The following is a 140255-nucleotide window of genomic DNA, read 5'->3' as shown; positions in this document are numbered from 1 at the left end:
AAATGGATCATTAGCAAGTGTTGGAGGGGGGTCTGAAAGAAGTGCTTGCCCAAACTGAGCTGTTTCTCCCTGATTTAATCAAAGAAGAGTCAAAAGCGGGTTCTTTTCTTGTATCTGATTCAGTCCTGGGTTCAAGTTCCACCTAGCATGATCTCTCCCACTACAAATGGCTCATGCCCTATGCTGGAAACCTACACCAGGCAGAGAGTCCTGTATCAACAAGCAGCTTTGACCGATGTTATGAATCATTAATCTCTGCAGGAAGCCTGAGGGAGGTGTTGCCATGGATATCTTCCTGGAGGAGAGGGTATTTGAAGGGGGCCTTGAAGGATGAAGTGGGAGCTTACTTGCTGGTGAATGAGGGAAATGGCATTCCAGGCAGAGCAAACAGCAAGGTCCCTGCTACCCTACATGGCACCTTTGCGCAAATGATAAAAAGATACTTCTTCCTCAAGACATTTGACTGCTGGGACTTCCGTTGTGGTCCAGTGGTTAAGAATCCGCCTTGCAATGCAGGGGACGTGGGTTTGATCCCTGGTTGGGGAACTACGATCCCACACACCATAGAACAACTAAACCTGTGGACCACAACTAGGGAGCCCGTGTGTCCTAATGAAAAGATCCCGCATGCTGCAACTAAGACCCAATGCAGCCAAATAAGACAAACAAAAGAAGACAGTTGACTGCCATCTGCCAGAAAGTTATTGGTATAAATCTGTGATGTCTATGATGTCAGTGCGGGACCCTTGTGCAGTGCCCAACCTGTACAGCTGTACTGGGCAGCCGTGGAGCACCATGGGCAAAGGCACAGAGGTGGAGAGAGCTTGTGGTGGGTCCAAGTGATGCCTATTAAAGTGGGAGGAGGAGCTTGGTGGTTGAGTGGGCGGAGGTCAGGGGTGAGAAGGGAATGCAGAGTGCAGCAGAAGAGGAAGCCGGAAAGAAAAGCGGGGCCTCATGACACCCCACTCTGTGGTTTTGCTGAGCTTCAAAGCTGAAGATCTTCCCCTCTGGGACATGCATTTTCCTTCTTCCTCCCACCTTAGTTCTCCCACCCTCCATCTGACCAACCTCTTGCGTTTGAAGTCAGGGTGTCTTATCTCGGACCAGAAGATAGGAGCCCTGGGTAGGAATCAGGAGATATGGTGTTAGTCCTGCCCTGCTGCTAGGAGCTACCAAATGTTGGGCAAATCGCTTCTGTACCCAGGGACTCATTCTTGCCATCTGTAAAATGGCAGCATAAACAAGTCCATCCAGCCTCAAGATTCTGATGCTGGGACTCTGTGTTTCCCAAGTTCCATGATTCTCAATGATTCTGCAGTGCGTCTCTAAGTGTCTACGGTCCTCGGAGGCCAGTATCAAGCTACATAGATGGCCATTCTCACTTCCCAAGGTGTGTGAGTACAGCTCTGAAACTCTGCTGCAGTGGGACTGTATGAGCCACGCAGACCCAACTTTCACATTTCTTCAGTGCTTAGACCTCATCAAAGGCAAGATGCCACATGATCTTATGATCGAAGGAAGGCAAAGAGAAATACTATCCATTCGAACATAACAGTTCCTTTCGAATCACTTAGAACTGTTATTGCGTACTTATTGAAAGAACTGCTTTAACCTTTTTATATTTATATATAAATATATTATATTTAAATTTATTAATATTTAGGCAAAACTTTTTCAGCGTGTCAATTTTGTGAATCCCATAAAAAGAAAACATGCTGGAAATCCATCAGTGAAGTGAGTCCTTAAATTTCTTTGCATTTATAGTCTAAACTTCCAGATTGCTTTCCACTCAAAGCTGTTGATGTGTTTATTTTCTCACAGGTGTTATATTAAAAAAATGTGCACATTAGCATCGCAGATGCAAAAGCAGCTGAAAAAACTTGGAAGAAAAACTTATTATTTTATATTTAATTTGTTTTTATCAATACATTTAACTTTGGCTACTGAATTTATGAGTAAACAAAATGTGGTAATAGAAAACAGAGAACCAATAAAAAGTACAAGCTAAAATAAGTAACAAGATAAAATGAAACAAGGAAAAGAACATCTAAAAAGGCCAGGAGTGAGGGTCACATGCGAGCTATAAACCTATTACTGTTCCTCCCTTGGGTCCTAGTTCCTACGTGTCTCTTGAAATGTGAACATCTCACCACATGCAATAGGATTTCAGAGCTTACAGATGTCACATTTTTGCTTCGAAACAGAAACTTTCAGTTTCTACTTAATCAGGTGCTCAACAGAAGCGGTCACGGGCACAATGCTGGGGGATGCCAGTGGAGCTGGACTTGGCCACGTGGCCACGGTGCCCACAGCCTTCTCGGGGGCGTCTCAGTGCCGGTTTGGATCCTGCATGAGTTTTGCTGTAAACGCCAGCTTCAGGATGCAATGCCTGGGCAAGCTGGGACGTCACTACATTTCCACGCTAGATCCCAGCTCATGAATCTTTGAGTCACACCTTTGGGAAGACCAGGCCCCTCGGTTATGGAATAGCATCTCCCATCCACAGTGACACAGTGACCGAGGCAGCCCTCAGCATTTTGAGCACCAGGACTTCGGTACAAAGTTGCGATGTGTGTGTGCAGGGGGCGGGATGTGGGTGGGAGCACCACCCGAGGCATCATCTCTCCTGTGCCAGGGCCAGATGGTGCAACTGAGTTTTGGGGAAAGGGCATGTTGCTAGAGTGCCCTGCGGAGCTTCTAGAGAGATGAGCATCTTTTTAGGGCCACGTTGCCATGACATCCAGTCACCTGGATCTGATACCCAAGATCAAAGTCCTCTGTGAAGCCTGGGTACCCAGCTACTTAGGGTAACCCCACATCCTTCCAGCAAGAGAAGTGAGCCTGCCCCTCTGTCCTAGCTTGCTGCCCGCTGCTGGGTCACCTCCCACTCCCCCTTCAGCCTCCCCGCTCCCACCACCCACCACCATCCTGAGTTTGCATCTCAGCTCTGACATGTACTAGATGTTGTCCTTGATCAAGCCCAGTTACCTGAGAGAACCTCTGTTTCCTCATCTGTAAAGTGGGAGTAATGATAATAAAACCTTAGAGGTTGTTGGAAGGAGTAAATCATTAGCTTGAATGTCCTTTTTATAAGGTGCTTAGAGCATCGCAGGCTTCTGAATCATCATCTTCTTGAATGTCAGGAAAGGGGTTTAGAATCCACACGCTTCGTGCCACATTTATTCTTCCTGCTTTCGATGACCATTGACAGAGGGGCTCCTATGGGCCTGGCTTTGTCTAGATGCTGGGGAGACAGGTTGGGGAAGACAGAAAATGCCCCTGGCCCAGTTGTTCACAGGCTAGAGGAGCAAACAGGAATAAACTGTTTCATCTACACTTTCACAGTCACAACAGTTTCCCAGGCTGCCTTGCCCAGTGTCCATCTCATCAGGACATTTGCCAGGGGTGGGGGTTGCGGGTAGTATTAGGCTTCCTCAAGGAGACAGTCAGCTTGAGGCCTGAAGCGGTTTTCTGAGTCGGGGGGCTGAGAGGAGGTCCAACCTAGAAACCAGGCGATCCCCTTCTTTAGCGCCACCACTGAGATCTACCAGTTTTATCTTTCAGATATTTCTAGAACCCAAACACGCCCTCCATGCCCCCAGCCCTGCTGGGCTGACCAGCTTCCCCCAGAGTATCTCAACAGCCTCCAAAACAGTCTCCCTGCCTGTCCTCATCTGCACAACAGCCAGAGGATCTTTGCGGAAACCAAAGCCGGCCCCTTCTTCCTCTGTTTCCCGCCTTCCATATCTTTCCATCTCTACCAGACTCCCTCTTCTAGCCCACAAAGCCCTGAAGCATCCACCCCTGCAGACCTCCTCTTACCTACCCCACATCCTGTCCACTCTGCACTTCATGACAGCAATCCTTCCTGCTGAATGTTTATACCTGTGGGTCCCTGCAACTGACACAATCTCCTATGACCCCTGAGCCGTGCTTCAGGCTTCAGTGTAAACATCCCAGCCCTCCCTCCTTCGACCAGGTTGATCGCCCTCTTTTCAGCTCCCTAATGCTTCCTGGGAGCTGCAGCAGACCCAGGAGACATAGGTTCTATCCTGGGGTCAGGAAGATCCCCGGAGGAGGAAATGGCAATCCACACCAGTATTCTTGCCTGGAAAATCCCATGGACAGAGGAGCCTGGAGGGCTACAGTCCACGGGGTCGCAAAGAGTTGGACAAGTCTGAGTAACTGAGCAGCACGCACACACAAAATGCGTGTTGGAGGGTTCAGATTCCCCCACCCAGATGCAGGACTCTTGCTCTTGTGTTACTTGCTGACTCTCAGGCCCAGCACAGCGTCACAGGGTGCTCAGGAAACGCATGTCGCTACAGTCAGACCTCTCTTCCTTTGATTTCCATTTCTCTACCCAGAAAGGGACATTATAAAACACCCAGCAGGGTTACCATGCAGCGAGTCACACCAAGCCTGTGGTATGTGCACAATAAACACTATATAACATTACTCAGTAACAGCTGGTTCCATGGAAGCAGGGGATTTCATTTTGCCAGTTCCAGCAGGCAGTTCCTACATGGCAGGCACTACTTATTGGCCATATGAATGAATGAATGAATGAATGAGCTACAGATAAACACATGGCTGCACATGGACAGATTACTTAACATCAATATGTAAGATGGGGATGATAACAGACCTCTGACAAGGTTATTAAAGGTTTAAATGTATAAATAGAGAGTGCTTAGAGCCATGCCTAAATAGTATCTAATTATATTACTTATAGAAAGCGAATTATATATGTATATGAGCTTCCCTGGTGGGGCTAGTGGTAAAGAACCCACCTGCCAATGCATTAGACATAAGAGACCTGGGTTCGATCCCTGGGTCAGGAAGATCCCCTGGAGAAGGAAGTGGCAACCCTCTCCATTATTCTTGCCTGGGAAATCCCATGGACAGAGGAGCCTGGCAGGTTCGAGTCCATAGGGTCGCAAAAAGCGGGACACAACTGAACACACGCACAAACAACAATGTGTGTGTGTGTGTCTATGCAGTTATGGTGGTAACGACTATAGAAATTATTTTAAATAGGTAATATATGAAAGAAAGTGAAAGTGAAGTCGCTCAGTAGTGTCCGACTCTTTGCAACCCGATGGATTGTAGCCTGCCAGGCTTGCAGTTCAAACGGAAAAAGAACAAAGGCTCACAGTAAAAAGTAAGCCTGTTCCCCTGCCTCCCCTTCCTTCAGGTATTCAACCCACATGCATATAACGCACAGATCGGTCTATTATCTGCTGTTTTACAGGTGGAGAAACAGAGGCACAGAGAAGTTAGACTGAGATGAGACCTACCAGCCCAGAGTTTTCGTCTTGTCTGTCAGGGATTCTCCACTTCGCATTTAGGCTGGATGGCTCTTGGTTTGGGGGGAAGGAGGTCAGCCCTCCTCCCCTCCATTGTAGGCTATTTAACAGCATCGCAGGCCTCCACCCACTAGATTCCAGTAGAAACATACTCCCACCTTCAGCGCCGCTCCGCCCCCGCCCCCCGCCCCCCGCAGCGGTGACAATCAAAAATGTCTTCAGACTTTTCTAAATGTCTTCCGGGGAGCGGGGCGGCCCGCAAGAGAGAGAAATCACACCCTCTTTGAGAACCATTGATGTATACGAACTGTAGGGCAGCCCTTCAATCTCGTCTTTTTTGTTTTATGCAAACAGCATTTAAAACACTCTGCCCAGGGTCTGGTTTTCTTCTCTCCCACCACTTCCTGGCGATCATTCCAGTCCCTTGCATACAGACAGAGGGAAATTCTCTTAAACAGAACTGCCGGCGGGAAGAAAAGTGGTGAGCTGCCTGGGCCTGGGGGTAAGTCGGCGTGTGGACCAGGGTTGCTCTGGGACGTCTCCCTGGGACGCCCCGCCCCACCACGCGGTCTGGAGGCTGGACTGGGGTGATGGGGAGCGGCCGTGGGCGGGCCTGAAAGGGGGCGGGGCCACGTTCCAGGCACGCCCCCGCGCAACGTCACGGCGCCGCGGCCACGCCTCCCCCCGCCGGGGCGGCTGGCGAGCTGGGAGTCGCTGGGCGCGCGGGGCTGCCGCGGCGAGCCTCTCACGGTAGGTGGCCCCGGGGCGGCGCGGTGCGGGGGCCTGGGCTGCTGCCGCCTGCAGGAGGCCGCCTGCGGGTCGGCCTTGAGCGCCGGGGAGCCCTCGGCCCTCGCTGCTTTTTCCCTGGCCCGGCCCGGCTGCTCCGGGCTCCGGAGCTGGGTGCTGGGAGGAAGGCGGCGCTGGCGGGCGTCTCGCGGATCCTACCCGCTCCGTGCGCTCCGTGCGCTCTCCGCGGGATGCGGCAGAGACCCGGTCCCCGTGACCCGGATCCCGCGGTGAACCCGGGAGGTGCTCAGCGTCTGTGTGTGTGTGTATATGTGTGTGTGTGTGTGTGTATTGAGGGGAGAGGGGGCGGGAAGCAGCGTGTCTCCGCTGTCGGAGCCACCGACCCCTCCCTGGCGTGCGCGGGGACCCCCACGCGGGCGCCGAGACGGGCGGGGGGTGGCGCGTGGAAGTTAACTTGCAGCCGCTGTGGAGTTGCGAGGCGTGTCTCAAGTGGAGGGATTAGGGGAAGGAAATAGTTGCCTGGAGCGGGGAGTGGGGGGCGCCGAGAGCATGAGATAAGGGGTCACCCGCTAGGAGGGGTGTGGAGTTTGACCAGAGGATCCCGCTGCCCAGAAACCTCCGGCTCTCGGAGGAGTGAGCTAAATGGAAGATGCCTCCTAAAGCTAGGACTGGGAGTGGCGGCCAGGGAAAGGGGGCATAGTCACTAAGGTTGGGCGCGCCGGACCTGGCAGAGTCTGTCATTATGTGGGGCGGAGGTCGAGGTCTAGCTTTCCCACTTCAGAGGCCCGCCCCCTCGTGAGGACGGATGGGAACCATCCGATTGAGTGCAGTAGTTAGAAGGGCTGATCACTTTGCCTTCTTCTCCTTTTACAGATGGGGAAACTGAGTCTCAGAGAGGTCTTGTGCCCACGGCCTTAGATCCCACAGCTAGGATGTGGCAGAAGTGAAACGCAGCCTGAGGCCCCCTGACTCCGTGTATCTTGTAGAGACGTTGGAAGGGAGGTGCGGGCGTGGGGAGCTGGTAAACTCCTACTCATCCTTCAGAAACCTCCTTGAGCAGCACCTCCTCCTGGAAGCCTTCCCTGGCACTCTGCAGGCATCGTTCAGTTCAGTTCAGTCGCTCAGTCCTGTCTGACTCTTTGCGATCCCATGAACCTCAGCGTGCCAGGCCTCCCTATCCATCACCAACACCTGGAGTTTACCCAAACCCATGTCCATTGAGTTGGTGATGCCGTCCAACATCTCATCCTCTGTCGTTCCCTTCTCCTCCTGACCTCAGTCCTTCCCAGCATCAGGGTCTTTTGGCATCGCTGGGCCTTCCTGTTTGGTATCCCACAGAGTTAACAGGCCCTTGCTTGTTAACCTTTTTGCAGGTCTGTCTCCCATTCTGGGCTGTGGACACTTTTCCCTCTACTCCATCTCACATGCCTGCATTTAGCTGGGTGGCTTGATGGTTATGCCAGGCTTCTGGGTTTGGACAAATCTTGGTGTGACTCACTCTGGTTTAGTAGTGATGTGGCCTGGGCAAGTCATCCCCTGCACTCAGCCTCAGTTTCCATGACTGTGAAATCGGGTTTATTGTGTCACTTGTGAACCATTTTAACCTACTGACTCCCAATTGTACTATTATTTATTTAATATATGTGTTTATATCACCTTATTCTTTAAAATCTCATGTAATTTTTTAAAATCATAGCCTTATTGAGATATAACTCACATACCATACAATTCACCCATTTAAAGTATTCAATTTAGTGGTTTTTGAGATAGTCACAGAGTTGTGCAACCGTCACCAGTGTCTAATTCTAGAACATTTTCACTGCCCATAAAGAAACCCTGGGCCCATCAGCGGTCACTGCCAATCCCTCCTTCCCCCAGCCCCTGGCAACCACTTAGCTAATTTTCATCTGTATGGATTTGCCTATTCTGGACATTTCCTATAAAGGGAATCATGCACTATGGCCTTTTGTGATTGGTGCTTTTCACTTAGAATGTTCACAAGTTTCATCCACGTGCTAGTATGCGCTACTTTATTACATTTTTTATTTTAGCATAAAAAAATATATTTATTTGGCTGCGCCGGGTCTTAGTTGAGGCATGTGGGATCTTCAATCTTCGTTTCAGCAGGATCTTTAGTTGTGACATGTGGGATCTAGTTCCCTGATCAGGGATTGAACCCAAGACTTCTGCAGTGGGAGCATGGAGTCTTAGCCCCTGGACCATCAAGGAAGTCCCTATTTTAGTAGCTCATTACTTTTCTGGGGGGTGCTGAGTAGTATTCCATTGTATTGAATAGATCCTATTTATCTGTTTATCAGCTGATGGGCATTTGGGTTGTTGCCACTTTGGGACTATTATGAACAGTGCTGCTGTGAACATTCCTGTATAAGTCTTTGTGTGGGTGTATGTTTCAGTTCTCTGGGGTACAGCCCTAGGAGTGAAATTGTGGGGTCACGTGGTAATTCTTCGTTCCACCTTTTGAGGTCCTGCCAAACCGTTTTCCAAAGCAGCTTCGCTGTTTTAGAATCTTATCCGCAGCAGATGAGGGTTCTAACGCTCTTGAACAAATTTAGTCTTCAGCAGCTGAAATCTTCCAAATCACTGGCTTTGACCCCTGCTAGTTAGAAGTTAACACATGTGAAATTAATGCACATGAAATTTACACAGCTGAAACTGAAGCACAGGAAATTAAGCTCTTCCTTAGCAGAGTAACTGGGAACGCCTGGGTACTCAGGAAGGGAAACAGATCGAGCACTGGGGCAGTTAGGTGAGGCCCATGTGCACTGTGTCCTCTAACAGAAATATTTGCTGAGGTTCCTCCTGCCAGATCCTGAGCAGGACCAGGGGAGGCCGTGAGGAAAGGAATCCTGGGGCTCACTAGGCCCACCCCAGGACCCGGCGCACGATCCGGTGGCACCTTCAGTGGCCTCTGCGTTGGCTGAAAGGAAAGGGGGATGGCTCAGACCCCCCAGCCCTAGGCCAGCGGGAGTGCCTTGACAGCTGAGGCTCCATGTGGAAGCCGGGGACACCTCTGACGGGTTTCCTAGACTGCAGCCCCGGGGCTTGGAAGTGGAATCTGGTCCTGCCTGTGCTCCACCCCGTACCCCCGTGACGTCCCCCGGCGGCCACGAGGCTCCCTTATCTTGCAGTCATGCTTAGTGTCCGGCTCTTTGCAACCACATGGGCTGTAGCCCGCCAGGCTCCTCTGTCCATGGGATTTTCCAGGCAAGAGTACTGGAGAGGGTTGCCATTTCCTCCTCCAGGGAACCTTCTGAATCAGGTATCGAATTTGAGAATCCGGAGTTTCCTGCACTGCAGTCAGATTCTTGACCACCTGAGCCATTGGGCAAGTTAGATGCACCCTAAGTGGGCCACTGCTTATTTCCAGAGACGCCCCCCTGGGCCTGAGGCCTGAGCGACGGCCACCTGTGTCCCTCCTCTCGGTCATTGTCCCCACACCTGGGACGCCCACGCTCCTTGTCTTTAGATAAGACAGGGCTGCCCAGGAAGAGCCCAGGTCAGAGGGCGCTGGTGTCGTGAGACCACAAGGGGGCTTGAAGGTCACCAATTCTTCCTGAGGTTCAGCCTGTAATCCTCTGGCTCAGGAACCTCAGCTGGCACTGGGCTGTGCATCCCGGGGTCCCAGCCACCGGCCTCGTCCCACCCAGGCAGCCGCTCTTTGGGAGGGCCGTGGAGACCCGGCCTCCTGGTGGCTGTGTCCAGTCCCTCCTGCTTTTGTTCACTCGTGCGTCCTTTCCCTCCCTTGGCCTTTTAAAATCCTGAATTCTGTGCACGGAGAAGGAAGCCTGGGGAAATGGAAACAGGGCTGTGGTGGCTAGGCAAGGGGTTGCCCCTTGCTGGGCCTCAGTGTATCCCGCTGGGGAATGGGCGTGGACTGAATGCAGTAGCACCTTGGGATCTGTAAAGCGTTCAGGCGTGTTATCCACGTGACTTCGTGGATCAATTTGTAGCAAGAGTGGCAGCTCAAAAGCGGCTGATATTGACCCGAAAGCCCAGGTGTGGCCGTCGTGGCGTTGATCTGCCAGGCGGTAGAGTGGAAACCTGTCTGGATAGCAGGCTCCTGGCCTCCCTACTTGCCACCTGTCCCAACTGCCTGCCTCCTCGCTCTCTGCAGACACATCAGTTCTATCCGGTTTCGGGGCAGGTTCCAGGGTGCCTGCCCCTTCCCACGCCCCCTGCTCGGGTCTCCTCCACCCCGGGCTTCCATAGCCCCCAGGAGAATGTCTGGGCCGCCAAGTGAAATCCCGCATCGACCAGACTTTTGACCCAGGCAGCTGTGGCCAGAGAGTGGGCTGGGCCATAGCATCTTTGAGGGCCCGGGTCTGTGTTTGAATCCGGGCAGTTCCACATGAGGGCGAGGTGTTCCCTGGCCGACTCCTCAATGCCTCAGTTTTCTCATCTGCAGAATACGGGCGCAGCTGGGACCTACTTCCTGCAGGTGTTGACGGGAGGGGTCGCGGGTAAAGTGCCCACCCTGCCCCAAGGGGAAACGCAGGCCCCTGGGGTCAGACAGGCTCTTCAGAGATACTCGAACAGTGTTGCTTTGTGAGACCAGGCAGTGATTATAAATACAGTGTCAACAGGGCTCACTGAGTGCCAGGCAGTGTTCTAGGTATTTTCTGTGCTTGAATTCATTTAATTCTCCCGTCCGTCCTCCGATATGTCCACGCAGAGGCACAGAGAGGCAAAGTCATTGGCACAAGGTCACCCAGCTGGGAAGTAGGGAGAGACAGGGTTTGAATCCAGAGTCTACACACTTTTTTTTTTTTCAATCCTTTTATGTGCTGGGTATTGATTGCTACGCAGGCTTTCCTCTCGTTGCAGAGAGTGGCGGCTTCTCTTGTCTTGGTGCACAGACTTCTCGAGGTGGAACACAGGATATCGGGCTCTAGAGCCGCAGGTTCTGTAGCTTCATTGCTCCCAGGCAGATGGGATCTTCCCAGATCAGGATCGAACTCATGTCTCCTGCACTGGCAGGAGGATTCTTTACCACTGAGCCACCAGGGACGCCCCCAGGGTCTACACTGTTAATTACCATCTTACCTGCCTCTAGATACCCTGTCTTCATGCCTAGCATACAGAAAATCTCAGTTGCTCTTATTACATTATTATAGAATTATTCTTAGATATTTTATCATAAAATTACTGTATGTTATTAATAATTGTTCATCCCTTTTTCTGCCCTTCTATCCACACTGCTGCTCGGATGGACAGAACACGCAGGGCTTTTGGCTTGTGAGGTCTAGATTTCTCCTCCCCACCCAGGTGTCCCAGTCTCATGAGCAGCTGGGGGCTGGGCAAGAGCTCAGAGGCAGCTGAGTCCCAGCTCTGCCTCCAGAGTGCTGTGTGACATTGGACACAGTGCTTGCCCCCACTGAAACTCCGTTTCCCCACCTGTGAAATGGGTAGGCAGGGCTGTAACAAGCTGCCAGTCAATGGCTTCACCCCACAGAGTGGCTCCTGTATACTCCCACGATGTTTTATTTTAAAAAGAGAAAACATTCGAATATTTTTAGAGAATAATGCCAAAGCCTCCCTTCTTAGGGAAACTCAGGAGCTTGGGCCACACTAGAGTGTCCTGAAGCTGCCCCTTTGGTGGCCTGGGCTCTCCTGGTTTCTTCCCACCGTGCCCCAGCCCTGAGGGTCCCTGGCCGAGCGCACACCTTCCAGGCTCTGAGGACCCCAGGGGCCTGCCTGGGTTCATTTGAATGAGCAGATTCGTTGCTTTAAATACGAATATGTACTTTAAACCACTGGTTGCAGTGTTCTCCAGGAGCGCTTCCAGCGCTGCTTTTCTGGGTCATCAGAGACTGAGGCCTCTTACCTCTTCTGCTGCTCTAAACCTTCGAGGCTTTCTTTTTTAACGTGGCTGCTCCAGGTCTTAGTTGGGGCTTGCGGGATCTCTAGTTGCGGCATGTGCCATCTAGCTCCTTTACCAGGGATCGAGCCTGAACTCTCTGCGTGGGGAGCGTGGAGTCTTAGCCACTGGGCCACCAGGAGAGTCCCCTCAAGGCTTTTAACACGGCCTTGTCCCCATCCTGCAGTCCCTCTCTGGGCCCCAGGGTCCTGCCTTACCAGGTCCAGGCGCCTGACTAGCCCACAGGGTTATTTGGGGGCCAGGTGAGGTCCCTCTAGGGCTTCCCAGGGGGCTCAGTGGTAAAGAATCCACCTGCCAATGCGGGAGATGTGAGTTTGATCCCTGGGTCGGGAAGGTCCCCTGGAGGAGGAAATGGCAAGTCGCTCCAGTATTCTTGCCTGGGAAGCCCCGTGGATAGAGGGCCTGGCCGGCTACAGACCATAGAGTGGCAAAGACTCGGACACGATTGACGGAGGCCCCTCTGCCGTGAGGACTGGGGACTGTGTCTGCCCCAGCACATCCACGCTGCCTCACAGCTGCCGGAGCACCATCCCATACCCTCTCCCTGCCCTCGCAGGGTGCCAGAGAGACACTTCTCTACTGACAGCTTCACTTCCCAGAAACTGACACTCCGATCACTTCCCTGAAGTCACGCAGGCCTGAGGGGACAGCACCAGGATTCGAACCCCCTCCCCAGCTCCAGTGGCTGCCGCGGCGGGTCAGCCATCCACCTGTCACTGCGCGGACGTCTGCAGTCAGCGCTGTGACCCCTGCACCTGGCCCTGGGCCACACTGGGCCCTCAGTAACTTGCTAAATAAATAAGGACACGTGGCAAGTTCTCAGCTAGATGCTGGGGTGCAAGATTCAGGAAGCCACCAGGTCCCACTTTTCCCGGAGCACATGTTCCAGTAGAGGCGTCAGAAAGAAAAAGAGAAAATGATATCTCTGACCTGAGCTGCCCAACTGGGAAACTGGGGCTTCCCAGGGTGGCTCAGCAATAAAGAATCTGCCTGCTAATGCAGGAGACACAAGAGACGCCAGTTCCATCCTTGGGTCAGCAAGACCCCCTGGAGAAGGGAATGGCAATCCACTCTGGTGTTCTTGCCTGGAGAATCCCATGGGCAGAGGAGCCTGGCGGGCTATAGTCCATGGGGTCCCAGAGAGTTGTACATGACTACGTGACTGAGACATACCACACCTCTCAAACTTGAACACTTGCACGAATCCCCTAGAGATCTCGCCGAACTCTGCAGATGCTGACTGGGCAGGCCCAGCTCTCAGGGGACTCCAGTGCTGCTGTCTAAAGACCACACTTGAAGCAGTGACAACCTAGATCAGAGGTCCGAAAACTACAGCCCATGGGCCAAATCTGGTCCACAGCTTGCTTTTATAAATAAAGTTTTATTGAAACAAAGTTTTATTGAAACCTAGACAGCATATTAAAAAGCAGAGATGCATATTAAAAAGCAGAGATGTTACTTTGTCATAAAAGGTCTGTCTAGTCAAGACTGGTTTTTCCAGTAGTCATGTATGGATATGAGAGTTGGACTATAAAGAAAGCTGAGTGCTGAAGAACTGATGCTTTTGAACTGTGGTGTTGGAGAAGACTCTTGAGAGTCCCTTGGACTGCAAGGAGAGCCAAGCAGTCCATCCTAAAGGAAATCAGTCCTGGGTGTTCATTGGAAGGACTGATGTTGAAGCTGAAACTCCAATACTTTGGCCACCTGATGCGAAGAGCTGACTCATTTGAAAAGACCCTGATGTTGAGAAAGATTGAGGGCAGGAGGAGAAGGGGACGACAGAGGATGAGATGGCTGGATGGCATAACCGACTTGATGGACATGAGTTTGAGTGAACTCCGGGAGTTGGTGATGGACAGGGAGGCATGGCATGCTGAGGTTCATGGGGTTGCAAAGAATCGGACACAACTGAGCGGTTGAACTGAACTGATTGAAAGGGGCCCACACTTTCTTCCACCTACCACAGCAGAGTCCAGTAATTCTAACAGAGACCATATAGTCCGCAGACCTGAAAACAGTTTTTATAAAAAATCACTAGTGCTTTTTTTAGGAAAAAAAAAAAAATTCTATTGAATTTGTTACAACGTTGCTTCTGTTGTTTATGTTCTGGTTTTTTGGCGGGAAGCATGGGGGAATCTTAGCTCCCTGACCAGGGATTGAACTCACAGCCTCTGCATTGAATGGTGAAGTCTTCACCACTGGACTACCAGGGAAGTCCTGCCAATAACAATTATTGGGCCCTTTATAGGTTGTCTGACAACTTCCATCTACTCATATTACTCAAGTAATAGTGTTTTGTGATTTGGTGAATGTAATGTTGTCATAAAAAGGATTGCAATTAACATTTGAGGGCCTCCTGGGTACTTAGCTCTTTAGGGGTAGTTCACTATTGTATCCACTTTATGGGTGAGACAGACTGAGGCTCGGATTGGCTGGGTCACGGATGCAGAGTCTAGGGGGCCAGGAAGTGGGCGAGGCCAACTGGTGCCAGGTGAGTACATTCTTGCTACGTCAGAGCTTCTGCCTGGAAAATCTTCATGGAGCACAGAGAAGGTTTTGTTTTGATTTCAACCCCTCCGAGTGCACTTGGATGCCTTCACTTTGTTCTCCCATGGAGTGGACAAATAATCCATGCAGCTGGTGCTGGGAGTTGGGGGCCTTGCTGACCCCTAATGTCGAGAGGATGTAGGGAATGCCCAGTCCTGTGCCTTCCAGTGGAGGAGGCAGTGAGCCAGAGAGGCCACTCAGGCTGCTAAGCACCTGGGGGAACCTGATATGGGCTTGGGAGGCAGTCAAGGAAGGCTTCCTGGAGGAGGGGGTACAAATTGTACCAGTAGGAGTTAGCTGCGTTGAGGAGGGCAGGAAAGGTTTTCTAGGGGAGGGGAACCACAGGCACAAAACTGGCCTTGTTGGTTTGGTACAGCTCACAGCACTGAGATTTTTCTCTGTGTGTGTATGTTGGGGATGAGAGAATGTTAAAAATCGGCTGTGTCAGAAAACCTGGGTTTACCCTGGCGAAGGAAAAAGTTTTCCTCTCCCAAGTTCCCCTCCACCTTCTGATGGCTTCCTAGACAGGGTCTGCTGTGGGTGCTAACTTGGTGCTTGTCTCCAGGGAGTCCTGTGGACGAGCAAAGGGCAGATCCCCCCACTGGGCTCCTGGGGGTGGGCTGTGTGGGGTGGTCCTTGGGCTGCTGGCAGCCTCAGCCAAGAGGCAGGAGGATTGCTTCCTTTCCGTGTCTTCTTTGCAGTCACTTTTTAATTAAGGCGTGTTGTTAACTGAAGGTGTGAGGGGGCAGAGTTTCCTTTGAAGATGTTTTTAACGATACTGAATTCATTTAGCCAGAGTATCAGGCAGACAGCAGCGAAGGGGGTTTGGGGTGTAGCTGTTGTCACCAAGGTGGCCCTCGGCAGGTGGGAATTTTGTGGGGAGCCCCGTGGTGGGGGTGGGGGGAAGCTGGGAGGGGGCCAGACCCGCAGCAGCCTTCCCCCTGATTGTCTGCTCTTTCCCTGAAGTCGAAGGAGCCGGGGCCAAGGGTGGGGGCAGGGAAGGACCCGTTTAGCCACGGTGGTGCGGGGTGTGCGTCCCCGGTCGGTGGGCGCTGGGGAGCCGAGGTTCCCGTTCCAGGCTGCTCCCCGTTGCTCTCACTCCCCGCCGGCCGCCGTCTGCCGGGGTCTCTCTTTCTGCTGTGCCCTGTCTCTCTTTCCCATCCCTGTCTTGGTTTTGGTCTCTCCCCTGACTGTGACTGTCTCCCCTCGTCCCTCTCTCGGCGCTCCCCCCCGCCCTCCGCCTCTGGCCCATCTCTGTCTCTCCGAATCCCTCCCACCCCCCCACCCCCGTCCCTGTCCGTCTGTCCTCTCCCTCCCCGACCTGGGCTACTTCCCCTTCCCCTCCCCCCTGCACACACCCTGACTCGCTTTTCCTCGCTCTCCTCTGTCCCACTTCCTTCTGCCGCGAGTGACATCCTGCCTCAAGGCCCATCAGAACCCCCCGGGGACCAGCCATGTGTGCCCCATGGAGGTGCAGGAACCTTGGTGTGGTGCATGTTGGCTGGGTGAAGAGAGAGGGCACCAGGGAGGTCAGGACGGTGGCCGAGGCTGCTCTCCAGGGTTCGCAGTCCACCCCCCAAACCCCGGGAGGCCCCCCCTGCCCCGCCCCGCCCAGCTGACCCAGGGCTGCAGGGAGGAAGAGGAAGCTTGGGTTGAAGGCCTGTGGGTGGATTGCCGCTGTGGGTTTGATTTGGGCTGGGGCTCTGTCCCCTGGGGTGGCGAGGGTTTTGTTACCCTGGCTCCCAAGCAGAGGTACATGTCCGTGGGTGGTCCCCTTGGGCCACGCAGGGGCCATGCAGAGGCCATGCGCCCACCCGGGCAGGCACCACGCGGCGTGTCCGCAGCTCCCCTCCAGCACACAGTAGGCCAGCAGTGCATGTGAGAGTTTGGGGGTGAAGGGCCAGATCAGAGACTGAGTCCAGCCTCTTCCTTCCGCCCACGGGGAAACCGAGGTCCAGAGAGCGGAGGTGATTTGCGATTTGCTCAAGGGTGTGCCCACGGACTTGGAACCCAGAGCCGCGTCAGGGCCCCCCCCCCCCGCCTTGGCAACAGGACAGCGTGGTTGGGTGTTCCTGGTGGCCTTGGGTCGGGGTCACGTGAAAACCATGCCTGAGGAGGTGGGAGACTCGCCCACCTGCTGAGGACCCCCCTCCACACCCTCCAGGGGATGACACGCAGCCCCGAGGTTTGCAGAAGGGGTTGGGGCTGTGGAGGCAGAGGTCACTGACCTCCCAGCTGGCAGACAGTAGGCTTGCTTTCAGCCCGGGGCTGCGGCTGCCGGGGCCTCAGGAACCTCTGTCCTCCACTCATGTGTCACGGCTCTGCTCTTGGGTCGCACGGAGGATGCTGTTGTAATCACAGGTGTTTGTGGGTTCGCTGGGGAAACCAGAAGGGAGAGACGCAGCTCTGCCGAGGAGGGAAGGGGCTCTCCTTGCATGAGACTCCAGTGTCTGGGGATCCGCCCCTGCCCGGCTCCTGCCACCCCTCCCATCCCGAGAAGGTCGGTGGGAGCGCAGTGCCTTTGAGCAAGCGGCAGCACCCCCCAACCCCTGAGGGCTTGTCCTCCACAGCTGGCTGCACCCCACGCCCAGAACCCCCTACCCAGCAGCTCTGGAAGGGGCCCAAGAGTTTCCATTGCTCACACGTTCCCAGCTGCTGCTTTGGCTAGACAGACCTGTGTGGGCAAAGCGATGTCTCTGCTTTTTAATACGCTGTTTAGGTTTGTCATAGCTTTTCTAACAAGGACCAAGCATCTTTTTAATTTCATGGCCACAGTCACTGTCTGCAGTGATTTTGGAGCCCAGGAAAATAAAATGTGTCTAGCAGTGTAGGCTCAAGATTCTGCTCCACCATGTACCTGCCGAGAGTTCTGAGGCAAGGCCTTTACCTCTCTGTGCGTCGGCTTCCTTGTCTGTCAAATGGGACAATAACAGCACTGTTTCCGTAGGTTAGCTGTGAGGATTAAGTGAACTGGTCCGTGTAAGGTGCCTGGAGCAGTGCCCGGCATGGGGTGAGCAGTCTGCGCGTGTTTGCTGCTGTCAGTTACCGCTGTTACTTTTATTACGGTTGTCATTTCCATCCGCCCCCATACGGTTCTGCAGGTGAACTTTTTGGCCAACCCAGTATATATGTAGATGTATTTTTTTTGTTTTGTTTTTATAGGTACTATCTCACTCTGACTTTAGAATCTTCCCAGTATACCTTGATTTTAATTAATATAAAAAAGAAAGGAAATGATCGCTGGTTTATCTAGATAGGCTGAGTTGGGCAGTGTTTTCTTTTAAGAGATTTACTGCAGGATTTAGCTCACCCAATTACGGGTCAGACACACTTGAATTGACTTGTGCACAGCGGTGTGACCTTGGGCCAGCCCCTTCTCTTCTCTGCTTTCCAGTTTCCATCCCTGTAAAATGGGAATCCTATTAGTGACTGTCCCTTGGGTTCCTGGCAGGATTACATGTGAGTTTATGTGGTGCCTGATGCATAGAAGTGCTCAGTAATTCATAGCAATCTGGATTGTGTTGTTTACCCATTTTACAGATAAGGAAACTGAGGCTCAGAGACATTCAGGGACTCTTCCCACAGCAGCATGCTCCCTGAGTCTGTTTCTGGTGATGTCTGGTCAAGACTGCAGATGCAAATACTTCCAGCAGAGTCCCAGGCCCCTTCAGCACCCCAAACCATTTTTCTTTAAAGAAAGGCCATTCACTCACTCTGAATCTAGCCCCCAGAAGTCAATGAACCATGAGGAGATGGTTCTCCTCATGGGTTCCTCCCTCTGATTTTTAAAGTGTTCTTGTTCTGAGCAGCTCTTGGAGCTCTTTGAAAGTCTTCCTCTTCTGTCTGCTTCTGGAGCAAGCAAGAGGAAGAAGGGTCTCCCAGTCCTGGACTGTGTTTGTCCACGAGGGAAGCAGGTGGGCAGGTTGATGTCCTGGGTAAAACGAGATTCCCGGGGATGTGCTGCCTGCAAATGGCTCTCTTAAAACCCCCACCCAGGGATTTCCCTGGTGGTCCCATGGTTAAGAATCTGCCTGCCAATGCAGGGGACACGGGTTCGATCCCTGGTCCGGGAGGATTCCACATGCCTCGAGCCAACTAAGCCCGCGAGCCACAACTGCTGAGCCCACGTGCCAGTACTGAAGCCCGTGCACCCTGGAGCCCATGCTCTGCAGCAGGAGAAGCCTGTGCACAGCGATGAAAACCCAGCACAGCCAGAAATAAAAAAAAAACAAACCTCATCCCGTCCCCCGACCCTTACCCTAAAGATCACCTGCGGAAGACTCCTCTTATCTGGGAACTTACATCAGGAAGTGTTGGCGACCTGCTTGCTTTGTTCCTGGTCAGGCCCTTCTACCTTACTGGCTCTCGGCCACGGCAAAACTTGCACAACGAAGACATGCAATCAGAAAAGCCATAAACTACAATTAAGGGGCAGGGGAAGCTCGTCCAGGACTCTGCTAGGCATAAAGTGTCGGAACAGCCTTCTGACCTTCGCGTAGCGACAGTCTCCAGGTTAGCTTCCCGTGAGGACAACTCCAATCCACACACCCTTGGGGGCAGAAGTGAGAGTGCTTAGCTGGCTCCAGCCGTCGCTGTGAGTTTTCCCCTGAGACTTTGGGAATCAATTTTGCTTAGTTTTATCAGAACAAAAGAAAAAATCATGCTGGGGTCTGGGAGAAGAACATGTGAGTGGTGAGTGTGCCAAGGTCCCGAAGGGCCTCTGATGTGTCTGTATCAGTTGGTTGTGAGTGATTGAATCCTGGTTTAAAATAGTTAAAGGTGGAGGGGAAAAAAGGGGTGATCTGTTGGCTTAGATAAACGGTTAAGTCCGGAAGTAGATTGCCTTCAAATGTGACTGTTTGGGTGCTTCACCCTTGTAGGATACTCTCTCTCTCTCTCTTTAAAATGTTATTGTTTATTTACTTTTGGCCCTGCCGGGTCTTGGTTGCTGCGTGGTCTTTTCTCCAAGGGCAGCGAGTGGAGGCTGCTCTCTGATTGTGGTGTTGGGCTTCTCGCACTGCAGAGCGCAGGCGCGCTCGGGTGCATGGACTTCAGTAGCTGCAGCCCGCGGGCTCAGCAGTTGCGGCTCCCGGGCTCTAGAGCACAGGCTCAGTAGCTGTGACTCCCGGGCTGAGTTGTTCCGTGATACGGGGGATCTTCCCGGAGCAGGGATCGAACCCGTCTCTCCTGTCCTGGCAGGTGGACTCTTTGCCGCTGAGCCACCGTGGAAGCCCGACAGGATGTCCTTCGTTCTCTGTCTCACAGATGGGCTTTTTTTCTGCGGTGGCTTCATTCTCAGGCCTGCTCTCCCCTTTGACGTCTCCAGTCGTCCGTCCTGCTCATCTAGCTCTAAGAGAACGGGGTCTCTGATTCTTCTCGCAAGCCCTAGGATTGCTTCCTGTTCACCCACCTGGAGTCTCGTGCCCATCCATGACTGTCTGTACCCTTCTGTTGACCAGACCTCAGCCGCTGGTCTCGGGCAAGGGGTCAGCCCCGTCCCGGTTACAAGGATGGAGAATGCATGCATCCCAGCAGACAGATGCCCCCAGCACCAGTGGTGGAGCAGAAAGGAAAAAGGAAGGCAGGGTTTATGTCCTGGAGGAAAAAGTGGAAGCAGCCGCTGCCCTTAATGGAGCCTTCAGTCTGCTCCAATATGGCATAAAGGCCTTTATGTGTATTTAACTGCGCTCCTCTTTCACAGGCAAGGAAATGAGGCTCAGAGAGGTTAAGTGACTCTCCAGCTGACAGGTGGAGAATTCAAACACGGCTCCATCTTTCTGCAAAGCCCATGTGTTCATGGCTCCCAGATACCTGGGAAAACTTTGTGATCTGCAGAGAAAGCTCAAAAAATATGAATGCCTGGGGCAGTGCCAAGCTCTGTGTTAAGGCTGGGACTAGAAAAGAATTGTACTTAAAGACTGCAGGACCCATCAAACCCTGCCGCACCGTCCTCTCTGCCGTACCCTCTGGCAACCACAATTACAGTTTCTGTCTTCATGACTTTGATGACTCTGGACACCTCATGTAAATGCCGTCATGCAGTATTTGTCTTTTTGTGACTGGCTAATTTCACTTAGCATAATGCCCTCCAGGTTCATCCGTGTTGTAACATGTATTGGGATCACCTTCCTTGTTAATGCTGAGTAACATTCCGTTGTGTAAGTACCCCACATTTTGTAAATACCCCCCCATTGTGCACCTCTATCCATGAACCCTTGGGTGGCTTCCACACTTTTGCTATTGTGAGTAATACTTCTGTGAACGTAGATGTAAAAATACCTCTTTGAGACCCTGTGTTCAGTTCTTCTGGGTCTTCTGGGACGTGGAATTAGCGTGGGTCATATGCTAATTCTTTAATTTTTTGCAGAACCTCCTCACTGTTTTTTCACAGTGACTGTACCATTTCACATCCCCAGCAAGTATTCAGAGATTCATTTTTTGACATCCTGGCCAACACTTGTTATTTTCTGTCTTTCTGGGGTTTTGTTTGTTAGGGGGGTTGTTGGTTTTGTTTTCTTTTACACTAGCCATCCTAATCGGGGTGAGGTGGCAACTCACTGTATTTTTGATACGTGTTTTCCTGATGATTTCTGATGTTGAGCATCTTTTCACGTACTTGTTGACCATTTGTCTGTCTTCTTTGGATGAATGTGCTTTCAGATTCTTTGCCCAGTTTTGAGCCAGTCGGTGAGTTTTAGGGCTTCCCTGTAGATTCTGGATGTGAACCCCTTTGCAGCTCTGTGATTTGCACATATATTTTCCCATTCTATGGCTTGCCTTATTACTCTGGGGATAGTGTCTTGTGAAGCACAAAATATTTTTAATTTTCATGAAGTCCAGTTTGTTTGTTTTTTTAATTACCTATGCCTTTGGTGTCAGATCCAAGAAATCATCGTCCACGTCTGTTTCGAAGGCGCAGTTTGAAGGTTTGGCTGCCGGGTTGGGTTGGGGTGGGAGAGACAGAGAGGAGTCGGAGGTTCTGGCTACCTCCGAGGCTTTTGGCCCGAGCGTCTTGAGCTGCCCACAACTGGAGTGGGGTGAGTTAGGGGGAGAAACCAAGAGATGAGCTTTGGGCGTGTTAAATTTGAGGTCCCGGCTCGACGCAAGCAGAGGCAACGTGGACACGGTTGATGGCCAAGTCTGGTGTCGGGGAGAGAGGTGTGGGCTGGGGATGACAGCCCAGAAGTCACCAGCCTGCAGAGAGCAGAGGAAAGCCTGGTGAGCGAAGTGGAGGCGGCAGCGGCAGACAAGTAGCAGAGTGTGAACCCTGCTGCCTCTGCAGAATGGCCCAGCGCAAGAAGGAAAAGAGTCTCAGACTTTCTTGCACTGAGCCGGGACAGAGAGTGGAAAACAGGCCGACATCACCTCCTTGGCCTCTGAGCAGAAGCCACCCCAGCTGTGGCGGCTCATTTCTGGCATGTTGTGCAGTGGGGACAGGTCTGTGTGCCAGGCACCGGGGTGGGATTGGCACAATCGGGTGCCGAGGCTCCATCCACTTTTATGTCCCGGCACCTGGCACCGAGCCTGGCCCCGGGAGAGCGCCCGGCAGCCAGCGGTGGTTGAATGAATGAATGGACTCCTGTGTGTGCCTCTGAGACCGCGGGAAAGGTGGGTGGGTGGGAGGGTGCCCAGCGGCATTTGGCAAAGTGTGATTCTCTAAGACTTGTTTTTATTGGTATCGATCAGACCTACAGAAAGGTGCACATATCGTAAAGAGACTGCTCGATGAATTTTCAAAAGATAATCGTGCTCATGTGTGTGACAGTACCTAGATCAAGAAAAGCACGTGCCCAGCACCCCCCCACCCCCACCCCAAGATACCTGTGCCCGCCTCCGGCATGCCTCCTTGCAAAGAGTGATTGCTGACCCAGAATCTTCTACTGGAGATTAATTTCGCCTGTCTTTGTACTTCATATGCATATAAAGTGCTTACATGCACACAAACATATATTGTCTTCTGTGTTGGCTTTTGGGGGCTAATATCTCAGCATGCTGTCTTGAGATATTCACCCATAGTATGTGAAGTTTCGGCTTGTTCTCTATCCTGGCTGTCCAGTATGAATGGATTTATTGTATTTACTTATTTATCCGTTCTCTTGTTTATGAGCATTGGAGTAGTTTCCAGTTGGAGGTGGTTACAAATAGTGCTGCAGGAAACAGGTCAATATGTATCCTTTGGGGAAAGAAGTTAGATGCATTTCTGATGATATATACTTAACAGTGGAACTGCTGGGTCATAGAGATGGAACAGCTTCCCTGGTGGCTCAACGGTAGAGAATGAGCCTGTCAACGGAGGAAATGCGGGTTCGATCCCTGGGTCAGGAAGATGCCTGGAGAAGAAAATAGCAGCCCACTCCAGTATTCTTGCCTGGGAAATCCCATGGACAGAGGGGAGCCTGGCGGGCTTCAGTCATGAGATCGCAAAAGACTCAGACACAACTTAGTGGCACCACAACAGCAATGGCCAGAGAAGGTGCAAATTCAGCTTTTGTCTCTTATGCCAAAGAATTTTTCCAGAGAGAATGTGCCAGGTCCCTCTCCCACCCATGGAACACGGACGTTCTAATTACATCACATTCTTGCTAACACTTGGTATTATCCCCTTTTTTCGTTTTAACCATTCAGATGTATATGGCCCCAAGTTGTATTTTTATTTTGCATTTATTTCCCTGGTGAGGTGGTGCACCTTTTCAAATGCTTATTGACTATTTAGATAATGTCTTAAATGAAGTATCGCTTCAGATTTGCCCCTTTTCCTAATGGGTTGCCTGTTCTGTTCTTGCTGATTTCCCAGAGCTCTTTGCATATTCTGAATACAAATATCTTGTTTGCCATATGTATTGTAGATATGTTCTTCCATGTGTAACCGTTTTTGATCAGTAGGAGGAGGAACCAGAAGTTTTGAGCCTCCAAGGCATTGACTTGAACAGAGGTCTAGCTGACATTTAGCCTAGTGCTTCGTGTATAAATGGGGCAGGGATGGTTAATTAGCACCTCTGTAGGAATGAGAGAGCCCTGAACTAAAACAGGCAAAAGCTAGCCCTGTGGGGACTTTTAAACCTGTTATCCCTGTTTTCTTGCCAGTTCTATAAATACCTGTTAAGCATATACTTTGTATCAATCGCCAAGCTAGGGATTTAAAATCTGGTGGTGAACAAAATGCAGTTCCTTCCCTTGGAGGAAGTTGCACTGGGGTGAGTACAGGGGGCTACGAGAGCCCATGAGAACACTAACTGGACTGGAGGCATCAAGGAAGGCTTCCTGGAGGAGGCAGCCTTCATGGTACAGAATGCTTGGTGAGCCTCTTCTTTTTGGGTGCATGTTTTTGGGTGCCTTCTGTGTACAGGCACTGATTCCCAGCCGGGAGCAGTTGTGTTCCCAGGGGACACCTGGCCGGGAGCGATTGTGTTCCCAGGGGACACTTGGAGATATTTTTGGCCATGACCACTTGGGGAGGGAACACTACTGACGTTTAGTAAGTTGAGACCGGGGATGCTGCTAAACAAGGCATAGGCCAGCCCCACAACAAGCCCTCCAGATGTCGAGAGCACTGAGGTCGCGGAACCTAGAAGTGCACAATGCTGATGCCGTGTGACATTATAACAAGGGAGTGAGCAGAAGGACCAGGGATGTGGGGAATGTCAGAGAAGGCTTCCTGGAGGAAGGAGCCTGGAGCTGTATCTAGGAGGAAGGAGTGGGGACTGGCGAAAGTGGGAGGTGCTGGGGAAGGACTCTGATGAATCACGGAGCTGGGAACTCAGGGCATGCGTGGAGATCCCACTCGTGTCCAGGACGGGCCTGGAAGGGAGGCGTGAGAGGGCTATGGGACCAGACACTGAAGGACTGAACTTGTGTGTCTGCTCCAGGAGCCATGAGCCACGAGCGGCCGTGGAGCCCTTGAAACGTGGCTAGTGCAGCTGAGGCACTGAATTTTTTATATTGATACAATTGAAATGTAGATTTCAAAACAAAGTCCATTCCATGTCTTGGGAAACTTTATAAATGTGTGTAGGACTCTTTGGGGGCATGGATGTAAACGTGTCCAGCTGTAACTCTGATGACCTTTAGTTGCGGATTGGGTGTTTCTCCTGACAATTTATCATCCAGATTGAAATGCGCTAATGATATGCCCTGATACCAAAAAATTAGTACTAAGGAAAAGAAGGAAGTCAATTGTCTCATTAATCATTTTCTATATTGACTAATAATGACATTTTCGGATACACTAGGTGAAATGAAATCTGTTATGAAGGGTCAGGCCATCATCTTCTTTTCACCTCTCTAACAGGTGGCTGCTGGAAAATTGACTTCCACGTGTGGCTGACCTTGAACTTGTGCTGGATGTCACTGTTAACAAACCGTGGGGAGGAGCTGGAGTGGCCGGCTAGGGCTGAGGGCTCACGGAAGAGTTTAGACAAGGGGGTGGTGTGGTCTGATTTCTTTGGCAGCTCCACCTGCCAGCCACAGGTAGGGAGGGAAGATTCCAGAGGATGGGACAAGACCAGCTGTAGGGAGCCCGAATAGCCGGGAAGACCTGAGCTCTGGCTCCAGAGAGAAGCTGTGCCGTCCCAGACAGGTAGTGTCTGCTGCCAATCCCCGGGCGGGTGGCCAGGCTGGGCCCCGAAGGAGGAGGAGGAATGTTTGGGGAGAGGTGGAGACATCCTGGGAATGACTGACCCTTCAAAGGGGCCTCAGCGCTGAGAGCTGGGAGGAAAGACCTCAGCCAGTTCGGGTGTGCCTGCTCCCAGTGGCCACAGCTCCAGACACCTGCAGCCCCAGCCTGGGCGCTACCTGCACTCCACACTCAGGTTGGACACCCCCTGACCCCTCACCCGCCCTGCAACTTGCTGCCTGGCCCTGCTCACCACTGCTCACCATCTGTGTGACTGTGAGCAAGTGGCTTTCCCTCCCAGGGGGATTGCCAGCTTTGCCTGGCCTTGCCCGTGTTGTACCGAGATCACAGGAGAAAAGGGAGTTGCCCACGGGTGACAGGTGTTCCTGGGTAGGACAGCGTGGAGCCTGGGGTGGAGTGGGAACATCCAGTACGTTCTGCAGTTTGCAAGGCAGCTTCCCGTCTCTGATCCCTGCATCGCATCCCCATTTCACAGCTTTGGAAACTGAGGCTCAGAGAGGCGAAGCAGCTTGCCTGGGGTCACACAGAGGCGACAGAGGCAGGATTTCGACGAAGGATCTGACACCTTGTGAGGTCCAAGGCTCCCGTGGCCACAGCTCAATGTGCAGTGAAGGGCAGGCAGGGCGGCACCTCTCTGAGCCTCAGTCTCCTCATCTGTCAAATGGGCAGGGCAATGAGGAGGTAGGTAGTTGAATGCAGCGGTGCGGCACCTGCCCAAGACAGGGCTCCACGTGACGGCTGCACGTCCTCCTGGCAGCTCTGCAGTGAGGGGCATGAGCCCATTTTTCAGGAGAGGACACTGAGGCTAAGATGTGCAGCCAGTGAGAGCAAGGCTGGGGTCTCCTCCACGCCCCAGCTCCTTCGCTCTTTTCCCTCCCCCGTCGTGCTCTTGTCCCAGAGCCCTGGAGTCACCTCCTGTGCATTAAAGGGCAGGCTGACCCCGGGATCCAGCCGGTCCTTTGTCCTGGATGACTGGACATGAATGGGGACTTGGCAGCCTCCCTGTGGTGCTTACAGACACTCCCGCCCCCATCTCCAGAGCCAGTTCCCTCTCGCAGGACATCATCTTTTTCCAGGTGAGCAGCTTCGCTTCCTGAGAGCCAGAGTGCTTGGGCGGGAAGCTGGCCCAGAACACATCCAGGACGTGGCCAGATCCTAAAAGCCGGAGGTGGGAGGAGGCCTTAGAAGTTGTCAGTCCCACCGGGGTTCTGGCCATGTAGCCTCAGTCTCCACATCTGGAAAATGGGAAGACTCATCAGCTCAGGGGAAACAGCAACGTCTGACAATACAAAGTTGGTGCAGACGCATGGGGGGGTGGGGGCGGGGGTGGCGGGTGGATCGCATATCGCTGGTTGGGGGGTCTTTGGAGGGCACTTTCTGCTGAAACAGGATGTGTGGCTCCCAAGCCAGCTGACTGCTTTTAGGTAACTACTTAGTACGAAGCTGTGCTTCTCAAGTTTGAATATGATGGGGATGCCTGCGTGTGTGTGCGCTCGGTCGCTTCAGTCACCTCTGACGCTGTGTGACCCTGTAGCCCACCAGGCTCCCTGTCCATGGGGTTTCCCAGGCAAGAATACTGGAGTGGGTTGCCGCTTCCTCTCCAGGGGATCTTCCTGACCCAGGGATCGAACCCACATCTCTTCCATCTCCTGTGTTAGCAGGTGGGTTCTTTACCGCCCGCGCCACCTGGGAAGGCCCGGGATGCCTGGGGGCTGGATAAGATGCAGACTCTGATTCTGCACCTCTGGGGTGGGACTGGCAGGCTTCCAGGGGACCCTGCTGATGCCGTGGGGTGCCTCGGTCACAGCAAGGGAGGCACGTTCTTTTGTGATGGGGTGCGTTGTGTCTAAGGGGAAAGCAGCCTGCATGTCCATCAGGAAGGTTTTGGCCTAATGGATGTCAGCTGTCCCTGCCCAGGATGCTCCGGAGCTGTTGAAAGGAGGGAGGCCTCTCAGGGTCCTGCACGCTGCTGGGTCGGCCTCCCGGGAGGATGGCAGCCGCCCGTGAGTGCCAGGGTTTCTCCTGTGTCGTCAACCAGTGCGGCCCTGGACCAGCGCTGGGCCTGGCGCACAGTGGGTGCTCAGGCAGGGTTTACTGAATGACAGACTCCGTATGCTGACTCGGGAGGATCTCCCCGACCTGGTGTGGGGTGACTGGAGCCAGTTTCAGGATACGTCTGATCTGCAGCCTCTCAGGCCTGGCTTTACTGGCATTTGGGGCTGGACATCGGAGCATCTCTGGCCTCTATGCATCCGATGACCCCTAGTTGTGACAGCCCAGACTCTTATGTCTAGACAGTGCTGTTCGGTCCCTCAAAATCAGCCCCAGCTGAGATCCGCTGGTGCAGTCGGACAGTGTGTGGCTGGAAGGAGGGACGTGGAAATGGAAGAATGAAAGGATGGGTGTCTGGGATGGTGGGGGACAGGCCCCGTGTGGTTTCCATTCAGATATGACTTTGGCTGTAACCTCACAGAAAGCAGGTGTGTATGTGGGGGGTTCCTCCCCACAGTGATCGATAGCGTTTACCTCTTAAAAGACGGAAGAGGATGGAATTGCACATTTTGCTCCCAGGAGACTTAATCCTTCTCTAGTATTTTTTTCTTAATATTTATTTGTTTGGCTGCACTGGGTCTTCATTGTGACATGCAAGATCTAATTCCCCAACCAAGGATTGAACTTGGGCTCCCTGCATTGGGAGCGTGGAGTCTTAGCCACTGGACCACCAGGCAAGTCCTGTTCTCTGTTATTGTTAAATACAGCGGTTGTAACTTTGACCTGAGTAATTAAGTCAAACTTAAAAAACAGAAATAGCCCAAGGACCCACTTCCGGGGTTGCAAAGAGTTAGAGTTCCCACCTGAAGCAGACGGAGAGGAAACCGCTGCTGTTTTATTGTGTGGCAGCCCCTAAGCATATGGATCAGTTAGCATCTTCTTTGCACGTGGGCACACTTGAGCTCAGGGATGGAAAGGGACTTTTCCAAGGTCACACAGCAGAGTAAGGAGCTAGGCTTGACTGGAAATCAGTCTTCATGGCTGTGATATAGGGGCCCTTCTCTGCTACCCTGTGGCCCCTTCCAGGCTTCTGGGCCTCCTGGTCATCACATACGAGGCTGTGTGGGCTGTCTCACACCCCCCAGCTTGTTGATCACTTGGTGTTCACCAGCCCAGCTGGCACCCAGGAAGTGGGCACCGCTGGAGGCGGCAGAACTGTACCCAGTGGGCGTTGTTGTGGTTTGGCCGAGCAGCTCTGGGAGGACTGCCACGGTTGTGGAGCCTGCGATGGAGGCCCTTGGCAGAGACGGTTCCCCTAGGTGGACGCTGGCCGCCAGCCCTGTGCTCCTCTCCTGCTCAAACACCTGCCGTGGCTCCCTAGTGCCCAAGTTGAAATTTCATTCCTGCGTCTGTTGAGTTAGCATTCCGTGCCCTGCGGAAGATCCTTTGTGACGCTACTAGATTCCAAACACACATACTGGTCATAGTAATAATAAGGCCTAGAGTACCTACTGTTCGGTACAAAGTTCTTGACTCACTTTATCCTTTTTAACTCCTTGCAAAAGCCCTTTGGTACTGCTGCGTGTCTGAGCCTTATCGTACAGAGGAGGAAACTGATGCTTTTGAAAGTTAAGGGTCTTGCCCCAGGTCATGTAGCTCCTGGCGCCACTAGGATCTGCAGCCTGACTCCAGAGCCAGCCTCTTTTTGGGGGGGGGGGAAGAATTGTTAATTTACTTATCTTAAATCTGGCTGTGCTGGGTCTTTGTTGCTGCATGGGTTTTCTCTCGATGGCATTGAGTGGGGGCTACTCTGATTGTGGCGCGAGGCTTCTTATTCCGGGGGCCCCTCCTGCTGCAGATCCCGGGCCCCGAGGCACAGGCGCTTCAGTGGTTGAGCTTCCCGGGCTCGAGAGCACAGGCTCAGAAGTTGTGGCATACACAGGCTTAGTTGCATGTAGGATCTTCTGGATCAAGGATCGAACCCGTGTCCTCCTGAGCCACCAGGGAAGCCCAGGGCCAGACTGTTTACCAGGGGGCCAGCCTCCCTGCTCTTGCAGGAGAATGAACCAGCTCCTTGAAAGGAAAGTTAGGACCAACCTAGACAGCATATTAAGAAGCAGAGACATGACTTCGCCAACAAGGGTCTGTCTAGTCAAAGCCATGTTTTTTCAGTAGTCACGTATGGATGTGAGAGTTGGACTATAAAGAAAGCTTGAGTGCCGAAGAATTGATGCTTTTGAACTGCACTGTTGGAGAAGACTCTTGAGAGTCCCTTAGACTGCAAGGATATCCAACCAGTCAAACCTAAAGGAAATCAGTCCTGTATATTCATTGCAAGGACTGATGCTGAAGCTGAAACTCCAATACTTGGGCCACCAGATGCCAAGAACTGACTCATTTGAAAAGACCATGATGCTGGGAAAGATTGAAGGCGGGAGGAGAAGGGGACGACAGAGGATGAGATGGTTGGATGGCATCACTGACTTGATGGACATGAGTGAGTAAACTCTGGGAGTTGGTGATGGACAGGGAGGCCTGGCGTGCTGCAGTCCATGGGGTTGCAAAGAGTCGGACACGACTGAGCGACTGAACTGTACTGACTCAAGTCAGCAGAGAGGAGCCGGGCTCAGGGTGTCTGGAAAGCAAGACCCAGGCCTGGCTGCCCCATGACCTTGCTGTGTGACCTTGGGCAGACTCTCTTCTCTGGGCTTTCACTGGGCTTTCTCCAAGGCCGGCTCGACATTCCAAGGCTCAAAATCTCAGTATTATGCAAACCTAGAGATCACCCCAATTTCATTTTTCCATTCTTTTATATCACACCAGTAATATATATCTGCTGTAGAATAGTTAGAAAATTCAGAGGGGAGAAAAGGAGAAATAGATGAAGCTCCATTTAGCAGTTTAGGGCATACCTTTCTGGAGTATTTTTCTAACATGAATACTTACCAGAATAAAATTGGATAGCATTTTTTATCACCAAACATCATGTTCCCAGATCAGCTGCAGAATAACGAATCCCTTCTTAGCGGTCGTATATATGTCTGTTATGGTTGTACTGTGGAATGTTTAATTAGCATGTAATTAGAGATGATGCTAAATTAAGAGCCGGCATTTACTGAAATCCTCCTGCTGCCGGGTCTTGCCCTAAGCATTTGCTTCAGTGGTCGTCACAGCAACCCTCTGAGGCAGGCAGTTCAGCCCCATTTTACAGATGGGAAAACCGAGGTTGTTGACGTTACCCTGTCCCAGATCTCCTGGCCTGTCTTTGGCAGAGCCGACGTGGCCCCAGGCCCTTCCCAGCCCTCCACCCAGGCCTTTGACCCCTGGGCCACCCTGCCGTGTGCCTCGCCACCCGTGTTCTCAGAGGCCCTGTTTTGTCGAGGGGGTGCGCTGTGACTGTTCAAATAAAGGGAATGAAGGGGCTGCCTGCCGAACCTGGTGTGTGGGGAGGTGACCTGTGATGTATACAGCCAGAGCTCAATAAACGCTCCTCTCAGAGCGGACGCCGCAGTGGAGTTTCTCGGGGCAAGTGGAGTTAGGGTCGCTCCAGGGAGTGGGGCTTAATGGAGCCACTCCACCACTCCACGTGGATTCCCTCGAGGGGCGCCTCGCAGCCTCTGCTGTCCAGCCTGGGGGCTTCGTGGGTACAGTGTGAACAGAACTGTGCTCTCAACTTGAGGTTTGCAGAAACCTGAGTTTGATCTAGAGAGATCCCCTAAACCCAGGGCTGAGATTAAGCATATGAGAAACTAGACTCAGGTACAGAGTTTAAGGAAGTGCCCAGAGCTCAGCAATCAAGACAAGTACTGTTTTAATGCAAATTTCAAAAACCCAAATAAAGGGTGAACCTTGAGAGCATTATGCTAAATGTAAAGCAGCTGAAAACCCTGTGTTCTGTTTTTCCGTTTGTCTGAAATGTTCAGAGGAGGAAAAGTCACAGGGTGGTTGGCCAGGGGCTGGGGGGAGGAGAGGGTTGGGGGTGCCGCTCGAGCGTGGGGCTTCTCCTTGGGCTGATGAAGATACTCGAAAATTGATTGTGGAAGTGTTAGCATGACTCCGTAAATGCACTTAAAACCGTTGAATTATACACTTTAAATAGGTGAATTGTATGATATGTGAATTCAGTCTCGGTGAAGCTATTACACACCCCTCCAAAAAAAATCTAAATTGATTAAAAAAATCCATGATGAACAATATGTCAACAATAAAGACAGGATTAGTACTACTGATTTGTTTTCCTTCTGCCTCAGGCTCTAATACAACTTAGCTAGCACCGTTATTTATCCTATTTAAAAATGTGATGTTTCCTTTGTCACTGTGTTTTTCTGGCAGTTTTTTTTTTTTAACTGGAATATGGTTGCTTTACAATGTTGTGTTAGTTTCTGCTGTACAGCAAAGTGAATCAGCCATTCACATAGATATGTATATCCCACATATATATATCACATATTTATATATATATTTATATGTATATAAATCCTCTTTTTTGGATCTCCTTCCCATTTAGGACACCACAGAGTACCAAGGAGAGCCCCCTATGCTCCACAGTATTCTCATGAGTTAGCTATTTTGTACCGAGTAGTGTGGCTCAGCGCTAAAGAGTCCGCCTGCCAGTGAGGAGTCGCAGGAGACTTGGGTTTGATTCCTGGGTCTGAAAGATCCCCTGGAGAAGGAGATGACAGCCCACTCCAAGTAGTCTTGCCTGGGAAATCCCATGGACAGAGGAGCCTGGAGGGCTACAGTCCATGGGGTCACAGAGTCACACGTGACTGAGCAGGCACATGTGTATGTCAATTCCGGTCTCCCAGGTCATTCCTCCCCTCTCCCCCCCTTGGCGTCCATACATTTATTCTCTGCATCTGGGTCTCTATTTCTGCTTTGCAGATAAGATCATCTGGACCGTTTCTCTAGATTCCACATACACGTGTTGATATATGATACCTGTTTCTCTCTTTCTGTCTTACTTTGCGCTCTCTGTCGGTCCCTCGGTCCATCCACGTCTCTGCATATGGCTGGCATTTGTAAATGTGGCATTTGAACGTTGTCGATCCTGAATACTGAGTTTGGGGGATCCCCTGTAAGTTTTGTGGTCCAGGGCAGTGGTCTCCTCGCCCTGCCCTACCTGCCACGCTCTCTCATTTGACAGAGAGGCCGATGAGGCCCAGGGGAAGAAAGGCTGTGAGCTGAGGCTAGAGTGGGGTCTCCGAGTCACCTCCTGCGGCCCAGACCATCTGGCCTCTGGGCCGCCTCCTCCACTCTGTCCTCCATCACATCTCTTCTGAGGTGGTCCCTGGGCCCCCTGGCACTTCTCGCCTGGCCTGCTGCCCTCAGCTTCTAAGCCATCCTGTGCTAGAAAAAGCCCATGCCCCCTCCCAGACCTTAGTCGCGTCAGCACTCGCCACTTCCCTCAGCCCTCGGGATAAACCCCAAGCTCCTTGCTTGGCCTTCCTGGAGCCTGCTGACCTCCTTTCCCCAGCCTCTTGCCCCCCACCCCCGCCCCCGCCATGGCTGCTTCCTTCTCTCAGATTTGCATGGGACCCATAGTTACCAAAGGGCGGCAGCATCCCCCGCTCTTATCTTCTCACGGGTAAGCCTCCATCTCACTGAAGTCCTCACCGCAGCCCTTGCTGGTGAGTGCTGCTGGCCCCATTGTACAGATGAGGAGACTGAGGGCCGGGGAGAGGAGAGGAGAGGAGAGGACGCCACTAGGGGCCCGGAGCAGCGGCAGGTGCGCACCCGGGGTGCTGGGAGATGTAGACGCCTTGTCCTGCTTCCCCTGGGGGCCATGTGTGCCGAGGTCACCCCCACTCTCGTCCCTGATTGCCCTCCGCACTTCTTTTTTTTTTAATGTTAACATTTTCATCTAAAATTTCTTTAAGATATTTATATTTGTTTATTTAATTTGCCTGTGCTGGCTAGGTGACTGTGTCACTGATCTTCATCACTGTGTTCTTAGCCAGACTATAACTGGCTTCCTTTCTACTTCCCTGTACTTGCTTCCTAAGTGAGCCTAGATTGCTCCTGGACCTGTCTGGCTCTTGGCCCCCACACTGGGCCCATTCCAGTGCCCAGCCAGTAAATAGTCCTCAAATGCCGAATCCAGTGCCCCATGTAGTGATTTGTAGAGCCAGGGGAGGGGCAGAGCTCGAGAACTCTGTAACTTCCCAATCAGATTATTTGGCGACAGGCCCCAGGAATCTGTCTGTTAACAATTTCAGGTAATTCTGACGCGTGGAAGTTTTGAAGCACCTTAAAGGGAGGAAGTAACAGTGGCGCAGCAACGAAGCTCAGAGCTGTCAGTTCATTTGTTTAATCTTCAGCGCGGGTGTTCGCATCCCCAATTCACAGATGAGCAAACTGAGGCCCGGTTTAGGACTCAGCTGTGTAACACGGCTGTCTGCTCCCTCTGCTCCAGCCAGGGCTGCGTTGCTAGCGATCCCCGGAACCAGGACACAGAGCCTGGTGTGCTGATCCTCCCACCCCCTCTACCGCTACTTCCAGGCAGAGGAGTGGAGACAGGCTTGGGTGTGGGTGTGTAGGTGTGTGTGTGGTGTGCAGGCGCAGGAAGCCCTGGGCCCTGCAGGGTCACCCTGGCCCTTTCCTGTTTATGCTCTTTCTCAGGCCCGGCCCGTGTGTTCCCGAACAGGAAGCACAGAGCAGAGCCGGGCCGCGCCAGATGCTGGAGGCAGGGTTGCACCCTGGGAGCTGGGAGGCCGAGCCAGCCATGCCCCAGGCAGCTGCCTGACCGTGGACACGCATGGTCCCCGTCTGTGTGTTGAGCAGGGCAGGGCTTTGGGGGTGACGGTTAAAGAGCTTGGCCTCTGGGATCAGACAGAGCTGGCTCCGCTGCAGGCTGAGCTCGTTGCTCTCTGTGTGACCTTTCCTTGAACTCTTCACTTCTGTGAGCCTCAGCTTCCCCCTCTGTCGACTGGGGCTAATAAGAGTGCCTCCCTCAACTCCCCAGGTTGTTGTTAGAGGCAAAATGCACATCGAAGGGCCAGGCACACACAGGTCTCTCTCCTTAAATCTTTCCTTGGTGACAGGCCAGACAGTGGATGACCCCCCATACGTGTATGCATCTCTTTTTAAAAATAAACTTTCTCGAGTTGTCCGTTTTTCTCACCAGAGGCAGGCTGCCTGAGTCCTGCCCCTGGCTGTTCCAGCCCAAATATACACCAGCTTCCACGGTGACCCTCTGCATCTGCGTTTTGTGGGTTTGTCCCAGTTCCCCTGGGAGTTCAGACAGAGCCGGGCCTTCGCACAGGATCGCCTGAGGGGCACATCAAGGTCGCCGCCTGATGCTGTAAAGAGTCTTTCCTGGAACCCAGCCATGTGTATTTCTCTGGCTGCTCTCATAGCACAGAGGCCGAGTGGCCTGTCGAGCCCTGACAGACCCTGTGGCCCATGGGGCAAAATCCTTGGCTTTCCTGGCCCTTCCCAGAAGTGTGCCCACCCTGCCTCACCAAACCACTGGCCTGTTTGTCTACAGGTTCCCTCCAGTCTTCCTCCCCGTGCGGTGATGACAGTGATCGTACTCAGTGCTAGCGGGTTTGCACATGTGTGCTGGGTGTGGTGATGCTAAGGAATTCCTCGTGACTCTTTGTTCCAGGTGTTAACGCCCATTTCTCAGATGGCAGTACTGAGGCTCCGCAAGCTGGATTGACCCAGGATCCCTGATGTATGAGTGCAAGAGCTGGGATGTGACCCCCCCACCGTGAGCTTGTGCCAACAGGGTGCTGAACTGGGCCTCCAAGATTGAGGCAGGGTGGCAGGCGTGGGCCCTGCTTTGATTGTTTTAGGTAGGAAAAAAAAAAAAAAGCAAAGCTCAGTAAACATTTGTGGAATGAATGAGGAAACTCAGGAAACTCAAGTCTAGGAGCACGGGCTCTGGAGAGAGATCTGGGTTTTCCTGTTAGCTCCTGTGCCAACCTGCTGTGTGGCCTTGGCCAGAGGAGCTTACCTCTCTGAGGATCAGTGAAGAGATGGTTAATACGGGAGAGTCAGATGGGGTCATGGACAGAACTAGTGAGGCAGAGCCTCCGTGATATATGTGAAGCTCTCAGCTCAGTACCTGGCATACAGTAAGGGCTTGTATGAGCTGATATTTCTAAGGCCGCTCACCTGCCTGCCTTTTCTTCTTCTCTCTTGAATCACCCCACATGTTTCTTCTGCTCAAGCCTCGCCCCTTAAAGCCGCAGAATTATCCTTTTTGCCTCTTCCTCTTGCTCCACTGGATTCTGGCAGGCTTTTCTTGGCTGCCTTCCCTCTAGAGCAGGTCAGAGGTCTCTGATCCCCAGGGATCCTGAAGGGGGAACCCCAGTCTCCCTAAATCTCCTTGGAGGCTTGGGGTGGCGAGGTCACTGGGTCCCAGAGGGGTAGGTGGTCTCCATGGTGATGGAATGCTTGGGAGCTTGTTCCCACAGAGAGGGCTCGCAAGGCTGATGGCTGAGCTCCAGCACGGGGGTACCAGGTACCCCTCCAAGGCTACTCTTATAAGTGCCGTGGCCTGCCCCCTGAGCTGGCGTCCTGTGCTCCAGCCCTCCCCCCGCCCCCAATTTGGGAACCTCTTGATCTGCTGAGCTTTGGCGCCTTAGGGCACATCTCCCCCTCCTACCTCAGGTATCGCTCGTTTATCACAGTCACAGGTGCAGTTATCTGGCATGCTGGTTTCCTGGCTCTGTGCCAAAGCATCATCTCTGTGAGGGCAGGGCCCTGGGGTGCCGGCCCTGATGTGTTGCAACGTCTGCTTCCAAGCACAGTAGGTGTTCAGTAAACATTTGTGGAATGAATGAGTCCAGGTCTGAAGGTGTCTTGACGATGGTCCATCACCACCCCTCCCCTTGCTTCTGGTGGTCACTCAGGGCAGCCCATGGGTCAGTGGAAAGAGAGTAATGTGAAGTCCTTGCTCATCCTCACTGCTGGCCCATCTTCTGAGCCGTGTCATCATGAAGACAGAGCCAGATTTAGAAACTGGCTTTCCCTCTTAGTAAAGCACACTTTCTACGTGCCAGACTCTGTTCTAACATTCTCTAACTTATTTATACTTCCCAGGACTCCTATGAGGCTACTTCCACATTTACACTGGCCACATTTCAAGGGCCCGGGTGCCTCACGTGAGCCTCCTAGGAGGTCTTGTTGCCGTCCCCATTTTACAGATGAAGAAACAGGCTCAGAGACATTAAGTGACTTGCCAAGGTCATACCGCCAGTAACTGGTGGAGCCAGGATTGGAGCCCCTTCAGTCTGACCCCCCCTACTGTGGCTGGCATAGGATTAAAAAAAAAATACTGGTTGTTTTATTATTCTATAGATCAAGACCATAGAAAAACGCCATGAAAGTATGTGTTCGAGGAAAAATGCTCTCGCTTACCACCGCTGTCTTCTTACCTGGGGTTTGTGTTTGCTGATTGGTTCGATTGATTTGGCGGATTTGCTTCCCAGGGTTTGTGTTTGCTGATTGGTCCGATTGATTTGGCGGATTTGCTTTTTGGTGTAGCTGTGCTTACCCTGCACCCCCATGGGCCTTTTGTCATCGTAAATTGGAGAGCCCCCTCCCTGCTCCACCCTGCCACTGAGCTGTCATGAGGCTAAAATGAGGTAGAGGCGTGGAAAGCCCTTGGTCTAGTGTTAGGGATACAGTGGCGCTCAATAAATTCTGATGTTCTTCCTACGAGAAAAAGAGGGCTCATTGACTCCCCCCCACCCCTCTCCTGTGTCTTCTTGATATAATCTATTTGTTTATCTTTGGCGGTGCTGGGTGTCTGCTGCTGCGAGGGCTTTCCTTTAGTGCGGTGAGCGGGTGCTGCTCTTCTTGCGGGGCGCAGGCTGCTCATCACAGTGGCTGCTCTTGTGGAGCACGGAGTCTAGACGCACGGGCTTCAGGAGTTGCGGCCAGTGGGCTCTAGAGCACAGGCTCAGTGGTTGTGGCCCGCGGACTTAGTTGCTCTGCAGCATGTGGGATCTTCCCGGATCAGAACCTCTGTCTCCTGCACCGGCGGGCGGATTCTTCACCGCTGAGCCACCAAGGAAGCTCTCGCTGTGTCTCCTGAGTCTCCACTGTGCCCTACAGACGAACTTCCACGTTGCACGCTTTCAAAGATGTGAACTGTGTTCGCGTGTCCAGCCACTTAAGTCAGTGTCTGGCGTCCGTTGTCACGTGTGTGCATCTTTTACAAGTGGTTGTGCTTTTGTTCACTTTACCATTCAGTACTGTACAGAGTCCGGGGGTACAGCATCTCTATTTCAAGCCCAGGATGTCTGGAAGCAAGCGTAGAAGCAGCAGTGGTATAGCTGATTGTATGAGCTGGGATACCGAGGCTAACTTTGTGGGACTTTTGAATGCATACTGGGAATGGAACTCATTATCTGTAGGGGAGTGACTGTAGACCTTTGGGTGAATGATAGGAGTAGTCTAGCTCAGCAAACTGTTTCTGTAAATGCACGCGTGCATGCCAAGTCACTTCAGTTGTGTCCAACGCTGTGCAGCCCTATGGACTGTAGCCCGCCAGGCCCCCCTTCCACGGGATTCTCCAGGCAAGAATACTGGAGTGGGTTGCCGTGCCCTCCTCCAAGGGGCTCTTCCCGACCCAGGGATTGAACCCACGTCTCATAGGTCTTCTGCTTTGGCAGGCGGGTTCCTTACCACTTGCACCACCTGGGAAGCCCTTTTTTATAAATGACCAGATAGTAAATATTTCAGGTTTTGCAAAATGGTTTTTCTTGTTGCTGCTGCTTCTCCTCTCCCCTCCCAACTCATCCTCTTCCTCCCCTTTCCCTTAAAAAAAAAAAAAGTCAAGATCACTCTTTGCTCACAGACCTCACAAAACAGGCTGACGGGTGGATTCGACCCAAGGGTCATCACGTGCTGACCCCATCCTAAATCTGCCATGGCCAGTACGGTAGCCCCCAGGGGGCCTCTGGGCTCTGGAAATGTGACCAGTGTCAATAAGGAGCTGAATTTTAAATTTTATTTAATTTTAACTTAAATTTAAATCGTGACCTGTGGCTAGTGCATCTTGTTGGAGTTGCAGCTCTTCAGTGATCAAAGGCCCTGATGGCCCGTCCCCGACCCTGAAGGGGGCCGTGGGAGCTGCCCTCCTGGCAGGTCTCTCGAACTCTCTTGGCATTTCAAGGGCTGCCTGAGGGCAGCTGGGCCAGAGCCATCTGGTCTCCGGAAGAGCTTCAAGGGCCCTGGTCCCGAATGGTGCTTTTGTTGTTGTTGTTCCAGGAGCTGCGCATGCCTCCGAACGCCAGGCCTGTGTGTTCAGTAGCTGGGAGGAGGGGCAGGGGCTGGGAACCGTCCTCCTTCTGGGTTTAGATACACTAATCAGGTTGGTGTTTCAGGGATAGGGAAAAAAAAAAAAACACGTAGAAACAAAGAATAAGAGAATAGGAAGAGAGATAGGACCCCAAGAACAGAGTCACAGCCTACTCCCAGTGTGTTAATAATTGCTGAGATTTTTGAGTATGTGCTATTACCCTGTTTGAACCTCCCAACAGCCCATTTTACAGAAAAGGAAAACTGAGGCTCAGAAGAACAACAATCTATTTCGTCAGAGAGTCATCCAACTCCAGAGCTGCGTCCTTAACCACCACCAACCCTCTTCCCTCCTCCCCCACCTCCTGGAATGGGACTAAGAGGAGAGAAGTGAGTCTGTGAAGTGATAGCTGCTCCTGAGCCTCAGTTTTCCCATCTGTAAAATGGGAGGAGGTGAGAATTGGATTAACAATCTGCCTCCTCCCCCCACCCCAAATGATATAGCAGTGAGGTGTAAAACAGGATTCCCTTGGTTGCATGTCAGCCAGGCTTCACCCCCGACCCCCACTGAGTTCATGGCCCCATTCGTTTAATGCAGTTACGAGCTGGGTGTCAGAGTCTCAGATGGTGACCCTGGTTCCCAGAGTCAGTTGCTCTGCCTCTGGCTGTCATTTTCTCACTTTACACAGTTGGGAGCATCATCCTTTCCTCGTTGGGGATTAAATGGCACACGGCACTCACATAGTACCTTGTGGCAGGCTGTATCCACAGGGTCACAAAGAGTCGGACGCAACTGAGCAACTGAACACACGCGCTCACACAGTAGGCGTTTAGTTCATGTTCGGTGGTGAGAGCAAGGCACTGTTCAACTCCAGGGAGCGCCGTATCATAGACTGGGTGCACAGTGCCCTTTGGCGTTGGGCAGTGCACAGCCTGTTCGATCGTACCCAGCAGTCCCAGATGGTGACTAGAGGTAGCTATGGTGGTGGTGGTTGCGTCTTGTGATATTTACTTTCCCTGAAGTCCAAGGCCCCTGGGCCAGGAAGAAGGGAGGGCCTGATAGGCAGAGACCCACTGCTGCTCAGATTCTCAGCCCACAACTTGCTGCCTGAGAAGTGGGCCGGTTCATTCCCTAGCGGAACCGGTGAATTTAGACCCCAGCTTCGGCATCTTGGCCTGAGGTGGCCTGTCCCTGGTCTGCTGCTCATTTGCCAGGGTACTTCCCTGCTGCCCCAGATCACTGTGGGGTGAAGCCAAGCACCCCTCCTCCGCCCCTCTGGGGGGCCCAGCCCCTCCCCGTAGCACACACGCCTAACACAGCATCTCCTCTGCCTTTGTAGGGCTCAGCTGGTGGACCGTCCTGGCGAGCAGCCACGAGCAGCAGAGCCCAGGGATGAGCGTGTCCAGGGAAGGTGAGTGCTCCCCACGGGCCCCCAGAGTCCAGGCTTCTGAGAAAACCCTCGGCACCCCCACGGCCCAGCCTCCACGATCGGGCAGCTGATCAGACTCCGCCAGGTCACTCTCTGTCAGAAACCCAGTGCCTGAACAAGCTGGACCCCGGCAGCGTGGAGAGGGCAGGCCTCATCGCTGAGGGAAATTTTACTGCTGGGAAGGCAGGGACTTAACCGGCATCACTGAGCCGATTCAAGGTGCGGCCAGAATCTAAACACCTCCCCGCTCTCTGGTGTCCAGCGCCAGCATTCTTGGCACGCTTTCTTAGCCCCTCACACAAAACATCCCCACATCTCATGATAGCTCCCTGAGAAAAGGTTCTTATCAGCCCACCTTTGCTAGAGGAGAAAACCGAAGCTCAGAGGGCTGAGGTCCCTCATCCAGCTGTCCAGCTCCAAGTGGCAGGGGCTGGATTTGAACCCGGGGTTGCAGGACTTCCAAGTCTGAGGCTCTTAGCCACCAGCTTCACTGCCCCTGATGGAGTTTGGCTGCGTGGTGGGGAGTGGAGGACAGGCCTCGGGCCCTGGGCTGGGCCTGCTGGCCCCTCCTGGAGGGGATGGGGTCTGTGGTTCTGGGTGGTTTGGAAGCTACCGTTCGCTCTTAGGTTCCCAGCGGCTTTCTCTCTGCCAGGGCGCCCTGCCTTTGCTTCTCAAGCTGCCCTGCTGGTCTTTGCTGTCTCCTGCTCATGTCTAACCTGCCCGCTTTGCACTGTCTTCTCCCAGAGCCCCTTGCTGGGTCTGCTCTGAGGACCGTGAACAGCGGGCCTCAGCCCCTAATCTGACCCTGACCTGTCTCAGGCAAGGGGCCTCCCCTTTCTGAGCTGCTTGCTGAGCGGGAGGCATGCTCCACCCAGAGGTGGCAGAAGGGATCCCACTAGGTGATGCATGAAATAAACGTTAGCTGAGGATGTGCTCAGTAAGTGTAAAAAATACACAGCTCCGGGCTTTGTTTTAAAGCGCTATAGCCGAATGAATGCTCAGCATTAAGCAAGACTCGGGAGTTGATAACAGCTTTAAAATTCTGTCTGTCCCTTCATACAGGTTTTCCCCCCTGGTATTTAGTATCCGGATCGCTTCCAACTCCACACGTAAGCTCAGGGGACACACATGCACACATATGCATGCGTGTGCACACACACACACTCACAGTGGCAGGCACACCGTGTCTGTCTTTTCTGGAAACCACTTTCCTAAATCGTCCCCTCTTCTATTCCCTAAACTGCAGTCTCTCCCTCCCCACCAAGTGTCAGGAAGAAAAAGTGGTTGCAGTAATTCTAGCTAAAGTGTGATTGACACTCCACCAGGGCCATTGACACTGAAATAATCATCTTTGGCAGATTGCAAGTCTCCGGGCTACAGACAGAATTTCACTGAGCACTTAATGAAGCTGAGGGCACCTTGGAGGGATTTCTGAGTGACTTTGTGTCCTATACAGCCTGCCTCTGCCCAGAAAGTAGCTTTGGCATTAGATTTCCCTACCCCAACCCGGAATCCAGGGTACCCATGAACTGCCAACAATTGACGGTAGGCTCGTGTTTCTTGGAAGAGGGTCCCCAGCTATTTTTCAGTGCTCAGTGAAGCCAGCGACCCCCAGATGAGACTCATCTTCACTTTGCCAGTTGCTTCTAGAACGCTCACGGCAGCCTTTGAGGTCATCAGACCCACCCCTTTTTGCAGCTGAGGAAACTGTGGCTTAGATGGGGGAAGTGACTCTCCCAAAGCCACATGGCCAGGAAATGCCAGGGCCTCTCAGCAGTTTCGAGCCCTGGCCTGAGATGGTGTGTTTTTTTCAGCTTTGATGTTTCTTTTCCACTTGCTCTGACCTGAGGGGCCCCAGGTAGTCCAAGCCCTTGTGGGAGGGTTGGTCCAGCTGCGCACCGGGGCCTTCAGTGGTTTCGGCTGAACACCTGCCCAGACCCCACCCCGCCTCCCATCGTGCTAGGTTCTCTCCTACCTGTGACTTTGCCCTGGCTGTTCCCTTCTCTCTCTGCTCCACCCAGCTATTCAAAACACCACCTGTCCACTGCTCGTGACTCGGCAGGAAGGCCGCCTCCTATAGGCAGCCCTCCCACACCTACACAGGTAGAACCCATCACCCCTACCTGATGTGGGCCCATAGTCCAAGTAGAGCTGGAGAGCTGAGTCTGTGTCTCTTACTTAGCTCCATAGCCGACTCCCGCACACAGTAGGAACTCATGAAATGTTGGAGTGAATGAATAACCAGTGATCATGGCTAATATTCTTTCAAATGCTCCCTGTGTGCTGGGAACATCTTAAGTTCTTAGAAGCTGGTTAGTGTTCAGCCCTTCGAAGTGGACACTCTTAGACCCATTTTACAGATGAGGCTCAGAGAGGTGGAGTCTGTTGCCCGAGCTCAGCCGCAGAGGAAGTGGCAGAGCTGGGATCTGAACCCAGGTCTGTCTGACTCCTCGAATGCCCAGAGGCCTGAAGCTTCACTTTGATTCTAGAAAGAGGTGAGAGAGGAAACAAAGGCTCTGAAACCCAGTGGGGGAGACACAGAGAAGAGCTGGGGTGGCTGGAGGAGGGCTGCCTCTCCAGCATCTGAGTCTGCACCTTCGGAGCTGAGGTTGCATAATCAAAGGACCATGAGAGTGAACGGGGGAGGAGGGTAGATGTGAGGTTTGAGTGACTGGAGAAGGGGGGGCGGGGCCGGGCCGGGTGGACCCCTGCTTTTCAAGACCAGTGCCTAACCTAAAGAATTGGCATTGGGTCTGATCAACTTTTGCAGTGACCTTTACAAGGGGTAAGGAGCTCGGTTCAGGTCCCATATCATTCCCTCCCCCATTCCCACATCAGCCCCACAGTCTACACATCCCGAAGTCTCCCAGAATGCGGGCAGGGCCCTCCTGACTGACCTCCCTGCCTCCATTCTCACCCCTGCAGACCCTCTCTGCAGGGGCTGCCCTGAGAGTAAGTCCAGCTCCTTCCCCATCTCCGCCCTCCCTCCCCTCTGGCCCCAGTAGCCTCCTTTCCTAGGTTCTTGAGCACCCTAAATCCTCCCCCATCCTGGAGTTTTGCTCTCTCTTCCCTCTGCCTGGAGCCCCCCCACCCCTTCCCTCACATCTTCACATAGCCAGCTCCCCCTCATCTGGGTCTCAGCTTGAATGTTACCTCCTCCAAGAAGTCTTCCTTGACCTCCCCCCTCCCGCCCCTTCTTGATCCTGCTTGTGGTGTCCAGCTCATTTCCTTGGAAGCTGGTATCATAGTCTGGCCGGAGCTTGTAAGTCATCTCCATCCACTGCTAGGACATAGGCTCCTTGAGGCCACAGGCCCGGCTGTCTTGTCCACTGTCCTGTCTCCAGCCTGCCACCTTTCATTGTTTCCTAAGCATTGATTGAGGGAAGGCTGAATGAATGGACAGCGATTCTGGAAAAAGCCCAGGCCCCAGGATATTTTGCAGCTTCTGAAAAGCGTCTCCTGCACAGGCAGACGGTGGTCGCTCAGGGCAGACACAGACCCTGCTCCTAACCCTTGCCCTGGGTCCCGATCACGGACCACAGCTTGGCCACTTCCCAGCCGGGTGACTGTGAATAGCCCCTCCTTATCTTGGCTTCCTCCTGTCTCTACTAATATCACTTCCTAGCACTCCCTCTACCCCGGGCCCCACTCATTCCACCCAGGCACGTTCCTGGCACCCACTAGGAGCCAGGCACTGCGCTAGGGGCTGAGAAGACAGCTGTGAGTAAAAACAAGCGAAACCCTCTTCCTTATCTAATGACTGTGCTCCTGAAACGTGATATTCTAGTGCTTTTATTATTTTCACATTTTGAAGAATTTCACATAAATGTTTTTCAAGAAAGTCCATTTGTAAAAGAACGATTCCTCTTTCCGTTCGTTCCTGCTGGGAGAATCCCATGGACAGAGGAACCTGCCAGGCTATATATAGTCCGTGGCGAGGCAAAGAGTGGGACCTGGTGGAGTGACTGTCACTCACTTGCCATGTATCAGATGGGGAAACTGAGGCCTTGAGTGGGTACGGGGACTGGGCAGGGTCCTCCAGCTAGGAAGTGGGGAGGAGGGATTTGAACCCAGGCCTTCAGGGCCCCTGGGGGTAATAATAGTGACTCCCCTGAGGGTTGTTGGATCTCGGGAGTTAAGAGGGAAGGGCCTGCCAGGCACAGAGCCGGGCTCATCAAACTTTCCTCTTGTGGGTGTCAGCATCCTTGCGGGCTGTTGTCCGGATCTGGATGGGGAAGCCCCGGCACTGCGCCGGCCTCCCTGACCGCACCCTGCCCCGTGTCTCTCTGTCTCCCCAGATGTGAGCACCGCGGGGCTCCTGGCCGCCTGCCCCTGAAGCGCGCCCCCCGCCCCGGGCCCAGCATGCGCCTGTCGGTGCGGAGGGCGCTGCTGGCAGCCGGCCTGGCCCTGGCCCTGGTGCTGGCCGTCCACCTGGGACAGCGGGTGCTGGAGTGCCAGGCAGTGCTGGGGGGCCCGCGGGGCCCCCGGCGGACCATGCGGCCCGAGCAGGAGGACCTGATGATGGTGGGCGCGGACCACGTGGAGTACCGCTACGGCAAGGCCATGCCGCTCATCTTCGTCGGGGGCGTGCCCCGGAGCGGCACCACGCTGATGCGGGCCATGCTGGACGCGCACCCCGAGGTGCGCTGCGGCGAGGAGACCCGCATCATCCCGCGCGTGCTGGCCATGCGCCAGGCCTGGTCCAAGTCGGGCCGGGAGAAGCTGCGGCTGGACGAGGCGGGCGTGACGGACGAGGTGCTGGATGCCGCCATGCAGGCCTTCATCCTGGAGGTGATCGCCAAGCACGGCGAGCCAGCCCGCGTCCTCTGCAACAAGGACCCCTTCACGCTCAAGTCCTCCGTCTACCTGTCGCGCCTTTTCCCCAACTCCAAGTTCCTGCTCATGGTGCGCGACGGCCGGGCCTCCGTGCACTCCATGATCACCCGCAAGGTCACCATTGCTGGCTTCGACCTCAGCAGCTACCGCGACTGCCTCACCAAGTGGAACAAGGCCATCGAGGTGATGTACGCGCAGTGCATGGAGGTGGGCAAGGACAAGTGCCTGCCCGTGTACTACGAGCAGCTGGTGCTGCACCCCCGGCGCTCCCTCAAGGTCATCCTCGACTTCCTGGGCATCGCCTGGAGTGACGCTGTCCTCCACCACGAGGACCTCATCGGCAAGCCGGGCGGCGTCTCCCTGTCCAAGTGAGTGGAGCCCCCACCTTCTGCTGTGTGGCCTGGGGCTGGTCACTGTGCCTCTCGGAGCCTCCTCTGTTGTAACAGATCTGAGACCCCCAGTGGTTAAGAGCAGAGCTTCGATCCACGTCTCCCTCCTGGTAGCTCTGTGGCATTGAGCAAGTTGCTAGACTCCTCTGAAACCTCAGTTTTATTAGCCCCCTCCGAAAGGGGGCGGTCCCTCCTCAGCACGTCCATGCGCTTTGTGTAGTCAGCTGTTGTTGATAAAGGGTGAGAGGACAGGTTCTGGGACCGGGCTGTCTGGGTTCGAGTCCCAGCCCCATCCCTTTTTAGCCGTGTGACCTTGAGCAGGGGATTCAACCTCTCTGTGCTTCCGTTTCCTCATCGGTGGCATGGGGATAGAATCCATCCACCTTTGTTCTTGTGTGAACTTCAGATGGGGTGGTACCTCTTAGGTGCTGTTAATCCCCATTATCTTCATTCTGGTGTTGACCTTGCTCTTAGTAGCATCCCCACTGGCCTTGCCTTTGCTCTCTTATTGAGCGCCTGCTGTGTGGCCAGCACTGAGTTAAGCCCCCAACCATCATTATTGCCCTCATCTTCACAGCAAACTCGGACATAAGAACTGCTCTTAACCGCATTTCATAGATCAAGAAGCGGAATCTCAGGAAAGTTACTGGCCTAGCAAGAGGTGGTGCCAGGGTTCAAACTCACACCTGTTGGACTCCAGGGCCTATTCTCTCAAGCTCTCCATGACTGGGACCCTCTTCCCTCTCCTGAGACCCTGGAACAGGGCAGGGCCAGAATGTGCCGTTCCCATGCCTGTATCCTGCTCAGGTGCGAGCATCCCTAAGAGCCCAGGGGAAGAGCGGTCCTTCCTGGGACAACACCTCCTGTTTCTCTAATGTCTGGGCCCTCCCAGGCCCTGTCCCCAGGAGCTCTGGAGCCCTGAGCAGAGCTCAGCAGCTCTCCTTCTGGCAGCAAAGTGCTCATGGACTGGATACTCTAGCCAGCTGGTGCTGGAGCTGGGATTTTGTAAATCATCCTGACACAACATCAGATGACCAAAGGAATACATCCTGATGGCAGGAAGTTGGGAACATACATAAAACAGGAAAGGAAAACCACCCGTAATCCGCCCCCACCCCGATTGTGATCTGTGGCCTGCTGGTCCTTGGTCAGGGAATAAAACCAGAGTGCTGCTGGGCAGGTTCCTCTAAACTTTCTTCACCTTGTGTCTGGGACACTTGCCCACGAGCCCCCAGCACTCTGCAGTGACATCACTTTGAATGGCTGTATAATATTCCACTACACAATCACCATATTCCCCTTCTGGGACACTTTGGTTACTGACTCATGTTAAGCGTGGCTCCCATCCCTGTTCTGGGATCTGTCTATGTGATTTTCCTATAAAGTTCTGTAGACACCAGGGTTGTGGGGGAGGCCAGGCACACGTTTGATCGGGTTGGGTTTCTTTGCCGTAAACATCTTTGCAGCAAGTATTTTGCTGTAAAAGATGAAATAACTGGTTGATTGACAGTTTTGGTTTCATTATACTAGGAAACGATAACATATCAGTTTCTGCAAATCCTCTTGAGCAGTCATCCCTCCCACCTGTCAAAACCAAAAGGGTACCGAGCTGTGGCTCATAGGAAAGCGGCAGCTGCTGATTCACAGAAGCCTTTGAGAGCGTTAACGATGGGTCTTTGGCTAGTTTAGATACAGTGGTTTGCTCCCTCCTGCCGTCTTTACCAGATTTATCATAGTTTTGGACACGGGGGCCCATGTTCACAGTAGCCGGGACATGGAGGCAGCTTAAGTGTCCGTCAGCAGATGGGTGGATGGAAAGATGTGGTACGTAGATACAGTGGAATACTACTCGGCCACAAAAAGAATGAAATGATGCCATTTGCAGCAACCGAGTAAGACCTCGATCTGGTCATAGTAAGGGAAGTAGGTCAGACAGAGAAAGACAAACATCGAATGATGCCACTTGTATGTGGAATCTAAACTGTGACAGAGATGAACCTGGGAAACAGACAGACTCACAGACAGAAAACGAGCATGATTAGCCAAGGGGAGACGGGAGGGGTAAGTCAAGAGTTTGGGATTAGCAGAAACAAGCTGCTGCTGCTGCTGAGTCACTTCAGTTGTGTCCGACTCTGTGTGACACCATTCTCCAGGCAAGAACACTGGAGTGGGTTTCCATTTCCTTCTCCAATACATGAAAGTGAAAAGCGAAAGTGAAGTCGCTCAGTCCTGTCCGACTCTTAGCAACCCCGTGGACTGCAGCCTACCAGGCTCCTCCGCCCATAGGATTTTCCAGGCAAGAGTACTGGAGTGGGGTGCCATTGCCTTCTCCAAGAAACAAGCTACTATATATAAAAGAAGCAACAGGGACCCGTATAGTGCAGGGAATTATATTCAATATCCTGTAATAAACCGTAGTAAAAGATTATGAAAAAGAATATAATATATACATATAAGTGAATCACTTTGCTGTACACCAGAAATTAATACAACATGGTAAATCAACTATACTTCAATTTAAAAAAAAAAAGAGGCAAAAGAAGAATCAAGCTCCACCTGTCTCCCCCAAAAAAGGGATGGTAACTTGATTCCTGATGTGTCTTGGACACGGTGAAAATTCTCAGAGTGTGGCTTAGATTAGCTCACCCAAGGACCTGTAGAAACTGATACATTATCATTTTCTCTCGTCATGTAACTGTCAGCATGTGATTTTATCTTTTATGGCAAAACACCCTTTGTGGGTGATCGTCGTGGGGCGAGACTGCTTGTGGCAGAGATGTTTATATGGTGAGAATACCTAGAACAGTGCTTGAGATCTTTCGACCGCTGGCTAGAGTTGAGACTTGGATCCGGTCTGTAGCCCCCAGCTCCGTGCCCCGCCCCCGTCAGCCCACGTTGCTTCGCTCCCCAGTCTCCCTCCCTGCCCATCCCAGTTCCTTTTGCTCCATCTTTTTGTACTGTTTTTCGTTCCCAAGTTATCTCTTGGTTGGGATGGAAGCATCTAGAAATAGGTCCTCGATCCTCTCCCACCCTCCAGCTTGTGAAGCCCCCTGAACTGTATACTCAGTAAGACCATCATGATCGGATGAGGTGATAAGCCTGTTATCTGGGAGACCGAGAACGCATGTGTAAGATGACGGCATTTTCATCCTAACGGCAAACTGGAAACAACGTCCAGGGCCACCTTTCGGGGATGGAAAAAGGAGGAGGTACTGAGTGAGTGGAAAAAAAAAAAAAAGCCTACCGAGCGGTACTATATATAGCATATAACTTCTGTGTTTAAATCTGCAAGCAAAACCATAGATTTTCTATGTATATATGTGTAGGGGAGAGAGAGAGTGCATACTAACACCGAATGCACCGGTGCTCTTTTATTATTAACCTGTTTACTCGTCAGAACAGCCCAGCAGGGTAGGTGCTATTAATGATTCCCATTTTACAGGTGAGGACACTGAGGCTCAGAGAGGACACTGAGGCTCAGAGAGGCTCAGTCACTCTGCCGAGGTCACACAGCTGGCAGACCCCCAGGCAGTCTGGACCCTTAGCCACTCTGCTTTTAAAAGCACAGAAAGTAGACCGAAAGAAGAGGCACACTCCAGAATGCCACGGTCGGGCCCTGCAGACAGCTGATGGACCGGGAGCGGTGACCACAGGGGCTCTTCACCTTACTGTTAAGGCTTTAGAATTACTTCTCAAGAACAAAATCTTAGTCCATCTTAGTCACGTAAATAAAAAGTCATTTTTAAAAACTCATAGAGGTCAAGGAAGAAGTCAAGGTCACGTCCATCTTAGTCATGTAAATAAAAAGTCACACAGATCAAGAGTCTGAGCCCCACTGAAATGGTGTTTCTGCCAGCTTCCCACTCTCGCTCTTAAGCCCATTGTACAGAGCAGGTATGCTGAGGCCAGATGACTCGCCCACTTTCTTAGAGTTTAGGGGAGCCGAGTGGATTCCAAGAACCAGGTCCCCCTCCCCCACGTTCCCTGCTGCCCCAGCGCTACCTGGGTCTGCCCACACCCCATCCAGTTCGCCCTCTCTCCCCAGGATTGAACGATCCACAGACCAGGTCATCAAGCCTGTGAACCTGGAAGCTCTCTCCAAGTGGACTGGCCACATCCCTGGGGATGTGTTGAGGGACATGGCCCAGATTGCCCCTATGCTGGCCCGGCTCGGCTATGACCCCTATGCAAACCCGCCCAACTACGGCAACCCCGACCCCATTGTCATCAACAACACACACCGGGTGAGTACACTGCCCATGGGAAGAGGCAGCCAGGGGTGGGGGCTCCTGCTACCCGAGAAGACACTCAGTCCCTTGATTCCTAAGCAGCTGGCTTGTGTCTGTCTTCGTATGACTGCTTATATTCCCATTTTCGCTTGGGCCACCAGGAAGCTCAAAACCAGTGGGTTTTCTGCCTCTCACACTCCATAGCATCTCCTGGTGGGCCCATCTCTGTGCTGATTTCATCTTCTTTCTCTCCTTGGCCTTGTCCTTTCCCCTCTGCTTCCCTAGCTGTCAGCTCATCTGTTTGTAAAGCCCTTCAAGTCTTTGTTGAGGCGGGGTGTGAATAAATCAAGGATGGGTCCCTTTATCGCCCCCGTAAGGTTTCACTTCTGTTTATATATTCATTTCCGGTTGTGCTGCGTGGCATGCAGGATCTTAGTTTCCCATCCAGGGAAGAGAGAGAATTTACTCACACAGCGAGTTGGCAGCTCTGCCCTTGTCCTTGAAGTGTAAGCCCATCTATTGATCTTCTTTCTTCTCCTGACATCGGCTGATTCTGTAAACTTGTGAAAATGCTCAGACATCCAAGGTAGATACCCAGACTGCATGAAGAGAGCGGGTGTTAGCAGCCTGGATATTGCTCCTTATCACTGTGTTGTTATTTTTGGTTTGATATTTACTATGCATTTTACCGTTTACTATTTAACCATAGTTATTATCCTTTACACTGTACTTAGGCGTTCTAGATACTTTCCTGTATATTATGTATATTTCATAATACAGAAGTCATTAAGGGGTTAAAAAGAAGCCACAGTAGCTGGTGGTGACCTTGAAATCCAGCCCCCAAGTGCTTCTCAGGAGACAGAGGGGGCTGGGCTGGGACGAGGGCCTCAGAGAAAGCTGGCGTCTCCTTTCTTGCGTTCTTAGCCAGGGGCTCAGCAGCAGCTTCTCTGGAGTCTCTTTAAAAGGCAGAGCCCCCTGGCAGTTCCCAGACTGTGGGTCAGAAGCTCCCAGAGTCAAACCTGACCTTGGGTGTTGTATAAAAAGATGTTGATGAGCAGTGGTGGTCAAGATCAGCTCTTTGGAGCTCTGCTGTTTGTGTGTTTAAATTAGAGAAAGTTCTCTAGATCTCTTCCAAAGAGGTTGACTCCCCAAAGAACGCTTGTTTCTATGAACTTAGTTAATGACACAAGTGTTACGGAAACCAGAATTCACTGATTCATTTCACCTCATTCCTAACTGTGAATTTTTGTAACTACATTTGTGCTTCTGAAAAGAAATATTTTGACCTTTCACATATGCAAGTAGAGAGTTGAGCGGGTCAGTTTCAAATATGATTTTTTTTTTCTGTTTCAAGTTTCTGGCTTACATAACCGGTGGTGCAGATTTTGATGTAAGAACAGAATTAGGTGAAAAAAATAAAGCCAAAAGCTTCCTCTAGTTTTGGGACCTTGTGTACTTTTAAAATATAATCAAGGTGGCAAAAAAACAAAAACACAAAGAGGTTTATTCCCTGAACGTGTTGAATGTGTTCATAGCTCAGTCGTGTCTGACTCTTGGCGACCCCACGGCCTGTAGCCCACCAGGCTCCTCTGACCGTGGAATTCTCCAGGCAAGAATACTGGAGTGGGTTGCCACGCCTTTCTCCAGGGCATCTTCCCAACCCAGGGATGGAACCCGGGTCTCCTGCATTGCAGGCAGATTCTTTATCATCCGAGCCACCAGGGAAGCCCATTACTCCTTGGGGTTCCATAAGTCTTGATCAGTGCCAGACACCTTGTTTAATCTTTACAGTGGTTTTGCTGTGGCTGTGAAGATAAATCCCCTCATTGAAAGCGGTGTGTGTGTGTGTGTGTGTGTGTGTGTGTGTGTGTGTGTGTGTGTGTGTGTGTGTGTGTGTGTGTGTGTAGGGGGGTGGGTGGGTGGGTGTGTGATGCGCGCGTGTGTGTGCTGAAGGCACAGAATGTTCCTGTCCTGGGTCCTGGCAGTACACTCAATTCTGAAAGGACCCCAGTGCTAATGAGACCATCTATCCCCATGCCATCCATTACAGCCACTAGGCTTGTGCGGCCATTGAGCTGTGACGAGTCCATATGGGAAGGTGCTGTGTAAGTGTGAAACTCGCACTGCGTTTGAGGTCCTCATCAGCTCAGTCACTGAGTCGTGTCCAACTCTTTGCGACCTGGACTGCAGCAGGCCAGGCCTCCCTGTCCATCACCAACTCCCGAAGTTTGCTCAAACTCATGTCCATCGAGTTGGTGATGCCATCCAACCATCTCATTCTCTGTTGCCCCCTTCTCCTCCCACCTTCAGTCTTTCCCAGCATCAGGGTCTTTTCCAGTGAGTCAGCTCTTAGCATCAGGTGGCCAGAGTACTGGAGCTTCAGCGTCAGTCCTTCCAATGAATATTCAGGGTTGATTTCCTTTAGGGTTGACTGGTTGGATTTCCTTGCAGTCCAAGGGACTCTCAAGAGTCTTCTCTAATAACACAGTTCAAAAGCATCAATTCTTTGGTGCTCAGCTTTCTTTATAGTCCAACTCTCCCAGCCATACATGACCACTGGAAAAACTATAGCCTTGACTGCTGCTGCTAAGTCACTTTAGTCGTGTCCGACTCTGTGCGACCCCATAGACGGCAGCCCACCAGGCTCCCCCGTCCCTGGGATTCTCCAGTCAAGAACACTGCAGTGGGTTGCCATTTCCTTCTCCAATGCATGAAAGTGAAAAGTGAAAATCAAGTTGCTCAGTCGTGTCCGACCCTTAGTGACCCCATGGACTGCAGCCTACCAGGCTCCTCCGTCCATGGGATTTTCCAGGCAAGAATACTGGAGTATGGTGCCATTGCCTTCTCCAGACGGACTCATACCCGCTGCAACCCCCCCTCCCCCCCCCCCGCCCAAAGCATGTAGAATTTCTCACTAATCATTTTATATTGACTATGTAGGGGAGGAAAACTTTCCCCTTTTTTTCTTCTAGGCTGTTTGGCTGACCTGATAATGAAATTGACATAAGACAGATTAATAGGAGAGAAAACAAATTTAATACACATACAAGGGCTCATAAAAATAGATTCACAGGAAGGGGCCATAGCAGGCATCTTTCATCCCTTTTAGGCAAAGAAACAATACATTTGTGAAGAGCTGATAAGACAGAGACACTTGGGCTTGGGAGAGTAAGTTAGTGGAGAAGAGGCGAGGTTTGCTCACACAGATTCTCCTTGTCTGGTGATAAACATGTCTCTCTACCTCCTGGGGATAGGGCATCTTTCAGTGGTGAGATTTACCTCCCCCTCCCAGGGCCTCAAAGGAGGATCAGAGTGTCCTTCTGGCACTGTTGCTGTTGCTGTTAGTCACTCAGTCGTGCCCGGCTCTTTGCAAGCCCATGGACCACAGCACGCCAGGCTTCCCTCTCCTTCACCATCTCCCAGAGCTTGCTCAAACTCATGTCTGTTGAATCACTGATGCCATCCAACCATCTCATCCTCCTGCCTTCAGTCTTTCCAGTGAGTTATCAGGTTATTTTCCAGTGAGTCAGCTCTTCACGCCAGGCGTCCAGAGTGTTGGAGCTTCAGCATCAGTCCTTCCAATGAATATTCAGGGTTGATATCCTTTAGGGTTGACTGGTTGGATCTCCTTGCAGTCCAAGGGACTCTCAAGAGTCTTCTCCAGCATGACTGTTTCTTAAACAATTTTAATTCAAAACAGTGAATATGCCAGAGTGGTGCATTGGCGGGTGACCTGCCCTGAACGCCATGAATTACGTGTTGAAGTATTAATTTTTGGATGTATCCGGTTAAGTTTAAAATAGAAAAAAAGCACCCCTAGAGGGAATTCCCTGGCAGGCCAGAGGTTAGGACTTCGCACTCTCCCTGCTGAGGGTGTGACTTCGATTCCTGGTCAGGGAACTGAGATACCACAAGCCCCACCCCCTGCCACCCTCCCCCCAAAGAAACCCCACTAGAATTAATTTCACTTAAAAAAAAAATTTAAATACTCTGGCTACTGAAATATTTAAAATTACAGGGTTGTTCACATCCTGTTTTATTGGACAGCACTGGTCTATCCAGTGCTTTGTATTTCCAGAGAACAGTGGGAAGGCCTAGAACTTTCTGGTTCCCACTGCAGGGCCTTTGCCCCGCTGTGCCCTCTGTCTGAAAGCTTCTCCTTCAGAGCTCAGCCTGGCAGGGTTTCCTTGGAACACGGGCTCAGCTCAGAGGCCGTGTGTCCCAAGAGGCCCTGTTGGACCAGTCACTCACAAGAAGCCCCCGGGCAGTCCGAGTCACACCTCTTGCTTCCCATGTTCTGCTTCCCATGGTTTGGTCTGTTCTTGTTTCCGTGTGTTTGGCTGTTACTTGTGGATTGTCTGGCCCTCCCTAGTCTAGAATGGACGCTGCATGAGAATGGGAATTTTAATTTGTCTTGTTAATGTTGTAAAACCCCTGCACACCCCCACCCCCACCCCCAACCCCAGAGCTTAGAATGTCAGGAGCATTGTTAATAAATGTTTAGGAGGAGCTTATTAATACATGTTTGTTGGATGGATGCATAGATGAGCAGATGGATAAGTGGATGGGTGCATGTGGTGGGTAGATGGGTGGGTGCGTGGGTTGGTGGGGTGTGAATGGGGGTGGAGGGTAGGTGGATGGATAGGTATATGTGTGAAAGGGTAGGTGGGTGGGTGGGTGGGTGGATGAATGGATGGATGGGTGAGAGGCTGGATGGATGGAAAATGGTTAGTTGGGAGGGTGGATGGGTAGGTGGGTGGGTGTGGAAGTGACAGGCTAAATTCTGTTTTTTGATCATTTCTAAAAATAGTGATTTCTTTTTTCTCTTTCCTAGGTCTTGAAAGGGGACTATAAAACACCAGCTAATCTGAAAGGCTATTTTCAGGTCAGAAACCCCAGGGGGAATTCTGTAGTACCACCCATTTGCTCAATGCCCTCACACACTTCACAGCTGTAGTGCGGCCAATGGTTCTCCCATCAGAAAACTGGGGGGGGGGGGGGATGGGGAACCGCTTGGGGGCTCTTGAGCGTCTGACCCACCCCGGGCCACATCGCAGCAGCCCTTCTGCCTGAGCCCCGTCCTTCCCCTTGCCCCCTGGCTTGAACGCAGTTAAAGGGATTTGGTGGGGACTTTCTGTCAGACTTCATGCCTCCAGTCTTAAATTCAGCTGCATTTTAAGTGGCCATTCCCAAACACAGCCACAACCCAGAGCAAAAGTTTCATCAGTCTACCCAAAAGCGAGAGTCCCATGCTGCAGGTATGCGTGCAGACGTAGGCGTGATACAGTCCTGTGTCCCCACACGCGTCCCCCACGCCTGGCCTTCCCTGCGTCCTGCGTGCATCCGTGGGAATCTGTCCCTGGATCTTGTCAGAAAAAACTGCTCCTGGGACTGACATTAAGCCATCCAACCATCCTCCTTTGGGTGCTCAGGTGTTCCTTTAAAAAAAAAAAAAAAATTTTTTTTTTTTAAAAGTTGATTGATTTTTGGCCGTGCCAACACATGTGAGATCTTAGTTCCCAGACCAGGGATCTAACCTGAGCCCCCTGCAGTGAGAGCTCGGAGTGTTAACCACGGGAATGCTAGGGAGGTCCCGAAAGTGCTTCTCTTTTAAATGAATTGTCCTGATGCTAAAATCAGTAGTTTCAGTTTGTGTGTATGTGTGTGTTAGCCAATAAAAGGCGAACCACCCTGTACCAGTTTTCACTTTAGTTATCAAACTCACACATTTTCGCTGCCCGGGGGCCCGTACATGTCAACCCTCTGGCGTGGAGTCCAATGCGCCCTGCATGGGAACCAGAAAGCCATCTCATGCCACTGTGAAGAAAAATGTTGCCAGAATTAGTCAGTACTAATTTGTTATTTGTTTTAACTCAAAGAAGATGTAACAAGAACAACAAACAGAAGTGGACTGAGGGGGATTAACCACAGTCTGAAACTCTTCATTTTTACATATAGCTTTTTTGGGGGGGCCTGCCTGGATATTCATTTTTGTATTCCATGCAATTGCATGGTGTGAGCTGCTTTGTTTTGCTTTCTTAGTATTTTTCCATCCTGGGGGTTTTACTGTGGCCATTCTGGGTGACTCCATGCATTCTCTGCCTCCAATTACTTAACTGTCATCCTGAAATGGTTTGCAGTTTTTGCAATATTTTGAATGGTGTCATGTACTGGTTTTGCCTCTCTTCTGTGGGGTGAGGGGTGGAGGGCTCTGTGGACTCATTCCCTTAGAATACATTTTTGGGGAGTGGAATGGGTGGACCGTTTTTAAAGTCTTTATTGAATTTTGTTACAATATTGCTTCTCTTTTATGGTTTGGATTTTTGGCCGCAAGGCAGTTGATCTTAGCTTCTCAACCAGTGATGAAATCTGTACCGTTGGAAGGCGAAGTCTTAACCACTGGGCCACCGGGGAAGTCCTTGGGAGAGTCCTTGTTAAGACTCTTCAACTACAAGGCTAAAATTGTCTTACAAAAGACTTGGACCAGCTTACACTCTCCTGCACTGTGTGGGACTGTGTATTTTGCTCTATTAGGACCAAAAATAAAGGGGTGGCATATGCTTGTCATCGTGAGCAGTCCCGCCCTCAGGAGAGCTACCCCACGAGTATATCAGATTCCTACTTCCCACCCTCTTCTCCTCCACTGTCCCTGCCCCCCATACACACATGACCTCATGCAGGATACTGTAAAATTTGGAAACAGCCGTAGGCAACAGTTGAGTAATGGTGGTGTGTACATTATACAGAGTCCTAGGATACTGTGTAGCCATCCAAAATGTCCTTGTGCAATGAAAAAAATGGGAGAGTTGGAAGCCAGCAAAACAAAGCAGCTCACACATCAGAATTGTAGCTCATGCAAAAAATGAGCACTCACTCCCTAAACGCCACATGCCCTCTCCTGCCCGGGGCTTTGCTGTACCCTCTGCCAGGCTGGCCTCGTTTCATCTTCTGGATCTTTGCTCATGGGGTGATTTCCAGCACCAACAACCTGAATGTCTAGACACCAGCTAGCTGTTGCACAGTTCAGTTCAGTTCAGTCGCTCAGTCGTGTCCGACTCTTTGCGACCCCATGAATCGCAGCACGCCAGGCCTCCCTGTCTATCACCATCTCCCGGAGTTCACTCAGACTCACATCCCTTGAGTCTGTGATGCCATCCAGCCATCTCATCCTCTGTCGTCCCCTTCTCCTCCTGCCCCTAATCCCTCCCAGCATCAGAGTCTTTTCCAATGAGTCAACTCTTCGCATGAGGTGGCCAAATTACTGGAGCTTCAGCTTTAGCATCATTCCTTCCAAAGAAACCCCAGGGCTGATCTCCTTCAGAATGGACTGGTTGTATCTCCTTGCAGTCCAACGGACTCTCAAGAGTCTTCTCCAGTTCAAAAGCATCAATTCTTCGGCGCTCAGCCTTCTTCACAGTCCAACTCTCACATCCATACATGACCACAGGAAAAATCATAGCCTTGACTAGATGGACCTTAGTTGGCAAAGTAATGTCTCTGCTTTTGAATATACTATCTAGGTTGGTCATAACTTTTCTTCCAAGGAGTAAGCATCTTTTAATTTCATGGCTGCAGTCACCATCTGCAGTGATTTTGGAGCCCCCCAAAATAAAGTCTGACACTGTTTCTACTGTTTCCCCATCTATTTGCCATGAAGTGATGGGACCAGATGCCATGATCTTTGTTTTCTGAATGTTGAGCTTTAAGCCAACTTTTTCACTCTCCACTTTCACTTTCATCAAGAGGGTTTTTAGCACCTCTTCACTTTCTTCCATAAGGGTGGTGTCATCTGCATATCTGCATATCAAAAACAAGACCAGGAGCTGACTGTGGCTTAGATCATGAACTCCTTATTACCAAATTCAGACTGAAATTGAAGAAAGTAGGGAAAACCGCTAGACCATTCAGGTATGACTTAAATCAAATCCCTTATGATTATACAGTGGAAGTGAGAAATAGATTTAAGGGCCTAGATCTGATAGATAGAGTGCCTGATGAACTATGGAATGAGGTTCGTGACATTGTACAGGAGACAGGGATCAAGACCATCCCAATGGAAAAGAAATGCAAAAAAGCAAAATGGCTGTCTGGGGAGGCCTTACAAATAGCTGTGAAAAGAGAGGCGAAAAGCAAAGGAGAAAAGGAAAGATCTAAGTATCTGAATGCAGAGTTCCAAAGAATAGCAAGAAGAGATAAGAAAGCCTTCTTCAGTGATCAATGCAAAGAAATAGAGGAAAAGAACAGAATGGGAAAGACTAGAGATCTCTTTAAGAAAATTAGAGATACCAAGGGAACATTTCATGCAAAGATGGGCTCGATAAAGAACAGAAATGGTATGGACCTAACAGAAGCAGAAGATAATAAGAAGAGGTGACAAGAATACACGGAAGAACTGTACAAAAAAGATCTTCACGACCCAGATGATCATGATGGTATAATCACTAATCTAGAGCCAGACTTCTTGGAATGTGAAGTCAAGTGGGCCTTAGAAAGCATCACTACGAACAAAGCTAGTGGAGGTGATGGAATTCCAGTTGAGCTGTTTCAAATCGTGAAAGATGATGCTGTGAAAGTGCTGCACTCAATATGCCAGCAAATTTGGAAAACAGCAGTGGCCACAGGACTGGAAAAGGTCAGTTTTCATTCCAATCCCAAAGAAAGGCAATGCCAAAGAATGCTCAAACTACTACACAGTTGCACTCATCTCACATGCTAGCAAAGTAATGCTCAAAATTCTCCAAGCCAGGCTTCAGCAATACATGAACCGTGAACTCCCTGATGTTCAAGCTGGTTTTAGAAAAGGCAGAGGAATCAGAGATCAAATTGCCAACATCTGCTGGATCATGGAAAAAGCAAGAGAGTTCCAGAAAAACATCTTTCTGCTTTATTGACTATGCCAAAGTCTTTGACTGTGTGTATCACAATAAACTGTGGAAAATTCTGAAAGAGATGGGAATCCCAGACCACCTGACCTGCCTCTTGAGAAATCTGTATGCAGGTCAGGAAGCCACAGTTAGAACTGGACATGGAACAACAGACTGGTTCCAAATAGGAAAAGGAGTACGTCAAGGCTGTATATTGTCACCCTGCTTATTTAACTTATATGCAGAGTACATCATGAGAAACGCTGGACTGGAAGAAACACAAGCTGGAATCAAGATTGCCAGGAGAAATATCAATAACCTCAGATATGCTATGCAGCTGTTGCACAACTCAGTTAAATTCTGACACTGATTTCCAGACAGCCTCTAACTCCCCAGGTTAAGGTCCCCCGCCCCACAAGAGTACACCCTCTTCAGATGCCCATACTACCCCCCACCTTTCTGTCACTTGTCCACCAGCCCTGAAGCTCTTTGCGCCTCACCCTTTAGGAATGTTTCTGGAGGCTTCATTACGTGGTAGGCGTGTGGGCTCCCCAGGTCGCACAGTGGTAAGGAATCCACCTGCCAGTGCAGGAGACACCGGAGACGTGGGTTCGACCCCTGGGTCGGGAAGATTCTCCTGGAGGAGGAAACGGCAACCCACTCCAGTATTCTTGCCTGAAAAACTGCATGGACAGAGGAACTTGGAGGGCTACAGTCTATGAGGTCGCAAAGAGTTGGACACGATTGAGCATGCACGCATTAAGTAGGCATGGTTGATTAAATCATTGACCATTTGTTATTCATTGCTCTCCAGAGGTTTGGGTAGGGGCAGCGGGCACTGCAGTTTCCAACCCATTAATCATGGGTGACCAAGCCCCCACCCTGAAGCTCAGGGGCCCTCACCACCCCGTCATCTCATTTGCAGACAAAAGACGCTTTTTATCACTAGGGAGATTGCAAGCATTCTAGGAGCTTGGTGCCTGGACCAGGGTAAAGACGTAGGTTTCTTGTTACACACATGCATGCTAAGTCACTTTAGTCATGTCCTGCTCCTTGCCCACCAGGCTCCTCTGCCCATGGGACTCTCCAGGCAAGAATACTGCAGTGGGTTGTGGTGCTCTCCTCCAGGGGATCTTCCAGGGATGGAACCCATGTCTCTCATGCCTACTTGCGTTGGCAGGCATGTTCTTCACCACCAGCACCGCCTGGGAAGCCCAGATCTTTCATTACACCACACCTGAAACATCATCCCTCTGCAGGGGCCTCTGTGAACCACTTTGTTTGAAGGCGCCCCAGCACCCGTCACTCATCAGCCCACTGTGTCGCCTGGGCTTAATAATTCCGTACAGACGCATTTGCTGAGCAGGCAGGCTCTCCCCACTAGAGTGTGAGGCAGAGGGGAGTAGGAGGGGGTCTGTCATGTCATGCTCCTCGATGCTGGGGAAGACTGAAGGCAGGAGGAGAAGGGGACGACAGAAAACGAGGTGTTGGATGGCATCACCAGCTCGATGGCCGTGAGTTTGAGCAAACTCTGGAAGATGGTGAAGGACGCGGGAGCCTGGCGTGCTGCGGTCCATGGGGTCGCAAAGCGCTGGACACGACTGAGCGGTGGAACGAGTCACGTTCACAGTCGCTCAGTGAGGGAGTGTGTTCGCAATTCAGTGGCGCTAAGGGCTGAACCTCGGGGCAGTGAGACCCTGGCACCCCCACCTGGCCGTGACCCTTCCTCTGTGTGTTGTCTTCCTCCAGGTGAACCCGAACAGCACCTCCTCCCACCTAGGAAGCTCATGATTTCCAGGTAGGTCTGTGGACTTCCCAGGGCCTCCCACCACTTCTGAGACCAGCCAGTTTCCTGAAAAGCTTGTTCCTTCTGCGCCTCCCTGGGTCTGGGAGAGGCTACCCAGGTGGACTAACCCAGGCCGGCTCGGTTTCCATGGCGATGGCTTGGGGAGCTGTCTATAGAATCGAGGCTTGGTCTCCTAGCTCTGGATCTGGGTGGCAGCGGGGATCAGGGGTGAACCGACAAGAAACAGGCTCCTCTGTCACTGGGCAGGGGGGCACAGAGGAGCAGTGTGATGGGGGGACTCTGGACTGATTGGCACAGGCTGTTGCTTGGCAGCCCGGCTTCTATAATCAGCGTCAGGTTGGCCCAAAGCAATTACCGCTCTGATAGTAGTCACAGGCGGCTCTGGCCTAAGAATAGCCCCCGTTGCACTGGCCCAAGTGGTCCTCAGCCATTACTCCTCTTACCCTCAGCATCCCTGGGAGGCAGGTCCCCGATTTTACGGAGGAGAAGAACCAAGGCCCAGAGAAGGGCTTGGACTTGCTCAAGGTCACACAGCCGCCAAAAGTCATCTCCCCCAGAGTTTGCTTTTAACAGACGATTTTAATCTGTGTTTTGCCGGGGGGGGGGGCGGGAAAACAGGTTCTGATCTCGGGACGTCGAATATTTCAGAACGGACTCCAGGCTGGACTCCTGCTGGCCTCTGTTTCCCTGTCTGGAGAAGGGGATTCACCCCTGTTCCACTTGCAAGGGTGGTTGTGAGTTGAAGTGAGCTGGCCCAGGTGGGAGTGCTAGGCCCTGGCCATGGGCCCCAGAGCTAAGGCTCCAGCCACTGAACTTGCTTCCTTACACTCCTACTTCTCTGATCAGGCTCAAGGAAACCTGGGGGGGACTAGGAGGCCAGGACCAACTTGCCTGGGTATTTATTCTGCTGCTGCTTTTAAACTGTAACAGAGCTTCTAGCCTCGAGCCTATTTTTAGTCTCCTTGCCTTCTTTTTAAATAATCAGCATGTTTGTTTGTTTTTCTTGAAATCCCCTTTGCACCAGCACCCTAAGGCTGGAGAGACACTTGAGTCACCATTGTTACCAGGGTTCCCATCTTCAGTTGTGCTAAAATCCAGGACTTCCGCTTTGTCCCTAAGAAGCCTCGCGTTGAAAGCAGCCTTTTCTGGGTTTCTCCCCAACTTGATTCCCCTTGCTCTCTTTCTGCGGGTTCTTTAGTAGAATCCTGAACCTTTGATGAAAGCCAGATCTGTTCCCCGCTTTACTGCTCAGATGAGGTACCAGAGACAGGGTGCTTTAGCTAATTCCTGGTAGGGAGTTGCCCTTGAACACACTTCCTCCCTTGCCCTCCAGAAATTCACTGGCACTTTTCATCACTGCCATTTGCTCCTCATTAAGTCAGGAAAGTGTATCTTTGAGGTCGAGAGGCAGCAGGCTGAGCTGTGGGTAAGAACCCAGGAGACATTTTTAAATGTAGATTCTCTCCGGCCATCTGGGATGCTATAGGAAAATCCCACAGGCTTATGTGAGTACACGCAGACCATCCGTCCAGCCGTCACACGTATAAATATACAAGAGCTATTTCGGAATCATGACTGGGGCCTAACGCCCATTTCTGGTTTTTTTTTTCCCCCTTTCAGATCTCGGCACATGGTTTTGTTTGCCAGAAGAGGAGAAACTTTGCATTCGAGTGGAAATCGGACCTCTAATCCAAGCATATTGCTTGCTATTAACCGCCAAAACAGGACTGCTCACGGGGAACGTCTTTGCATATATGTTTGCAAAAGCTGTGTCATTGGAAACTTAACCTTGAGATACTCTGTCTTAGGACAGTCCAGGGTAGAGAGCCAAGAGTGTAAAAGCAGTCCAGCTTTTGAAACTTAGGTTATTTTATATTTTTCCCCTCGAGAACTTTTTTTGGTTTTTTAAGAAATGGATTTGCCATCCTCCTCAACTCACAGGACTGCTTTGGCGGCTTTGTGTCTGGGTCAGGGCCCACCGCCTGCGCCTCTCCTGTTGACCCTTACTTTTGAAGTCAAAGAATCTATTTAAGAATTTAATATATGAGGCTTTCTTTTATTCTTCCTTGGTTCTACTCAGTTTCACAGAGGAAAAAAAATTATATATATATATATTATTTGAATAAACTGAACAGGGGTTCATTTGTCTGTGCCGTACTTTACAGAGAGCTTCCCTGGTGGCTCAGATGGTCAAGAATCTGCCTGCCAGTGCAGGGGACCTGCGTTCCATCCCGGGGTTGGGAAGATCCCATGGAGAAGGGAATGGCTACCCACTCCAGTATTCTTGCCTGGAAAATCCCTTGGACAGAGGAGCCTGGTGGGCTACCGTCCACAGGGTCTCAAAGAGTCGGACACGACTGAGCAACTTTAACACTGACTTTAGAGAGTGAATAGATTTTTCCCCCTCTGTGTTGAGTTTTGTCATGTGGACTGATGAAGAGCAAAAGCTGGAGAATAGGCCCATGCAGGGGCACAGCTGAACTCCCACGTCGGGGATCCCAGGGCCACCCTCGGGTTCTGCAGTTGGCTAGAACTCATGCAATTGCGCAAACCTGGTGGACTCACAGTTAATAGTTTATTACAGTGAAAAGACGTGGATTAAAATCAGCAAGGAGGGGCTTCCCTGGTGGTTAGGAATGCACCTGGGGATGCAGGGAAGGCGGGTTGGATCCGTGGGAACTTGAGGATCTAAGATCCCACATATCTCAGAACAGCTACTGAGCCTGCGTACTCTAGAGCCCGGCAGTGCAATGAAAGATCCTGCACGCTGCAATGGAGGCCTGACACAGCCAAATAAATACTCAGAACTAAAGTCAGCAAAGGGGGAGAAGGCTCAGAGAAGTCCGGGAGAGCCTACACACAAGCCCTCAGATACCCTCTCCTAGCGGAGTCTTAGCGAGTGCGCTCACTTCTGCCAAGGATATGTGATGACGTGTGAAGTGTTGCCGGCCAGGAAGGCTTGCCCGCGGCTTGGTGGCCAGCATTTTTTTACTGGGTGTCAGTCATGAAGGCACGGGGCAACTGACCTTAGTTACTCTTGTCTCCAGCCCTTCAAGAGGCCGAATGATAACATCGTGACCCAAGACCCTCCCCCTATAAATCATAGGATTAGCATAGACTCTCTGGCCTTCGGTGGGCCGGGGTCCTACGTGTCCAAAGACACTCCTTTTAGTAAAGGACATTCCATTGCAGGAGGCAAGCTCCCAGGAGCTGGTCCCCTCCTTTCTTTGTCATCTGCAGCCTTTGCACTTTCTCCAAACCTGCTGAGTTGGTCCTTGGCTTGACAGTCCCCCAAATGCTTAGGGATCAACCAGGCTCAGAACGGTTTCTTATCCTTAAGGGTTAAATGTTTTACTCACACCCCCTTTCCTTCATTCCCATGACGGTAGTGTGGCTTCGGGAAGGCAGTGACTCACAGTGGCGTGGGGTATGGCTTTCTGGAGTCGGGCCAGAGTACCAGCTATGTGGCTTGCACCCCTGTTTCTTCATCTGTAAAAGGGGGAAGTTAGAACTTCCTGGGTTTATTGGGAGGGGCTGGTGGGTGAGGTGGGTGTGATGCCTGGGAAGTGATGAGCTCACAGAGGGAAGCAGCTCGTGTCTTCCCGGTCTTGAGACGGCAGTGGGATGGGCTGCTACCGGAGTCGTGGGCGCAGGAAGCTCATGACCCTCGAGGGGCGTGATCTCAGCTACTTTTTGCCCATCTCAGGCTGGTCTGGATCTTCCGTTCTGTCAAGCTCAGGCCACGATACGTGTTCTTTTGTGACAAAAACTGAAAATTCAGACTAAGCCATGTGCCGCTGTGGAGTGTCAGCGTCCCAGAAGGCATCCAGGCTCATTCATGGTTCCGCCCATCCCTCGCTGTGTGACTAACTGGCCCCTGGCTTTGGGACTTAAAACCATGCCTTGTGCAACCTCTCAGTTCTGGGAGTCAGCTAGAGCAACCCCGGTGGTCCTCGGAGTCAGGTGGTGGCCGGGGCTTGTCACCCTAGTCAAATGGTCCACTGTAGGGTCCTGCATTCGGGTGTCTGGTGCCTGGGCTCAGGTGTTAGATCATCTGCGGGCATCACTCTCAGGTACCCCCTCCACATGCCAGTCTGGACTTCTTGCGGATGGCAGTCTCAGGATAGCCAGACTTCTTACGTGACAGCTGCCTCCCCCCCTGCCTCCGCCAGCAGATGCCACCCAGTTGAGGGACATACCTGGAGCTGGCGCAGTGTCATTTCCCCTCACCTCACCTGTATCACCTTTTAAGGATGCTTGCCACACAGTAATGCACCAGGCCTGCAGAACCTCCTCTCAGCTATCTCAGGACAGTGCTCACAGATGCTTGAAAGATAAGTAGGGGAGAAGCCATCTGTAAGAAACACTTAAAAGGAAACCACATTTGCTAGTCTCAGCTCATCTGGGTCTTCGGTTCTGCCAAGCTCAGGACATGATATATATATTTTTGTGACAGAACTCAAATTACGACTCAGCCATGTGCCACTGTAGAATGTCAGTGTCCCAGAAAAGGGACTTGTGCTAGACTTTAAATATATCGTCTTTGAAATGCCACTTACAGATTGTTTCTATGGTACCAACCTATTTAAAGTTGTAACTCAGGATTCCCCCCCACCCCAAAATCTTTTGAAGGCAATATAGAAAGAGTTCCGTATGGTGTGAGTGACCTAAGCGGGTGATTAGAAGTGTGGACCCCTGTGGAAATATTACAGGAATTACCTTGGAAGATTGGGGAATCGAAGAGATGACATGTGCAGAGCTTTTTTTCTTTGTGACCCTGAACAGACAGGAGTCAGTCTATGCATTATTCGCTCACGTAAGTGGATAGAATCGATGTGGGATGGGGCAGGCACGGCGCAGCAGAGAAAGTGCTTGTCCAGCACCGCCCTTAAACACCCTGTGTGACCCTGGTACCTCCCCGTAGGGCGTGGCCTCCTCTGCCGCCTCTTCTGTGAAAAGGGAAGAAAAGGACCAATGGGGGTCCGAGAGCCCTGCCAGGCTTCTGCTGAGGAACCTTGTTGCCTGGCAACCCCTCCTGGGAAGGCCACATGTCTGAGCACCTCATTGGGAATCTAGACATGGGCCTGGATCCCCTGGGTCCCAAATGAAGGGTTTTATCTGGGGAATTCTGGGAGACCAGACTGGATCTGAGAATCCGCAAACTAAACCTCTGGCCACCTCCCTCCTGGCTTTTCCGGAGGCTGTGTGCACTTGAGTCCAAAAATCTGGAAAAACCACTTGTCCTTGAGGCTCGAGACCGTCCATGCAGAGATATGCGATTGTCTTCTAAATCAAAGTAGATCTGACTGAGCCAGGAGCTTCTTACATGCATTAATTAGCTCGCTCTCTCCTGCTTTTTATTTTGGCCCTGGGAACTGCCTTTCAGAGCAATACGAGCTTTATCCCTATTTTAGAGATGGAAGGGACTTCCCTGGTTGTCCAGTGATTAAGACTTCGTGCTTCCACCACAGGGGGTGCAGGTTCGATCCTTGCTCAAGGAACTAAGATCCCACTTGCTATCCAGCCAAACAAAAACAATATGCCAATAGAGATGGGAAACTGAAGTGTAGAGAAGTGAAACAACCTGCCCAGGTCTAAGAAACAAAGTGGAAATTATTTGGGTCCTTGACGTTTTACTCCAGAAACTTCACTTAAAAAAAAAATCTAAGTACATTGTTGTCATAGTTTCCAGTCGCTCAGTTGTGTCCGACTCTTTGCAACCCCGTGGACTGCAGTGCGCCAGGCTTCCCTGTCCTTCATCGTCTCCCGGAGTTTGCTCAGACTCGTGTCCACTGAGTCGATGATGCCATCCAACCATCTCATCCTCTGTCGCCCCCTTCTCCTGCCCTCCATCTTTCCCAGCATCAAGGTCTTTTTCTTTGAGTTGGCTCTTCCCATCAGGTTGCCAAAATATTGCAGCTTCAGCACCAGCCCTTCCAATAAATATTCAGGGAGAAGACATTATTTTTTCTTTTAATTATTTGAGAATAAGTTGCCTACGTGATGTCTGTCCTGTCACCCCCTAAATACGCTAGTATTTCCAACTAACAAAGACATTCTCCAGTGTAACCACAGGACAATCGTCAAAAGCAAGAAATGAACGTGGACGTGCCACCACCGTGGAGCCCTCAGACCGCACTGGCGTTTTGACAGCTGCCCCAGTAACTTCCTTTATTGCAAAAAGATCCAGTTCAGAAGCATCTGTTGCTTTTAGTTGTCATGTCCCTTCAGTTTCCTTTCGTCTGGAACAGTTCTAGGGTTTTTCTTTACCTTTCACTCCCTTGGCACTTTCGGAGGTTGCAGACCAGTTCTTTTAAAACATTGATTTAGTTTTGGCGGTGCTGGGTCTTTCCTGCAGGGCTTTTCTCGTGTGGAGAGCGGGGGCTACTCTAACTGAGGTGCGCTGGCTTCTTGTTTCCATGGCTTCTCTTGCTCTCGAGCACAGGCTCTGGGACTCGTGGGCTTAAGTAGTTGTGGCTCCCAGGCTCTAGAGCACAGGCTGAGCAGCTGGGATGCCAAGTGCTTAGTTGCTCCACGACATGTGGGATCTTCCCGGATCAGGACCAGGGATCGATCCAGCGTCTCCTGCATTGGCAGGCGGATGCTTTACCACTGGACCACCAGGGAAGCCCCAGAGCAGTTGTTTTATACAAATCCCCATACTGGGGGTTTGTCTTATGTATCCTCATGGGTCCATTCAGGTTATGCACCTTGGCAGAAATCACAGGATTGATGCTTCGATCTTCTCAGGACATCCTTTTGAAGATTTCCATTCGCCCCATTCTAGGGGACACATACACTCTGATCACTTGATCAGAGCCTGTATTCTCAATGACCCTATGACAATCCACAAAGTTTCCTTCTCCAGAAGCCACGTGGTAGAGTCCATTTGTTGAAGTAAATCCGCTGGCATCAATCCCTCGAGATCAAAGTAACTACAGATTCTGCTGTAAAGCTGTGGACATGGCTACAGAGAAGCCAGGCTTACGTTTATTTTTGGTTTTGACCTATAAACAGAAGCAAGTACATTTTCAGACCCCGGCTCAGAATGTTGTATCTTGTCTCCGTGTTTGCCTCACTCTGCTCCATAGTGGGCCTTCAGTCTCTAAGACTTGCTCCCTCTGGCCTTCTCCTCTACTAAAACCTCACTTTCTAGGTCCTTTCCTGAGTGCATGTTATGTAGTATCTATCTATCTGGCACATGGACAAGACATGTCATTGGGGATACAGAGACACAGACCCCTTTCCCAAGTAATTGGCTTCCTGTAGGTTCTTGTTTAATTCAGGACCATGGGAATTTAGACCCACATCTTGACTCCGAGTCCCTTGTTCTGTGTATACATTAACAATGCCTCTTGGGTCTTTACTGGAGAAGGGAATGGCAAACCAGTATTCTTGCCTTGAGAACACCATAAACAGTATGAAACGGCAAAAAGACAGGACACTGAAAGATGAACTCCCCAGGTCGGTAGGTGCCCAATATGCTACTGGAGATCAGTGGAGAAATAATTCCAGAAAGAAGAGACGGAGCCAAAGCAAAAAGAACACCCAGTTGTGGATGTGACTGATGATGGAAGTAAAGTCTGATGCTGTAAAGAGCAATATTGCATAGGAACCTGGAATGTTAGTTTCATGAATCAAGGCAAATTGGAAGTGGTCTAACAGGAGATGGCAAGAGTGAACATAGACATTTTAGGAATCAGCGAACTAAAATGGACTGGAATGGGTGAATTTAACCCAGATGACCATTATATCTACTACTGGGGGCAAGGATCCCTTAGAAGAAATGGAGTAGCCATCATAGTCAACAAAAAGAGTCTGAAATGTAGTACTTGGATGCAACCTCAAAAACGGCAGAATGATCTCTGTTTGTTTCCAAGGCAAACCATTCAGTATTACAGTAATCCAGGTCTGTGCCCCGACCAGTAATGTTGAAAAAGCTGAAGTTGAACGGTTCTATGAAGACCTACAAGACCTTCTAGAACTAACACCCAAAAAAGATGTCCTTTTCATTATAGGGGACTGGAATGCAAAAGTAAGTAATTCAAGAAACACCTGGCGTAACAGGCAAATTTGGCCTTGGAATGCGGAATGAAGCAGGGCAGAGGCTAATAGAGTTTTGCCAAGAGAACGCACTGGTCACAGCAAACACCTTCTTCCAACAACACAAGAGAAGATTCTGCACATGGACATCACCAGATGGTCAATACCGAAATCCGATGGATTATATTCTTTGCATCCAAAGATGGAGAAGCTCTATACAGTCAGCAAAAAACAAGACTGGAAGCTGACTGTGGCTCAGATCATGAACTCCTTATTGCTAAATTCAGACTTAAAGAAAGTAGAGAAAACCACTAGACCATTCAGGTATGACCTAAATCAAATCCCTTACAATTATACAGTGGAAGTGACAAATATATTCAAAGGATTAGATCTGATAGAGTGCCTGAAGAATTATGGATGGAGGTTTGTGACATTCTACAGGAGGCAGTGATCAAGGCCATCCCCAAGAAAAAGAAATGCAAAAAGGCAAAATGGTTGTCTGAGAAGGCCTTACAAACAGCTATGAAAAGAAGAGAAGTGAAAGGCAAAAGAGAAAAGGAAAGGTATACCCATTTGAATGCAGAGTTCCAAAGAACAGCAAAGAGAGATAAGAATGCCCTCCTCAGTGATCAATGCAAAGGAATAGAGGAAAACAACGGAATGAGAAAGATTAAATAAATACCAAGGGAAATTTTCATGCACAGATGAGCACAATAAAGGACAGAAATGGTGTGGACCTAACGGAAGCAGAAGATATTAAGAAGAGGTGGCAAGAATATACAGAAGAACTATACAAAAAAGATTTTAATGACCCAGATTAACACGATGATGTGATCACTCACCTAGAGCCAGACATTCCGGAATGTGAAGTGGGCCTTAGGAAGCATTACTATGAACAAAGCTAGTGGAGGTGATGGAATTCCCATTGAGTTTTTTCAACGGCTAAAAGATGATGCTGTTAAAGTGCTGCACTCAATATGCCAACAAATTTGGAAAGCAGCAGTGGCCACAGGACTGGAAAAGGTCGGTTTTCATTCCAATCCCAAAGAAAGGCAATGCCAAAGAATGTTCAAACTACCGCACCATTGCACTCATCTCACATGCCTGCAAAGTAATGCTCAAAATTCTCCAAGCCAGGCTTCAACAGTACATGACTGGTGAACTTCCAGATGTTCAAGCTGGGTTTAGAAAAGGCAGAGGAACCAGAGATCAAATGGCCAACATCTGTTGGATCATCGAAAAAGCAAGAGAGTTCCAGAAAAACATCTGCTCCTGCTTTATTGAGTGTGTGAAAACCTTTGACTGTGTGGGTCACAACAAACTGTGGAAAATTCTTCAAGAGATGGGAATACCAGACCACCTGACCTGCCTCCTGAGAAATCTGTATGCAGGTCAAGAAGAAACAGTTAGAACTAGACATGGAACAAGAGACTGGTTCCAAATCGGGAAAGGAGTATGTCAAAGCTATATATTGCCACCCTGCTTATTTAACTTATATGCAGAGTACATCATGAGAAATGCTGGGCTGGATGAAGCACAAGCTGGAATCTGCTGGGAGAAATATCAATAACCTCAGATATGCAGATGACACCACCCTTATGGCAGAAAGTGAAGAAGAATTAAAGAGCCTCTTGATGAAAGTGAAAGAGGAGAGTGAAAAAGTTGGCTTAAAACTCAGCATTCAGAAAACGAAGATCATGGCATCTGGTCCCATCACTTCATGGCAAGTAGTTGGAGAAACAGTGGAAACAGTGACAGACTTTATTTTGGGGGGCTCCAAAATCACTGCTGATGGTGACTGAAGCCATGAAATTAGAAGATGCTTGCTCCTTGGAAGAAAAGTTATGACCAACCTAGACAGCATATTAAAAAGCAGAGACATTACTTTGCTAACAAAGGCTCATCTAGTCAAAGCTATGGTTTTTCCAGTAGTCATGTATGGATGTGAGAGTTGGACTGTAAAGAAAGCTGATCGCTGAAGAATGGATGCTTTTGAACTGTGGAGAAGACTTGAGAGTCTCTTGGACAGCAAGGAGATCCAACCAGTCCATCTGAAAGGAAATCAGTCCCAAATATTCATTGGAAGGACTGATGCTAAAGCTGAAACTCCAACACTTTGGCCACCTGATGGAAAGAACTGACTGATTTGAAAAGACCCTGATGCTGGGAAAGATTGAAGCTGGGAGGAGAGGATGAGATGGTTGGATGGTATCACAGACTCAATGGACATGAGTTTGAGTAAACTCAGGGAGTTGGTGATGGACAGGGAGGCCTGGTATGCTGCAGTCCATGGGGTCGCAAAGACTCAGACGCTACTGAGCGACTGAACTGAACTGAACTGAGCTTAGGTCTTTTCATCATACAGATAGAGTGAGAGAAAATAAAAAGTAAAATTAGCAGCTAACACTCCCTAAGCATCTGTTATGTACCAGGTACAGTTTTAATTGCTTACCTATTTTATCACAACCATTTTGCTTCAGGAAAGGTAATCAATGCCTTGCCTGGTTTTGCAGTTGTTACGTGGTGGAGCTGAGATTGGAACTCTAGAGCCTGTGAGCTGACGCGGAATCCAGAGCTGGTGAGGGTTTCTCTAGGAGTGTCCCTTGCTTGTCATTTCCTTTGATCCCTGGAGCCTGGCACATTGTGGCACTAGGTACATTTTTATTAGATCAGTGAACTGATTTATTTACCAACCTGTTGGAAAGGAAGAGAATGCAGAGATTGCCTGGCAGAATACTTGGGAGTTTGCCCATTTAATCCTTCACTTAATCAAACTCCTGTAAAAGGCAACCGCTCCGGGCCCACGACCGTGCTTATACTGAGAGACTCGAAGATCCAGGAGACAGTCTTGACCTTCATTATTCCTATTTGAATGTCATGTGCCGTCCCCACCCCACCGCAAATGTCTCATGCACAACTGTCCCAGGAGCTAGTCTCATATCCCCATTTTGCAGATTTAGAATCTCAGGCTGACAAAGGAATCTCTCTCGGCCAGGGTGGCTCGGCGACGTCCGTACCAGTCGTCAGAGGCGGGCGTCACCACGAAGTGAGCGCGACAAGAAACAACAGAAAAACAGCCCTTAGCCGTTCTCGGCCGCGAAAACCTTCACCATATCAATAACTCAAATGCTCTAAATCCAAAGCCGCCCCAGCGTCCCACTGATGCCATGGCAACGGGCGCGTCATATCCGCTGACGTGATGTCATTTCCGGTGCGCCGCATCCGCGTTCCGGCGCCTTAGTGGCGCGTTTCTCGCACCGAGTGGGGCGCTGAGTTTGGTCCGCTGAGCCGGGGAGAGGTGAGCTGGGCCCGGGAGTGGACGGGTAGGGGACGCGGGGGTGTCCGTGCCAGTCGGAGACGGGGCTCTGGCTCGCGGAAGCGGGCCTCGGCCTCGCCGGTCGCGCTTCCCTTTGGCAGACAGCTCGTCCGCAGCGGGCCGGGGGCGGGGCTGCTCGGGGTCTCCCGGCCGACTTGGACCCCGAACCTCCACCGCGGGCCCTGGACGGCGCGGCAGCGAGACGCCGAGCCCTGGCTGCAGTTCACCTGGTTTCAAGCCTCACCAGCCGTGGAACCTAGGGAAGTTAATTTCTCAGCCTCGTTTTACTGAAGTCTGAGGTTCGAAGGCGCTAGCAGTACCTCCTCCCTCGTAGAGGTGCCTTGATGCCTATATTAGATTATCGGCCTGAGGCGTCCAGCAAGGGCTTACTTAGCACCTCCTGGGGGCTCTGTAACTCGTGACAGCTCCGTGCTTTTTACCATGCCCTGTGTCCGAGGAGGCAGCGGTGATCGGCCACTCCTCTGAGAATATTTCCCACCTTTTTCGCGCCTGGATGACGTTGGGACCGGTAGGACCCAACCATTGCACCAGTGAGTTGAGTTAAGAAGGGAAAACTTTCCTACAGAGCTGACCAGAGTTTGAACTCGCCTTAGAAGTGTTGCGAGTTGGCTGTCCCTGAAGCCTACTTTTGGCAGGGGACGACCGAGGATGGGATGGCAGGATGGCATCACGGACTCGATGGACATGAGTCTGAGTGAACTCCGGGAGATGGTGATGGACAGGGAGGCCTGGCGTGCTGTGATTCATGGGGTCGCAAAGAGTCGGACACGACTGAGCAACTGAACTGAGACGGAGGCCACAGCGCTGTCATGCACCTAATGTATTGCGTTGTGGTGCCCCATGCTTGGCACTTGGTCTGCGTTTAATATTCATGCATTGAGTACCAGGTAGAGTGGGGATTTGAACTTGGTCTGTGTGATTTCAGCACCTGCTTTCACAATCACTTTGTTCCATGCTAATCCAGTAATAGGAGGGGCCATAGACCTAATCTGGGACTAGAGTAACAAGCACTTCCTGTGAGCTAAGTGTTTTGAAAGAGCCATCTCATTGATTCTGCCGCACAAGCCTTCTCTAAGGTTGGTACTGTAGTTAATCCACTTAAGAGACAGCTGAATCTCATCACCCAGCTACCCTGAGTGGATTGCTGCATTCGGGTTCACAGATGTGTGCTGTTTTAAGGTCGTATTCATAATCACTACTGCCTTCTAGTGCCTCAAAGAGGTTCCTGTCTGGGGAAGAAAACCTGAGGGTTATATATAAGTGTTTTCTAAAAAAAAGAAATCACTTTGTTCAACTGTTATAAGTCCAGATGAAACTCTTCACTCAACAATAGAAAAAAATAATATCCAGGAAGATGTTTGCCTCATTTGTGAGGCAGTCATCCGTAGAATAACATCCTTAAATTGTTTTTACATGGTTTGTGCGTATGTGCGTGTGGGTGATGTTTGACAACATTGAGAAGGAAATATGTTTTTAACCACATGGACTGTTGGGACTGGTCTTTTTTATTCTGTTTTGGTACCTGTTTTGTAAAATACGTTTTTAGCATCTGCTTTATTGAATTGTAACAGTGACTTCAGTGGATTTTAGTTTGGAGGAAGTTGTGAGGGCAGCTTTCTGCTGCTGCCCTAGGACTTGTCACAAACTGTGCCTTTTCCCTGCCTCCCTTCAGTGACGGGCCATGTCGCTGTCCCACCTGTACCGGGACGGGGAAGGCCACATGGATGATGACGAGGACGAGCGGGAGAACTTTGAGATCACCGACTGGGATCTCCAGAATGAATTCAACCCCAACCGGCAGCGCCACTGGCAGACCAAGGAAGAGGCCACCTACGGAGTGTGGGCAGAGCGAGACTCAGATGAGGAGAGGCCCAGCTTTGGAGGCAAACGGTATGGCTGGTGCGGACCGCTTTCCCCAGGCGTTGGGAGCTACCCCGCTAAGTACGCTTCTCTCCCGGCCTCCCTGAGCCCCTTAGCTGCGACCTCAGCCAGGGAGCCCAGTTCCTCCTTCAGACAGAGTGCTGCTCTCTCACTGACCAATCATGAGTGAGCGATCATGTATCTAAAGCCTTGTGCTGCAGCCCCAGTCCTTCCCTTCCAGGAGCCCAGACCCTGGAGGATGAAGGCAGGCTCACAAATGGAAGTTTTTAACTGACGTAGGACTGGAGGGGGAGTACTTTTCCGGGTGTTGACCCGTTCTGGGAGGTCAGGGAAGATTGAGTGGTGAGGGGCAGGAGGGAGCAGAGCCCCCTGATGGGCGGAGCAGGGCGTCCAGGAGGGTGTGAGTGGTCTTGTGGGGAGACGGGGGAGAGGGAAAGGAGGGGACTGTGGTCTGTGCAGAGGGGGCGAGACGTGGCAGGGGGAGTGTGTGTGCAGACGACCCTGGGAAGCCAGAGTGGAAGCGGGGCTGTGTGATGAGACCCGGGCGGTGGTCCGGGGAGAGGTGGTGGAGACTGGGCTGGGAGGGCAGCTGCGGGCTGGGAGTTCAGGCTGAAAGCCGCCGCCTCCTTGGTGTGAAGTCGTGTGTGGGGGCTGCAGCGTGTTTGAGCAGACTGTAGCAGACTGAGGTTAGTCTGTGTGTCCCCACCTGAAGCCTGGATGCTCCAGCCCGTTGAGACTGTACATTTTTCACAAAAGAGGGAGAAAGAGCAGAGATCCATTCAGCCTCTTTTCATCTGGCAAGAAATGTTAACAGTGGACAGTGTGGATCATAGGGCAGGAATGTATGATCGTAAGATACTAACAGCAGCCAGGACCTGTGGGTCCTGGTCTCACGGGCCTGGCCTCACTGACCTGCTGAGAGAGGCACTAGGTGTAAAACGGGGTAAGTTTCACAGATTAGGAAACAGCGGCGAGTCACGCAGCTGAGCTGTGAGAATCAGGGTCTGATCTGGCGTTGGGCTCTCATATGGCATCTCTTAGGGCGAAATTCCTCTGTGGATCTTACTGCCACAGGGATGTTTATTTACTAGGTTAGTCATTTTAGAAAGCATCACCTTATGTTGCAGTATTCCTGGGCTTTTTCAATGGATTCTTTTCGCTCTTCTTTAACCACACAGTACAGAACTGTCAGGTCCAGTTTATACAAAGGGGAGCTGTGATTAAGAGCTTACTGTAAGTACTGTTCTTGAGGCGATTGGATAAAATCAGTACTTTCCATCTCACAGAGTTAATTTCTTAGCTGTGATAGTTTTCATGAGTACATTTAATGAACACGAGCTTTTCTAAGAATGATTGGTAGAATTGCTAATGTTCTTTCCGTTCATATAATCTCCCTTAAGTGTATTATATTTACGATAGGGACTTATGAACGTGTCTTTTCTTATTTGATTTTTGTGCTTGAAATAGTGTCCAAAACAAATTTTTTGCGGGGGGCGGGGAGGATAGTGTTGTTTACTTAAATGTTGTGTTAGTTTCATGTGTAGAGCAAAGTGAATCCGTCATACGTGTGTATTTCTGTTTATAAGTATATACATAGAAATATGTGGAGAGACGCCACCTTTCCTATATAGGTTGTTACACAGTATTGAGTAGAGTTCTCTGTGGTGCACGGTAGGTCCTTGTCTGTTTCATAGGTGTGTGCGTGTTAACCCTGAGCTCTTTAATTTATCCCTCCCCCGACACTTTCCCTTTGGCAGCCACAAGTTCGATTTCGAGATCTGTGAGTCTGTTTCTGCCTTGGAAACAAGTTCATTTGTGTCGTTTTGAACGCCTATGTTTGTCTTTCTCTGTCGCAGTTCACTTCGTAACGCAGTCTCTCGGCCCATGTATGTTGCTGCAGGTGGCATTATTTCATTGTGTTTAATGACCAAGTAATATTCCGTCGTGTATATGATCATTCCACATCTTTGTCCGCCCATCTGCTGATGGCCATTAGGTTGCTCCCATGTCCTGGCTGTGGTAAATAGTGCTGCAGTGGATACTAGGATGCATGTTATCTTTTTCGGTATTTATTTATTTGGCTGCATTGGATCTTAGTTGTGGCACATGAACTCCGTAGTTGTGTGAGGACTGACTTGCCCTGCGTCTTATGGGATTTAAGTTTCCCCAGCTAAGGATCAAACCTGCGTCCCGTGCATCGCAAGGCTGATTCTTAACGACGGGCCATCTGGGAGGTCCTGGGGTGCACAGATCTTTCTGAATTACGGTTTTCCATGGGTACATGCCCAGGAGTGATATTCCTGGATCAATCGGTGGCTCTGCTCTTAGTCTTTTAAGGCACCTCATACTGTCTCCCCAGTGGCGGCACCAACTAATGTTCCCACCAACTGGGTCTCCTTTCCTCCACGCCCTCTCTAGCATTTGTTGTTTGTAGAGTTTTTGATGATGGCCGTTCTGATTGGTGTGAGGTGATATCTTATTGAAGTTTTTATTTCCGTTTCTCTTACTAGCGGTGTTGGGCATGTTTTTATTTGCCTCTTGGCCAGCTGTGTGTCTTTGGGAAAATGTCTATTTAGGGCTTCTGCCCGTTTTGTGATTTTTTAAAAAAAATATTGAGCTGCCTGAGCTATTTGTAGACTTTAGAGATTAATCCCTTGTTGGTCGCATCTTTTGCAAATATTTTCTCCCAGTTTGTGAGTTGTCTTTTCGTTTTGTTTATGGTTTCCTTTGCTGTGCAAAAGCGTTTGAGATTAATTTGGTTCCATTTGTTTATTTTTGTTTTTATTTCCATTACTCTTAAGAGCTGATTGTTGAGTTTTAAGCTTTGAAGCTGAAGTTTTAAGCCAACTTTTTCACTCTCCTCTTTCACCTTCATCAAGAGGCTCTTTAGTTCCTCTTCACTTTCTGCCTTAAGGGTGGTGTCAACTGCATATCTGAGGTTATTGATATTTCTCCTGGCAATCTTGATTCCACCTTGTGCTTCATCCAGCCTGGCATTTTGCATGATGTGTTCTGCACATAAGTTAAATAAGCAGGGTGACAATATACAGCCTTGACATAGTCCTTTCCCAGTTTGGAACCAGTCCACTGTTCCATGTCCAGTTCTAACTGTTGCTTATTGTCTTGCATACGGATTTCTCAGGAAGTAGGTTGGGTGGTCTGGTATTCCTATCTCTTAAGAATTTTCCAGAGTTTGTTGTGATCCACAACAAAGGATTTAGGGTAATCAGTAATGCTGAAGTAGATGTTTTTTTCTGGAACTCTCTTGCTTTTTCTATGATCCAGCAGATGTTAGCAATTTGATCTCTGGTTCCTCTGCGTTTTCTACATCCAGCTTGAACATCTGGAAGTTCACGGTTCACGTATTGCTGAAGCCTGGCTTGGAGAATTTTGAGCATTTCTTTGCTATATCATGTGAAATGAGAGCAATTGTGCAGTATTTGAGCATTCTTTGGCATTGCCTTTCTTTGGAATTGGAATGGAAACTGACCTTTTCTAGTCCTTTGGCCACTGCTGAGTTTTCCAAATTTGTTGGCATATTGAGTGCAGCACTTTAGCAGCAGCATCTTTTAGCATTTGAAATAACTCAACTGGAATTCCATCACCTCCACTAACTTTGTTCGTATTGACGCTTCCTAAGGCCTGCTTGGTTTTGCATTCCAGGATGTCTGGCTCTAGGTGAGTGATCACACCATCGTGGTTATCTGGGTCATGAAGATCCTTTTGGTATAGTTCTTCTGTATATTCTTGTCACCTCTTCTTAATATCTTCTGCTTCCAATAGGTCCATACCATTTCTGTCCTTTATTGTGCCCATCTTTGCACAAAAATTTCCCTTGATAGCTCTAATTTTCTTGGAGAGATCTCTAGTCTTTCCCATTCTATTGTTTTCTTCTATTTCTTTTGCATTGTTCACTTAGGAAGGCTTTCTTATCTCTCCTTGCTATTTTTTGGAACTCTATTTCAGATGGGTATATCTTTCCTTTTCTCCTTTGCCCTTTGCTTCTCGTCTTTTCTCAGCTATTTGTAAGCCCTCCTCAGACGACCATTTTGCCTTTTTGCATTTGTTTTTCTTGGGGATGGTCTTGATCACTGCCTCCTGTTCAGCGTTACGAACCTCCATCCATAGTTCTTGAGGCTATTGGAGATCTAATAGATCTAATTCGATCTATGGCGATCCATAGATCTAATCTATGGCGATTCGATTTTCAGATCTAATCCCTTGCATCTTTGTCACTTCCACTGTATAATCATTAAGGGATTTGATTTAGGTCTTACTGAATGGTTTTCCCTACTGTCTTCAGTTTACGTCTGGATTTTGTAATGTGTTCATGTTCTGAGCCACAGTCAGCTCCTGGTCTTGTCTTTGCTAACTGCATACAGCGTCTCCGTCTTCAGCTGCAGAGAGTATAATCCATCTGATCTCGGTTTCGACCATTTGGTGAGGTCCACGCGTAGAGTCGAACCTTGTGCTGTTGGAAACGGATGTTTGCTATGATCAGTGCGCTCTCTCGGCAGAACCCTGTTAGCCTTTGCCCTGCGTCATTTTGTACCCCAAGGCCAAACTTGGCTGCTGCTCTGGCTGTCTCTTGTCTTCCTACGTTTACATTCCAGTCCCGTGTGATGAAAAGGACATCTTTTTTTGGTGTTAGTTCTAGAAGGTCTTATAGGTCATCATAGAACTGTTCAACTTCAGCTTCTTCAGCATTACTGGTCGAGGCATAGACTTGGATTACTGTGATATTAAATGGTTTGCCTTGGAAACGGACAGAGATCATTCTGTCATTTTAGAGGTTGCACCCAAGTACTGCATTTCAGACTCTTTTGTTGACTATGATGGCTACCTCATTTCTTTTAAGGATTCTTGCCCACAGTAGTAGATATAATGGTCATCTGAATTAAATACACCCATTCCAGTCCATTTTAGTTCATCGATTCCTGAAATGTCAGTGTTCACTCTTGCCATCTCCTGTTTGACGGCTTCCTATTTATGTTTATTATCATCAGTTATTATGATTACTGATGTTTGAATGTATTCCTCCATTTTACTAGTACTATTAACAGGCTTTATTTCTTAAACCTTTTCCTGCCTTAATCGAATTTACCAAGTTACTGTTGTTTAATGTTAATTAACTTTTGGCCACACTGGGTCTTTGCTGTGAGGGCTTTCTCTAGCTGAGATGGGGCTGCTCTCTAGTTGCCATGTACAGGCTTCTCATCATGGGGGCTTCTTTAGTTGTGGAGTGTGGGCTAGAAGGCGCATGGGCTTAGTTGCCCATGGCATGTGGGATCTTCCCAGACCAGAGACTAAACCTCTGTCCCCTGTGTGGGCAGGCAGATTCTTAACCACTGGACGACCAGGAAAGTCCTCAAGTTATAGTTTTTGTTTTGGGGTTTTTTAAAATGTATTAACTAAAAGGAAAGGTGGACAGTCACATCATACTTAGAATTTTTAGTCAACTCTATGCTGTCATTGGTAAGTCTGAAGTCACAGAGTTGAGACATCAGGTCAAAGTGTCGAATGTGATTACAGGGGAGCCGGGTCTGGGGCACTGAGGATAGGAGTCAGCGCTGCTTTTTTAAAATGGATCCCATGAGGTCTGCTCTGAGGAGCTCTCCTGAGAGAGTTCTTACAGACCCCCTTGTGTTTGCCCGCAGGGCCCGCGACTACTCGGCCCCTGTCAACTTCATCAGCGCGGGGCTCAAGAAAGGGGCGGCAGAGGAGGCGGAGCTGGAGGACTCCGACGATGAAGAGAAACCCGTGAAGCAGGATGAATTTCCTAAGGATTTCGGACCAAAGAAGTTAAAAACGGTAGCATCTTTATTGAAGGGCTGTGACCTTCGTAATATCCCCAGAAGGTTGCTGTGGCCCTGGCATCTGCTGGGGGCCGGTCGTGTGGGCCTGTCCCTGTGGGAGCAGGTTTCCCAGGGGTGGCTGTGCCGGGCAGTCTTTGCGCTGTCCGGAGACGTCCCCGGGGTCCTTGTGGTTCATAGGGTACTTCTCACAGAGCTCCGGGACTGCCCGGCCATGGTTGCATCAGCCGAGCTTGCTTGCTTAGGTTTTTCCTTCTTTGTTTTCAGGGTGGCAATTTTAAGCCCAGCCAGAAAGGTTTTGCAGGAGGAACCAAATCTTTCATGGATTTCGGCAGCTGGGAAAGACACACAAAAGGAATCGGACAGAAGCTTCTTCAGAAAATGGGCTATGTGCCCGGAAGGGGCCTGGGGAAGAACGCTCAAGGTGTGGTGCCCCGCTCGGGGGGCAGGGAGGGGCGCGCTCTGCCTTTGCTCTGCTTTGTTGCTTTTCTGCCAGAATGTGACAGTTGTGCTCTAAGCTCCGTGCTTTATCAAAACTCAGGTTACATAAGATGCCGTATTTCAGCATGGGGGAGGGTCAGGCTTCATACAGCCTGATGGGCTGAAAACAAGCTTCTTTCTGGCCTGCCCAGTGTTTCTAAAAAGTCAGATCAGTTGCCAGTGTTTAAAAATCAGACAGTTTCTCCTAGGTTGTAGATAAGCTACAGTTGAGGAGGTTGGCGGGGATTGGGTTAGCTGACAGCTCCTGCCCCGGTCAGCCCCCGCAGCTTCCTTATTCTGCAAGCTGTCTCCACACCACAGCCCACTCTCCTTGCTCATGTTACTGTGCCTGGGCTCTGCTCACAAGGGGGCAGGATAGGTAGCTTAGCTGCATGAAGCATCCATGGACTTGAGTGAAGATTGGAAAGGTGGCCTGGAATGAGAGTGAAGGCTGTTCTAATTTGGGAGCTCAACAGTACGAGCTGGAAAGGGTCTGGTGGGAAGTTTGGGGTGGGGGCACTTCTTCACGGAAATGCTGTAGTCCCGTTTGTAAACTTTTTTACAAGAAAAATGCATTTATTTTCAAGGCGCAAACTAGTATAGAGCAAAGCAAGCGTAAGAGATAGGGACTACCAATGTGGAGTATCACACGAGTGTGATAAGTATGGGTGGTGAGAGATTGTCACTCATTCGTGTCCGACTCTGTGAGCCTATGGACTGGAGCCACCAGGCCCCTTTGCTCTGGAATTCTCCAGGCGAGCATCCTTGGGTGGGTTGCCATGCCCTTCTCCAGGGGATCTTCCCGACCCAGGGATCGAACCCTGGTCTCCTGCACTGCAGCCAGATTCTTTACCAGCTGAGCCACCAGGGAAGTGTGTGTATATATATAATATAATAAGAAAACAGATGGTGTTTAAATGGCGGCTCCCCCTCTCTTTAGTCAGAATCAACATACCCTTCCCGTAGTAACTGGCTTCCAGGCAAACAGCGTAGGCCAGAGTCGGTTATAACTACTCCCGTCTGCTAAGTGAGTGACCGCAGTGGAAGCGGCCCTCAGGGCCTGCGTGCACTCCTGTTGGCACACTGCTCTGTGATATCGGCAGCAGGGCCAGGTGGGGCGGGCAGGAGCAGCTCCTCTCTGGGCGGTGTGCTGTCCCATGGGAGGACCAGGGAGCGGGTCTCCGCGCGTGGCACACCCACATGACGGCAATGACTGCAAGTCTGTCTCTCTGAAATCCATCAGGCATCATTAACCCAATCGAAGCCAAGCAGAGGAAGGGCAAAGGTGCGGTGGGGGCGTACGGCTCGGAGCGCACCACCCAGTCCCTGCAGGACTTCCCCGTGGTCGACTCGGAAGAGGAGGCCGAGGAGGTGGGTTGGGAGGCGGCCCGGCTGGCCTGTGCGCCTGTCGGTCGGGGTTGATCTGTCTGCTCGTTCGTTAGCTCAGCCAGCGTCCGGGGTTCCGGGGTCAAGCTCACTCTGTGCACCAGCACGGGCCAGAGGCTGGTGTCCCGCCATCAACAGGGAACACAGCACACAAGTAACCAGTGTGGTCAGAAATGGGGGTGTGGGGACAGGGTCTCGCCTTTGTCAGTGGGAGTGGGTGTCAGGCAGCCTCCTCGGAGGGGTCAGCATCCCACAGCACCATTCTCAGCATGGAACCGTGTGGAGGTCTCAGCAGCCCTTTCATCTTCTGATGGACCATGTCCCTCTGACTCAGGAATTTCAGAAGGAGCTGAGCCAGTGGAGGAAAGACCCGAGCGGAAGCAAGAAGAAGCCCAAGTATTCTTACAAGACTGTGGAAGAGCTGAAAGCCAAGGGCAGGATTAGTAAGAAGCTCACCGCTCCCCAGAAGGAGCTTTCTCAGGTCAAGGTAGGTGCCCATAGATGCCCACCCTGGATGGGGGTCTGGGAGACACGCAGTTACCCCACACACGAGAGGCGGTCAGCGAGCACCTGCTCGTAAGGCTCCTGCGGGTCTTCTGTGCAGGGGCGGGAGGGTGTGTGCATGTGCTTTTATCGCGGGTAGCAGCCTCTGTCCGTTCCCTGCACTCAGGGTCATCATCGCCGCCCCGCCCCCCGCCCCCCAACATGACGGTGCTAAGGCTGCCAGTTTCTAGTGTTCTGTTGCTAGACCTTGAACATGGCTGGGTCCGCCTGGGGCAGGTCACTTTGTGCATAGAGCCCTGTCTGTGCTGGGGACAGTTCTTCAGACTCGATTCCTAGAAGTGCAGTCGCCAGGTTGAAGCATTGGAAGCTCTTGGAGTCTCTGATCAGGAGGGGCACTCGGGGCATCCCCACGTGGCCTCTTAAGGTGACCCGACTTTCGGCCCCAGGCATGTGCAGACTGAGAGGCTTTCCCATCACTGCCCCAGGGGACAGAGGTGACAGGTGTCTGCTGCAGGAGGTCACTGTGCGTCACAGAACCGAGAGTTCAGTGGGTTCTCCAAGGTCAGGTGGCAGGTCATCTGGGGACCTGGCAGGAAGTCGCAGCCGGAGCCTTTGCGGCCACGGGTCTGGTCGGGCCGAGGGCTGGAGCGGAGGGGACAGCTTCCTGGGTGTTCCAGTTCAGGTGGTCCCGGGTCGCAGTCTTGGCTCGTGACGGCGGTACTTCGTTTCAGTACCATCCTGTTCTCACTGTTAGTCGTCCCGACACTGAAAGCACCTCATTTCCTTGGCTGCCTCTGTGGGTTTTGTGTGTCATGTTTTTACATTAAAAAACAGAACAGCTCTTCCCGCAGTGCAGTACGCGGTACCTTGTAGACAACTGCGAAAGTATCAACATTATTTTCCCCATAAATGACCAGTTTTCACACCTGTGATGTATATCTTTTCAGGTCTTTTTGTTGAAATGTGCATTTTTTACCAAGATATTTTTGACTGTGTTGTTTTATTACCTGCTTTAATCAGTACAGCCTCTACTCTTGTGTGAAAAGAGCTTCATCTCAACGACATAGTCCCATGTGTATGTCATCGGTTTTCCGTCTAGTCTGTCCAGAGGCCCCAGGGGAGGGCTTGTCCGTTTGTCCCTGGTGGTCGGGTCCCTGGCCTCTGCTGAGCCCTTCCCCAGCTCCGCTGAGCAGTGCTCACAGGCTCCCACGAGCGTGGCGCCCTCCCCGGGCTTCGGTGCACATCCTAAGGGGCAGCGGTGGCGCACGTTCACCCGCGGGCCCCTCCGCCCTCCCCAGGTCATCGACATGACCGGCCGGGAGCAGAAGGTGTACTACAGCTACAGCCAGATCAGCCACAAGCACAGCGTCCCGGACGACGGGCTCCCGCCGCAGGCACAGCCGCCCCCCCTGCCGGGCAAGGAGGCCCGGGCGCCCGGCTTCGCGCTGCCCGAGCTGGAGCACAACCTGCAGCTGCTCATCGAGCTGACGGAGCAGGAGATCATCCGCAACGACCGGCAGCTGCAGTACGAGCGGGACGTGGTGGTGAACTTGACGCACGAGCTGGAGAAGGCGGCGGGCGCGCTGCAGCAGGAGCAGCGGGCCATCGCCAGCCTGAGCGAGGTGCTGGCGCTCGTGGAGGAGTGCGAGCGGCGCCTGCAGCCCGGCTGCAGTGACCCGCTCACACTGGACGAGTGCGCCCGCGTCTTCCAGACGCTGCGGGACAAGTACTACGAGGAGTACCGGATGTCCGACCGCGTGGACCTGGCCGTGGCCATCGTCTACCCACTCATGAAGGACTACTTCAAGGAGTGGGACCCCCTCAAGGTGAGCGGGCAGGGGAGACCGCCGCGCCGCCTCTCGCCTGGGGCGGCCCGGGCTCCAGACGGTCCGGAGGGCGAGGGGCGGCCGGCTGCGCTCAGCCGCTGTGTCTTCCTCCTCAGGACTGCACGTACGGCATCGAGACCATCTCCCAGTGGAAGAGCCTCCTGGAGAACGACCAGCTGCTGTCGCACGGCGGGCAGGACCTCTCAGCGGACGCCTTCCACAGGTGCTTCTGGGGGCGGTGGAGGAGCGCTCCCGGCCGGGCGGCGGGGCTCAGCCCCCTGGGTACCTGCGGGTGCTGCTCTGGAAACTTAGACTCGCCCATCTAAGTGCTCTTGGGAGCGATGGGGGAGCGCTCCCGGCCGGGCGGCGGGGCTCGGCCTGTGTGGGCCCCGGGCGCCTGTGGGCGCCGCTCAGGGAACGTGGATTCGCCCACCCGCTCACCCTCCCCTTGTGTGCGCTGAGGATCTATCTGTCCTCGCCGGACTCACCTGGGAGTGAGGCAGGGCCGGTCTCCAGGAAGGGACAAGGTGGGTGGTAACGGAGTGGACAGATACCAGGCTGAGCATGAATGGCAAGGGTGCCACGTGTGTGTGCACATACAGGTGCAGGTGGAGGTACAGGTCTCGGGAGGCTGACGCTGAAGCCCGGACCTGAGGGGTCGGCTCTGCAGTAGAGCCCCAGGTGGGAAAGTGCCTGCAGCCGCCCCACCAGGGAGGCAGGAACACCCAGGAAACACCCCGAGGCTGAGTGGGAGCCACGAGAGCTGTGGGCCGGCCAATGGTTTCCTGACGGGAGGGCCCTGCTGTTGGGTGTCTGCAGTCCTGCCCCAGAGGTGGGGGCGGGGGTAGTGGGACCAGCTGGGCGTGTAACCAGCCCCCCACCCCCACCCCCCCCCGCACCTGCAGGCTGATCTGGGAAGTTTGGATGCCGTTTGTCCGGAGCATCGTTGCACAGTGGCAGCCGAGGAACTGCGACCCGATGGTGGACTTCCTGGACAGCTGGGCCCCCCTCATCCCCGTGTGGGTGCTGGACAACATCCTGGAGCAGCTCATCTTCCCCAAGCTGCAGAAGGAGGTGCGCCCACGGGGTGGGGGCCGGGGCTCGGGCAGCAGTGGTCTTCAGTGGCTGTCACGTCAGCTCCAGCCTCAGAGCCGTTCCTCGAAGCCCGCTTTGTAGGGAATTCATTTACTTGGTTTCTTCAGTGACTTAGAATTGTACCGTTTCCGAGACTTAATACAAACAGTGTAGGTGTACTGGTGGTTGAATAACCCTGTCTTGGGGGAATGTAATGGAGGCTGTGTCCCCCCATACGCTTGCTCAGCCAGGAGGGCATCGTCTGCCTGCCCCACAGGCTGCGTGAACTCAGGCCCCTTACACTCCCTCTGCAGGTGGAGAGCTGGAACCCGCTGACGGACACGGTGCCCATCCACTCGTGGGTCCACCCGTGGCTGCCGCTCATGCAGGCGCGCCTGGAGCCGCTCTACTCCCCCATCCGCAGCAAGCTGGCCAGCGCCCTGCAGAAGTGGCATCCCAGCGACTCCTCAGCCAAGCTCATTCTCCAGCCCTGGAAAGACGTCTTTACCCCCGGCTCCTGGGAGGCCTTCATGGTCAAGAACATCGTGCCCAAGCTGGGTAAGGAGCCGGGGAAACAACAGCCGCATCCAGTGCGGACTTCTCCCGAGAGGTGCCCGGATCCCAGGTGTACCCGGGCCTTTCTGCCTGCTTCCTGAGCTCTGCTTTGGGCCTCTGGTGACAGGGCAGCCACAGGGGTCCTCAAACTTTTGTCCCACTGGATTCTAAACTTGGAGCTAATTCTGGGTTAGGGAAGGAAATGGTTTTTAAGAATTGCCACATCGAGAGCTTACACTCGGCCTTTAACAGCAGCTCGGAGGCGGACACAGTGACTATGCCTGAGAGGCTGGCTCTCTCTTCCAGGGGTGTGCCTCGGGGAGCTGGCCATCAGCCCCCACCAGCAGCACATGGACGCCTTCTACTGGGCCATCGACTGGGAGGGGATGGTCTCCGTCTCCAGCCTGGTGGGCCTTCTCGAGAAGCACTTCTTCCCCAAGTGGCTGCAGGTGAGCCCGCGTCAGCTCGTGGGGTGCGGGGGGACAGCTGGGGTGACTGGGGCCGCACAGGAAGGAACTACACAGGCAGGACCACAGTGTGCACCTTTTATTGAACACTTGCCACATGGGGCCCGAGGGTAGGGGGGGGAGGCCCAGGCGCAGAGGCTGCGTGCAGGGCCCTTCACTGCTGAGCTGACCCCATTCAGCCCCTGAAACCCTGCAAGCGTCACCAGCGTGCAGACCGGGCCCCAGACGAGCAGGTGGACGGACCCTGGCGTCTCACCTGCCTCCTCTGGGCAGGTGCTGTGCTCCTGGCTGAGCAATAGCCCCAATTATGAGGAGATCACCAAGTGGTACCTGGGCTGGAAGTCCATGTTCTCAGACCAAGTGCTGGCGCACCCGTCCGTCAAGGACAAGTTCAACGAGGCTCTCGACATCATGAACAGGGCGGTGTCCTCCAATGTCGGTGAGTGGGGGCCCCACACTGAGTCAGAGTTCACACCTGTGGCTCCAGGACACAGACTGTCTCAGCCCCACCACGTAGTTAACTTAGTCCGCAGCTGCCCCCCATCTCAGCTGCGGCTGAGGAGCGCTGTCCCTGAACGAGGCTCACATGAGCCGGGTCCACCTCGTCACCACTGTGCTGGCGACTCCTTGGTGCGTCTGCCCGGCGGGAGCTGGGTGGCCCCTCTAACACTTAGGAGTTAACCCTTCGTCTCTCCTGTAGAACAGGAGCAAGGCCCCACTTCCGGGTCTCAGCAAGGACCCAGGGCGCCGGGTGAGTGAGTGTGGACCACGCTCAGTATAGGTGGTGTCAGGAGGAGGCAGCTGACTGTTCACTTACTACCTACCCCTGGATAATACTCAGCTCTTGGGAGGTCCTGCTGCCTGGTGGGTCAGGGGGTCCCCTCAGCCAGTCCCATCTTTCACAGACAAGGTCACAGAGTGGCAGCTGGGACTGTACTTTCTATTCAGTTCTTTCTGCTTAGCCTAATACAGGATGACACAGACTGTATACTGTGTAGTGAGGTGAACGTGTGTCTGACCTGACCTCTGCTCACCCAGGCCTCCCGGGGACACTGGTGGGCATCTCTCTTCTCACACCCCAGACCTCCTCCTTGGCCACCCTGAGCCCCTGGAACAGTCTCCCCTCTGGACCCCTCAGTTAGCACTGGGCATTTGGGGACCCTTCAACATCTGTGTTTCGGCCCCGAATACATCTATTAATAGTGTTGGCCTTATGTTTCAGGGTTCTGAAAGCTGCCTTTGGGGATGTGTGGGGTGAAAGCCCTAGCAAGTGGGGAACAGAGGCTGATGACTGTCAGGGTTGTTGAGTGTTTTATAACCTCTGGTCATTAGGCATGAACCAGAAGTTCTTACATGGCCACAGCCAGCTGTCCACCCCTACCCTGCTAGGGCACCTGGGCTCTGTGGGTGGGCCGGGCCCCGCCCTGACCTCGCCCTAACCCTGCCCCCGCGCCTCGCAGGTGCCTACATGCAGCCCGGCGCACGCGAGCACATCGCCTACCTCACGCACACGGAGCGGAGGAAGGACTTCCAGTACGAGGCCATGCAGGAGCGGCGCGAGGCTGAGAACATGGCTCAGCGGGGCATCGGCGTGGCCGCCAGCGCCGTGCCCATGAACTTCAAGGACCTCATCGAGACCAAGGCCGAGGAGCACAACATCGTCTTCATGCCGGTCATCGGGAAGCGGCACGAGGGCAAGCAGCTGTACACCTTCGGCCGCATCGTCATCTACATCGACCGCGGCGTGGTGTTCGTGCAGGGCGAGAAGACCTGGGTGCCCACCTCGCTGCAGAGCCTCATCGACATGGCCAAGTAGGCCGCGCACCTGCTGGGGGCGCGCTGGGAAATAAACGGCGTCTTACATCAGAGCCAGCGTCCTCCCTGCTCTATGAGAGGGCGCCCTGCAGCCCCTACGCCACGGGCCCCTCACAGCGAGCTCAGGTCAGCGTGGGGAGGCTCCTCTGTCTTCTTCCTGATGATCTCGAGGTCCTCGCAGTCCCGGTAATCTGGCTCCTCCCGAAACGCCCAAGTGTCCATGGGGAGCTGCGTTAGCTTTTCTACAGGAAACCAGTGGATGGAGGTGTCGTTAAATACGTCCATGTACCTTGGGGTCTGAGGGAACGCCAGCTCCTCCAGGCCTGTCAGAATCTGAGCAGAAAGATCCAAAAGTGAAACAAACTTGACAGGCCCAGCAAGCCCCACCCTCCCGAGTTAGAGTCCTGGTTTACTCATCACTCCAAGGAATCAGGTGCTTTTAGTACTTAGTGCAGTGAGTTGGAGTCCCCAAGGACAGTGCGTAAGTTGGATCAGATACCGAGAACAGAGGAAATTAAGGGAAAACGAGGAGATGCACTCAAACACAGCTTTCTGGACCACAGACCCTCGCAAGCACCCACCACTACTGGTAAAGGCAGACCAGGATTCTCCACAGCAACAGAGACAGTACAACTTCCCAGGCTGTCCACCCCAGCCCCTCCACTCAGGCAGATACCTTTACAACATATGGGTAATGTTTATGCAGAATCCTTGTCAACAACCTAGAAACCAAAATTGTTGAAAACATGATTAGGCAGTACGAGACCAGGTTCATTCCCCTTACGACACAGAAAGGCAAGATGACTTAATTAGAGCAAGAAATCTTTTCAAATGGGGATGTGCGTAAATGCCCCCGTCACTGCCCGTCTCATTAGGGAGAAACGACAGTGTGTGTGAAGCAGACCAAGGATACTGTGTTAGTTGTTAAGAAATGACTGTTCTCCCCCATCTAGAAAAGCCGTCTCTGCCGCCCTAAGGGAAGGGAGAAATTATTTGCAGAAAGACAGCCTGCTTCCCAGCGTGACCCAGACTGACATCTCGCAGCCCAGCCCTGTCCAGGGGGGACTTGAGGACCGGGTTCACCCCGGCGACCCACTCACCTCTCCTCGAGCGCCCTGAAGCTGTTGCCGACAATGACCACCTTGGAAAGGGCGTCCACCGACCAGTTCCTCCACAGCAGGTTGTTGTAGAGCGCCGTCCCGCAGTGCGGCATGTAGAAGACGGTGGGCTCCCCGCACACGCTCCGCTTCCCTTCCTGGGGTCCAACACGCACGAGGTGAGCACGCATCTGACAGCAAGGGGGGTTAACCCTAGCCAGCCTCGCTCAGCGCCGGAAGATGAGTGCAGTGGTGTGCGGGCGTCACCCCCACGACACGGCTGCCTGCACATGTTCCCTGTCCCCACGGTTAGCGCAGCTGGGAGGACGGGAGGCGGAGGGGGCAGCGACCTCAAGCACCGAAGGGAGAGACACTCCTGCGTCGCCCTGTGCGCCGTCCGCGGCACAGGCGATGCTACAGAATTACACGAGACTAAACCCGGACGTCGGAAGCCCAGAAAACTCACGCCTGCTGAACACACGTGCCCTGCGGACACGGACGGCTCTGGACTGAGGCAGGGCCAGGGCCCTCGGGAACCGTCCCGTCACTCTCTGCAGCTCCCCATCGTGACTCGGGCCTTTTCAAACATTACCTTGGGGTGCAGCCACCCCCTCTAGAGAGCCTTCTTTCTGGAGGTCTCAGATCCCCAAACTCAGCCGGGGGCTGGGCTGCGCCTCCCACCCCTGGAATGGGGCACCTCCCGGCAGAAGGGCTTCACGAGGTGCAGAGACCATGCCCTCTCCCCTCGTGCAGCAACACGCCCACCACTGAGCACAGTGGGCGCACAGCCTTCAGGAGGTGCAGAGACTGCGCCCTCTCCCCCTTGTGCAGTGACATGCCCAGCACTGAGCACAGCGGGCACACAGCCCTCAGGAGGTGCAGAGACCGCGCCCTCTCCCCTCCTGCAGCGACACGCCCAGCACCGGGCACTGCAGGCACACAGGCCTCAGGAGGACCGTGCAAACCACACACAGTGTCATCACCTAGTCTCTCCCTCTGACAGGACCGCACAGGTCCACGTGGGAGCGACAAGCCAGCCCCGTGCGAGAGGCCCCCGAGTGCGGGGCCCCTCGCGCCCCTAACCACATACCTCGTTCTCCCCGAGAACCACCACGCCCAGGGCGTTGAGGACCGCGATTTCTAGTCGACTAAACAGAGGGTCGTACACCCAGCAGTGACTCCTGGGAATCTGCAGAGGGCGACGAGGGGCTCTGTCAGCGTGCGCACGAGACCAAGGAGGGGGACGGTAAAGGATGCACTCACCTGGCACCGCTCCAGGAGGAGGAGCAGAAACGCCAGCTGGCTTCTAGCTGTGACGCAGCTGGCGAAGTTCCCAATGCCGTAACACACACACTTGAAGCAGCAGGTCCCTGGGACCAGGGTCTCTTCCGGGACGGAGCCAGGGGCCGCATCTGCCTCCACCGGGGGGGCGGCGAGATGCAGGTGTCCCAGGGCTTCCGAGAGAGGCCCCTCGGGGGCCCTCAACTGTTTCAGGTGTTTCCGGAGACACCCGGTGATGGTTTCTGAAAGAGCAGGCCCTGCACAGTCACAGGGCATGCTGTGACCCAGGAATTAAACCATCCATGGCCTGGGGAGCAGGGCGCGAAAGCCTTCACTCCCCAAAGAAGGGGCTGCCGGCCTCCCGCCCGCCACACGTAGGGGTGTGCAGCGGCACCCACCCCAAGCTGACAGCGGCTGGCGCCTGGGTACCCACGGCCTCAACGAAGGGAATGCTTCAAGCAAAAGTCAGGTTCATCCGCGGCCACAATGTCCATCTAATGCTTGTGTTAACTCATCCTAATTTAGTAAGAGGCAACCAGTACATGCAATTGTGGCCTGAAATACTACTTTTCTAATAAAAGAAGAACTCTCAAAATGATCTTATAAATTACTGGGAGTGAGAACATTTAACGTGTAAAAAATTTAAAAACAGGCTGGGCGTCTCGAGGCTAAGGAAACTACTCAATCGTTTCACAGGGTGGTGAGTTCTCATCTCCCTTTCTGTCACTGGCACTGACTTCAGTAGATCAGATCTGTATGCAGAACAAAACAGAAAGCAAACAGCCATATGTCTATTCCCATTAATAAGATACCAACGTTGACTTATCAGCAAAGACACCTTGAAATAGGACCCAGGCTACAGAAGGCTACATAGAGAGCTGGCTCTCCGCATTCATGCTGCTCAAAGAATCAGTGAACGCTTTCTGGACAACAACCAGAAAGCGGATAGCAAGTTGACCACTTCCACCTCTGAAAATATACACTAAGAACATTACCTTAAATTTGGTAAAAAGCTTTTTGCATGAAAAATTATGTATATGGGGACTTGCCTCGTGGTCCAGTGGTTAGGACTCTGCACGTCCACTGCAGGGGGCACAAGTTTGATCACTGATTACTTTAAAAAAATAATAGAAATTATGTATAATGAACAACAAAAGTCCCTCCATAAAGACTATAACTATGGCATACTTGTGTTATCACCCATCAGGTTTAGGAATAGGGTGTAACAGCCGTGTAAGGTCAGGGGAGAGAGCAGGATAAATGTAAATTTCAACAGCACAATGACAAGTAACATCCACTGCCTCTGGTGCAGCAAGCAAGCACCGCTGTAAGCACTTCAGGAAATACTTCATACAACTGCACTACAGAACATGTACGTTTTCATGTCCATTCCACAGATAAAGAAGCCGAGGACCAGGGTTAATGCTGAAAGACACACAGTTGTAAGGGGGGGGCGGGTTGGAGTCAGCATTAGAACCCAGCATGGACACCCTGCCGTGAAGCAGACGTCACCCGATGAGGGCTGGATCCCCTGCTTTGCCCACTGTCAGGCCCTCCTCCCACCCCAGCCACCTCCAGCCTGAGCCCCATGGCACCCACCTAGTGCTGAGCTCCAGAAATCAGAGATAACCAGATCCTCCCTGTTGAGAAAAAAAGTGGCGTGGTCACCTCTTGCCCTTTTCAGGGCTCCCTAACAGGGACTGCCTCCTGACCGGGATCAGGAAGTGGGGAGGGGGCGCACGCTCCGACGCAGAGTCCACCCGAGCCTGGAGCAGGGTGCCCAGGGGACACAGCCAGAGCAGAGCCGCTGGGGCCCAGAGAGGGCAGGGGAGAGGGCTTCCCCGAGGAGGCCCCTGATTCCCGGGACACGTCTGGGTCTTGGCACACGGGGGCAGCTCCACAAACAGTGGCTAAACTTGGAGATTAGCCTCTCCACACTTCTGTGTCCTCACCTCTAAAACGGGGTGAGAACTGCACCCATCACAGAGGGCTGCAGCAGGGATGTGATGGGGAACACCCGGCCCGGTGCCTCGCGCAGAGCAGGCCTCCGTCAGCGGCCTTTGTTGCTAAGGACAACCCCAGGGTGAAAGTAGAAGGGGCAAAACCAAGGGTCGAGGCTGAAAGTCAACTGTTTCCACAAACCAGGGCAAAACACAGTCAATCGTTAAATGGACTGAGTGGATTCTCCAGTCAAAAGACAGACTGGCTGAATGGATTGAGAGCATCCATCTCTATGCTGCCTACAAGAGAATCATTTCTGACATGACGGTACACAGAGCGAAAATGGAAGGGACAGAAAAAGATACTCCATGCAAATGTAAACCAGAGCAAAGTGGGAAGAGCTATACTTCTGTTAGAAAAAATACTGGTTAAAACGGATATAACAAGACTTCATGGGCTGCAGCAAAAGCTATTCTAAGAGGGATGTTCACAGCCAGAAACCTCAAGAGACAAAGTCTCCAACAACTTTACACCTCAAGGAACTAGAAAAAGAACAAAGTAGAAGGAAAGAAGGAGCAGAGCAGATGTGAAGGAAATGCAAATTAAAAAGACAATCAAGGGCTTCCCTGGTGGCTCAGTGGTAAAGAACCCGCCTGCCGACGCAGGAGACGCAGGTTCTGTCCCTGATCCAGGAAGAGCCCGTGCGCCGTGGAGCAACTCCAGGCCTGAAGCTGTGATCCGGGGCCCTCGAGCCGCAAGTCCTGAGCCCGCACGCCCGGGAGCCCGTGCTGCAGCACAGGAGAAGCCTCTGCGGTGAGAGGCCCGCACGCCCGGGAGAGTGGCCCCGCTCTCCGCCAACTAGAAAAAAGCCCAAGCGGCAAAGGGGATCCATCCCAGCCAATGCTACTATTATACTAGACAGAACAGAACCGTTCTTTAAAAAGACGATAGAGAAGATCGGTAAAACTAAAAGCTGGTTCTTTGAAAACATAAACAAAATTGACAAACCATTATCTAGACTCGGCAAGAAAAAAAAATGGCTCAAATAAAAATCAGAAATGAAAGAGGCTACATTACAACTGGTGCCACAGAAATATACAGAATCATAAGAGACTACTATGAACAGTTAAATGCCAACAAATTGGATGACCCAGAAGAAATGGATAAATGCCTAGAAATATATTTTTCTGAGACTTAATTATGAAGAAACAGAAAATCTGAACAGACTGATTACTAGTAAGGAAGTTGAATCAGTAATTAAAAACCTCCCAACCAAAAGAAGTCCAGGACCAGTTAGATTGACTGGTGAATTCTACCAGACATTCAAAGAAGAATTGATAGGGATCCTTCTCAAACCCTTCCAAAAATACAGGAGGAGGGAACACTCCAAACTCACTTCACGAGGCCAGCGTAATGATACCATAACCAGACAAGGATGCCATAAGGAAAGGAAATCACAGGCCAACACCCCGATGAACGCAGACACAAAACTGCTCAACAAAAACACTAGGAGACCGAACTCAGCAACACATTACAAGGAGCGTACACCATGATTAACTGGGGTTTATGCCAGGAACGCAAAGCCAATGTAATATACAGCACATTACCAAGACAAGGGATAAATCCTACGAGCATCTCCACAGGCGCAGAAAGAGCGTTTGGCAAAAGCCAGCCTCCACTAAGATGGTAACTATCAACAGGGCAGGCCTAGGTGGAACGGAACTTAATAAAGGCTACAGACAGGCGGCGTTTTCACTGGAGAGAAAAGCGCCTTTATGACGAAGAACGCGCTGGGTGTATTTTAAACAGTCTCCTGTTTCTTCTGCCAGAGGCTCCAGGTGATTTTCCCTGGCTCTTCACCATAAGATCCTGGTGGGGTTCCTGGAGGTAGAGGCCAGGGAAGTTTGGGGGTTCCCAAACTTGGCGGCAGCCCCAGGAGTCTCTCTCAGACTCACACACTAGTCCTCACTCAGCCAGAAGCAACTCACTGAAGGGGTCCCTGAGGTGTTCCCACCAGCTCGTGGCTCTCGAGGCTTCCGTTCCCGAAGTGGGGCAGCTCTCCCAGGCAACAGGAGACCTGCCAACTATTCAGAATGACCTCTGACCTCTGATGCTTGCTCAGTGGCAGCTTTGTGTCCTCTGACTCCAAAAGACGGCCTTGCCCTTCCAGAGAAACGCCATCTTGCAAGGCTGCACTGACTGCCCTTTCTATCCTTGTGTTTATGGTTCTTGTACCTGTCATCAGGATAGTGGCAGGAGGACCTCTCCAGTGGTCCAGTGGCTAAGAACCCATCTGCCAGTGCAGGGGACTTGGGGTTTGATCCCTGGTCTGGGAAGATCCAACACACCACAGGGCAGCTAGCCCACCCACCGCAACCAGAGAGGAGCCCCCGCAGCAACGAGGTCCCAGTGCGGCCAAAAATAAATAAATATTAAAACAAAAACGAGTGGCAGGAGAGGAAATAACAGAGCATGTGTACAATGCATCAGCAGAAACCGTCTCTGAAAAAAAGCACGTTTGGAACAGAAATAAAAGGAGAAATGAGACGGTAATATCACTAACGATTTCAGGCTAAAAGACTGGGAACATTCTCAGACACTGAAAAATAACTGTAACTCAAGGTCCTCCGGACCCTCGGGCGAAAAAGGAGAGACAGGTCCCAGTGGAGGTGGTGGGCCACGAGGCATGCCAGGTCCAATAGCTCCTCCAGCTCCGGAAAGCGACTGAAGATCAACTGGCTTTCCGGGAATCGAGGATTCCCAGGACCAAAGGGGGCTAAGGAAGGGCTCCTTTAAGATCGGGTGGGTTGGGCGGGACACTCCATGCTACCATCTCACTGAAGGCCCTTCACCTCCGGACAAGCCATCGGCACGGCTGACTCCACGATGCCATGGCGGCTCCTCCAAAGGCCCCGTGTCCCGCGCGGCACCCAGCTTCCACATGGCCTCCTCTCTTACTGCTGGTGCCGTCTGGGCCTCTGCTCCCATCCGGTGTCCCGCCATCGCCACAGCCCCTCGCACCCTGGGCTGGGCCGCCCCTACCAGGCCTCAGAGCAGCCCCGGGCCCTCTGCCACCCCCTCCTCCCGTGTTCCCCTGACCCAGGTTCCGGGAGAAACTCCATGGGCAGCGACTACACGTGCATTCTTTACATCGGAAATACTAGGCTTGGGCCTCCCTGGTGGTCCAGTGGAGTCGGCCCTGCAATGCACGGGATTTGGGTTCAATCCCTGGTCCGGGAACTAAGACCCCACGTGCCTCGGGGAAACTAAGCCCGCTCAAAACAACTCCTGAGCTCATGCTCAGACCGCACAGCACGAGAGAGCCCACGCAACACAGAGCAAAACGCAGCCAAATAAATAAATGAATGTTAAGAAAAGCCACAAAGCAAGCAAACAAACAAACCACCAAGTCTCAACCGGAGACAGAGACGCTGCAAAAGAAAATCTGCTCATTCGTTCATTCATTCAACCTGCGTGGGCTCGTCTGTGTGCCTTCTGGAGCTGGACTTAATAGCCATGAAGAGAACTGCTGTCTCTGGCCTTACAGAACTGTCTCTGAAAGACACAGATGGGAAAACAGGCAATTATACAACACAGCAGAGCTGCATGGGAGGAAGAGCAGGGCTCCACAGGTGTGCAAAGGAGAACAAGACTTTTAAATTCCTTAGAACTTTAAGCGACTTGCTTAGCTCACCTTCTTGTCGTCTTGTTCTCCAAAGTGGAGCACATCCTTTTCAAGTTTTATAGTGAGATCAGGTAGAGCTGGGGCAGTCCATTCAACACATTTAAACCAAATATAAAAAAAGCAAACAACAAAAACCTGGTTTCCTTAAATTAACTGTCCATTGGAAGCAGTAATACTTAACATTTTATTATTCTAAAAAGTTCTTTACATTTCATGCTTCAAATATCCAGCATAGATCATGGAGAGAAAGAAATATTTCAGTAGAGCTTGAGACATTAAGGCAGACCATACATTTTAAAAATTGAAAAAAATTAGAAAGGAAAAATCTTGGTCCACGTTATTTTTTAAATGTCTACTAATAAACAGATTACATTCTCACAACTGTCCTCTCCTTCAGGAATTAACAGGTAGCCCCAGGACTCGCAGTATTAAGGTTCTTGTAGGGCTCTGAACAGCGTGCCTGTGCTCACCACTTCCACTCTCTCCCCGTAAGACGGGCGTCGTAACCCCTCCCACACAGGGCCACTGAGGGTCATATAAGATACTGCGTCTGTGAAGATGCTCTGCAAAACCATAAGGTGCTTTAAACACATTAAAAAAAAAAAACAAAAAAAGCCATATATGACAAACCCACAGCTAACATTATTCTCAACAATGTAGAACTGAAAGCCTTTCCTCTACAATCAGGAACAAGACAAGGGAGCCCACCCATCCTGACCACTTTTATTCAACAAGGTGCTGGAAGTCTTAGCCGAACCAGTTAGGCAAGGAAAAGAATCCAAGTTGGAAAGCAAGAAGTGAAATTGTCACTGTCTGCACATGATATCGCACTACAGACAAGAAACCCTACGAGACTCTACCAAAGGGCTGTCAGAGTGGACTAACAATTCCGCAATGCTGCAGCAGGCGACACTCAACACACGAAACTACGCTGCGTCTCTGTACACTAATAAGGAACCGGGACTTCCCAGGTGGCGCAGGTGACAAAGAATCTTCCTGCCAATGCAGGAGGTGTAAGAGGCGTGGGCGCGATCCCCGGGTCGGGAAGGTCCCCTGGAGGAGGGCATGGCACCCCACTCCAGTGTTCTCGCCTGGGGGACCCCATGGACAGGAGCCTGGCGGGCTGCGGTCCACGGGGTCGCACAGAGTCGGATGGCTGAAGCGACAGCACAGCACAGAATTGTGAACCATCAGAAACAGAGACTAAGAAAACAGCCTTGGGGAGGATGACGATGACGCAGCGGGAGGATGTGAAGCTCACCTCCCACAAACACATCAAGAATACGGGTCGAGCGATTCTCGCAGAGTATCTGCTGAACGCTGGCAGAAGACTTCAGAGTGCGGAAAGGGCAAGCATGCAAATCTCCATGCAGCCGGGTAGGACAAAAGATAAAAAAATTCCTGCACCCTGGGAAGCGCCCCCGCCCCGGCCTGGGGATCTGTCAGAGCCTCGGAGGAGAATGTGGCAGCGCACAGAGGGCTACACGGGCCGTCAGTGCCGCTGCCCCGTGCCTGAGACACGGGGCCTGGCACGGGTCCGGGCTGGGTGCCGGGACATGGGCTTTGAGACCAGACCTAGGGAGGACTGGGGTTGGCTGTGTGGGAACAGCTGGGACGGGGCTGGACTCGGGTGCCCCCACAGCTAAGGGTGTGCCAGGCCACGTCGTGGGGGGGTGCATAAGCGGAGAGGCAGGCCCCCTCCGTTGTAGCCTTTTCCCCTATGCACAGACTCACAAAAAGCCAACTGAGAAAAAACACCGATATAAAAGCCTTACGGAATAATAGAAAGCATGCATGATAGGGATTTCAGAAGGGGAAGAAAGAGAAAGGAGATCAAAAATGTATCTCAAGAGATTATGGCTGAGAACTTCGCAAACCTACAGAAGGAAGCAGATATCCAGGTCCAGGAAGGAATCGATCCCATGTTTCCTGCCCCACAGGCAGATTCTTTACTGATGAGACATACTATAGACATACTATAATTTTAAAAATGGCAAAAGTTAAAGATAGCTAAAGAGAAATTCTAAAGGCAGCAAGACAAAAACTGGCGGCTCAGTGATAAAGAACCTGCCTGCCAATGTAAGAGACATGAGTTTGATCCCTGGGTCAGGAAGATCCCTGGGTCAGGAAATGGCAACCCACTCCAGTGTTCTTGCCTGGGAAATCCCATGGGCAGAGGAGCCTGCAGGCTACCGTCCACGGGGTCGCAAAGACTAGGACCTGAGTCAGCAACTAAACAACAAACTTTAAGGGGACCCCGCCCCCCAACAAGGCCATCAGACAATTTCTCTTCAGAAATGTTACAGGCCAGAAATCTATCTTACAGTGATAAGATAGATTCAAAGTCCTAAAAGGGAAAGGTCTGTAACTGAGGATAGTGTATCCAGCAAGATTATCACTTAGAATAGATAGAGAATTTCTTAAATAAGCAAAAACTAAAAAAATTCAGCAATACTAAACCTATCCTAAAGGAAATGTTAATAAAGAGGAAATCAACAATGGGAAAGTCAATCACGTAAATAAGCCAGTAAACAGACTTTTAAAAATAAAAGTCTTCTGTGACTGTGATAACCACAGAGAATGGAGGATGAACATGAAGATACAAAAGAGGAAATCAAAATCATAAGGCGTGGGGAAGGAGAGTAAGAAGATAGATTATTTCCCCCCTATAATGTGTTTGAGCCTATATGACTACCAGTCTAGGACAAGCAGATACAGGAAGGGGTTAACATGAAAACAGGGTAACCTTGAAAAACAGGGTAACCACAGATCACACCCATACAACAGATTCACAAGAACCAAAAAGAAGAGAACACAGGAGAGAAGAGAGTCAGCAACACAGGAGAGAAAACAACAGGGACAGAGAAGCATAAACTCAAAGGGAGAGCAAGGTTTAAAACGGCAGTAAATGCATAGCTGTCGATAACCACCTTAGAAGCCAAGGGACGAAATGCTGCAAGTAGAAGACACAGGGTGGCAGACTGGATTAAACAAAACAAAACACAAAAGCCCACGATACACTGGTCACAAAAGACCCACTTTAGGGCAAAGGACACATGTAGACGGAAAGTGGGTACAGAAAAAGACATTTCATGCAAACGGAAGTGACACGAAAGCAGCGGTTGCCAATACTAAAATCAGACAAAACAGACTTTATAACAAAGGACATAAAGAAAGATAAAGAAGGACACTATACGATGATACAAGGACCAACAGAAGAAGACTTTACACTCGTCAACATGCGCGCACCTAATACATGGGGGCACCCGTACACAGAACAAATACTAACAGGCAGAAATCCAGGGACAGCAGGAGACGCCGGCATCCCACTCACAGCAGTAAAGCAACAGAGACATGAAATGATACAGAAAGAACAGTTAAGACTTAATGGGTATTTCTAGAACATTACATCCGAAAAATACCCAGAGAACACATTCTTTTCAATTGCACGTGGAACATTCTCTAGGATTCACCACATTCCAGGGTACAAAACAAGCCTCAACAAATCTAAGGGCATGGACATTATCTCAAGCATCTTCCCTGACCAAAATGGCATGAAACTAGGAATTAACCACAGAAAAAGGAATGAGGAAAAAAACAAACTGCATACACGAGGACTGAACAACAAGCTACTAAAAAACTAACGGGTCAACAATGAAATCAAAGAGGAAATTAAAAAATACTTTCAGACAAATGAGAATGAAAGCACAACCACACAAAACCCGTGTGATGCGGGGAAAGTTCACAGCAACACAGGCCTTCCTCAGAAAACAAGAAAAACCTCAAATAAAGAACCTAATTCATCATGTAAAAAAATTAGAAAAAGAGCAAAAAAACCTAAAAGCAGAAGGAAGAAAGTAATAGATGTCAGAGAGGACACACACAAGAGAGACTGGAAAACACAGATAAACTTGGTAAGACCAACACCTGGTTCTTTGAAAGGATAAACGCAGTTGACAAACCTCGAGCCAGGCTCACTAAGATGAAGAGAGTGACACCCCAAACCAACACACCAAGAAATGAAAAAGGAGACACGCCAGAAATGCACAGCAGAATACTATGAACAATTATGTGCCAACAAAGCGGACAACCTGGAAGAAAGGGGTAAGTTTCTAAAAACGCACAGCCCATCAAAACTGAATCAAGAAGAAATCATCTGACCGCCAGAAGTGAAATAGAGTCTGTAATTTAAAAACTCCCTACAAAGAGAAGTCCAGGACCAGAGGCCTTCAAAGGTAAATTCTACCAAACTCGAGAAGAAGAACTGATACCAATCCTTAAGTGAAGTGAGAGTAAATGAAAGTTGCTCAGTCGTGTTCGACTCTGCAACCCCATGGACTGTGCACTCCATGGAATTCTCCAGGCCAAAATACTGAAGTGGGTAGCGTTTCCCTTCCCCAGGGGATCTTCCCAACGCAGGGATGGAATCCAGGTGTCCCACATTGCAGGCAGATTCTTTACCAGCTGAGCCACCAGGGAAGCCCAATCCTTCTCAAACTCTTCCAAAAAAATGGAGAGGAAGCAACACTCCCGAAGACATTCTATGAAACCATCATTACCCTGATAGGAACACCAGGCAGAGACATCACGAAAAGGAAGAGAAGAAAATTATAGGCCAGTATTTTTGATGAATATAGATGCAAAAATCTCAACAAAATATTAGCTGAATCCAACAACACGTAAAAAGATTACACACTGCACCCAAGTGAGATTCATCCCAAGTTCACAAAGATGGCTCAACATGTGCAAAACCAATCAATGGGAAAAACTACATGCAGACAAAAACATGTTATCATCATTAGACACAGAAAAAGCATTTGACAAAATTCAATATCCTTTCATGATTTTTTTTTAAAGCTCTTACTAAAGTGGGTATAGAGGGAAACATCTCAGTATAATGAAAGCTATTTATGGCAAGTGAAAGTGTTAATCGCTCAGTCCTGTCTGACTCTCTGTGATCCTGTGGACTGTAGCCCACCAGCCTCCTCTGTCCATGGAATTCTCCAGGCAAGAATACTGGAGTGGGCTGCCATGACCTCCTCCAGGGGATCTTTGCAGGGACTGAACCCATGTCTCTAATGTCCTCTGCACTGGCAGGTGGCTGCTTTACCATGAGTGCCACCTGGGGAATCCATTTATGACAAACCCAAAGGCAACATAATATTAACTGGTGAGAAGCTGAAAGCGTTCCCCTTAATACCTGGAAGAAGGTAAGGATGCCCACTCTCACCTCGTCATTTATAGTATTGGAAGTGCTAGCCACAGCAATCAAACAAGGAAAAGAAACAAAAGATATTCAAATTGGGAAGGAAGCAATAAAACTGTCATTTTATGCAGATAATGCAATACTATACATAGAAAATGCTAAAGACCTCACACAAAAACTACTAGAACTGATAAATTCAGCACAGTAGCAGGGTACAAGATTAACATACAGAAATTGACTGCATTTCTTTACACAAATAAATATCATAAAGGGAATGAAGGAAAAACAACAACAAAAAAATCCTCTTAAAATCACATCCTCGCCCCCCTCCACCACCAAAATAAAATACTTTGGAATAAACCTGATCAAGGAAGTGAAACACTTACACTGAGAACTATGAAACATTAATAAAGGAAATTCAAGATGACTCACGTCCCATGCTCTTGGATTGGAAGAATATTATTAAAATGTCCATACTACCCAAAGTAATACACAGATTTAATGTGATCCCAGCAAGTTACCCATGACATTTTTTCACATAACTAGAACAAATAATCCGAAAATTTAAACAGAATCATAAAAGATCCAGAATTGCCAAAGTAATCCAGAAGAAAAGCTGGAGGTGTAACCCTCCCAGACGTCAAATAACGCTACAAAGCTACGGTAATCAAAACAGTGTGGTAGAGCACAAACCAGACATATGGGTCAACGGAGCAGGACAGACAGCCCAGGGGGAAAGCCACACATCTATGGCAAAGCAACACTTGGCAGAGGAGGCAATGAGACACGACGGGAGAAAGACCGCTTCTCCAGCAAGTGGTGTGGGGAAAGCCAGACAGCCTCATGTAAATCAGTGATGTTGAAACACACCATCTCACCATATGCAAAAAGAAACCCAAAATGGACTAAAGACTTAAATATAATACTTGGCACCACAAAAGTCCTAGAAGATATCACAGGCAAAATATGCTCTGACACAGCTTATACCAATGTTTTCTTAGGTCAATTTCTCAAGGCAATAAAAATAAAAAATAAACGAAGTGAAGTAAAGTGAAAGTCGCTAAGCCATGTCCGACTCTGTGAGACCCCATGGACTATACAGTCCACGGAATTCTCCAGGCCAGAACACTGGAGTGGGTAGCCTTTCCCTTCTCCAGAGGATCTTCTCAACCCAGCGATTGCACCCAGGTCTCCTGCGCTGCAGGCAGATTCTTCACCAGCTGAGCCACAAGGGAAGCTCTAAATGGGATCTAATCAAACTTAAAAACTCGAGCGTTTGCACAGCAAAGGAGACCACAAACAAATGCAAAGGCAGCCTGAAGAATGGGGTAAAACATCTGTGAACAATGCAACTGGCAAGGGTCTAATTTACAAAATATATAAGGAGTTCACAAAACAACAAAAAACGAAACAATCCAACTGGAAAATGGGCATAAGACCTAAACAGACCTTTTTTCAAAGAAGAAATACAGATGGCCAGTAGGCACATGAGAAGATGCTCATCACAGCTAATTATTAGAGACGTGCAAATCAAAACTACAACGGGCCATCTATCGCCTCACATCAAGCAGAACGGCTTTAAAAAGTCTGCCAATACCAAATGCTGCAGAATGGCACGGAGAAAGGGGAGTCCTCCTACACTGTTGGTGGGAACGTAGGTTGCTGCAGCCACTGTGGAAAACACGGAGGTTCCTCAGAAAACTTAGACTAGGATAACCATATGATACGGCAGTCCCACTCCCGGGCATATATCCGAACAAAGCTAGAATTTAAAAAGATACACGCAAACCTATACTCACAGCAGCACCATTCACAACGGCCAAGACATGGGAACAACCTCAGTGTTAACTGACAGACGAATAAAGAAGACACGTGTGTGCGTGTGTGTGTGTGTGTGTGTGTGTGTGTGTGAATACTACTCAGCCATAAAAAAGACACCATTTGCAGCAACATAGCGGGAAGCAGAGATTACCATACTAAGTGAAGGAAGTCAGAAAGGCAGAGACCATATGGCATCAGTTACATGTGGAATCTAAAACACGACACAGATGAGCTCGCCTGTAAATCCAAGTCAGACTCGTGGACACAGAGAACAGGCTGGTGGCCCCCAAAGCAGAGGGCAGTGGGAGAGGGCTGGAGTGGGAGGCTGGGGTTAGCAGGTACACACGTTTAACAACACAGCCCTACTGTACAGTGCAGAGAGCTATAGTCAACATCTTATGATAAACCGTAATGAAAAGAATATATAAAAAAGAATGTATATATTAATATATGATAAATGAATCACTTTGCTGTACAACAGAAATCAACACACTTTAAATCAACTACACTTCCATAAAAAATACTGATCAGAAAAAAAAAGAAACAGCCTCATGTACAACTGCATCAAAAAGATTTTTATACCCAAAAAGAATAAAATACGTAAGAATAAATGCAACCAAGGAAGCAAAAGACTTGTATACTGAAAAAGACAAGATATTAAAGACAGAAAACTGAGGAAGACACAAATAAGTGGAAACATATTTCCTGATCATGGACTGCAATTAATGTTGTTAAAATGTCCATGCTACCCAGAGAAATTTACAGATTCAATGCAATCCTCATCAAAATTCCCAAGGCATTTTTAACAGGACAAACAATTCTAAAATTTGTATGGAACCACAAAAGACCCCAAATGGCCAGAGCAATCTTGAGAAAGAAGAACAAAGCTAGAGCTACCATGCCCTCTGATTTCAAATCTATTACAAAGCTAAGGTAATTAAAACAGTATAGTTTTGGTTTAAAAACAGTCACATAGATCAGTGGAACAGAACACAGCCTAGAAATAAATCCACTCCATCTATGGTCAGTTAATTTACAACAAAGGAGCCAAGAATGTAAAATGGAAAAGACAGTCTCTTCAATAAACTGCATTTGGAAAAACTGACATCCACATTAGAAAAAAAATAAATAAAACTAGACCACTATCTTACACCATACACAAAGCTTAACTCAAAAGGGATTTAGACTTAAATGTAAGACTTGAGACCAGGACTTCCTTGGCAGTTAGTTGCCAAGACGCCAGAGGGCAGGGGGCGTGGGTCTGACACCTGGTCGGCGCACTAGATCTCACGCGCGCAATCAGAAGATGGAGCGTGCCGCAACGAAGAGCCGGTGCAGCCAGACAAACAAAACTGAGGCTGTTCTCAGAAAGACCTGAGACCATAAAACCCCTGGGAGAGAACACAGGCAGTAAACGTGACGCAAGTATTTGCCAGGCTTGTTTGTTTCTACTTATTAAAAATTTTTTGGTGATGATATTTTAAATCTAACACCAGAAGTACAAGTAACAAAAGCAAAAATAAACAAGTGGAACTACATCCAACTATAAAGCTTCTGCATGGCAAATGTGACGATGGACAAAATGAAAAGGCAACGTACCTAATGGGAGACAGTATCTGCAAATCATGTATCTGATAAGGGGTTAATATCCAAAACACACAGAGAACACGCAACAGCAAAAAACCCCAAACGGTTCGATTAAAATATGGGCAGAAGATCTGAACACACCTTTTTTCCAAAGAAGACATACAGATGGCCAACAGGTTCATGAAAAGATGCTCAACATCACTAAACAGTAGGGAAATGCAAGTCAAAGCCACCATGAGTTACCACCTCATTTCTGTTAGGATGGCTGTATCAAGAAGAGAGAGAAATAACATTCCAAAGAAAAAGAAATGCAAGAAGGCAAAGTGGTTGTCTCAGGAGGCTTTACAAATAGCTAAGGAAAGAGGAGAAGCGAAAAGCAAGGGAGAAAGGGAAAGGTTCACCCAACTAAACATGGAGTTCCCGAGAACAACAAGGAGGGACAAGAAGGCCTTCTTCAATGCACAGTGCAAAGAAATAGAGGAAGACAACAGAAGGGGAAAGACGAGAGATCTCCTCAACAAAGTCAGAACTATGAAAGGAACACTTCATCCAGAGGTGGGCACAAGAAAGGACAGAAACGGTACAGACCTAAGAGAAGCAGAAGAGACAGAAGAGGTGGAAAGAACACACAGAAGACCTGAATACAAATAAGAACACAAAAAAGGTCTTAGCGGCCCAGATAACCACAGTAGTGCAGTCTCTCACTCAGAGCCAGACATGCTGGAGTGTGAAGTCAAGGGGGCCTTGGGAAGCACTGCTGTCAATACAGCTAGAGGAGGTGATGGAATGCCAGCAGAGCTACTGAGAATCCTAAAAGATGATGCTATCAAAGTGCTGCACTCAATAGGTGAGCAAATCTGGAAAACCCAGTAGTGGGCATAGGACTGGAAAAGGTCAATTCTCATTCAAATTCCCAAGAAGGGCAGTACTAAAGAATGTTCAAACCACTGGACAATTGCACTCATCTCCCATGCTAGTAAGGTTAGGCTCAAAATCCTGCATTGTAGGCTTCAGCATTACAGGAACTGAGAACTTCTAAACCCAGATGTTCAAGCTGGGTTTAGAAAAGGCAGAGGAACCAGAGATCAAATTGTCAACATTCGCTGGATCACAGAGGAAGCAAAGAATTCCAGAAAAACACCTACCTCTGTTTCAATGACTACACGAAAGCCTTTGACTGTGTGGATCACAACAAACTGTAGAAAACTCTTATACAGATAGGAATACCAGACCATCTTACCTGTCTCCTGAGAAACCTGTATGCAGGTCAAAAAGCAACAGTTAGAACCCTGTATGGAACAACTGACTGGGCTCGGAATTGAGAAAGAAGTACAAGGCTGTTTATTGTCGCCCTGTTTATTTAACTTATACATAGAGCACATCATGCAAAATGCTGGCCTGGGTGAGTTACAAGCTGGAATCAAGATCCCTGGGAGAAGCATCAACACTCAGAGAAGATATGCAGATGATGCCACTCATACGGCAGAAAGTAAAGAGGAACTAGAGAGCCTCTTGATGAGGGTGAAGGAGGAGAGTGAAAAAGCCAACTTAAAACTCAAGAATAAAAATAACTAAGATCACGGCATCCGGTCCCATCACTTCGTGGCAAATAGGGGAAAAGGTGGAAACGTGACAGATTTCCTCTTCTTAGGCTCTAAAATCACTGTGGATGGTGACTGTAGCCATAAAATTAGAGGACAGTTGCTTCTTGGCAGGAAAGCTATGACAAACCTAGACAGAGTATTAAAAAGCAGAGATCATTCTGAAAGTCACTCAGTCACGTCTGACTCTTTGTGACCCCACGGACTACACAGTCCATGCATTCTCCAGGCCAAAATACTGGAGTGGGTAGCCGTTCTGCTCTCCAGCAGATCTTCCCAACCCAGGGATCGAACCCAGGTCTCCTGCACTGCCAGTGGATTCTTTACCAACTGAGCCACAAGGGAAGCCCAATAAAGGTACATATAGTCAAAGCCATGGTTTTCCAGCAGTCATGTACCGATGTGAGAGCTGGACCATAAAGAAGGTTCAGCACCAAAGAACTGATGTTTTCAAAGTCCGGTGCTGAAGAAGACTCTTGAGAGTCCCTTGGACAGCAAGGAGATCAAACCAGTCAATCCTAAAGGAAATCAACCCTGAATATTCATTGGAAGTACTGATGCTGAAGCTCCAATACCTTGGAAAAGACCCTGATGATGAGAAAGACTGAGGATAAGAGAAGGGGGTGAGAGAGGATGAGATGGTTGGATGGCATCACCAACTTAATGGACATGAGTTTGAGCAAACTCAGGGAGATGGTGAAGGACAAGGAAGCCGGGTGTGCTGCAGTTCATGGGGTCCCAAAGAGTCAGACATGACTTAATCTGTTTTGTGTCAATCTGATTATTAGAGCAGCCAGAGGAACCTAGAAGAGTAGAGTTTTCCTCCTCAACACTATGTAAAGTACACGGCAGAGCACAGAGGGGTGGGGGTGGGATAAACCAGAGTAACGGAGAGCTTTGAAGCTACCAAAGTTTTGAAGGAAGTTCTGAAGTTCCCTGGTTCCCAACAGGGAAAGGACTACATCAAGGCTGTATATCATCACCCTGCTTATTTAACTTATATGCAGAGTACATCATGAAAAACACTGGGCTGGAAGAAGCACAAGCTGGAATCAAGAATCCTGGGAGAAATATCAATAACCTCAGATATGTAGATGACACCATCCTATGGCAGAAGGTGAAGAAGAATTAAAGAGCCTCTTGATGAAAGTGAAAGAGGAGAGTGAAAAAGTTGGTTTAAAACTTAACATTCAGAAAACTAAGATCATGGCATCTGGTCCCATCACTTCATGGCAAATAGATGGGGAAACAGTGACAGACTTTATTTTGTTGGGCTCCAGAATCACTGCACATGGTTACTGCAGCCATGAAATTAAAGATGCTTACTCCTTGGAAGAAACGTTATGACCAACCTAGACAGCATATTAAAAAGCAGAGACATTACTTTGCCAACAAAGGTCCATCTAGTCAAAGCTATGGTTTTTCCAGTAGTCATGTATGGATGTGACAGCTGGACTATAAAGAAAGCTGAGCACCGAAGAACTGATGCTTTTGAACTGTGGTGTTGCAGAAGACTCTTGAGAGTCCCTTGGACTGCAAGGAGATCCAACCAGTCCATCCTAAAGGAAATCAGTCCTGAATATTCAATGGAAGGACTGATGCTGAAACTGAAACTCCGATACTTTGGCCACCTGACCTGAAGAACTGACTCATTGGAAAAGACCTTGATGCTGGGAAAGACTGAAGGTGGGAGGAGAAGGCGACGACAGAGGATGAGATGGTTGGATGGGATCACCGACTCAATGGACATGAGTTTAAGTAAACTCCGGGAGTTGGTGATGGAGAGGGAAGCCTGGCGTGCTGCAGTCCATGGGGTCGCAAAGAGTCTGACATGACTGAGCTGAACCGAACTTGAAGTTACCAAAGACAAAGGTTTGAAACCTGGCTCTATACACATCTAGAAACCGTTTTTCTTCGAGACTCGGCGCCCCATCGGGACCCTAGCATGGCTGAGATGTTCATCTCGATAAAAAGCGCTTAAGCCAGTGTCAGCCACAGAGCAGCAGCTCCTCAATTAACCAATGATGAGACTCGTGAAAATGACTCACGCGTGCAGGCTGCGGCCCTCGTGTGAGCAAAACCACTGATGACCGATATCAGCATTATATTCATACCGAACACGGGTAGCGCGCTTACCACGCGCCAGATACTGTTTGGAATGGTGCAACCATTTACTAATCCACTGAACCCTCGAAACAAGCCTGCTGCTGCTGCTAAGTCACTTCAGTCGTGTCCGACTCTGTGTGACCCCATAGACGGCAGCCCACCAGGCTCCCCCGTCCCTGGGATTCTCCAGGCAAAAACAGTGGAATGGGTTGCCATTTCCTTCTCCAATGCATTAAAGTGAAAAGTGAAAGTGAAGTCGCTCAGTCGTGTCCGACTCTTAGCGACCCCAAGGACTGCAGCCTACAAGGCTCCTCCGCCCATGGGATTTTCCAGGCAAGAGTACTGGAGTGGGGTGCCATTGCCTTCTCCCGAAACAAGCCTATATAGATACTATTACTATTTTCACGCCCATTGGCCACGCAGTTGCAACTGCCGTAAGAGACGTTATTGCGTGCTTATTACAATAATGAGCTCTTTACCTCCGTTACCTCCACCCATAACCCTTAAACCCGTTAAAGGGGACAAATGGTGAGACTGGGGCTCGGGGAGACTCCCACGGGCGTGAAGTCTGGACCCAGGACCGTCCTTACCTGGCCTCCTGGATGCGACGAAGCACGACTCCGCCGTCCACCTCGGGCTCGGCTCCCGGGGTCCCGGCGGCCGCCGCCGCCTCCCTCCGCTTCGGACGCCGCGCCGCTGAGCGCCTTCTCCGCGGAGACGCCGCCCGCCAGGCTTCTTGCGCCGCCGCCGCCGCCATGGGGCTCTGACGTCACGGCGCGCTCGACCCTACGTCATCGGCGCGCGCCAGTCCTGCGGGAACTTCACGGGGGCGGTAGGCTCAGGTGGCGCGTGACCCTGGGACCGCTCTGCCGCGCGCGTAGGTACCGGGCGGGAGTTGCGGGGACCACCAGGTCCGGAAGCCCGATCGCCGACCCTGGGGCTGCCTGGCGACTCCGGCGGGTGGGCGGTGCCCGGCGGCGCAGGGACACCGAAGCGGGGGAGAGGGGGACCCCGGCGGAGAGCGCCTTCTGGGCGCCCCTCCGCGCTGTGACCGGGGCCCCGATTGACCCCTGCGCCTTTTTGTCTACCAATGCCAGCTCCCTGAAGCTGAGGCCAGACACGTCCCGCTGCCACCTGCGGTTAGCCATCGCTTTCCCGGCCCATCGCGGTCGGTCGCGCCCTTTAGCCTGCTCTGCAGACCCTGAGGCCACACAACACCGTCTCCCCCCGCCAGAGACTTCTGCGGCCTCATCCCAACAGTTGCCCTACCCTCGGACCATTACCGGCTCCTTCTGGACCTTTCAGATAAGCGAGAGGACCTTGGCAGAGGACGGCCCAGTCCCCTGGGAACAAGGGATGGGGGTTTCAGGATGCAGTCCTTGGCCCTTGGGGGCTTAGATACCGCCTCCTTAGGCATCCGAATATGCTTCTCAGATGCCATGAGTATGACCCTAGTGAGGCCCACCCCAGGATAGCAAGAGCTGAGAAAAGACAGGTTTTACAGGCCACCAAAGACTCAGTGGTGTCCTCTCTAGGGACTTCTACCAAAGGAGCTTAGAAAAGAAAAAACAAAACTCCCTTGTGTTCCCAGGAGGATGGCAGATGGTGAGCAAGCATTTGAAACCATGTCCCTGGGGACACTGAGCTTGGAGAAAGTGATGGTTGGTAATACAGATTTGAAGTGACCAAAGGATCAGACCTTGTTTTGTTTTCCTGGAGAGTGTGGAGTTTACTTGAAGACCAGTTTCAGCTTGGTGGAAGGATAAATTTAACACTGACCTGTCTCTGGAGGGAGGAAGCCAGAGACAGTCAAGGTAGTTACTGAAGGAGAGTACAAGAGAGGATTAAAGTGATGCCCTCATCCTTTCTGAGTTTGAAATTTCATGAGTTTTCTCTCCTCTTGTGGGAGTTTGAATGTCACTTGTTAAATTCTCTGTCTTCTGGAAACGCGCCCAGCTCTGGGATTCTACGTGTTTTAGACTACTTTGGGGCTGTCGAGGTGACAGTTCCTTAATCTGAGTTCCATTATTACTACAGCAGCTGTTTCATTTGTATCACTGTGCTCAACACCCAAAGCTTTTTCACACCAGTTATTTAATTTTATCTTACGTGTGACATAACTTTTACAAGTTAACTGTGGGACTTACTCTGAGGTTTTGCTCCCCTCTCTTTTGGATCTTGAAACACGCTTTTCAACTTTCTGGAAAGCTCTGTTGAGGCATACCATTTGCTTAGCTCTGCTGGGTCACATGCTCCCTCATGGGATTCTGAAATAATCTATGCCTTGTGTTTATTTTAGGGCCAAGGGCCTGATCTTTGAACAGGAAGCTTCAAACTTTAAAGAAGAAGCCTTCAGAATGGCTTTGAAGAAGACAAGCTAGACACTGCTTCAGGGCACCGCCTTCAGAATGCATCTCACCTGTCCAGGGGCGTCCCTGGTGAGGAGCTCTTTGAAGGGTTCGTTCTGCAGAGGGCCAGAGAGCTGATGCTCGTGGAACCAGATTGGTGGATTCGACTTTCTGGAACAATCGTCTTGCTTTTATTCTGTTCTTTCTGGGAGGCTGGAGGTACTGATGGGACGGAAGGGCCTCCAGGGAAGGGAAGCAGCACTTTCATGCTAAATGAAAACTAGACAAGTCACTGCTGGCGCCTGAAGGCACCTGAACGCCCCACATCCGGATTCAGCAGACTGGGGACCCGGAGGAATTGCCACTGCTGGGGAGAACAGAGCCAGACTGGAAAAGAAAACCCAAATGAAGAGAATGAGGGCCCTCGGAGAGTAAATGGCGGCCTCCACCTCCACAGAGAGCAAGTTGGCCTCCTGGTGAGTAGCAGGGCCTGCGGGGGTTTAGTTCCTGCCAGGCTGCTGGACAGATGTTTTGGGTGAACTGAAAATCCCCAACTGGATTGTCTACATTTAATTAAGCGGGGGGGGGGGGGGGGGGGGGGGGGGGGGGGGGGGTGGGGGGGAGGTGGGGACCATTTTCCTCAGAGCCACTAATCAAGGGCCATTTCTCTCTGAAGCTGATGTGTTGTGACCGCACAAGCCTCTTGCAGGGTCTAGCGCTGCTGGTAGATTGCAGAAAGGATAGCTGTGGCTGGATTCTGCAGCTGGGCCGTGACAGTACCACAGGCGATCGAGTCCTCGTTTTCAGAGACAGGCAGAGGTGGCCGTGTGGAATTTCCCCACGAGGAGAAGTTTGGCCAGACTGGCTCTTGAGGGGTATTACACAACACCTGCCTGAAACTCGTCTTAACCCTAAATGGGTTAAGCCTGTCTGAATTTGGTTCAGCGAATGTTAAATCGAGGAGAGGAAAGTGAGAGGCGTGGTTTCAAAAGAATGAGCAGAGTTTATGACATTTCTATGTGTGCAGTTCAAAATGACACTCAAGTGTTCTTTGTGGGCCTGTCAAGAGTCGGGGCACTTTCACCCAGGGAACATGAGGAAAAGCTGGACTGGAGCCCAGCAGTGGGGTTTCATTCGTTCATTCGTGTATTTATCTACCTACAGGCTTCCAATTCACTGACATATAATTGACGTTCAGCACTGTAACTCACATAATCATGAAAAGATTACAGTCAGGTTAGTGAGCATCCATCATCTTACACAGATACAAAATAAAAGGAAAAATTTTTTCCTTGTAATGAGAACTCAGGATTTACTCTGTTTAACAACTTTCATATATAACACACGGCAGTGTTAATTACATTTATCATACTGTTACACCAGGCCTTTGCTGGCAGTAAAGAAGCCTCCTGCCGACGCAGGGGGCACGTAAGAGATGCGGGATCTATCCCTAGGCTGGGGAGATCCCCTGGAGGAAGAAATGGCAACCCACTCCAGTGTTCTTGCCTGGAGAATCCCATGGACAGAGGAGCCTGGCGGGCTGTAGTCCACGGGGTCGCAAAGAGTCGGAGACGGCGCCAGTGAGTGAACAACAGCAACAACACGTTACAACCCTGGCGCTACTTACAACTGGAAGGTTGTACCTTTTGACTACCTTCATCCGATCCCCACTTCCCCCACCCCCTGCCTCTGATAACCACACATCCCATCTTGTTCTATGACATTTTGGCTGGAACATAACTGATAGATAACACTGTACCCAGCACAGTGATGTGCTGTTTCTGTACGTTACGTTACAAGAGGCTTGCCACCCGGCAGTGGGGTTTCTGAGCTGCACCCGAGGCATTTTTGATCTGCTCTTGCCCTGAAGCCGGATCTAGAACTCGGGCAAGCGGAATGTGCTGGAAACAGACTTACTGCTTGTCACGGGGAGGATAAAGTGGGGGCCGGGGAGGGCGGCACGGGGAGGGTGTAGATTGGGGAGAAGAGTGCAGTCACTGCTCTGGCCTGATGGGCATGCTTTCAGAGACAGAGGCTGAACCCAGGGCCAGCCTGGGGAGTTTGCCTTGTGGTCTTAAGGAGATAATTACAGTCATACCACAGAGGAGACCCCGAGTCTTTAGGGAAGAGCAGAGGGTTGTGGGAATTGAGAAGACAGCTTCCTCTGAGGAGAGGAAATCAAAAGTTTGATGAGGGGTCCTGTCAAAGGAGGGGTGAGGCTTTTAGTTTTTGTTTTGTAATTTTTTTGGCCGAGCCAGGTGGCATGTGGAATCTTAGCTTCCTCAGCCAGGGGTGGAAGCTGCGCCGCCTGCAGTGGAATTGCGGCGTCTTCACCAGAGGACCACCGGGGAAGTCCCTGGGACCCAGGTTTCGGCTTACAGATGTGCCCTCCTGCCTGGAGACTGCACGTTCCCTGTGTCCCTTTGCTCGCCGTGGCCCCAGGGCTGGCGAACGCAGTGCACGCCACAAGCCCTCAGCGTGCGTGTGTTAAACGACACTGGCAGGAGGTCTTGTGCCCAGCAGTTGTGAGGGCAGCTAAGACATCCCTAACTTACCAGCATCTTAGAAGACACATTACCAAACCACGTGGGTACGGAGTTAAGGCGCAGTGTCTCAAATAAGAGGCGTCATCATGGGCGCACTGTTAGCTACCCGCTGTGTTTTGGGGCAGAGGGTCAGACGGCTGGATGGAGGCGTGTTTTTAGCTTGAGTTGGCCACACTTACGAAATGGTCTTATCTCTTTGTAGCTCTCAGCTTCCTTCTCCTCTGGGGCCCCCAGAAGGCTTTTCAGATACCGAGGCGTGAGTCCCTCTTGGGCTGGGCCACCGGAAGCTGTGTGTTACAAGGCCCTGCTCACAGGATGGAAGGGAACACGGCTCCTTTCTCTTCTCTTGGCAGGTGGAACTATTTTTTCCTCTATGATGGTTCCCAGGTGAAGGGAGAAGGAGATCCAACCCGAGCTGGCATCTGTTACTTTTATCCGCCGCAGGTAAGCCACTCGGCTCACTTGGTGGGGACCCCATGACCTTCCAAAGGGTTTATATCTGGATAGTTTTCTTCGCATAATCCAGGCATTTGCCACTTCTACTCTCTCGTTCTTTCTTGATTGTGACTGTGATTATGGTTTTGGCTACGCGGGGTCTTTCTGCTGTACACAGGCTTTCTCTGGGTGCACCAGTGGCAGCTGCCCTCTGGCTGTGGTGCACAGGCTGCTCCTTTCAGTGGCTTCTCTTGTTGCAGAGCGTGGGCACTAGAGCGCGGGCTTCAGTAGCTGTGGCACGTGGGCTTAGTTGGTCCGAGGTATGTGGACTGTTCCCAGGCCAGGGATCGAACCCACATCCCCTGCACTGGCAGGCAGATCCGTAACCCCTGGACCACCAGGGAAGCCCTGCTCCCTTACTCGTAGCTGTACTCTTTGTTGCTGTTCTGACGTTGACATGCCCAAGCCAGCGGCCCAGTGCTTCTGCCTTCTCTACCTCTCTGTTACTGTCACGATTTCCTGTCTGCTCCATTGGGGGAAAAAAAAGAAAAACTTTTCTCCAAACATATACCAGAGTAAGGAGGAGCGAGTCATCAGCCCTCGTGTGCCCGCCTTCAACAAAGATCACCACCTGACCAGCCTGTCGTGAGCTAGCCTAACTCACCCCTACTCTTGTTTTTCCCCCTGGAGTATTTGAAGCAGATCCTAGACGTGGTGTCATCTCACCAGCATCAGGGAACACCTCTAACTGGAAAGCGTGTATTTGGGTAACATCCCGCTCGGCGAAAGTTGCCATAGGTGACAGTAATACCATCCTATATAGGCTGTGTTCCCATTTCGCCTTTATTATCTGAGATGTTACTCAGCTCTTCCTTCCCTCTCCCTCTCTCTCTCCCTTCCTTCTCTCCTAATCAGCATCCAGACAAGACCCACAGACCCCGTGCGGTTGTTTCAAGTCCCTCTTATCGTATGACGCTGCTCACCCACTCCCCCCCATGCTCTCTCCCCTGAGCCACCGAGTCACTGAAGACACCAGCTCGCTGATGCAGGGGAGCGTCAGCACGAGTCCCGCTCTGGACTGGGCTGGTCCCTGCCTCACAGTGGGGTCATTCGGTGCGTTCTGCCCAGAGCCTTTCCTGTAAACTAGAGGATCTAGAGCCTTGACTGAGTCCAAGTTCAGCCCTTTGAGGCACGAGTGCTCCATTCTCCGTGGCATCACGTGCTGTCTCCCCCGGGGGTTTACTTAGTGTGAAGGTGAAGGCGGGTTGGGAGGCCCGTGTGTTTGCTCATGTGATTGTGCTCTGACTTGCAGAGCGGGGATTAGTCTGCACCACTCCGGTCTCTCCACGGGGATCTGAATGGGGATATGTGTGCAGGCCTGTAATCCTGGGAACAGGAATGCCGTTCTGGGCCTTCATCTCCTGCATTCACTGTGGGCGTTCTGTAACACTCCGGGCAAGATTCAGCCAACTTGGCCTCAGAAGGGCCAATGCCTTAGGCTTTGTAAGCCACGCAAGGTCTCTGTCACGTGTTCTTCCTTGTTGTGATTTTGACAACCCTTACAAAACTGAAAAGCCATCCTGGGCTCACAGATTATAGAGAGAAACAGGCAGCAGGGCCGATCTGGCCTCCGGGCTGCAGTCTGCCAACCCCGACTCTGAGGAACGACCTGGGAGTTCAGGACCTTCAGCCTCATGTCTGGACTGGCTCCTCTCCCCAGACCCTGCTGGACCAACAGGAGCTTCTGTGTGGACAGATCGCCGGGGTTGTCCACTGCGTTTCCCACATTTCCGGCGCTCCTCCCGCCCTTGTCCGCCTGCGGAAGCTGAAGTTCGCCGTAAAGGTTGACGGTGATTACCTCTGGGTAAGTTTGCCAGGCTGAACCAGTGCCGGTGGGGTCGCCTCTACGAAGAGGCGCTTGTCTTGCTGAGAGGTGTCGTGACAGCGGGGTTTACAAGGTAACCCTTGCTGTGACTTCTGAGCCTGCTGCCTCGTCCCCTGCCTCTGTGTCACCCACGATGCCCGCGTCCCTCTCTGCGGGTGCCATCAGAGCTGAGCGCTCTCCCAAACGTCACTATCACAGCCTGCATTGCACCAGGCGGCGTTCGCCTTGCTTTTGAAAGACTTCAGTCGTCCTGTGGACGTTCTTTTTGCTCTGTGATGCGAACTGAGTTTTTAATCTCCGTCTTTTCTTGTTTCTCCTCTATTCTTCCCTGTACTCACTTACCACACTTACTGGGGAAGGGAGCTCGAACCTTGAAGACACTGGTGCATGTAGGTTAGGTCTCCAAGGACCATTAAGGGAAAAAAACAAAACCAAACCACTTACAGCTAGTAGTGCCCTTTACTCTCAAGTCCCTGTGTCTCCTGCCTACTCTTATTTTAAATTTATTCCTGAGGGAAACGGATGCATACCTGTGAGGAAGTATCTTCGCCTTTATAGGTATTATTTCCAATGTTTTACTGTGAAAATTTCCTAACATTCCAAACGGCTGAAAGAACTGTATGGTGAACACCCACATACCTCTGCGAGTCTCCAGTGAACCCTTCGTTGTCGTTGCTTTATCACATGCTGTCTATCCATCCCTTTATCCTCTATTTTAATGCTTTCTGAAGTTGCACATGAGTATATACCTTACCGCCTGGCCCCAAATACGCCATCGTGCTGCGCGTTAACTAGAGTTCAATATGTGTCTGTGGTTCTTCTGCTCTTTTTTGAGGTAAAATTCATTTACATGCGATGAGATAGGCAAATCTTGACTGTATTTGGTGCGTTTGGATAAATGGTGCACCTGTGTAACACAAATCCCTATCAAGATACAGAATATGTTAGCATCACGCCAGGAAGCTCCCTTATGTCCTTAATTCCGTCCCCTCCCCCCGCATCCCAGGTAACACTGTTCGGAGTGTTCCCACCAAAGAAGAATTCTACCTGTTCTAGGGTGTCATGTAAGTGGAATAATACTCACATCATTCCTCTGTACAGGGTCCTGTCCTACTGCTTAACTGGGATTCATCCACGTTGTTGCACAGCCCCACGGTGCATTCCTGTTTATCACTGAACAGTATTCCACAGTCTAAATGTACTGGTCTACTTACTCATTCTCCTTTTTCTGGACACAGGAACTTTGTCCAGTTTGGGGCACTTAAGATTAATAAGGATCTAGAGAAATGAGTGTCAAAACTACAATGAGGTATCCCCTCACACCAGTCAGAACAGCCATCATCAAAAGTCTACCGATAATAAATGCTGGAGCGGGCGTGGAGAAAAGGGAAGCCTCCTACACTGTTGGTGGGACGTAAATTGGTGCAGCTACTGTGGAGAACCCGCCTGCCAGCGCAAGAGACGGAAGCGATGTGGCTTGATCCCTGGGTCGGGCACATCCCCGGGAGGAGGGTATGGCAATATTCTTGCCTGGAGAATGCCATGGACAGAGGAGTCTGGTGGGCTACAGTCCATAGGGCTGCAGAGTCAGACACGAATGAAGCGCCTTGGCACATACGCACTGTGTAAAACAGCACAGAGGTTCCTCAGAAAACTGAAAATGGAGCTACCAAATGATCCAGCAGTCCCACTCCCGGGCACATATCCATGCAAAACTCTAACTAAGGAAGATACTTCACTTCCCTGGTGGTCCAGGGGCTAAGACTCCACACTCCCAATGCGGGGGCCTGGGTTCGATCCCTGGTCAGGGAACTGGATCCCACAGGCTGCAGCTAGAGATTCCACACGCCACAGCAAAGACTGAAGATCCCACGTGCCACAACTAAGGCCCGGTGCAGCCAAGTAAATGTGGGAGGAAAAAAAAGCCACATGCACCGCTGTTCACGGCAGCGCCGTTTACAGCAGCCAAGACGCGGAAGACGTCCACTGACAGGTGAACGGGCCAAGAGGATGCGGCCCATTGTACACAGTGGCATACTACTCAGCCACAAAAAAGAATGGACTAATGCCATTTGCAGCAACATGGATCAAACTTGAGATTATCATACTAAGTGAAGGAAGTCAGAAACGGAAGCCCAAAAGACAGATAACACGTGATATCACTTATACGCGGACTCTAAAATATGACACAAACGAACAGCTACAAAACAGAACAAGTCTCACAGCTACAGGGAACAGGCTTGTGGTTGCCAAGGGAGAGGAGGTTAGGGGAGGGGAGTACTGGGAGTTTGCGAGTAGCAGGTGCAAACATACAGGATGGACACACAAGGCCCTGCTGTATGGTAAAGGGGAACTAGATTCCATATCCTGCGATAAACCATAATGGAAAGCAGTCTGAAAAAGAATATATGTGGCTTCCCAGGTTGCACTCGTGGTAAAGAACCTGCTTGCCAACGCACAAGACATTTGTTTGATCCCCGGTTGGGAAGATCCCCTGGAGGAGGGCATGGCAACCCACTCCACTGTTCTTGCCTGGAGAATCCCATGAACAGAGGAGCCTGGCAGGCTACAGTCCATAGGGTCACAAAGAGTCGGACATGAATGAAGCGACTTAGCACACACATATGTATCCCTGAATCACTTTGCTGTTTAGCAGGAATTAACAACACTTCGAATAAGAGTAAGAAGAGTAAGGCTCTAAAAACATGGCTATACAAGTCTTTTCTGTGGACATACATTTCCTTTTCCCATGGGTAAATACCTAGGCGTGAAATTGCTGGGTCATAGGGTAGGTGTCTGTGGATTTTATAAGAAACTGCCAGACGTTTGCTCAAAGTGGTTGCACCATCTTGCGTTCCCACTGACAGTCTGTGAGAAGGCCAGGTACTTCACACCCTCACCAGCAGGCATGTCAGTCTGTTTATTCACAATTTTAGCCACTGAGCTGGATGTGAAGTGGTATCTCAATAGGTGTTGATTTGCACTTCCCCCAGGACTAGTGATAGCAGGGCTTCTTCGCGTGCTTCGTGGACATTTGGGTGTCTTCCTTTGAGATATTTTCCCCCAGTCTCTGGGTGTGCTTAAGTTTCTTAGTAATGTCTTTTGATGAGGCGTTTTTTGGTTTTAATGAAGTCTATCAGTTTTATGTTTTACAGTTATTGCTTTCTGTATCCTGTCTAAAACCACTGCCTACCTCATTAGAGAAGACATTCTCCAATTCTCGGGGGCGGCAGTGGGGGGAGCACGTTTCGTAGTGTTAGCTTTTAAATTTAGGTCTGTAATCCACCTTGGATAAATCCTCGTGAATAGCATGAGCAGAGGTCAAAGGGCCTTTTCTCCTTGCGGATGGCCCGTTGTTCTAGCACCGCTGTTGAAAAACTTGCCTTTTCCTATTTGCTTCCTGGGGCTCCTTTGTTGGAGCTCAAGTGGCCGTTTAAGTCCGGCTCTGCTTCTGGGCTTGCTGTTCTTGCCCACTGGCCTTTCTGAAGATTCTGCACACGTACTGCTCCGTCTTGATGTCTGCAGCTTTAGAATAAGTCTTGAAATCAGCTGGGGGAAGTCCTCCAAACGTACTCTTCTCCGAGACAGCGTTTGCTCTTTTCAGTCCTTTGTATTTCTGTTGCAGAATCAGTTTGTCAGTCTCTGAAGGAAAGTTGGTGAGATTATTAGGATTTCTTTCAATCTGTAGAATAACTGGGGGAGAAGTAACACTTAACTGGGCGCCCGAGTGTTGATGGCACTTGAGTGGCGCTTACATTCAGAGAGCATCTGTTTGTTTACGTGTTTTTGTTCAGAGTTGGTTTGTTGGAAGTTTCTGATGGTTCCCTTAGGAGAGATTCCTCCAGGTAGAATTAGTGAGTGAAAGAAGATGAAGTTTTCTTCAAGCTCCATAAACGCGGGGCCAGATTACTTCCTAACTGAGCAAGTGTCTATCATCTGTGGAACGGAACACCGCCGACGCTCCGCGCTGGCGTGACGATGCACTGGGTGCGGGTTATGGAAGCGCCCTGTCCAGCTGGAGAAGGGATGGCCACTCCTAACAATCTGGATCCCATGTTTGCTGTGAAACCCAAATGAAACATCCAGTGTCCAGATCACAGTGGTGACCATACGGGGGTTCAGGAGAGAGGTCACGGTTGGCTGCAGTGATGAGAGCAGGCCTGGGGAGCTGGAATCTGTGTGTGTTGGGAGGGGGCTGGGGGGTGGGGCTGCCCAGGCAGATGAGCAGGAAGCAGGGACGATGATTCCAGCTCGGGCGGCAGGAGTGGGTTCAAAACACACCCGTTTCCTGTGGAGCGCTGCATGGCTGGGGGAGGGTGTGGGGCTGCACACAGAGGATGGATCTCCAGGGGCCCGTGGAGTCTGGCTTAGTGAACCTTGGGTACCAGGACTTCAGGCTTGGCATCCGAGAACAGGAAAACGCTGTCCTCTGCAGGTGCTGGGCTGTGCCGTGGAGCTCCCCGACGTCAGCTGCAAGCAGCTTCTGCACCGGCTCATTGGCTTCTTTCGTTTTCACAATGGGCCCGTGTCTCTGGCCTGCAAGGTATGAGGAGGGCAGCAGGGAGGCTCACGTGGAACCTCTTTAGCAAAACTGATACTGCCAGGGCACATCCGGGCATCGGGAACCCTTTACACAAACACGACATGTCAGCGACAGGGTCGTGGGCCCCCGGACCCCCCTCCTGGATGCCTTCCTTCCCTGGTGGCCTGGGGCCCGTTCATCCACCTTCTCTGCTCTCCTTGCCTGGGGATGTGGGCAGTTCAGAAGATGCCCTCCCTGCCAGCCGGGTCTGCGTGAGGGGCAGTTCTGCGGGGGGCTGGAGTCCCCGCTGGAGCACGTGTCTCGGGATCACGGGTGCTGACGCCGGCTGTTCTGTTTCAGAGCTGCCCGCGGGAAGAACTGCGTGCCGAGTGGGACACGCTCATCGAGCACATCCTGGGGAACACGGGCGACCTGCACAAGATCTTCAGCTGTCTCTGGCACCTGGATCGAACCAAAGTAACCGGCTCAGCACCCCGCCCACTGCATGCGTGGATGGGAACTGGGCTTCTGGACGCGGGCGCTTCCCCTTCGATGAGCTGTCCCTCTGTCCCCATGGCTGTCAAGAATTCAGGTTCCAGGCGGCGCTTGCCAGCCGCGTGGGCTAGGACCAGTCAGGTCACCTGTCTCAGCCTCGTTCTCCTTACCCGTGGAGCAGCGTGACACCCACCTCCCAGGACTGTTCTGGGGCTGAAACTGGGACAGTTACGTAAAGGACAGATGCCCAGGAAAGAGTGTTATTGCTTTGTTAATGCCCAGACGTGCAGAATTCCGTAATCTGAAGGCCCCCTTCTCAGTGTTATCATTAGTTATTCTCAGCATCCAGAAAGGCCCAGGGCAGCCACTGTCTGGGACGGGGGCTGGGCAGGGTCTGTCCCTGAGCTGTCCCCTCAGCACATGGTGACGGGAGGCCACCTGCACTGCTGCGGGCTGGTGGCCTTGGCCTTGGCAGACGTCACATCCTCGCCATCACAGTGGGGGGAGGTGTGAACGGTGCCTTGAGGAGCCCTGCCCGTGCCCCGAGCATCTTGGGAGTGGGACCTTCCACCACGCGTGGCCTGGGTCTCTGCGGGTGGGGACCCTGTCCCTGTCCCTGGGGTGTGGCACTGGCTCGATGCTAGAAACAGGGATGGGTTTTCCCGCTCCTGTTTGGAGGGCTTCTTGGAAGTTGGCCCAGAGCTTTCCGAGTGGCTGTGAAGGAACTAACCGCCCACGGTAAGGGCTCCAGCGTGGCTCCTTAACACTCAGTGCCGACTGCTCCCAGGTACCGCAGGCTCCGGCTGCCAGGCAGGAACCTGGAGGAGGCCGGTGGCCACTGCTGGCCCTTTGTGAGCAGGTTCAGATCCTCTGCCTGTGCCTTTAGGGACTTTTTTACAAGGACCGAGGACTGAGACGTGCTCCCCCGCGTGAAAGGCTGCGATGCTTCCATTTCCCTTCTGGCTGAGTTAGGGGACTGGGTCAGACAGTAAGCCACCTGCCACAGGGCCTTGGGCTGCAGGGGAGGGTGGGCTCACCTGACCTGAATCTGAGGGGCGGGCTCTCCCCCGTGGCTGCTTCCTGGTCTCCGCACCACCGATCAGGGCCTCCTTGGCGATGTGCACGGTCGCCTGTGAAGAGCCATATGCCCAGTTCTCTCTGCCTCCCGGCTTCAGGGAGGCCCCCTGGTCCCAAGCAGCTGGCGTTCTGTGGTGGCAGCTGTGCAGGATGTCAGAGGCGTGACGTGACCAGTGTGCGGCACGCCCTCCCTCCGGGCTTAGGCTCCCAGCAGTGCGTTTGCCCTCCGAAGCCCCCTGCCCGTCCCCTCCTGCCCACGGGGCGTGCCGACCAGGGCTTGCCTCTCGCCCCACACAGGTGGAGCCCCTGCTCCTGCTCAAGGCGGCCCTCATCCTGCAGACCTGCCAGCGGGCGCCCCACGTGCTCGCTGGCTGCATCCTCTACGCGGGACTGTGAGTAGCACCCCCGCCCCTTCTCCCTCTCCCCACCCCTGGCTGCAGCCCTGACCACCCGGCCACCTCCTGGTCAGGGCTGGGGAGCCGAGAGCTCTGTGTGTGGCCAGTTTCAGCCGGTCTTCTTTGGCAACTCGAGGGTAGTTTAGATTCGATTGAGGGGGCCGTGCCTGTCCCTGGGGAATTGGAAGCTGTTGTGTCCAGAGAAGAGTTAGGAGTGCACAAGGTGGCTTTGCGGAGATCCACGCAGCTCTCAGCTGGGCCACGCCCCCGCAGTGGTCGGTCTCCGGCCCCCACCGCCGTCAGGAGAGGGGGTGAGGCCCACGGCACGCCCCTGCCGCCCAGGGCCCCGGCGCACCGGCCGCGCTGCTGCTTGGGTTCCTGCAGCTGTGTGGCTGGGTCTGCCTCGGGCTAGCCTCACGGAGGTCTCGCTGCGCCGCTTCGCCCGGCTGGAGGGCCTCTTAGAGGGCCTGGGAGCCCTCCACGCCGCCTCCAGGCCTTAAGGAGGCTCGGCCATCCCGGTCAGAGGCAGGAGAGCTGGTGCTCTGTGTCCAGTGCTATGATCCTGGAGGGATGTACCCTGGAGAAGCCCTCCTGGCACCTTAGGAATATTCTTAGTGCAAGTCGGTCCAAGCGTTTCGACATTTAAAACTTTGACGGGGAACAGCCAGAGGGCCCCTGTGAGTGCCTCCCCAGGTGACACTCCCACCAGCTGTGTCCCCCAGATTCGAGCTGCTGCGGGTGCTGGGACTGTCTTGATGCCAGGTCCTGACTCAGTTTCTTCTCTGGTGTCCTGGTTCCTGTCCAGGATCGTCAGCACCCAGCTCCCGCCCTCCGTCACGGCCAAGGTCCTGCTTCATCGCGTGGCATGTCAGGACCAGGTATCAAACCCCCCTCCCCGCGCACCCTCCCCCCAGCGGGGAGTGTCCCCCAGCGAGTCTGTCTTTGTGTCGGGCAAGGCTGATCACCAGCACTGGATGGGGCGGTAGGGCAGGGGGCTGCCATGTCCTTCTTAGGACCCCCGTCCATCCGTGTGGTCCCCCTCAAGTGAGGTCCTGGCAAAGCTGGAAGAAAATGTTTCCTCCTGCGTGGTCGGCTTGGATGGTTGGTTTTTCTTCCATCCAGGTGGAACTGTGAGAATATGACTTCCCGCAGGGTAGGCCTTATGTCAAAGCAATGTTGGATTTTTTTCAGAGACTGTAAAAGATGGCTTAGGACGACAGCGGCTTTTAAAATACTTCTATCTTATATTTGCCTAATTGTTTTCATAATGAAGGAAAAGTCATAACGTGCTCATTGAGAATAAAACTGCCCACAGCTGGGCCACATAGAGATAATCACCGCTAGCGTTTGGCACATATCCTTGGAGCTCTTTTCTCTTTTGTTTTACGAGTTGATTCTTAGTGTGTGAAACTGGTTTTAAATCTGTCGGAAGGCTAGCTTTTTGCACTTGCTATGTCAGCAGACATTTAAAAACGCACGTGGGGCTCTATTCCGGCTCCCTCTCACTGTGGTGCAGGCGGCGTGAGAACACCTCTCCTGGTGAACTGTCTGATAAGGAGAGGGCGGAGGGGGTCTTTTCCTTTCCCCCCTTGTTCAGCTCTGAGAATCAATACTAAGGAAGTCATCCGACTGCTGGAAAAGGTTTATACTCAAAACTCTTGTCACAACAAGATTCATGAAAGTGAAAAATCAGATTATCCCTGAGACATCTAAGGCAGGAGCTGCGGGCTGGTTGCCTGCCATGTTTCCTTGGCCTGCTTTACCGCCACGGCCGCAGCTTGAGTAGCTGGACAGAGACCTACAGCCGCAGTGCCCAAAGCACTGACTGGCCTGCCCTTTCCAGACAGGTTGCTGATGGTGGTCTCAAGTCAGGGAGTGCTGAATTCTCCCGCACCACGGTGAACTTCCTATGACTTTAGTCAGCCATTAAAAATGGCCGAAGGTGCTCTCATGACAGAAACTGTGAGTCCCTCTTTCGAGCAGAGAAATAGAACTTTATGCAATGTGTGCTCAAAGTATTTTAAAAATGCACGGACTCTACAGGAAAATGTGCCCTGTGTTCACAGGATTGGCTTGTGGGCGAGGGGATTCTATGTGATTTTTTTGAAAATAATTTTTGTCTGGAGTTAGCTTCTGTGAAGGAAACCACATCCTTTCAGAGGAGGGCAAGTCACTTTGGCTAGAAGAGCAGTTTTTGGTTTTCCTCTTGCTTTGCTGGGTCCTTTCGGTGGAGACGGCCAGAAAGCTCTTTGGAGGAGATTCCCTGGGGTTTCCCGCCTTGGTTGTAAATGCAGAAGCCGGCAGCCTCGCCTCGGGTTTAGGCCCCTCACGCTGCTGTCACAGTGGGGCCTGTGTGGGCTGCAGCCAGGGCTGTGGGAGACGTGGCCGTATTCCGGAAGATGACTTCCCTGGAGGTCTGGAAGCACGGGAACGCTCGCTGTCCTTCCCCGAGAGGAGGAATGAGAGATCGGAAAGGGGGGACGCCGGTATGTGCCTGGGTGGCGTGGCCGCCTTAGCCGGCGTGACCCCAGCCCCGGCGGGGAGCAGGCAGCCTGGGGGGATTGGTTCCATCCGCGTTGCTTTGGGCGAGTGGCTGGGCCCAGCACCCCGGCCTCAGCCACGTTTCAGGGACAGATGGCAGCACGCGGTCCCAATGGGCAGGTCAAGGGGAGCACGCAGTGACCCGCACTGACGCCTGTCTGTTTATTTTCAGAGGAAACCTACGGGAGGGGACGCCCTGCAGGAATGTGGTGAGTAGACGGGTGTCCTGCCACGTTTTGGAAATGGCCTGTAAGCAGCCTGGCCCTGTCCAAGTCACATGGAAGGCGGAGCAGTCCCAAACAGTTATCCCATCGTCTCGTGAGATCAGGGAAATATTAACAACGCTGCAAGGGCAAAGTTACTCTCAAAATCCCAGTTGTAAAGCCTCTGATTTTAGGCACAGCTTTTAAACCCTCCCTTTCAGCTCCTCCTTAACCCTCAGCACTATGAGGCTGCTCAGATGAGTTCCAGAAGGTGACGATGGGGAGAGGGTGACGGCAGAGCCACTGCCAGGAAGACCTTTGGCAGCAGAGCGGGGTTTAGTTTGAAGCCTAAGTTCGGGCAGACCCCTTTGGTCAGTTAGAAGTGCTTTTGATCCAGGTTCTGTCTTAAGTGCCGGTTAGTTTTCTTCCACCAAACGTCACTCTGGGAGCAGAATGGCCCACATGGGCTTTTCCTTGCTGACGGCAGAAACTGTAGCTGCAGCTTTGTGGCTTCTGTTCTGGGGAACGGAGCCCAGAGCTGCTTGCTGGGCTGGCCTGCAGGCTGGAGGCATCATCCCCAAAACACTTCCTGCCCCCCCATCTCCTCTGGCCCAGAGAGGGCCCTGACCACATTGCTCTGCTCTTCTAGGAGCTGCGCTCCCTCGCAGCGTTCAGATCACGCCTGTTTTCCTGACTGAAGAGGAAGCCGCCAGTCTCCGCGAGTTTCCCCGGGAGCCCCCGGCCAGGTGAGGGGGCTCAAAGAGGCTCCTCTGAACCCACATGTCGGGCACTCCCTCCCATGGGCTCATCCAGAAGTCCCGTGCGTCCCATCCTCCCACGATTCCCTCTTCTCCATGCTCTGCCCTGGCAGGGTTGGGGCTGAGGGATGGACAATTAGACCTTCAGCAGAGATGAGGGGCATCTGGCAGAGTGAGGCAAGCGTAGGTTTCAGATCTGAGATCCGTGGCTTACCTGTTGTGTGACTGTGGGCAAGTCCATTCCCTGCCTGAGCCTCAGTTTTTCCATCTGTAAAATGGATCCAGTAATGTCTGCGTCTTGCATTCATCATGAAAGGTGGAAACAGCATTCGTGCAGCGCCCATATAGTACCTGACTCGCAGTTAAGCCCCAGACCTGGGTGCCTCTGATCCAGGGGGCTCTGCCACTTCCAGCAGTGACCCTCGTGTCACCGTGTGGCAGCACATGTCGCCAGTGCCTGTTATTTGTAAGGAAGCTGCTTTAGTCCCCCCGGCAGGGCCTTGCCCACACTCAGTTGTCTGCCCTTCCTCACCAGCGCTCCGGTGCCTCCAGCCAGACTCCAGGAGCCTTCAGCCGCTCCGAAAGAAAACGCCCCCGGACACGTGGGCTCCAAGGCTCAGACCTCGACGACCACACCTGAACCCCCATCTCCTGATGCCGCCTGGGCAGATGGCAGCGGGGAGAACGGACACTGGCCCAGCCCTGACCTGAAGATCACGCTGCCCGCAATGCGGCACTGCACTGCTGAGGGCAAGGGTTCGGGTTTGTTTGGGGGGAACGGGGACCTGGACTTGTCTGAAATCCACATCCCAGAGGCTCAGAAAACAGAAGCATCCCCTGGCCATCCTGCTGCAGATGGCGGGGGTCCTGGTTGTGAGCAATCTGTCCACAACCCCGGCAGTCCTGGAGCCAAGCCGCACGGGGCCCTGCCCCTGGGCCGCCTCCCCGCCTCTGCTCCTGAGGTGGTCCCCCAGAATGGAGCCCTCGAGCAGCCCGCAGACCTTCCTGGCAATGGTGGCCAAGCCCCCGTCACCAGGGAAGACCACGTCCCCAGCAGGACGAGCGGGCCTGGGCGGGCACCTTGCTTGGATTTGAGGCAGAGGAGCACTGAACTGCCCCTGGAGGAACACGGTGGAGAGCAGCACCGCAGTGGGGCTCCCAAGGGCTGCTTGACCCCCGGCCCGGACTCCACAGACCCCTCAGACGAAGGCCCCTCTGCAGACAGAACCGCGTCCAGGGTGAGCCTGGCCTCCTGCGAGGGGCTCGTGCGGATGAACCTCTACACTCACAGCGTCAAGGGCCTGGTGCTGTCGCTACTGGCCGAGGAGCCGCTGCTGGGGGACCGCGCGGCCGTGGACGAGGTGGTGAGTGTGCAGCAGGGTGGGGGGCTGGGGCGGGGTCGGGCTCAGCTGTCAGCTGCACGGCCCAGTACAAGCGCCCTTGTTTATATGGTGGGGTGCAGGGAGTGCCCACCTCCCTGTTTGTGGGCGGTGAGCGTCCAGTGCCAAGCACAGAGCCAAGTGCAAAGGCAGCCACCAGGGCTGCCCTCTCCAGCGTCCCCACTTTCTCGGGGTCTCTGGTTCGTAGTGACCTGGGAGGGTGCTGGGCACTGACCACACATGGCCTCGCCCCTGCCCGGCAGCCCTCACGTCTCTGTGTAGCTGGAGTCTGCACGTGTTACCACCTGGGTTGGGTTTCTCCACGAGCCCCAATTCCTGTCCATCTGAAGCTCCTTCCTAGGAGCCTGGGCCCTCTGAAATGCTGACTGGCTCCAGAAGGCGCCGCTCAAACCCATGCAGCTCTCCCACCAAGCCTAGAGGCTCACTGACCTCTGGGCTGGGGATCCATGCTGGATGCAGTTGCCATAGTAACAGCCCTGCTTTAGTTGCCAGGGAAGCAGCGGAGGTAAGAGCAGCAGGTTGAGACTGCTGCAGGGCGAACGGCGTCCTGGGGCCCGCCGTGTTTCTGTTCTTCAATCTGTATTATGCTAAGCTCATCTTATTAGCATGCAGGGCCCATGACCCTTTGTAAAGGAGCGGGTCCCCCTTGGAGTGCAGTGGAGGAGGGAAGGCGGGTCCCCGCACGGAGCCCTCCGCACCTGCCTGGCCCGTCTCCCCTTTTCCCAGGCCCCAGGTCACCCTCTCCACCTCCATCCCCCTGGCTCTGACCGACATCCCCCCCCCGCCCCCCGCCTTATTGTAACAGCTCGGGGACCAGGGGTGCAGTTCCTCACATCCATCCTCCCCCTCCCCCCACACCTCGGTCTCATGGTCTGTTCAGCTTAGCGCCCAGCTCAGACGAGGCCCCCCCAAGATAGAAAGAAAAACCAGCACAGGCTGCTCAGAGAGGAGGTAAATTGGGGTTCATGCTGCATTTGCTGTATGTAAATAATTTACATCTGCTACTTCTGCCAAGCCTTGACCAGTGCTGGGGCCCGGCACGGTGACGCCCATCTCGCCCTGAAGTAGCGATGGAGACCTAGCTAACGCACGGGGCGGGTCCACACCTCTTGCTTGTTTCCCGGCCCCCACCCCGACCCCTCTGTCCCCCGTGGGCCTGACCATGGCCCGGCAGGTGGGAAGGTGAAGGACTGAAGGCCTGCCTTCCGTGGCCCTTTATACATGGACACGGCACTTGGTCTGTCACAGCCCATCCTGGTGTCAGGACAATGACCTCCCTGGGCTTTCACGGACAGGAGGGTTTGGGGTCGGGGAGGAGAGAGAACACAGCTTTACAGAAAAGGAGAACCAGTCTTTCCTAAAAAGAGAAGGGTGTAACAGACTTTGATCAGCTTGCTGGTTTGAGAGGGGAGTCAGCTGATCAGACCCGGAGGCTGTCTCCTTTATAACTGGCAGAGAGCTTTCAGTGCCATTCGGTCCTGACCTGCACACAAAACAGTTGACCTGATTTCCCCCCGGACTCTCTGCTGCTGTCAGAAAAGTCAGGCCCCACCCCGCGCCTCCCCCCCTCACCTGGTGCAGGACACTCAGACGCGACCATGAGCGCAGTCCCCCCGGGAACGACTCGTCGCCACGGCTCCGTGTCATTTCGCCATCACGTCTTTGCGTGGGCCAGCTGCCACCATTTCTGCTTGCTGAGGGTGGGTCAGGGCGCTGGGTGACCGGGGTGAGTGGGGAGCAGCCAGGGAGAGGTCCCCCCGGTTCAGAGGGAGCAGAGTCGGCTCCCCCCACCAGCGGGCAGCAGAGAGCCACCGACAGTTTCCTGCTCAGAACCCTGAGATAATCTCAGTGACTTTCAGCCACAGTGATGGGGTCAGTTATTCATTGCTCCAGCAGGATGGGGAACTGTGAGCGTAGAGCAGACGAGGCCCAAGGTTAGTGTGTTGGCAGAAAATACGAAAAAGCCTTCCTCTCCCCTGAAACTCGTGCTTCTGAGTACATGGGTGTCCCTGCAGCGACTCTTCTGCATGTTTGGGTGTGCACTGACAGTGAGCCACTAACTTTGCCGTGGACTAAAAGGCAGGGGGTCCCGGCACAGCCTCAGCTCCGTGTGCCCTCGCGTGTTGTGCAGGTCATGTATGTGGTAGCGTGTCTCGGGGCTGGCAGACTCTAAAGTGAAGGGATACACAGCAGATGTTTTCTGCTTTGTACAGCTCTTCCCCTCTGCTGTTACAATACAAAAACAACCACGAACAGTACGTAAACTGGGGCTGTGTTACAGCACACTGTTATGGACACAAAACTTGGAACTTCATATAATTTCACATCACAGTATTATTCTTTTGACTTTTTTTTCTAACCATATAAAAATATAAAAACCAATCTTAGTTCTCAGGCTATAAAAATGGTCCACGGGCCATGTTTGCCAACCCCTGGTCTCTGCCTGTCCTCCTGGACACTGCCTGTCATTCACACCTGTGACTAAGTCACAGCCTGCAGCTGACAGTGCCTAGTTCACGGTCGCGGTCCAGTCACCAAGTGGCTGTGGACCGGGCACCTCCTGGGAGCCAGGCTGGCTGCTGGGCCCTGGGGACGCCGCGTAAACCTTGTAGCCAGACCTAATGCCTGAGTTTCGTTTCTGCAACATGGGTCAGAAATGCTAATTTAAGTCCAGGGTGCTCCCCAAGATGACGCCTGAGCTTTCTGACATTCACCTCAGAACATTCTCTCTGCATCGCTGAGCCTTTTTATTGCGCATAGTGTTTTGCACAGCTGTTGTGAAATAAGTCAGCCCACAGACACGTCTTGTTAGTCCAGGGACGGGTGCTCATGGAAGAGAGAGCACTTCTTCAAGGACGATGATTTTCATATTCTTGACTTCAGGAAAACGCCTCCCTCCAGGGAGCACTTTAGAATGGACAGAGTGTACATATGTTATTTGACTTCGCCAGTCAGCAATGATATTCCTATTTTGCAGATGAAAAGAACAAGGTGCAAAAACCTCTGTAACTGGCCCTGGTGGTCTGGCTAGGAAGAGGCTCAGACACGGGCTCGTTCACCTGGGCGCTAGCCACTGTCTCCTTGTGACTTCAGTAGCCCCCGGGGCGGCCCCATGTGGCCCTATTTCAGGTCCATCGGGTGTGACATCCCCACTTGATGGGCCCCAGAGCTCAGCCGTTGGTCATTGGAAAATGTCGTTGTGGGAAAACAGATTGAAGAGGGAAGTTCATGCTATATCGTTAGGTCTTAAAACTAGCGTCAGTCGTTGTTTAGTCTGACGCCCATCTGTAGCTTATAAACAACGACTCATACGAAAGGGGACAGTCCTGTGTTCCCACGGCATCTGCATGTGACATCCCCCCGGGAGGCGATGGAACATAGAGGTGCCTGGGCCTCGGCCCCGCACGGCCTTCTTCAGCCGGGTCTTCCCCTGGGCCAGTGAGCGGAGAGCCACCCGCCCGCGCCCCTAGGTCCGCGCGGGTTCCCGGGAGGGAGGGGGCCGCGCTGCACACGCGGATGACGTCATGACGTCTCAGACGCGCGGGGTGGGGACCGGCGTGGCGGCAGCGTGGGGAGGAGGGGCCGGGCCTCTTGCCCGCAGCTCCGCCTGGATGCTGAGGTTCTGGGCTGTTCTTCTTAGTTTGTTTTCCTTTTTACCCCTTCTTTTACTTTTTGGCTTCCCTCTATGTTCTTGTTTTTCTACAAGCTTGAAAAGGTCTCTCTCTGGTGGCTCAAACGGTAAAGAATTTGCCTGCAATGTTGTAGACCGGGGTTCGATCCCTGGGTCGGGAAGATCCCCTGGAGAAGGGAATGGCCGGTATTCCTGCCTGGAGAATTCCATGGACAGAGGGGCCTGGTGGGCTACAGTCCATGGGGTCGCAAAGAGTCAGACACGACTGAGCGATGAACGCTTTTAAGAGGTCTAGGACCTCAGGGCAGAAGTCGGGACCTCTCCAAACACGGGTCCTAGCCCCCGTGGCGCTAAGTCGGGCGGCCAGGCGGCCCTCCTCGGGTGGCCTGCTGAGTGGCGGCGGCCTGTCCCCTCCCGCCCCGCAGTACCACGGCAGCCTGGCATCCCTCAACGGGCTGGAGGTGCACTTGAGTGAGACGCTGCCCCGGGACCAAGCAGCCCCCGCGTCCAGAACCTACAGCTTCGCACACTACGACCGCGTCCAGAACTTGCTAGCAGGTAAGGGCCGCCTCCAGGAAGTGGGTGGGGGGGTCAGCACCCGGGCCCAGCTCCCTGGCTTGGGGGGGAGGTGCTCTGTGGTCAGGATGCTCTTTCTCGGAGCCTAGCTCCCACCGGGTTTAACTACTCTCGGCAAACTCTTCCTGGCTGGTCTCTTTCTGGCCCTTTCTCCAGCGTTTTGAGAGAAGCACCCGCGTCCAGACTGTGATGGGGTCGCCTCCCGACTTGGACACGCGTGTGCCGAGACAAGTGTTGACCACCATGAGGGGTGGTGGGAGGGCCCAGCACCCCGGCCTCTGTCCCGCTGCCTCTGAGCACCCACGCGCCTGCCTGCGGGGCCTCACTTCATCCCAGCTTTTGGTGGTTCTGGGTTTGGGTGTACTGGGGGGCGGCACTCTGCCACGCACGACGACTTCTGTGTCCTCTTCCGGAAGCCAACCTGCCGCAGGTGACCACGGCGCAGGACCACCGCTTCCTCCAGGCTGTCAGCCTGATGCATTCCGACTTCTCCCGGCTGCCCACGCTGTACGAGGTGACCGTCAGGTGAGTGTCCCCAGGCCGCTCCCAGCCCTGCACCCCGGGTTCCTGGCAGAGCCTCACTCACAACCGGATGAAGACCAGTGCGAGGACCGGCCCGGGCCTCCCTGACCCGCCCTGCGGGCTGCTGTCATCCACCCTCAGGCTTCGCTGAGTCCTGTACATGCTGGGTCCCTTCCTGGGGCTCGGGCTGCTCCAGACACTGAGGGACAGCAGGGAGGGGACCCAAGGCCCTCCCCATCTCGGTGTTTCCATCAGTCACTGGGGGCGGAGGAGGGGCTGTCGTCTGTCTTCCAACTGGACAAGTCCCGTGTGCTCCTGACCACAACATCCAGATGTCCCCACCTCCAAGGTCTCCCAAGGGCAGCGTGTCCTCCCCCCACCAGCATGTGCCCCCGGATGCTCCCAGTCAGCAGTATGGTGTATCGCACCCCAGGTTTTCTTGGCATTAGTTGGGTTTTTTTTGCACATAAGAGGTGCTGCTGCTCAGTCCCTCAGTCGCGTCTGACTCTTGCGACCCCGTGGTTTGTAGCCACCAGGCTCCTCTGTCCGTGGGATTCTCCAGGTAGGAATACTGGAGTGGGTCGCCATTCCCTTCTCCAGGGGATCTTCCCAATACAGGGATCGAACCTCTCATCTCTTGCATTGGCAGGCAAGGATTCTTTACCACTGAACCACTGGGGTAGCCCATATAAAAAACATGATCAGTATTTTTTATTATTTTGCTGGTCTTTCTTCTTAAAAAAAAAAGGCTGGAGCACATGCACTTGCTGTTTTTTAAGGTCCATTTTCACTTTGTTGCGTGTCTTGAACAGCTTCAGGCCAGCAGATCTAGACCTGTTAATTAGCGGCATTTACAGTCTTTAACCAACTAAACTCTACTTTTTCTCTCTACATGCTTCTCTTACGAAACCAGTAGCAGAAAAGAAGGCAAGTTAGAGGATCAGAAGGGGAGTGCTTGCTCTGTGTGTGATGCGTGTGTGTACTGTACTCTGGAGTGGGTTGGTCGGGTACATTCTTTGTAACCTCATTTCACAGACAAGGAAACTGAGACACAAGTATGCAGTAGGGTGAATGAGTCGCCCCAGATCAGAGGCCGAGTCAGGATTTGCGCCCAGGTGTCTCATCTCTGCGGCGCGTGCGCCCCGCCACGCATGCTTGTGGTTGGGGCTTGTGTGTGTGTGTGTGTGTGTGTGCTTGTGGTTGGGGCGTGTGTGTGTGCGCTTGTGGTTGGGGCGTGTGTGTGTGTGTGTGTGTGCGCGCGCGCGCTTGTGGTTGGGGCGTGTGTGTGTGTGTGTGCTTGTGGTTGGGGCGTGTGTGTGTGCGCTTGTGGTTGGGGCGTGTGTGTGTGTGTGTGCGCGCGCTTGTGGTTGGGGCGTGTGTGTGTGCGCGCACGCGCTTGTGGTTGGGGCGTGTGTGTGTGTGTGTGCGCGCGCTTGTGGTTGGGGCGTGTGTGTCTGTGTGTGTGTGTGTGCTTGTGGTTGGGGTGTGTGTGCTTGTGGTTGGGGCATGTGTGTGTGTGTGTGCCTGCTTGTGGTTGGGGCGTGTGTGTGTGTGTGCGTGTGTGCGTGCGCGTGCGCGTGTGCTTGTGGTTGGGGCGTGTGTGTGTGTGTGTGTGCTTGTGGTTGGGGCGTGTGTGTGTGTGTGTGTGCTTGTGGTTGGGGCGTGTGTGTGTGTGTGTGTCTGTGTGTGTCTGTGTGGGGCGTGGGCTCTGGGCCTGGCTGACCAGGTTCTAACGTCTGTCAGCTGCCACATGGGAGTGCGGGCATTTCTGCTGCCCAGCACCGTCTCCAGCCAATATTTCTGTGTATCTTTCCACAATAAATGTGCCTCCTCTGGCTTTAAGTCAGAGCTGCCCACGCTGGCAACCCAGACCCACTCCCAACCTGTGGACCTGCAGCGTCTCACCTTCCTCGGAGCTGAGACTTTTGGTGGTAGGATACGTAGCTCATTTGAGTAACAGTAATGGAAACAACAGCCTCCATTTCTGAACCATCTCACCACGGGCTAAGTGATTTGTATCCATTCCTAACTCATTTACTCCGTGAAGTCTCAGTGAGGGAATTGACTGCTGTCATCTATTCTTCTGATGAGAAAGCTGAGACTCCCACAGCCAGAAGTCTCAGGGCTGGGGTGAGCACTCAGGTTGCGTGGGACCTCCAGACCCGTGCTCGGAACCCCGAGGCGCCCCTTCTCTGTGGCCACAGTGACTGGGCCCATGCTTGTCCTGCTGGGCCAGAGACCTCCCGGGGTCTCCGGGGTCTGAGGTCTGCATGGTGCTGGACTGTGGTCTCCTCTCTCTGCCCCCCTACCAGGAACGCCTCCACGGCTGTATACGCCTGCTGCAACCCTGTTCAGGAAACCTACTTCCAGCAGCTGGCCACAGCGGCGCGGAGCTCTGGCTTCCCGAACCCTCAGGACGGTGCCTTCGGCCTCCCAGGCAAAGCCAAACAGAAGCTGCTAAAGCACGGGGTGAACCTGCTCTGAACCGTGGGTCGCTCCTGACCCTCGCGGTGACTCTCAAATCAAGCCCCAGCAAAGGAAGTGCCGTCTTGCAAGTGGAAAGCCCCTCTGTCTTACTCTCCCTGGAATAGTCCTCTTTTGGGGGACTGCAGTTTTTGAGTGTTTGTTACTCCTTCTGTGGGTCAGGGCTGGAGGGGGTTGTTCCTCGGGTTGGCAGACCTAGAGCTTGTGGTAAAGAACTTGACAGCGTGGGTGGTGCGGGGGCCAGGGTGCGGCCGCGGCTCTTTCCACCCCAGGGGCCTGGGTCAGTGACTCCCCCATTACATGGAGGCCGGGGCGCCCGACATTTCCTGGGGCTGCTCCGCCCCCGCCTTGACTCGTACACGGAGACTGAGGCTGGTGTCCTTGTAGAACCCCGCTGTCCCTGGTCTAGAGTGCATGTCCCTCGCTGTCTGCAGGGGGTGGGTCCGAGGTGACTGCAGAGCCAGGACACGGGTCTGTCTGTCTGCAAGCACACCGTGTGCCCACTTCTCAGGCTGTCTTCACCACGGTCCTCCTGGGGGATGGGCGCACAGGAAGCAGTCGGGGATGCTGAGACTGCCTTGTCTGGATCTTCTGGATCACCCACGGTGGGGAAGGGGCGACCTCAATGACACGAAAGGAGCCTGGGGCGCCGGGACCCGGAGGTGGCTGATGACTGGCCAGGCCGGCCCCTTGGCTGGAAGTGGGTGCTGCTGCTGGTTGCTTTGAGTGAGGGTCCCAAACAGGAGTTTCTAAAAGGCCTTAGAGCAGAAGCAGAGCTGCTTTTCAGGGAGGGGGATGCTGTGTGAGAGGGCACAGCATTCTGCTCTGGCTGTTGCCAGGCCGGGGTAGGACTTAGAACATCAGTTCAGTGACGTTACGGACCAACATTCTGTGATGATACGATGCAAGTCACAGAATGAAAATATTTACCAAAATCCTAACCAGATCTTTACCAGAAGCACCTAAGACTCCGTGTGAAAACTACAGTGTAATATCATGCCAGTGAGCCAATATCTCCTGTTTATGACGTGGGGTCTTTTTCTTGAAACAAGTTGCTAAGGGCTAAAAATAAAGTAGCCAGAAATGGTACTGAGTTCTGAGTACTGAGTTCTGATGGGGATACGTACGTATAGATGTACATGCGTGTGTGTACTCTGCGTGGTCACCTTTCTGCCCTGCCTGATCCAGCCATGCTAGGGAGGAAGGGCGTGTCAGCGCGGTCTGTGTGCGAGGGTTGGGGGCGGACAGCACCAGCTTCAGCAAGGCTGCACCGCACACCAGGCCCACAGCCCCCTTTCCGTCACCTCTCTGGCGTCCCTCCTGCCCCTGGCTGGCCTAAGACAGTGAGCTTCCCAGATGAAGGAGGGCTATAGCTGAAGCTAGGGAAATGCACGTTGTCCCGCTTCTCTGCCGGACTGTTGGAGGAAAACTCCTTCCAAGACCTGGGCGAGCCTCTGCAGGCACCTTCCCGTGACTGACGGGCACAGAACCCATTCCCTTCCTGTCCTGCAGTATTTCTAATCAGCCAGACTTGCTGCCGATGCTCTAGAGTTGTGAGATCTGCAAGTCTTGAGGTTGGCGAAAATCTGACCTGTTACGTGTTGACGCAGGGACAGAACTCAGAGCCCCCGAGCCCATATTCACATCCCCCGCCCTCAGTAGCTCGGCTGAGTGCCTGGGTTCAAGGACACTTCCACATGAGATCTGCTTCACAAGGCAGCCTCCCGCCTATTCTGGGCCCTTTCCTAGGTGCCAGGCTATTGGCAGATCATCATCTTGGCTTTGCTTCCAGAAACCTCTCTTACCATCTCATTTCCCAGGGCTGCTATTGGGCTGAAAACACATAAAACGCAGAATCCTGGTTCCTAGAGTCTGTGCTCAAGGCAGCCCAGTGCCTCCCGCTGAGCGGAGTCTCCACGTCACAGGAAGAGCGTGAGGTCCGCAGAGCAAAGTGTGGGAGTAAGCCAACAGGGACTTGCCCGGTGGTCCAGTGGGTTAAGAATCCGCCTTGCAGTGAGGGGTATGCAGGTTTGATCCCTGGTCGGGGAGCTAAGACCCCACACGCCGCAGAGCAACTGAGCCTGCGCGGCACATAACTCCTGAGCCTGCAAGCCACAGTGGAAGTCCACACACAACCAGAGACCTCGCAGGCCACAACTAAGACCTGACGCAGCCAAGTAAGTATTTTAGAAAGTCAGGAATTTTTCTGCTACAATTTCAGGATCTGACTCTCGCCCTTGAGTGAGGGCTGGACGGAGTGCTTCGTTTTTAATGACCAGAATGTGGCCAAGATGCCAGTGTGACTTCTGAGGGTAGGTCACAAAACATCGCAGCTGCCACCTCTCTCTTGGTCCACCTATTGTGGGGAGATGTCCCCGGGGTGGGGTCTCCTGCCCGTGGCTGTGTGAAGTGAGCCTCTTGGAGGCAGGTTGCCCGGCCCCAGTGGCCTTCACCAGACAACGGCAGGCCCTGCCTGTCCTCATCTGATTAAGCCCTGAGAGAAACAGCCAGAACCATCAAGCCAAGCCACTTCAGAATCTCTAGCCCTCAGGAAGCATGGGAGATGATAAATGTGTGTCGTTTTAAGCCACTCTTGGGGTCATTCATTACAGCAATAGATGGTGCGTATGCCTGCGGGCCCACATCTCACCCGCCCACCAGGCTCCTTACCGGCTTGGGCCGTTAGGCCAAATGCCGGACAGTCTCAGTCCAGATCCCAGCCCTGCCCTTCCCACCTGGAAGACCTACGCCACACAAGGAGGGAAGAAATGGGGCACTCCCTCCCCTTCCTGCTCATTCCTGCTGGAGCATGCCCGCACCAGGCAAGTGGCCGAGGCGCTGGGCGAAGGAGCCTTGAAACAGGGCAGTGACTTGATTTGCTCCTCGCTGGAAACGTCCCTGGCTCCCGGATAGGCGAGAATAACGGCAGGAGTGGAAACCTCCCCCCTGCCCCCCCCTCCCCAACCGCCGTTGGAGGCTGTGGACAGACGATGGAGGGAAACGGGCAGATTCAAGGATGACCTAGATTCCCACCTCTGCCTGCACTTGGGGCAGGTAGAAGGATGCGCCTGCTGTATGTGGGGCGTGGTCTCCAGAGGGGAGAAGCCCCAAGGGGGAGAGGGGAGATCCCTGCTCCGAAGGAGTCCACGGCGCAAGCAGGAAACCAACGGCTGATGCTCTCGAGCCGTGCGCAACGCCAGCGTCCGTTCACCGCCTCCCGCTGCACACACCCCCGGCACCCCTTCACTGCGGACCTGTCCTGGGAAAAGAGCAGCAGGAGGGGAATCCCCTGTCCCCGACCCTGGGGAGGGCAGGGTGTTAGCGCCACACCCGTCACCCTGGCTCAGAAAACAAGCCACTCTGGATCTTTTCTCAACAGGGTCACTGAATCAGGGGAGCTTAAGGTGAAGATTCTCAGGGCTTCGCGGCTAAAGGACACTTCCTCTGTTTATTTTAAATGTCTGAACCACCTGGAACCCAGCTGCAGCTCTCCGGGGAACAAAACCCAGAGAGTCTTTTGAATCCTGTCAAGAGCCAAGAAGAGGCATTTCACGACTGCAGTGTGCTCGGGTCAGCTGAGTGCCAGCCTTCCCCTCTCCTCCCTGGCTGAGTGGTCCCAGGGAGGGCGTGGGGGAAGGGGAGGGTGAGCCTGTCCCCTGCACGTGCTCGGAGCTGGTCCCTACTCTCCGACCAGCCCCAACCGGTTCCTGTGGCAGGAGGTGCACCCGGCTTTGGAGTCAAGAGACTAGGGTTCAAATCTGGTTCTAGGACTTGCTTCGGAAACTGGTTAATGTAATTCTCTGAACCTCAGCTGCTTCTTTTAAATGGAAGGGAGAGGCGATGTATGTGAAAGCGTGGCGTGTCATGGGCCTTCAGAAAGTGGGGCTCAGTGTGTGTCCTGAGAAGGCAAACGCTCTCCCCAGTGGAGACAGAGGCCTGAATGCACGACAGAGTTCAAAAGCCTGGGGATGGTGAGCCGTGAGCACACAGCTGGCTTCTACATCTGGCTCATCCGCCAGCGCAACCTCTTCCGTGTCCACTGCCCTCGGACCCTACGTTTTCCCGTGTTTAGTGTGTAGCTGTCCCAGCTCCCCCTGGCAGGGCCCCAAGTATTACGGGATAATAACACATGTGACAGACTCTCCCAGAAGGTACAGTGCCATCTGTACTCAATGATGAGATGCACTCACCTTGCATCCAGGGTGGCAGGAGGGGGCATTACGGGAAACTGGGGGATCTGAAGTTGGGACCACTGTGTGCACCTGGGAAGGAGGCAGAGAGTCTGTCAATCTCTGCGTGTGTTGCCTCCCGCCACCCAAAGCTGCACTCTGCTGGAGTATTTTTGCTGCCATCTGTCAGCAGCTCTAAAATACAGGGCCTCATTCTGTCCTGTCCCCAGTGTTTACATCTGGTTAGTAAGATTCAAGCGGGGACGAACATGTCATGGGGAGGCGAGGCGGCTGGCAGCAGAGCGTGATAATCCTTAAACACAGCACTCTGCACTGAGCCTTCGCTTATCGTGTTTACAGTTTGAAAACAGGTAGGGAGCGCTTCCCACCCACCCACAGCTCACCATGATACTATCTTCCTGAAACCTCACTTTAATCCTAGGCCAGGGAGCATCAGGCACAAAGTGGATCTGGACATCTGGGGAGCAACAGACAAAAACAACCTGGACGTGAGTTAAAAGAGCATTTATTGGCTCATGTGATGGAAAAGTCCAGAGGTAGGGCTGCTTCCAGGCAAAGCTCTATCAGGATTCAGGTGTCTCCACAAGATGAGCCTGCTCTCCTCTGGGTTTCACTCACAGATTTTCTTCACACTGGATTCCCCACTCCCATCCCATCAACAGTTGCCTTTTTCTCAACGGTCCCAGGAAAGAACTGGGGTCCTGTGCCCAGCCATGACCCAATCCCTGAAGACCTAAGAGTTCGGAAGGCTCTGATTGGTCAGATGTGGGTCATGTGCCCAGCCCTGACCCAACCCCTGAGGACCTAGGAGCTTGGAAGGCTCTGATTTGTCAGATATGGGTCATGTGCCCAGCCCTGACCCAATCCCTGAGGACCTAGGCGTTTGGGAGGCTCTGATTGGTCAGATGTGGGTCATGTGCCTAGCCTTGACCCAATCCTAAGTACCCAGGAATCTGGAAAGCTCTGATTGGTCAGGTATGGGTTATATGCCCAGTCCTGCAGCTGGGGTTGGGTCAAGTCCTAGAAACACAAGGACTGAGAATGGCAATGTTAAGGCTCTTACAAGAGGCTCCTCAAAGTACCGTTGGAGGAGGGCATTAGAAACAGTGGCTGTCCCCTAGAGACCAAGATTAGGAGGCCAGTATTTCTCAACAGCCCCCCAGGTGACCATAGTGTGCAAAGTGCAAAACCAGTGAGTGAGGACTACCCTCCCCCTTTCCCGCCACACGCTGCAGGGCACTCGATGTCACCAAGGGGGCTCAGAATCCAGACAATCTAGGTGACTTTGGGGGGTGACGAGCAGGTGCACAGCACACCTGGGAGATGACCTTGTCACACTGAGCAACCACGCTGGCCTAGCCAGCTGGGGCTGGCTGTCTCCCAGTGGAAGGTAGGGCGTCCCATCCGAAGCTGGGCGGGCAGGCCAGCTCCCCTCTCTCACCTTGGGCATCCCCCGCCAAGTTGGCAACGCACCCTTCAGGGGAGCCATGGCGGCCCGGCCAGCCTCGCTGTGAAGACACCCGGCAGCCAGGCAGCTCCAGGTCACCAGAGCCCTGGTCCCTCTTCTAAGCGGCAAGATTCAAAACGCAGCCGTCGAGGGTCTGGGCCCTGAGGTTAGACACAGGCAACGCGGCGCCCCTGACCACCTCTACCACTGGCCCCGTGAGTTCACCCAGCTCCCCTCACCCACCCTTCCTCCTCACCTGTTTCTCCCTAACTGCTCAGAACCCCCGTTGTGTCAGGAAGGGGACCGATGTTGCTGCATCTCTATGGTGAAGGACAGTGACTGGCCCAAGGGGACACAGGAGTGAGTTCCCAGCACTGAGTCCCGACTCCTCAGATTTTCTGAGGCAGGACAGGGTCCTAGTTCTCTACCCGGGGCTGACGCCTGCAGTTCCCGAACATTCCATAGGTCTGTTCCTCCCCCCACCCCAGGATCAGAACTACACTTTGCTTCAGTCACTGCATGTGACCACCTTCAGGGTCCCACCTGTCTCCGTGACATGATCCAGGAACCAAGAGCCTCCAGCTCATACGCGCCCCTCCCGGAGCTTCCGCCCAAGTCACGTCTCTTTCCCCACACGCCACCTTCACCACGTCACTCTGGTTTTCAGCAAGATCTTTTATTTACCTCCTGGTCCCCAGCCACGTCACGGAAGCACAGGCAGCTGGGGACGGGTGTGGGCTGCCGGCTCTGTAGACGGACAGCAGTCAGGATGCAGACACATCATGCACCTCAGTGACTCTTTAACAAGAAACTGGAGGAGGAGGAGAAAGACTTCGGGCGGGGCAGAAGTCTCTGCCCTTCCTGCATCCTAATCGCTGAGAAAGGTGTGTAGAAAGTGTACTCAAATGCAGACATGGTTTCTTTATGCTGGACCTGGACACGGGACAAACTGTGTGCTCCATGCCTCTCCATGGCTTTATCCGCCCAACTCTGCAAAAATACATTGTTCCAAACATGCCTCTCTCGTGTGGCCAGCGGTGACTCCTTTACACACTGGCTGACATGGAACTGTTTCCAGACTTGGCGCCATAACCCAGACACGTCCTTCACAGGAGACCAACAAGCCAGCGCTGAGACTGTGGGTCCTTTGGGTCTGCAGGTCGCCCAGGGTCCTCACGAGCACACGCTGGCTTGAGGGGGGCCGGAGCCGCGCCCTTGTGCGGTGACAGGCACAAGGCTGACCCCAGCGTGATCTCCGAGCCCAGCATTTGAACGTTTATGTACAGACAGACAAATGGAAAATCACAGGCAGCAGAACGCCAAAGCAAAAAACAGACACATCCTGGGCGGACCTAC

At 52.0% G+C, this 140255-nt stretch overlaps 4 protein-coding genes across 5 annotated transcripts; 3 read left to right on the top strand and 1 right to left on the bottom strand.

The window, feature by feature from the left end:
* Nucleotides 1-44175: 44175 nt before the first annotated feature.
* TPST2 (tyrosylprotein sulfotransferase 2) lies at nucleotides 44176-62013 on the top strand. Its single transcript, XM_068990073.1, has 5 exons — nucleotides 44176-45017; nucleotides 49084-49282; nucleotides 54102-54152; nucleotides 59881-59929; nucleotides 61559-62013. Exons 1-4 carry the CDS (start codon nucleotides 44176-44178, stop codon nucleotides 59920-59922), a joined length of 1134 nt encoding a protein of 377 aa, XP_068846174.1. The 3' UTR covers nucleotides 59923-59929; nucleotides 61559-62013.
* Nucleotides 62014-71224: 9211 nt separating this feature from the next.
* On the top strand, nucleotides 71225-87215 carry TFIP11 (tuftelin interacting protein 11). The gene is made up of 13 exons (XM_068990296.1): nucleotides 71225-71279; nucleotides 72991-73208; nucleotides 78857-79010; nucleotides 79280-79436; nucleotides 80736-80863; nucleotides 81213-81365; nucleotides 82681-83208; nucleotides 83325-83431; nucleotides 84114-84282; nucleotides 84597-84840; nucleotides 85144-85286; nucleotides 85578-85743; nucleotides 86765-87215. Exons 2-13 carry the CDS (start codon nucleotides 73000-73002, stop codon nucleotides 87118-87120), a joined length of 2514 nt encoding a protein of 837 aa, XP_068846397.1. The 5' UTR covers nucleotides 71225-71279; nucleotides 72991-72999; the 3' UTR covers nucleotides 87121-87215.
* SRRD (SRR1 domain containing) lies at nucleotides 85436-108201 on the bottom strand. Its single transcript, XM_068989628.1, has 7 exons — nucleotides 108035-108201; nucleotides 91097-91137; nucleotides 89480-89739; nucleotides 89307-89405; nucleotides 88220-88374; nucleotides 87796-87841; nucleotides 85436-87452 (listed from the first exon to the last, which is right to left on the bottom strand). The coding sequence occupies exons 1-7, from the start codon at nucleotides 108199-108201 to the stop codon at nucleotides 87231-87233; spliced, it is 990 nt and encodes a 329-aa protein (XP_068845729.1). The 3' UTR covers nucleotides 85436-87230.
* Nucleotides 108202-110157: 1956 nt separating this feature from the next.
* Nucleotides 110158-133391, top strand: HPS4 (HPS4 biogenesis of lysosomal organelles complex 3 subunit 2). 2 transcript variants are annotated; one of them, XR_011146143.1, is made up of 13 exons: nucleotides 110158-110268; nucleotides 112692-112782; nucleotides 114494-114637; nucleotides 119094-119201; nucleotides 119541-119657; nucleotides 121050-121144; nucleotides 121953-122025; nucleotides 123861-123897; nucleotides 124541-124637; nucleotides 125185-126013; nucleotides 130106-130238; nucleotides 130413-130781; nucleotides 133091-133119. XR_011146143.1 is itself a non-coding variant. In XM_068989875.1 (13 exons), exons 1-13 carry the CDS (start codon nucleotides 110228-110230, stop codon nucleotides 133260-133262), a joined length of 2046 nt encoding a protein of 681 aa, XP_068845976.1. In that variant the 5' UTR covers nucleotides 110158-110227; the 3' UTR covers nucleotides 133263-133391. The 2 variants fall into 2 exon arrangements, 1 of the variants encoding a protein (XP_068845976.1); XM_068989875.1 differs by having other exon boundaries at nucleotides 130673-130781; nucleotides 133091-133391.
* Nucleotides 133392-140255: the final 6864 nt, after the last annotated feature.

This window comes from Capricornis sumatraensis, chromosome 17, assembly GCF_032405125.1.
Source record: "Capricornis sumatraensis isolate serow.1 chromosome 17, serow.2, whole genome shotgun sequence".
Classification (NCBI taxonomy): Eukaryota; Metazoa; Chordata; class Mammalia; order Artiodactyla; family Bovidae; genus Capricornis; species Capricornis sumatraensis.
This window is presented reverse-complemented; position numbering and strand designations above follow the sequence as displayed.

Excerpts from the sequence above, each read along its gene's own strand:
- TPST2 (XM_068990073.1), top strand. The coding sequence starts at position 44,176 with ATGCGCCTGTCGGTGCGGAGGGCGCTGCTGGCAGCCGGCCTGGCCCTG. Across the intron at positions 49,283-54,101 it reads TCATCAACAACACACACCGG|GTCTTGAAAGGGGACTATAA; the intron begins GTGAGTACACTG and ends TCTCTTTCCTAG. Across the intron at positions 54,153-59,880 it reads ATCTGAAAGGCTATTTTCAG|GTGAACCCGAACAGCACCTC; the intron begins GTCAGAAACCCC and ends GTCTTCCTCCAG.
- TFIP11 (XM_068990296.1), top strand. The coding sequence starts at position 73,000 with ATGTCGCTGTCCCACCTGTACCGGGACGGGGAAGGCCACATGGATGAT. Across the intron at positions 79,011-79,279 it reads GACCAAAGAAGTTAAAAACG|GGTGGCAATTTTAAGCCCAG; the intron begins GTAGCATCTTTA and ends CTTTGTTTTCAG. Across the intron at positions 83,209-83,324 it reads AGGAGTGGGACCCCCTCAAG|GACTGCACGTACGGCATCGA; the intron begins GTGAGCGGGCAG and ends CTTCCTCCTCAG.
- SRRD (XM_068989628.1), bottom strand. The coding sequence starts at position 108,201 with ATGGCGGCGGCGGCGGCGCAAGAAGCCTGGCGGGCGGCGTCTCCGCGG. Across the intron at positions 91,138-108,034 it reads CGTCGCATCCAGGAGGCCAG|GGAGGATCTGGTTATCTCTG; the intron begins GTAAGGACGGTC and ends TTTTCTCAACAG. Across the intron at positions 87,842-88,219 it reads TTCAGGGCGCTCGAGGAGAG|GTTGTTGACAAGGATTCTGC; the intron begins GTGAGTGGGTCG and ends TTTGGTTTCTAG.
- HPS4 (XM_068989875.1), top strand. The coding sequence starts at position 110,228 with ATGGCGGCCTCCACCTCCACAGAGAGCAAGTTGGCCTCCTG. Across the intron at positions 112,783-114,493 it reads GTTACTTTTATCCGCCGCAG|ACCCTGCTGGACCAACAGGA; the intron begins GTAAGCCACTCG and ends TCCTCTCCCCAG. Across the intron at positions 126,014-130,105 it reads GCGCGGCCGTGGACGAGGTG|TACCACGGCAGCCTGGCATC; the intron begins GTGAGTGTGCAG and ends CCCGCCCCGCAG.